This window comes from Astyanax mexicanus, chromosome 24 (genome assembly GCF_023375975.1).
Source record: "Astyanax mexicanus isolate ESR-SI-001 chromosome 24, AstMex3_surface, whole genome shotgun sequence".
In the NCBI taxonomy this organism is placed as follows: Eukaryota; Metazoa; Chordata; class Actinopteri; order Characiformes; family Acestrorhamphidae; genus Astyanax; species Astyanax mexicanus.
The window spans coordinates 22,841,590-22,985,768 of record NC_064431.1 but is presented as its reverse complement, the minus strand read 5'-3'; the positions used below and the strand labels follow the sequence as shown (position 1 = coordinate 22,985,768).

Genomic DNA, 144,179 nt, shown 5'->3' with positions numbered 1-144,179 from the left:
AAAAAAAAACACAACCACCCTAAAACATCTCTCTCAACACGAATTAACACCACAACTAAAAGCACATTCATATTAACTAAGTAGAAATAAAAGACACCCAAAGAATCATGGGTATTGATATCATAATTCTGTATGACAACTGCTGCAATATTTAGCAAAAACAATCACTCTCTGCAGCAAAGAAAGGCATAACAGCCTTCAACACTGACATCAGGCACCAGCACCACCGTATTTACTAAGATAAAACATACAAGAGAAGGTAGCCTGGAGGGAATAGATGCTCATGGATGGTGAGTAAAGGTAGGGGTGACACCCAGTATGTAAATAAATGAGTGCAGGAGCCAATAGGAAAGCTGTTTTACTCATTAATGCTGAACTACACAAACATAAAACACATCCTAAGGTTTACCGTATGTTACTGAAATTAATCACTGCAGTCAGAGTAATGCAACTCAATCAATCCACCTTAACTCATACTATGCCCAAAGGTTGAAGTTATACAAATGATCTGAGTGTGTATCTCAAATAATTATTTTTTGAGTTAGTTTGATCTTATCAGGTTAAGTGTTGCCAAATTTCTGTGGTATTTAAGTGACAACAACTTAATTCATTCAAGTAATAGAGCAGTTAGATTTTAGTGTTAACATTTTTTGGAACACAGTTGTAACACAGATTATCATTCTTAAAAGTGTTTGGTAAGTAATCAGCGAAGAAAACGTAGTGATTTCCATTTCACTGAAAAAACTGTTTTTCCCAACAGTTTTACTTTGACTTTAGAATATTCAAAAAGCAATTGCATTTCCAGTACATAGCAACAACTTTAGTTACTGCACATAATCCAATGGGAGTCCAGGGCTTTATAAGGCACCATCAACACTATTAAGATAACCCCCTTAAACAACAACCCCCCCAACTAAAAGACCTTTCATAAAAGTCCTAAATAGAAATTAAAGACACTGCATAGCATCATGGGACCTCACCTCTGCCAGTGACATCACTATGTCTATGGTTTTGTTTTGTGGACACCCTTTAAGAAAGCAAAATACAAAATCAGCCTGCAGAGGCTACAATACAAACTATAATTGGTGTTAATTTTTTTTTGGAACACAGTTGTAAGACAGCTTAACACTGGTAAAGGTGTTTGTAAAGTAGTAAGTGAAGAAAGTGTGTGTATATTTTTGCCAGAGTTCTCCCTTTGATTTATGTTTTTTGACACTGGGTTTGTGGGAACATCATCAGGCCAGATTATGTGGTATGGTAGCACCAATACAACTACATAAATGTAATTACTGTATGTGTTTCACACAACTATTGACCAGATTTATTTTTTTGTTCATTAGTAATTTAGTTTTTTTTAAATAAATACATGTATGGTTTTGAGTATGGCTCTTCACATCCAAAATATTCTTAGCCTAGGTGACATTCATATATTATTGGGTAATTTTTCATTGTATGTTTTAAACAAAGGAACAAAAAAAAAAACTGTAATACTTAGCATCATAATAGTTTGCCTCATTTTTGGTCATGTAGTGTAAAATAAATTAATCAGTAGGCCTGTTTAAAAAAATATCAATAGTCCCACTGATGTGAATGATAAATTACTTGGCAGCACTTTTCTGAATTTACTACCAATAGACTGATGGGAAATGTAGTTTAATATGTGTAGTTGTAGTCTTACTGTAGACTGTAGAGTTAAAAGTTCCTCATATCTTAATAACTTTAATCATACTAGGTGAAGCATTGTTACAGTGAAGGTCAGGACTAAGGATATGTGAAATTAGAACACGTTTACCTGGCCCAACCAGTTTATGAGGAGCCCAATGTTCCTCCCATATTAAAAAAAAAAACACTTCTTATGAATAATATACCATTTTTCTTTTGGTAAGTAATGATTTAAATTTTATTTAAATAAAAACGTCCAGTATGTGTTTTGGCTTTAAAACTGACAATTTGTGAATAATAATAGCACATCTATCAGTTGAAAAAAAAGAATGTGTCTAAACCTTGCAGAAAATGCCATATTACAGTTTATTTCATGTTGAAGATTCCGTAAAATATTAAAACACTTCAAATGTAATTTGAACAAGTTTGCCATGACTCTTCCTGTATTCTTCTGTATTTTCTTAGAACTCCTTCCAGTGGGGACGCTGGGCAGAGAGAAATGAAAATGCTGCAAAAGACATGCAGAATTTTAGGCACATGCTGAGGGTAAGATTTATTAAACTGCACAAGCACTGACACTGTTTGTATGCTCTCGACAGCTATTTGTTTACAAAGTGTGTATTTTTGTATGTATCTCATCAACACATCTCATTTCTATATACCAACAAAAATGGATATATTTTCCATTTCAGAAAACGAATGAAAAGGCAATAGTAAATATTCAACAGAGACAAAAAGTGAGTATTCCTTTACTATTCACAAAACTTGTTTCCTTCATTTAAACCCAACAATGAATGTCCTTCTGAATTACTTTTCCTGTTGTGCTTTCAGGATTTACCCAATCTGTGGTTTTACCAGAATAAGAAGCCATCTGAGCCTGATGGTATTATTTATTCTAGATGTGTAATAAACTTCTGTTAGAGGCAATTCTGTTTAAGGGTAAGTTTAATATTTTATATTTTCTGTTTCTTTAGGCATGTTCATTGAGGAATTGCATGATGAATGGTTTGGTGATTACAGAACACTGGAAAATACACAGTCCTACGTTCAGTGTTATAAAATAGTTTGGGCACCCCAGATAATTTTCATTATTTTGCTTTATATATATCAGTAGTTGTTCAGATCAGCAATTGCCGTTAAATATATCATATTGCAGACGAACACAGTGATATTTGAGAAGTGAAATGAAGTTTATATGATTTAAATAAAGTGTGCAATAAGTCAAAATTAGACAGGTGCATAAAATTGGGCCCTCAAAAGAAAAATGACATTAAGATTTAGTAGGTCATCCTTTTGCAGAAATAACAACCTCTATATGGTTCCTATAGCTTCCAGTGAGAGTACTTCTTTACAAAACATCTCTAGTTCAGTCATGTTTGATGGTTTCTGCAGATATTGACTGAAATCCATGTGATCCTCAACTTTCACAAGATTCACAGTACCTGCACTGACCACACAGCCCCACAGCATGGTGGAACCACCACCAAAATTGACTGTGGGTAGCAAGTGTTTGTCTCTGAATGCTGTGCTCTTTTTCCACCATGCATACCGCCCTCCAAATAACTCAATTTTAGTTTCATCAGTCCTCAGCACCTTATTCCGAAATGAAGCTGGATTGTTCAAATGTGCTTTAGTATACCTTTGTGGCGTGTGCTCAGAAAAAGGCTTCTTCTGCATTACTCTCCCATACGGCCTCTCCCTAAACCATGATAGTTCAAGGGTCAATGAGCTTACCAAAGTTTGTTTTCCAAAAATTAGTGCTAAAGCTATACAAATCAATAAAACGACAAATTTGTGCACCTACCTAACTTTGTTTAAAGAATTATTGCACACATTCTGTAAATACTATAAACTTTATTTCACTTTTCAAATATCACTGTTGTCATTAAAAGCATTCATTTGCTTTAATTTATTTTTGTTTGTATATTACTATTACACACATTTTTATTATTAGACTTTTTGAAAATAATATATATACTTGATGACAGAGAATGGTAACAGAATGAATGAGTTGCCAAAATTCATTTCTCAATCCAAGAACCATTGTTTTAACTATTGTTCTGAATCTACAAATGCCTCTATAGGTTGTTTCCTATTCAAGAGAAAGAAATTAACTGGGATTCATATATACTTAAGGAAGAGGAAATCAAGGTGTATATTATAATGTATTAAGTATAATTGTCAGTTGTACTGTTTTTAAAGGGCTTTTATGCTGCACTGTAAAAGCAAATAATAATAAAATAAAAAGTACAAAATAACGACATCCATCCGAGCTACAAAATTACAGATTAGGTGTTTACTTCAACATTTAAAACAAGATTAGTATATTATTTTTGTTTTGTGTAGTTTAAGAATGAAAATGAGAAAGGAGCGTCATGCAAAAGTGTCACACAAAGATGCTCATAATAAGTGGAACGTCTTAGATATGATCATTGTAGGACCAGCGTCAGTAAAGACACAGGGTTTAAATTCTGATATTTGATTGTTTTTGCAGCATTTCCGTGAAGATGTGGAGGTTAAGAAAAGACTGGTGAAGTCTTATAAACTCATGCTGGATTTCTATGGCATTCAACTGCTTGATGAGAAAACAGGCAAAGTATGTTGTATAAAATTAAAGTGGAAAGAGCGATTTGAGAACTTAAACAGGTAAATGTTTTACGCCTTTTTTCTATTAATGTTTAATACAAACTATTGTTTATGTGACATTCTAAAATGTACTGTTTGATGTTGTAGAAACACACACAACAACCTGCGCATCACACACATTCTGAAGAGTCTGGGAATTCTGGGATTTCAGCACTACCAGGCTCCACTGGTCAAGTTCTTCCTCCATCAGACTCTGGTGAAGAAAAGGCTTCCCAGAGTGAAGCAGAGCGCTCTAGACTACTACCTGTTCTCTGTGGTGGATAAAAAAGAGCGGAGGAAACTGATAAAGTATGCTTTCCAGAAATTCCATCCAAGAGAGGATTTTGTGTGGTGTCCGAAGAGGATCCAAAAGAGATTTCTGAAAGAGATCAATCAACAGATAACAGAGGACAACGACTCTGATCTCTCAGAGCCAGAATCTGATGCTGAAGCTGAAGAAAACTTCCCTGAGAACGAAGAGAACGAGGAGGCATCATTTTCTGACAACCAGAAAAATGAGCAGAGGTTGGACAAAGAGCCACCAAATAAAGATGATGATGCTGATTAAACTGTCTGAAATGGAGCATGGCACAGATACACCTCAGGGTGCTAAAAAGTCAGATCCAAAATTAGAATTCTTTTTTTTTGTGACCCAGAACCAAGACATAAAAACACTAAGCTACTAAAAAAGACACAAAAAGAAGATCTAAAAAGGTAATGAGACAGGATAGTATAGTGTTATCAAATGAAGATGATGTGGATAAAGCTGAGGAAATGTCTAGAATTCAGGGGGGCACATATTTCCATATCTGGATGATTAAATGAAAGGTCTGAGTCATGAAGACACAGATAAAGAAAACAGATCAAGCAAATATTGTAGCGTTCGCTGAAACTGAAACTACCAAAAGGTGACACAGAAGAAGGACATTTTCTGGAATATATGTTTGTTGTTTTCAGCAATGTTTAGAACTGAAGCATAAGTAAAATCAAGCGATTATGGGAATGTAAATGTGTACATAATGTGTTATAAAAAATATACAAATGTAATGATCACTTGTTTTATTTCTACAGTCTGTTACTGCCACAACCAGTAGATTATGACATAACCAGAGATACTGACTTAATACTGATTTTGATTTAGGAGCTGCAATCTATTTTTAATGGTTTAATCTCATCCATCCAAGATTTTTCCTAAAATCTCTAATGTATTGAAACAACATTGATTTCAGGCATGTAATTTCTGATTTAATGTTATTAATTATTTTATATGTATTGTTTGTATTAAACTTTACTTACATTAAATATGTACAGTATATGTTGTGTGCATTCTGTTCTTATAAATTGAATTGTGTTCTTCCAGTATAGAAGGGACATATAAATTATACAAAAACTAATACTTTAATATCAGAATTTCAACAATAAAATTTCAAATCATTGTCATCAACCAGATAGCACATAATCTGGTCGAAGAATGTTTTCACAAACCCATTTCAATATTTTTTTTTGTTCATTAGTCATTTTTTTGTACTTGCATTAATTTATTATTAAATAAATACATCTATGGTTTTGAGTATGGCTCCTCATGTCCACAATATTCATTGCCCAGCTGACATTCATATAAATTTATAAGGGATAATTTTTTGTTGTATGTCTTAAACAAGGGAAACTTTTTTTGTTTTGTTTTTTTGTTTAAAACATGAGGTGAAAAATTCTCTCTTAAATATATCAGTTGGGATATACGTATTGTGGAAGTGAAGAGACATACTCAAAACTATGTATTTATTTATTTATTAATAAATCAATGCAAGTAAAAAAAAAAGATAAATAAATAAAATGTAATGGGTTTGTAGAAACATCTTTAGACCAGATTATGTGCTATGGTAACCTCTACAGAAACGTAACCACTGTATGTGTGTCCCTAAATATTAAACAAAACTTTTGACCAGTTTTATTTTTTGTTCATTAGTCTTTTTTTTTTTTACATTTATATATTTCAGGAGGAATTTTAACAGTATATCTTAAACAAAGGAACAGTCCTAAGTGTTAGAGTTAGAGTTACTTTAGGACAGTGGTAAAATAAATAAATAACATTAATAATGAGCATGTTTCCTTTACTGTTAAGTAATAATGGTGTTCTATCCATTAAAAATTATTTTCTTGCTTTAAAATTTCATGATTTTGCTCATGTAGTGTGAAAGAAGTTAATCGTTAGGCCTGTTTAAACAAAAAAAACACGAATGAATGTTTTCAAATAAAATCTGTAACTTGTACATGTTTTATAAAAACACTTTAATACATTGTTTTAGTAGCTGACACACTGAAGTCTATAATATAGTAAACTGGATATTGCCGTGTAGATGTTTTTTTAATTATTCTCCCATGTTGTGAGCAGGCATCTGTTTAAGACCTCCTTAAGATCGTGACACAGCTCAAACCCTGCATTTCTTAAAGTATGTACAAGACCAGCTTTCACTTTCTTTTCGCCAGTATTAAAAACAAATGGGTGTTTCCTACTTGCTAACACTGCTAATGAACCGTGTGGGGTTTGTGGTGCTGCTGGCTGTGGAGAACTTTTTTCAACATGTTCAGGTTTAGACAAATCAGTAATAAATCTTCTGAGGATGGTCTCGGCAAAAAAACGGGGAAAGAGAGGGGTGACTTTGACACAGATTATGATTCTACATGGGAGGACGATAATGACAATACAGAAAGTGAAGAGGTAAGATTATGAATTTTTATATTTATATCATATAATTTTTCCTCTTTTAAACGTAAGTAAATCCTTCATGATCACTTTAAAACAGCGTACTTTCCCTTTTCATGATCTGACAAAATCGAAACTATATAACCTTGTTCTCAGTCTAAAACGAAACTGTTGTGTGTCTCGTTTAATTCGCAAGATCTGTATTAAAAACGCGCGATTTTAGCAAGAAACTGAAAATATACACAACATAGTAGGAATACACTGACCCGTGGAACAGACTATATAAGGCTTTTTTACTTTTTTGTAAAATATTCTTGAAAACTTTCTGACCTTTATCCGGACTGCGTGTAGCCAGAGGCCTGACGGGAAATGTAGTTCAGTATGTAAGATATTTGTAGGCTAACTCTTTAGAGAAGCTGTTGCACGTGAAAGATACATGTTCCTCAGATCTATAGACTGTAATCAGTGTGGGTGAGTATTATTATATTTAAGAGCAGGTCAGGACTTGGTTTAGTCCGGATTAGAAAAGGTTAGTCTGATCCAACCGGTTTATGAGGAGCCCAGTCGACCTCTGTTCCTCCCATTATACCAGACATGACTCCGCCCTCTAGAGGCGAAATATTAATCCTAATAATAAAAAGTTTCAAAATGTTCATAAAGAATTAATCAATAATCAGTAATTAGTAATAAACTAATAGGCCAAAATACAAAGGACCAGTTACTGAAATGGCATACAAGCTAATAAAAAAACTTTTCCACAGTTAAAGAAAATGGCAATAACACATGCAAAAATAATAATAAAAAAAGAGAGAATAAGGGTGCTTAAGTAAAAAAAAACACATTTAAGTTTGAACACACCTCCTCTTATTACTTTAGGTCAGGGGATTGCGAAGGCCAAACTTCAGTTTCTGAATCAGTTTATCTAATTTTGCTATTAATAGGTATATATATATGAGTAAAATGAGTATTGTTGTTTCATTCTATACACTATGATTATATTCCAGAGGTTTTCAGTTTAGTAAAATCAGAAAAAAGGCTATACTGCAAATATATATATATATTTTTTTAGGATGTCAATGAGAAAGAAAATACTGAAAAGAATCAGGGGGTAAGTATTAAACTACTCTTCTTCCATTTGAGAGCCTCTTGAATTAAATAAGTAATATTATAAAATTACTTATAAAATTAAATAAGTAATATTATTAAGTAAGAACATATTTAGAATATATACCCAGGAGAGTCCTGGAACTTTTTTATCTGAATATCGTAGCTACTGATACTCTAACTCTCATAATTTCAAAACAATTATAGTTTTGTATATTTTCAAAACAAATAATTATTTATAAGACGTTTTTATGAGTATTTACCAAAATTGGCCCGTTTTATCAGACTCCACCTTATGTATTTTTCCAATATGTTGCATTCAGCAAACAAATATAACCGATATAAATCGATATTACAGTTTAATGTTGAAGATTTCTAAAAAAAAAAGTAATTTGAACAAGTTGTCCATATGTTTGCTCTGACTCTCTGTGGTATATTCATGTATGCTGTATTTTCTCAGAACTTCTTCCAGTGGGGACACTGGGCAGAGAGAAATGAATATGCTGCAAAAGACATGCAGAATTTTAGGCACATGCTGAGGGTAAGATTAACTTCAAAAGCTGAGACTGATTGTATGTTTTCGTCAGCTGTTCGTTTACAAAGTGTGTATTGTTGTATGCAACACCTCTTATTTCTATACACCAACAAAAATGGGTATGTTTTCCATTTCAGAAAACGAATGAAAAGGCAATAGTAAATATTCAACAGAGACAAAAAGTGAGTATTCCTTTACTCTTCAGAAAACTTGTTTCCTTCATTTGAACCCAACAATGAATGTCCTTCTGAATTACTTTTCCTGTTGTGCTTTCAGGATTTACCCAATCTGTGGTTTTACCAGAATAAGAAGCCGTCTGGATCTGACGGTATTATTTTTTTTTGGATGTGTAATTAAACTTTTGTTAGAGGCAATTCTGTTTAAGGGTTAGTTTAATAATTTAGATTTTCTGTTTCCTAAGGGGTGTTCATTAAGGAATTTCATGATGACTGGTTTGGTGATTACAAAAGACTGGAACGTACACACTCCTACATTCAGTGGTAAGACTCCATCACATAATGGCAGCCAGGCAATATATATTATACAGAAAAGCATGTTGAAACTTCTATAGTTTTCTATTTGTAAAAAGAACAGAAATTTATTTTTGGAAAGCATAAAAAAAGCATCCATTTGCATATACATTGCATATACATTTACTTGACGACAGAGGATGGTAACAGAATTATTAAATAGCCATTATGTGCAAAACTAAATTCATTTCTCAATCCAAGAACTATTGTTTTAACTATTGTTCTGAATCTACAAATGCCTCTATAGGTTGTTTCCTATTCAAGAGAAAGGAATGAACTGGGATTCATATATACTTCAGGAAGAGGAAATCAAGGTGTGTATTATAATGTATTACATGTAATTGTAGATTGTACTGTTTTAAAAGGGCTTTATGCTGCACTGTAAAAAAAGTTAAATGATACTATTTATGTGATAATAACGATATTCATCAGAGCTACAAAATTGAAAGATTAAGCATTCACTTCAACATTTAAGTCTTAAAAAAAATGAGTGCAATATTTTTTTGTTTTGTGTAGTTTAAGAATTAACATGGGAAAGGAGCATCATGCAAGTGTATGTGTTTATTGTGGATTATTTCAGTGGGCGAGTAGTTAGATAGAACAAGAGCAGAATCTACATAGATGCTCATTTTAAGTGGGAAATGTTAGGGGACAGTAAAGACACAGGGTTTAAATTCTGATATTTGATTGTTTTTGCAGCATTTCCGTGAAGATGTGGAGGTTAAGAAAAGACTGGTGAAGTCTTATAAGCTCATGCTGGATTTCTATGGCATTCAACTGCTTGATGAGAAAACAGGCAAAGTATGTCGTATAAAATTAAAGTGGAAAGAGCGATTTGAGAACTTAAACAGGTAAATGCTTTACGCCTTTTTTCTATTAATGTTTAATACAAACTATTGTTTATGTGACATTCTAAAATGTACTGTTTGATGTTGTAGAAACACACACAACAACCTGCGCATCACACACATTCTGAAGAGTCTGGGAATTCTGGGATTTCAGCACTACCAGGCTCCACTGGTCAAGTTCTTCCTCCATCAGACTCTGGTGAAGAAAAGGCTTCCCAGAGTGAAGCAGAGCGCTCTAGACTACTTCCTGTTCTCTGTGGTGGATAAAAAAGAGCGGAGGAAACTGATAAAGTATGCTTACCAGAAATTCCAGCCAAGAGAGGATTTTGTGTGGTGTCCAAAGAGGATCCAAAGGAGATTTCTGAAAGAGATCAATCAACAGATAACAGAGGACGATAACGACTCTGATCTCTCAGAGCCAGAATCTGATGCTGAAGCTGAAGAAAACTTCCCTGAGAACGAAGACAATGAGGAGGCATCATTTTCTGACAACCAGAAAAATGAGCAGAGGTTGGACAAAGAGCCACCAAATAAAGATGATGATGCTGATTAAACTGTCTGAAATGGAGCATGGCACAGATACACCTCAGGGTGCTAAAAAGTCAGGTCCAAAATTATTATTATTATTATTATTTTTTTGTGACCCAGAACCAAGACATAAAAACACTAAGCTACTAAAAAAGACACAAAAAGAAGATCTAAAGAGGTAATGAGACAGGATAGTATAGTGTTATCAAATGAATATGATGTGGATAAAGCTGAGGAAATGTCTAGAATTCAGGGGGGCACATATTTCCATATCTGGATGATTAAATGAAAGGTCTGAGTCATGAAGACACAGATAAAGAAAACAGATAAAGCAAATATTGTTGCGTTCGCTGAAACTGAAACTACCAAAAGGTGACACAGAAGAAGGACATTTTCTGGAATATATGTTTGTTGTTTTCAGCAATGTTTAGAACTGAAGCATAAGTAAAATCAAGCGATTATGGGAATGTAAATGTGTACATAATGTGTTATAAAAAATATACAAATGTAATGATCACTTGTTTTATTTCTACAGTCTGTTACTGCCACAACCAGTAGATTATGACATAACCAGAGATACTGACTTAATACTGATTTTGATTTAGGAGCTGCAATCTATTTTTAATGGTTTAATCTCATCCATCCAAGATTTTTCCTAAAATCTCTAATGTATTGAAACAACATTGATTTCAGGCATGTAATTTCTGATTTAATGTTATTAATTATTTTATATGTATTGTTTGTATTAAACTTTACTTACATTAAATATGTACAGTATATGTTGTGTGCATTCTGTTCTTATAAATTGAATTGTCTTCTTCCAGTATAGAAGGGACATATAAATTATACAAAAACTAATACTTTAATATCAGAATTTCAACAATAACATTTCAAATCATTGTCATCAACCAGATAGCACATAATCTGGTCGAAGAATGTTTTCACAAACCCATTACATTTTTTTTTTTGTTCATTAGTCATTTTTTTGTACTTGCATTAATTTATTATTAAATAAATACATCTATGGTTTTGAGTATGGCTCCTCATGTCCACAATATTCATTGCCCAGCTGACATTCATATAAATTTATAAGGGATAATTTTTTGTTGTATGTCTTAAACAAGGGAAACTTTTTTTTGTTTTGTTTTTTTGTTTAAAACATGAGGTGAAAAATCCTCTCTTAAATATATCAGTTGGGATATAAGTATTGTGGAAGTGAAGAGACATACTCAAAACTATGTATTTATTTATTTATTAATAAATCAATGCAAGTAAAAAAAAAAGAAAAATAAATAAAATGTAATGGGTTTGTAGAAACATCTTTAGACCAGATTATGTGCTATGGTAACCTCTACAGAAACGTAACCACTGTATGTGTGTCCCTAAATATTAAACAAAACTTTTGACCAGTTTTATTTTTTGTTCGTTAGTCTTTTTTTTACATTTATATATTTCAGGAGGAATTTTAACAGTATATCTTAAACAAAGGAACAGTCCTAAGTGTTAGAGTTAGAGTTACTTTAGGACAGTGGTAAAATAAATAAATAAATAAATAACATTAATAATGAGCATGTTTCCTTTACTGTTAAGTAATAATGGTGTTCTATCCATTAAAAATTATTTTCTTGCATTAAAATTTCATGATTTTGCTCATGTAGTGTGAAAGAATTTAATCATTAGGCCTGTTTAAACAAAAAAAACACGAATGAATGTTTTCAAATAAAATGTGTAACTTGTACATGTTTTATAAAAACACTTTAATACATTGTTTTAGTAGCTGACACACTGAAGTCTATAATATAGTAAACTGGATATTGCCGTGTAGATGTTTTTTTAATTATTCTCCCATGTTGTGAGCAGGCATCTGTTTAAGACCTCCTTAAGATCGTGACACAGCTCAAACCCTGCATTTCTTAAAGTATGTACAAGACCAGCTTTCACTTTCTTTTCGCCAGTATTAAAAACAAATGGGTGTTTCCTACTTGCTAACACTGCTAATGAACCGTGTGGGGTTGTGGTGCTGCTGGCTGTGGAGAACTTTTTTCAACATGTTCAGGTTTAGACAAATCAGTAATAAATCTTCTGAGGATGGTCTCGGCAAAAAAACGGGGAAAGAGAGGGGTGACTTTGACACAGATTATGATTCTACATGGGAGGACGATAATGACAATACAGAAAGTGAAGAGGTAAGATTATGAATTTTTATATTTATATCATATCATTTTTCCTCTTTTAAACGTAAGTAAATCCTTCATGATCACTTTAAAACAGCGTACTTTCCCTTTTCATGATCTGACAAAATCGAAACTATATAACCTTGTTCTCAGTCTAAAACGAAACTGTTGTGTGTCTCGTTTAATTCGCAAGATCTGTATTAAAAACGCATGATTTTAGCAAGAAACTGAAAATATACACAACATAGTAGGAATACACTGACCCGTGGAACAGACTATATAAGGCTTTTTTACTTTTTTGTAAAATATTCTTGAAAACTTTCTGACCTTTATCCGGACTGCGTGTAGCCAGAGGCCTGATGGGAAATGTAGTTCAGTATGTAAGATATTTGTAGGCTAACTCCGCAGATCTTTAGAGAAGCTGTTGCACGTGAAAGATACATGTTCCTCAGATCTATAGACTGTAATCAGTGTGGGTGAGTATTATTATATTTTTAGAGCAGGTTAGTCTGATCCAACCGGTTTATGACCAGTCGCCCTCTGTTCCTCCCATTATACCAGAAATGACTCCGCCCTCTAAAGGCGAAATATTAATCCTAATAATAAAAAGTTTCAAAATGTTCATAAAGAATTAATCAATAATTAGTAATAAACTAATAGGCCAAAATACAAAGGACCAGTTACTGAAATGGCATATAAGCTAATAAAAAAACTTTCCCATAGTTAAAGAAAATGGCCATAACACATGCAAAAATAATAGTAATAAAAAAGAGAGAGAATAAGGATGCTTAAGTAAAAAAAATCTAATTTAAGTTTGAACACACCTCCTCTTATTACTTTATTACTCTTATTACTTTAGGTCAGGGGATTGCGAAGGCCAAACCTCAGTTTCTGAATCAGTTTCTCTAATTTTGCTATTTATAGGTATATATATATATATGAGTAAAATGAGCATTGTTGTTTTATTCTATAAACTACCGACAACATTTCTCCCAAATTCCAAATAAAAATATGTCATTTAGGACATTTATTTGCAGAAAATGCCTGAAATAACAAAAGACTAAATGCAGAGCTTTCAGACCTCAAATAATACAAAGAAAACTAGTTTATATTCATTCAATTTTTTTAATTTTTGGTGGAATAACCCTGGTTTTTAATTACAGTTTTCATGCATCTTGACATGTTCTTCTCCAGCAGTCTTACATACTGCTTTTGTATAACTTTATGCCACTCCTGGTGCAAAAAGCAGTTCAGCTTGGTTTGATGGCTTGTGATCATCCATCGTCCTCTTGATTATATTCCAGAGGTGTTCAGTTTAGTAAAATCAGAAAACCTGAAATCTGAAAAAAGTATATAAGGCTATACTGCAAATATATATATATATATATATATATATATATATATATATATTTTTTTTAGGATGTCAATGAGAATGAAAATACTGAAAAGAATCAGGAGGTAAGTATTAAACTACTCTTCTTCCATTTGAGAGCCACTTGAATTAAATAAGTAATTACATAAAATAAACAATGAAAAATAGTGTTTTGGATTATACACAATAATTGCACATACATTACTCAATATTCTACCAGATTAAAACATGGAACATATATAGAATATATACCCAGAAGAGTCCTGGCACTTTTTATATGAATATCGTAGCTACTGATACTCTAACTCTCATAATTCCAAAACAATTATAGTTTTGTATATTTTCAAAACAAATAATTATTTATAAGACTTTATAGTTTTTATGAGTATTTACCAAAATTGGCCCGTTTTATCAGACTCCACCTTATGTATTTTTCCAATATGTTGCATTCAGCAAACAAACATAACCTACAAATCTAAACCATGCAGAAAATCCATATTACAGTTTATTTAATGTTGAAGATTTCTAAAAAAAAAAAAAAAAAAAAAGTAATTTGAACAAGTTGTCCATATGTTTGCTCTGACTCTCTGTGGTATATTCATGTATGCTGTATTTTCTCAGAACTTCTTCCAGTGGGGAAGCTGGGCAGAGAGAAATGAATATGCTGCAAAAGACATGCAGAATTTTAGGCACATGCTGAGGGTAAGATTAACTTCAAAAGCTGAGACTGATTGTATGTTCTTGTCAGCTGTTCGTTTACAAAGTGTGTATTGTTGTATGCAACACCTCTTATTTCTATACACCATCAAAAATGGGTATGTTTTCCATTTTAGAAAACTAATGAAAAGGAAATAGTAAATATTCAACAGAGACAAAAAGTGAGTATTCCTTTACTCTTCACAAAACTTGTTTCCTTCATTTGAACCCAACAATGAATGTCCTTCTGAATTACTTTTCCTGTTGTGCTTTCAGGATTTACCCAATCTGTGGTTTTACCAGAATAAGAAGCCGTCTGGATCTGACGGTATTATTTTTTTTTTGGATGTGTAATTAAACTTTTGTTAGAGGCAATTCTGTTTAAGGGTTAGTTTAATAATTTAGATTTTCTGTTTCCTAAGGGGTGTTCATTGAGGAATTTCATGATGACTGGTTTGGTGATTACAAAAGACTGGAACGTACACACTCCTACATTCAGTGGTAAGACTCCATCACATAATGGCAGCCAGGCAATATATATTATACAGAAAAGCATGTTGAAACTTCTATAGTTTCTATTTGTAAAAAGAACAGAAATTTATTTTTGGAAAGCATAAAAAAAGCATCCATTTGCATATACATTGCATATACATTTACTTGACGACAGAGGATGGTAACAGAATTATTAAATAGCCATTATGTGCAAAACTAAATTCATTTCTCAATCCAAGAACTATTGTTTTAACTATTGTTCTGAATCTACAAATGCCTCTATAGGTTGTTTCCTATTCAAGAGAAAGGAATGAACTGGGATTCATATATACTTCAGGAAGAGGAAATCAAGGTGTGTATTATAATGTGTTACATGTAATTTTAGGTTGTACTGTTTTAAAAGGGCTTTTATGCTGCACTGTAAAAAAAAAAGTTAAATGATACTATTTATGTGATAATAACGATATTCATCAGAGCTACAAAGTTGAAAGATTAAGCATTCACTTCAACATTTAAATCTTTAAAAAAATGAGTGCAATATTTTTGTTTTGTGTAGTTTAAGAATTAACATGGGAAAGGAGCATCATGCAAGTGTATGTGTTTTTTGTGGATTATTTCAGTGGGCGAGTAGTTAGATAGAACATGACAAGAGTCTACATTTAGATTCTCATTTTAAGTGGGACGTCTTAGATAGGACCAGCATCAGTGAAGACACAGGGTTTAAATTCTGATATTTGATGGTTTTTACAGCTTTTCCGCGAAGATGTGGAGGTGAAGAAAAGACTGGTGAAGTCTTATAAACTCATGCTGGATTTTTATGGGATTAGACTGCTTGATGAGAAAACAGGCAAAGTATGTCGTATAAAACTAAAGTGGAAAGAGCGATTTGACAACTTAAACAGGTAAATGCTTTGGGCCTTTTTTATTAACGTGAAATAATACATTTAAAACCAGCATACTTTTAAATAGCCCAAATAGTCTGCAAAATGACAAAAATACAATTAACATATACTGACATTAACATATACTAAAGTACAAATCAGAAAAATGGAGAGTGCCAATATAAAAAGCAGAGTTTCTTTCATTTCCTTTGACTCTTATTTGATTGCAGACAGTTTTTATTTATTTTTTTCCTGTTAAATTTCTTTTCATTTGTTAAAATACATCCATTCCTGCATTAGAGGCATGCAACACATTACACATTTACCACTTTATAATGTTGCCATTTTTTCGCATAACACTTAAAAAGACCCAAAAGACCCAGAAGATACCGAGTTGGAAAGTGTTTCATGTGATGTTTGGTCCCATTCATCCTGCAAACAAGGCTTCAGATGTGTAACAGTACAGAGTCATCATTAGCACATTTTTTCACGCCAGTCTCTGTTGGGATAATATTAGGACTGCAGGCAGGACAGTCCAGTACCTGTTTTCTTTCCTTCCACAGCCATGCCTTTGTAATGTGTGCAGCATGTTTAGCATTGCCTTGTTAGAAAATGCATGGAGATCACTGGAAAAGGTGTGGTCTTGAAGGCAGCATATGTTGCTTTAGGTTTTTAGTGTTCTTTTGGGCATTAATGCTGTATCAAATAAGTGTACTGACATACCCTCATACAATGACAGACCCTGTTTTTTGCACTTGTTAATGATAACAATCTGGATGGTCATCTTTGGTCCGAAACATAGGGTGCCCATTTTCTTCAAACGTATATGGACTTCTGTTTTATCTGACCACAGTACACACAATACACATATTTCAGATGTCTCAGAGCCAAGACAAGTTGATGCTGCTTTTGAGCATGGTTAACTTAAAGCTTCTGTCATGTACAGTAAAGTTTTATGTGGTATTTATGAATGAAACTCTCTTGTAGAGATTTAAACAGGTCTGTGAAAGTAATCCTTTTGTACATCCATGTGGTTTTATCAGCTGTTGTTGAATGATGGTTGATACAGGGCAGTCTTGGGGGTTGGAGATCATGGGTGTCTAGCTTAGGCTTGAGCCCTTGCCCTTTACACACTGAAATTCCTCCCAAATCTATGAGTGGTTTAATGACATAATTCACTCTAATGGGAGAAATATGCAAAGCCTTTTAAAACTTTCTTTCAGGCACATTGTTTTTAAACATTTTAATACTTTTCTCACACATTTGTTACAAACTGGAGATCCTCTGCCCATCTTTGCTCCTTAAAGACTCAGCCTTTACCAGAATTTAATTGACCCATCCAAGTTCTCCAGATACAACATGGGTGAACTGGCTCTTGGGTTCATTCTGTATGCAATGAAATAAAAGTAAAAGTAAGAAACACTGCAGGTTTTTACATTACAGTTATTGTTTAATTCAAACTATTGTTTGTGTGACATTCTAAAATGTACTGTTTGATGTTGTAGAAACACACACAACAACCTGCGCATCACACGCATTCTGAAATGTCTGGGAATTCTGGGATTTCAGCACTACCAGGCTCCACTGGTCAAGTTCTTCCTCCATCAGACTCTGGTGAAGGAAAGGCTTCCCAGAGTGAAGCAGAGCGCTCTAGACTACTTCCTGTTCTCTGTGGTGGATAAAAAAGAGAGGAGGAAACTGATCAAGTATGCTTTCCAGACATTCCAGACAAGAAAGGATTTTGTGTGGTGTCCAAAGAGGATCCAAAGGAGATTTTTGAAAGAGATCAATCAACAGATAACAGAGGACAACGACTCTGATCTCTCAGAGCCAGAATCTGATGCTGAAGCTGAAGGAAATTTCTCTGAGAATGAAGAGAATGAGGACACATCATTTTCTAACACTGTAGATGCTGTTCAAAGTAATTCAAGTGATGGAGAGGTAGGAGTAGGCAACCTGATTGCCACTGAGGCTGGTTTAAGCAGGAATGCCTTTAGAAATCCAGATACACACCCTCAACAAAACATGAGGAGAATGGAGGACAGTGCTCTAAGCACAAATGTAATGGCATCAACTGAAAATGATACAGCAGGAGCAGGAGCTGTAATGCATAGTGGCACAGAGACAGCTCCTCTGAGTGATAATATGGTGTCTACAGAAGAGCAAGATGGCACAGACACATCTCCTCAGAACGATGATGTGTCGAGCCAGCATTCTGCAGAAGTTTCCAGTAGCACACATACACCAAATCAGAGTGATTCTGCGATGTCAGCATCAAGCTCTGCAGAAGATTCAAATAATATTTCTGAGAACCACGGTGTCCATGAACGCACTCTGAGACCAGACATACCATTAAGGCCAGATAATGAAAATAATACAGATGACCAGGGAAAGGACATAGTACCATTACATTATGGAGCTAGAGCAGAAGCAGTGCCTGTTGTGCCAGATGGCACAGAAACATCTCCTCGGAATGATGATGTGTCGAGCCAGCGTTCTGCAGAAGATTCCAGTGACACGTCTAAGAATCATAAGAGTGATCTTGACGGCACAAATAAAGAAAACAACAGTATAATAGATGAGAATGGAGCTGGTGGTGCTAAAGCAAAAGGTGTGTCTGTATTGCAGGATGGCACAAATTCAACAAATCAGACTGATTCTGGGATGTCAGCAGCAAAGTCTTCAGAAATTTCAAATCAAATGTCAGACGACCACGGTGTCCCTAAACCCACAGCTAAAAATGACACAAAGACAACAAGGGATGACGCTCTCAGACAGGACATAGTACCACCAGAACCAGATAATACAGATGATTTAGAGGGTTCTAAAAATACACAGAGTTCTGAAAAAGAGTCAGTTGCAATGTCTGAGGACCAGAGTGTCCAAAAAAGCACAGCTACCGAACACAAGGGGAGAACAGGGGATGATTCTCAGGAACCGGGCATATCATCAAATGAAAATAATGCAAATAATGCAATGGAATCCTCAGGGGGTGACACAGAGGAAGTTTCTCTTGTGGGTGATATTGAGATGTCTGACAACCAGGAGAGTGACCAGAGACGAGAAAAAGATCCACCAACTAAAGATGATGATGATGAAATGGAAACAGAGGGTAACACAGAAACAGCTCAGAACATACTACCAAATGTAGATGGTGGGGCACATCCTGAAGCAATGCCTGGACTACAGAGTGGCACAGATACAACTCATCTAAGTGATAGTCCTCTGCCAGGACAGAATTCTACAGTAGAGTCAGATGAAATGTCTGACAACCTGGAAAATGACCAGAGATTGGACCAAGATCAAAAAAAAAAAAGATGATGAAGCAGATGCAATGGTGGAATAGTCTGAAACGGAGCATGACACGGATACACCTCAGGATGCTAAAAAGTCAATACTAAATTCAGAATATTTTTTTAATATATAATTTTTTGACATGAAAACACAAAACTACTAAAGAAGAAATAAAAAGAACAGGTACAGATACTCCTGGCAGAAGATTCAGATAGCGAAAACATAAAGAGAGTAGTGTAGGGTTTACTGAAACTGGAACCACCAAAAGGTGACGCAGAAGAAGGAACTGATAAAAAAGGACATTTTCTGGAATATTATTTTGCCGTTCTCAGCAATGTTTAGAACTGAAGCATTTATAAGATGAATCAATTTAATTATGGGAACGGGGATTTCACTGTTATAAGAATAATAGAAATGTAATGATCGCATGTTAGGACGTATATCAATATACAGTATTTGTTTGAAAAGGTATTTCCCTTTGATTTCCTTTTTAAATTTAAAAACATAAAAAATCTCTGTAATCCATTTTTATTTCTGAAGTCTGTGATCTATATATTTCTATAAGTAATATTAAATAGTTAGATGTTAGGAAATTTTATAAATTATGTAATTTGTAGATCATGATCTGACTCACAATTTGACTTTGCATTTAATCTGTGATAATAAATATACATTAACAAAATGTTCTCTGGCTGTTCTAAATGTGTGTTCATATTTTCTGTATTCGAGCCTTCTTTAGAAATTTCTACTTGCAACTTTGGTGCAAATACAACATGACTTCCACTGTTTAATGATAACAGATGACAAATTAATCACACCTTTTCACACTTGAAATGCACCTGCAAACTATATTTTTAGACAAAGAACAAGTAAATACAGAAAGCTTTTTAAATGATGTATTCATTTTTAAATGAATCATGTATTAACAGATTATTAGAATTTTCATGATCACTTGTTAAGAAGTATTGCCACAACCAATAGAGCAACCAAAATCCCACATAACCTGTGGGATTTTTCTATCCCAGATTTTTCCATCTCTAATGTATTAAAACTATTTTTTTCTGACATCAAAATGTATTTATTTGTGCACATAGTTTTTTTTGCTGATTTAACACTGATACAAAAATATATATGTTTTGTTTGTATTAAACTTTAAACAATAAATATGCATATACTGTATGCATTCCATTTATATAACTTGTACTGTAAAAAGGGACATATAAATCATATTATACTACAAAAAAATAATGATAGTAATGTATTATTATTATAGTAGTAGTATATGTGGGGAGCACATTTGCCTAAAAGCATTGAGAGTGTATACCATTCAAAACATTTAATTGAACATTGATTCAATGTCAGAAATTTAAAACTGACCTTTATTTCAAATATAGTGTGTTTAAAGGTTGTTTTACCATCAACAACATCACAATATGTAATATGAACAAATGTTTGTTCAATGTTTTATTGCTATCCAGGATATGTGAAAAAATATATCCTTTCTGGATATAAAACTGTCACTCACATAATGTACATACTTCCTTTGGGTTTGTTTCATAATGATTTTTGTTTGTTTTGTTTGCAGTAATTATAATTTATAAATTGTAAGTATACTAGCTCTCTTAACAGAGGTATACATATAGCTCTACATTACATACTTATACATAGTTTCTGTGGTGTTCATGTTCATTTCAACCAAAACAACTTAAGAGTTGAGAATTAGATTGATATAGGGCTTTTCAGAAACCCAAGAACACTTTAAAATGTCAATAGAAAGGAGGATATAGAATATCCTAATGAATAAATGAATTGCACAGCTAAGACGTGAAGTGAGAGAAAAAGAGGAAAGTGGAAGAGCCATGGAAAGATTGTGTCTAAGAGTTGCCAATTTTATGTGTCACCATAAAATTGGCATCTCTGTGGTGCTGCTCATAAGAGCCGTGGACCTGTTTTTCCTGTAAAGCGGCTTTGTGACAACCTTTGTTGTAAAAAGCGCTATATAAATAAAATTGAATTGAATTGAAGAGTTCCAAAGTTAAGGAGCTGATGAACAAACAGCATTATCTACTACCTACAGGTTTTAATTTAATTTTAGGGGCAGTCAGAGGTCCAGAGGCAGGGGCATAGCAGCAAATTCTGGGCCCTGTACACTCTCTATGTCAGTGGGCCCCTATCCATGCCAGTACACAAGGAACGTGATCAAAAAAAACAAATTCTGGATTTCATGGGCCCCTCTCCCTACTCGGGCCCTGGGTAGTCAGGTCCACTTTTCTCACCACTACCACGCCCATGGTCAGAGGACAGTGAGGCAGAATAAGTTAAATGAGGTATGAAGGGAAAGCCCATAAAGGGGTTTAAAAGTTAGCAATGTACTTAATATGTGAGAATATTTACATGCAGCCAGTGAAGATTCTTGAGGACGGGAAAATGTGGGCGAAGCGTTTGGTGAGAGTAAGGACCCTAGCAGCTGAGTTTTGTATCGACTGAAGGTGACTGAACTGCGTAAACAGAAGACTGGAAATTAAGTTGTTACTGGGACCCACCTTACTCTCATATGGGCCCCATGTAGGCCCTGTGTGCAGTGCAAAACCCAGAAGCTGCCCATGTTTAAAGGAATCCTCTATTGCAGGGGTGTCCAAACTATGGCCGCGGGCCATTTGCGGCCCGTTTCCTTTTTTGGAGCGCCCCACGAGGTATTTTGGAAATAGAATGAAAGTTGGCCCGCTGTTAAGCAGGTTTTTATAATGTGGCATTCAAAGTGTGAACGCTAGGTGTAACGGGGCAAAAGAGTCTAAAAGCGGAGAGAGTGCGCATTTCTAGCACAGAACAACGGGGCAAAGAGTCTAAAAGCGGAGAGGGTGTGCATTTCTAGCACAGAACAACGGGGCAAAGAGTCTAAAAGCGGAGAGGGTGTGCATTTCTAGCACAAAACAACGGGGCAAAGAGTCTAAAAGCGGAGAGGGTGTGCATTTCTAGCACAAAACAACGGGGCAAAGAGTCTAAAAGCGGAGAGAGTGCGCATATCTAGCGCAGAAAAACGGGGCAAAGGAGTCTAAAAATTGCCGTAATTAAAGAGTTTAATATTAAGAGACATCATGAAATTAAACATCAATTTGAAAAATCTTAGTTTACACAACACTGTCAAAGATAAAGATGGTATGTAATGGTGTGTAAATGAAATAATCAGGAAAAAAGTATTATTTAAAGTGGTATATTTCATTATTTGTTTTATTACCGAGTGGGGCCCGTGACTTTAAATATATTTCTCCTTCTGACCCCCAATAAAAAAAGTTTGGACACCCCTGCTCTATGGCGTCAATCGATGTCAGAAGTCGGGGGCGCAAAAACAGCAGGTGAAAAAAAAACGTGTGAGTTTTAACATTTTGCCTGTGTAAATTTCTTTGTCGCAAGCACAACTTTGAAACTCGCAGGCACAAAAAAAGAAAATGTGTGCGTGCAGAACAGAATATCGCTGTCGAGCTTTATTTTTCACCTTTTTTAATACCTGTATGCAGGCAGCAGGGGGCGGTCTGATCCCCGCTCCTCCTCCTCTTTCTCCGCGGTGTGTCTGTGGGTCTGGCTGTAGCTGTGTTTGTCCTCTACCAGCGCTGGGAAAGGCGCTCCTCCATCAGCAGCACGCAAAGAAGAAAATGGAGGACAAGATGTGGCGGTGAGCGCGCTGCTGCAGACACGCCGGATTCACAAGTGAGTGTGCGGCCCTGGAAGCGCAGACGGTCCGCGGCTGGATGCATGCGCTGCAGCGGGTTTAGAACGATGCTTTTAACTGCATTTAACTTAATATTTGATCAGATTCGGGTTCCGCTGAGCTGTTGCTGCACGAGCTCGGGCGGCAGTAATGGCGTCGCGGTCTGAAGCCTCCACTATATAGATTATAACCACTATCATCATCTTTATCTGCGCGGATTACACATATTTACAGCCTGAACGTAGCGAAATCGATGTGGCGGTAGTGTAAAGAATATAATCAGCTAGTAGTTGCTGTTATAGTTTATATGATATGCGCTATAAAATCATGTTTTTGGAGACAAGTTATTAGCTAAGAAAGCTAACTAACTTGGCTAGCACGTTAGCTTAGCTAGGTTGTTGCGTAGAGGTGGGTAAACCAGGTCTAAAAAGGAAAAAAGCCAACCCAGGCTTTGTACCAGTTTCCTGGGCGGTTTTGCTGAGTTTTCCAGGCAGTTGATACAAAACGCTGGGTTGGATTTTTACTTACTGGACCTGGGTTACACACCTCTAAATTACTTGTTGGCTAGCCTCGTGGCTAACATTGGATTTAACGTTGGCTAGCGTTCGCTAATCTAGCCTTCTCACACGGCTGCATTTCGTAATGTCTCTCAGTTTAAATCACAAAAAAAGACTTGTTGCTTTAAACGCTGTAAACGTCATATTTAGCGACATATAGATATGTAACTAACTAATATAGCTACGTATTACTTACTGAACGAATTTGTTTAAATGTAGTTTGTTTAGCACCTTAGCTATTTAGATACCCTGCAAAGCGATTCGTTAGTGTTGTCATGTAACCTAGCTAACATAGCTAGCCAATATTAACGATAGCTAACTAGCTAGGTTAGCTAAAAGTGGGCGTGATGCGCACAGTAATGCCTTACTTTTACCTATTTATTGGCACGTTTAAGGAATTTTGTGCTTTTTTCTGTGTCCTACCCATTAGCATAGATGAGCTAGTTACCCCCTTTACGGGCCTTGTAGTGTAACGTTAGGTGATACAAAACTATTTTACTGCTTTTTCTGCAGTAAAATCGGTTATTCACATTCTGAAAACTTAGAAATCTCACACGGGTTACTTGGAGAAGCTGCCTGTTTATTTTCTACTGCACTTAATAATTTCAGATCAGTAACAGACACCAAACCCACATTATGCAGGTTTGTAAATAAACAAAAACTTGACAAACATAACGAAACGAAAGGTTTGGGGGAAATGAAATGTCTAATTTGTATTCAGGAAAATACACATTTAAAAATAAAGTTTAGGTAAGTGACAATTTTATGTTTGTTATTCATTATATTTGTAAAGTTGCAGATTTAATTTTTAAAAAAATAATACCTATTACAATTCGAATTCCTAGTAACGTGTATTATCGAACATGAAACCTCTATATCTTTAAGATTTAAGGGTGTGTAATATCAGGCAGAAAATTAACAAGCTAACCCATGTCTGGATTGCACCCGGGTATAAGTACCTAGCATTTGCAACACAGGGAGGCTTTGTTTCACACATTGATTTAAAACTTTGCAATGCAGTTTACCCTAATGACTGGGCACATTTTACTTGTTGGTACAATATAGCCTATAACTACCTATATAACTATAACTATAAAACTACCTATTTAGAGCCAGGGGTTTATACATTAGTGATGTAATCTATTTTACCTAAGCAATGTCATGCCTTTCTGTGAACTTTAGAATAAAGATTAACCTTATCATGTGGGTAAATAAGTGCTCAGATTATAGAATTCCACTTTATTTAATCAAATCTAATATTTTTAGGTAATATTTAGGTAACATTTGATTCAATAAAAAATGTATGAAAATTAAATGCAGTTTTAAGAATGTAAATTGCCAGTCTTTTCACGTACATGCAAAAACATTGCATCTCATTTTTAGTGGACTTTCAAGTTTATATAATTTGAATATGGCAGTTGTTGTTTAAATTGTATAAAAATGGGTGTGCAAAAAGCTTGTGCCTTCTGAATATTGATGCCAATTTCAAATTTAAATCGGATAAATTCAGGGAGCAGCTCAATCACGTTTTTTTTTATTATTATGAGCACATGACTAGTTCTTATTTTAAGGTTAAAATTCTGATGCAACCAAAATGACACAACAATTTTTAACAACTGGTATTTTATACATTTGTTCTAAAAAATAAGTTCAGAACTAGCCAGCTAGTCCTATCAACGTGATGCATGTCATTAACGCGTTTGAATTGTTAAACCGATTGAAAAATACATGTAGGAGCAAAAATACACTTTTTAGGCAGCTGGTTTATCTCAAGCACCAACCCAGCAATACTTTAGCTTTAGATACATTCTGTAGTTAAATGAGGGCACATGAATGAATACTAATTCACTTACTGACCTGTAGTAACGCACACAGTAATGTGTGTTCATGAGATACAGTGTTATTGTAGCGCAGAGGGGCTGCGGAGTATTAGCGGGTACGGAAGATGACTTAGCCTAGCCTAGCTTAGCTCGGTTAGCTAACCTAGCCAGCTCGTATTAACGTAGACACGAGCTGTTCTACTACTTTAAACCCTAGCTAAAGCGTGTAAAAGCACATTTCGGAGCGTACATGCCCCTAGCTAAGCTACATTTTAATCTTTAGCTGATATGTAAGGTAGCACGGGACATGGGAATACGGCGCTCCCTCCTGCCTCGTGACTGGGAAAACTGGGAACACGAAGGCGTGAACGTGGCCTGCATTATATTTCCCCATTATTTGGATTTTAAAAAAACGAGTAACTAATACGGGTGTGTTTATATTTGTCAGCTTTAGTTCAGTGTAAACGAACCCTGGTGCGAAACCATTGCTCTGTTAGGAGGGTTCGTTTGAGTAATAACTAACCTAGCAACCTGCTAATGTTACTCACGTGGTTCATGCTGTGTAGGAATGCTATAAACAGAAGGGCCAGGCGGGACAGAGGTACATTACAGATTTATATACAGTATTAAATGTTAGTATTTACAGGATTAATGTTTGTTTTGTGTTTGAATAATCATGCGAAGAATATGTACGTTTTTATATTTAGGCTCCAAACATGTTGGGCCTGTCCTCGAATTAACTGCTTCATTTGCAAATTCACATCATGTATTTTCCTTATTTCTTTACGTAACACTTTGAGTGCTATTGTCCAACAGAATAGATCATGAACAAGTTTATAAACCAATAAAACAATAGCTATTGAGGGAAAAGTAACAGCAAATGTGAACTTATTTAATGTGATTTAGAACACTGTCTATGGATGTTTTTTTAAATTAAATATGAAATATAAAATATTACACATAGGCTTCCAATGCAATGAACATTAAAAACCTATTAAATGGGTAGCTTAACAAAGCTTTACCTGTACACAACAAAGTGCTGTTCAAATGCTGTTATGTTTATGACATTATGTCACACCTTGCCCTACATGAAAAAAGGCAATGTCAGCATAGCTTAAATGATAATTTATTAAGGGATTCCCAGAATATATTTGCATCCATTTGGTCGAAAATGAAGGGGGAAAAAAAGTAGTAAATAGAGCTACACAATTGGGCCTGTCATGATAATTACATTACTGACCTATTGTACAATAAATGGACATGACCTTAGTGGTGTTTGGTAACCGTGATATTGTCTAGCATCTATTTGTATGTATGTTCACATATATAATGTTTTTATAAGAGTATGATTCATTTGTTATGCTATTCTATTATCATTGTCAGTGGCATTTAATGATTTTGAAAGGACAAATATTGTTTATCGTAATAATATCTAGGATAATACATCATCCCTAAAAAAAAGAATTAGAACTGGTCTATGGTAAATATATCTATTTTATCATGATCATTTTCATATTGTACTGACAAGTATCATCAGTAGTTAAAGGCTCGCACTTGATAAGATTGTCAAAAATTAATAGCGAAATCTGCCACTGCTGGTGCATTTTGTCTGCATGTCAACATGTAATAAATACTGTATGTTGTGAGGATTTACAGGTTTCTGTTAGCTTTCTATAAAACACTAAATGAAATGTGTAATCCGTTATCAAGAGTATCTTATGTAATAGATTTCAAATGTTATTGTACAACTGCAGAGGGGTTCTTTATTTTTTCCCTAGTTCTTTGGAGGAATCATGTCATGATTTTAGCTATGAACCAATATTAGGTTTGCTGTGTGAATTTTTTTAATTCTGTAGTTCAAGCCTATGAACATTAGATGCTAGTAGTATGTGACTCCTTTGTATTTCCAGGCCTAGGCTAAATCTGTGTGTGAGTCACTAACTAGACAAATAAAGGTGCACAGGAGGCTATGTTGGGTACAAGTAGTCTCTAGCATAAATTATAACATCATTAAAATAATTTCCTTGCTCTGATTGACGTATTTAATGAGTTACCAGATGACTTAAATCATGGGCACTTCAACATGAAAAGCACTCCAGGACTGGAATTGCCCATCCTTGATTTAGGGATTTAATTGTCATTTGGACCAGGTAACACCAATTGTTACTCTTGCACCTTTCTACAGATCTAACCATTATCTTTCCTCTCACAGAATCTCGTAATGTGAAGTGTATGGATATGGGTCTGCTGTAATCATACACTATTCCTGAAAGACACACAAACAGGTACAGTGCTGCATTTCTCCATTAACTGATGAAATTTTGTAACTTGATCTCATTACGATTGCTCTGAAGGCCTTTATTTATTACACTAGAGTTGAGCAGCAAGGCTTGATTTCATGCACAATTTAACTCTCCAGAGTGTTCAGAGTAGTTAGTTTTTTTAACTGTTAAGTTGTAGTAGAGTCTGTACAACACAAATGCTATAGAAGAGGCGTGGACCTGTTTTTCCTGTAAAGCGGCTTTGTGACAACCTTTGTTGTAAAAAGCGCTATATAAATAAAATTTAATTGAATTATAGAAGCATTGAGTATTTCTCAGTTTTTAGCCGTTTTTTAACCAGTCTGGGATTTCTGCATAGGGGACTGAAGCATACATTGGTTAGTTAGACATGAACAATTGAAAATGTGTGACAAATAGCCTCTCTTCCATTACACCTGTTAAAACTAAGAAGTACATTTCTCAAGAGGTCATAACTCCTGCTCTTATTCATTTGTGACCCAGGCAACAATATTTTTTGTTAAGCTGTCAAAATACTAAGTATTTAAAAAAGCTTATGCCATGCTTAATACTGGTCACTCTGGACAATATAGCACACACATTAACATTTCTGTGATCCTTTGTGACACTCACAATTATTGTGAATTAAAATTAACCTGATTGATTCTTAATTAGATAAGTGGCAGGTTCATATGAATATATGGAGGGGAGGTTAAAATAAAAAAGGCCTTGTGAATAATTTTTTTTCTTTAAATAGGGAAATCTGGACTTTGAGTCCAGTTTCCAGTGCTGATTTTTGTTCTCACAGGAAATTAAGGGAACAGTTAATGTGACTTTTGTATTGCTGTCTAATCACATGATATGCAACAGTAAGTTAAATTTACAATGAGCAATTAATAAAAGGCAAAGAAACATTAATTTGCTGCCTTAGCTGAGGTAGTAAAAAGGTAGAGAGCTCAAATCCACGTTGTATTGTGCTTCTCTCTTAATTGTAGATATTCTGTTTGAAAAGTATTGAGTGTCTCCATCAGCTATGGAGGAGAATGTGGGTCCTGAGCTAGCTCAAGTTCCTGAGCCTGAGGCCAGGCAGGATCCTTTGGATGCCATCTCACAAGGTACCTACAGCTTGGACTGCTGTACTTACTGAGAGCTCTGCTTTGCTGATTCATGGCGTCGGATGGGTTTTTCCTCTTGAGTTCCAAATGGAGCAATTGATTTGGTCATGGAACTTGATTGCTAATATCTGGGAGATTTAATGAATTAGATTTTGCAATGGTGAATTAGTTTCTGCTTTTGCTTGGGAAGGCCGTTTTAAGAAATTTGGCACAATGATGCAAATGAAGACTTTATGCTAAAAACTGATTCACTGAAACTTGATTCTTTTTTTTTTTAACTGGTTTTAATTTCTTCTTCTTGCAGATTCATAAAATTTGGCACAATGATGCAAATGGTTTTACTGGAAATAGTTTTACTGGGTACAATGAAAAAATGATTCAGAGCTTGCATTAGATGTTTTTGGTTTTTGCTTGCTAAATAATTGTTTGCCTCATTTTATTTTGTCTGTTTCAAGTCAATTCAATTATAAATTTGTAATAATTCCAATGAAGAGCCAAATTCAGAATGAACAGTGTTCAATTTAAAGTATTTAACCTGTTGTTTTTCTGATTGCCCGCAGCTCCCACAACTGTTCTTGAGGAGGAAAAAGAAGACAAAGACCAAGGCAATGCTGCTCAAGAAGACAGAGTAGAAGATCCAGAGAAATCTAAGACTTCCGGTGAGTTCAAGAAAACCTGGGGCTTCCGTCGGACAACTATCGCCCAACGAGACATGCCTGGAGAGACGGCAGCAGAGAGCCCTGATGCCAAGGGTGCTCCGGTGCGCCGAAGTGGAAGGCAGGCCAAGCGTACCGACAAGCTAGAGGAGTTCCTGGTAACAGTGAAACGAGGCCGAGGCGGAGGTAGGCGGAGTGCTCCTCTTCTGCTGGAAGGTGGCGATCCCCCCTCCCAGACTCCGACAGATGCAGAGACTGCTTCAGAGGCGAGCTTTGATGGAAATGCAGAGGCTAAAGCAGCAGAGAATAAAGCACCTTCTCCTGCAAAGAAAACTAGGGGACGGAAAAAAGCGGCGGCCAAGGCCAAAACAGTCCAAGCTGGGTCACACAGCGATGATGCCAGCTCTGAAAATGAAGAGGAGGCTGGCGAAGAAATTTCAAAAGTGGTGCACGAAGAAGTTGTGGCAATGGTCAGCACAGAAGAAGAAGGCAAGATGGAGGACTCTGTGAATGAGCTGAAACCAGAGCAGGAGGCTGTGAAGCAAGACAAAGATAATATCGAGAAGGAGAACAAAGACAAGCCTGAGGAGGAAGCGGCTAACAGACGACCGACCAGAAGCCCTGCTAGAGCTGCTGGGAAGGAACTTACTTCTGCTAAGAGAGAGGTGAAGCCTAAAGCAGGTGCAAAGTCCCGCAAAGGACAGGAAGAGGAGGAGGATGATGAAGATGAAGATGACGAGTCTTCTTCAAGCGAGTCTGATAGCGATGGCTATGACCCCAATGCATTGTATTGCATCTGCAGGCAGAAACACAACAAAAGGTAAGTGTGTTGTGGGATGTTTGATATCTTGAAATCAATGCCTAATTTCTTTTTTCTTTTTTTTTCTTTTCCTACATTTGAGGCCACATGCCATTGGAATAGTCTTTGTGATTGAGATTTACTGTAAAAGTCCTGTATTGTTTAAGAGGTTATTTTATTTTTTATTCTTTTTGCTTAAAGGTATTGTGTCTATATTAATTTAACCTTGTTAACACTAACTGCTACAATATATTTGTAGCTGCTCTTAAATTGTTTTAATTTGATTAAATTGTGGGACATGTGCTTAGGTTCATGATTTGCTGTGACCGCTGTGAGGAGTGGTTCCACGGAGATTGCGTGGGTATTACTGAGGCCCGTGGGCGTCTAATGGAGCGTAACGGTGAGGACTACGTCTGTCCCAACTGCACTGGAAAGAAAGTTCAGACCTCTAAGCCTGCTCCATCTACAGCAGCGACTGAAAATGGGAAACGGCTTGTCCCTCCTGTTCGCAAGGCAGAGCCCAGTCCAGCTCCTGTTAGCCAGCCCACAACACCGTCAACTTCAGCTGCTGTCTCTTCTGCTGCTACTATTACACCTTCTACTCCTAGTGCTGCTCCTTCCACAGGCGAGAAACCAGGGGAAGATTTGGGAATTAAGGGGAGGATAGAGAAGGCCACCAACCCAAGCGGCAAAAAGAAAATAAAGATTTTCCAACCGGTAGGTTTTTGTAGGGTATTCATCTCTCTTGATGATGAGTCTTGGCAAAAAAAAACACTAAGTGTTGTAAAACATTTCATGTCTAATGAAAAGCCTTATTCAATTTGGTTTATGTTTTGAATAATGTATAGTAAATGTGTAATTTTTTAAAATCTTGAATTGATATAGTACACCCACAACATTTCAACTTACCTTTAATTACTACTGCATTGGTTCAGTTTGTCTGAAATGCTCTACTGAAATGTTGATCATTTTCTGTCTATGAATCAAATTGTGTAGATCTTAAATGTGTTAAGAGGAGTATTTTAGCAAATAGTAAAAGCAAGTACAAAAGCTTTCAACTTTAATACAGGAAAAAGGTTCTATGAAGAAATAAATTTTTTTTACTATAAAAAGTAAAATCTGGGAAGCAGCGTAAACGTGGGTATAACATTCATCTTCTTTGTCTTTTGTGCATTTTGAAATTGCGTAGTTCATTTGGATCGAAAGAAATCATGGATTTTGACCAACAGAGCATGAACCAATAAATGTGATATGAATTATATAAAATATAACACAATCTAAAATAATTCAACAACAATTTAATGCAAATATGGTTTTAATCTAGACCAATTTAACCTAAACATGGGTTTAATACAAGTTTTAAAGCATTTCTGAAAAGTGGATTCCAGAAGCCGGTCTGGCTTTCTCCTTTCAGCCAAATCACCACTTGAGCTACAGTGTGAGAGAAGACAGTGGAGTCGAACAGCTCTAAACCCTTTTGAAGAAGATTGCAGTCACCTACAAGTTTCCAGCTTCCAGTTATTGTAGACAGAATTTCATGTCTAGAGATTGATTGCGAATACCACCAGCATGAAACCTTTAGTTAAGGAATTAAACCAAAGGCCTGTTCATACCTAGGTAGATTTTTATGAATGAATAAAATGAACATGAAGTTTTGAAAATGAACACCCATAAATTAGCGATGTCTGTGGATCTGAAATAAGTGAAAAAAGGCTGAACAATCACGGTTGCAGATGAACCAAATGAGAACACAAGCTTGTTTGACAGGCATCACGCAGACTATAAAAATGCAGAGGTTAAAGAAAACCAATGGTGGAATAGTCATTATCCATTTAATTGTTACAAACTTCTGAGCATATATTGGTTTTCAGTCCTTTAAGACCACTGTATATCTGCATTTTTCTTTAAAGATTGAAAAGTTTAATTAATTATATTTAATTAGGAAAAGTGCAGCATAATCTGATTAAATTACAGTAGTGGGTTTGGGATTTTACATGTTAAAAGTTTAAGAATCTACATTTTTAGAAGGTCACATATGGTATATTGTGAAAATCTTTATCATAGTTTAATTGTACCAGCTAAATGGATGAGGATTGGTGTTGAGTACCTCAACTAAATTGTTTTTTTTTGTTTTTTTTTATTAGCCTCCTGTTACACATTGCAGAAGGCAAAAACTTCACTGTACTTGTTATAAAGGTTTCAGTGCCGAATAATACAACCTGGTGTAAATAGTATTTATATAATTTAAAATCCGCTCTTAACCTAAATGTCGGTTATAAAATAAAAGCCAAAAACTATTATTTTCTGGTGACCTCATCAGTCACACATGCTATTGCATATTGTCTTGCAAGTTTTCAAGAACCTGAAGATTTGGATTGTGTCTTAACTCAGCCTTGTGAAACATGTTAATAGCATGAATCAGTTTTTAACGGCATATCAGGAGTCTTTCAGTTATATATAATGTTATCAGCATTATTATTTTTTATGTTGTAATACTAGAGTATGATCTTAAAGTTGTAATTGTAGAGCTCAGTAGGTCTTATGAACATGAGTTTTCAGCAGGCAATTGTGTCACCGGAGGAGTCCTCTCTGCCTAAGTGCATCGGCCCTGGCTGCGAGAGGGATGCTCTGCCTGACTCGGTCTACTGTGGGAATGACTGCATCCTCAAGCATGCTGCTGCTGCCATGAAGACCATCACCACGGAAAACAAGGAGCCAAAGCCCAAGGAGAAGACAAAGACCAAAACGCAGAAAAAGACACCAGCTAAATCAACACCCAAGGTATTGGTTGTATAGGAATAGTAACAGTAAATCTCAGTCAATAAAGCTTGATTATATGCAGAAAATGTAATTTAAATGTGTATCATTAAAACATAGATTGCTAAATACTGTAGGATGTAGGATGCAAGTAGTGATTTGCCAGGCTGTTGCTGTCACCTAAAAAAAAAAATTGTTCTGCCAGATGTTAATTTATGTTTTTCAGAATTGTGTAAATGGATAGCTGACTACTAACGGAAGAGATACAGGATCTCTGCTGGATCTTTTTGTTAATTGCATGGTCTAACTAAATTCATTATCATTTGCTTTGGCCAATGCTCTCTCTCTCACTCTCTCTCACTCACTCTCTCACTCACTCAAAGTTTTTCTTTTCTGGATTGATTTTTTTCTTTTAAACATCACCTGTGCATGCAGAGACCTGCAGCTGCTGGGTCTACTTAAATGAGAACTCAGGAGTACATTGGACTTTGGGTGTAGTAAAACATGATTAAAAGTACTTACCTTTGTTGAATTGCACACGTCCACTCTCCTACAGCTTTCTGAGATACAGTAATTTTGTGCTTTTTGCCCAGCACTCTGTACAAAGGCCGTAGCTGGGCATATTTTGCCCTGATAAACTGCTTTTTACACCGTTAACCAGGCTCAAAGTAGCTCCACACCTCTTTTGTAGAATTCGGAGAGCCCTGACATTTAAATCGAGGCATTAATAACTTTAAAAGTACACAAGAAGCTTACTGTTCCAAGTTTAACATGTTTTTTCCCCCCAATTGGTCTGTTTTTCCAGAAGTATCAGAAAATGATATCCTAAACCATTTGATTTGATATTAACCTATGTGTTTGTGTGTGTTTTTATTTTTTCCCCTCAGAAGAATGCGGTCCCAGAGCGGAGGAGTAGCAGAAGGTCCACAGAGTCCTCCAGCAAAGCTGAAGAGGAATCGTCCGAGTCAGAGGCTCGTGAACATGAAGAGGATGAGGATGAAGAAGACAAACTTGCTGAGGAACATCCACCACCTCCAGCCATGTCATCCTGGTCCAGTGACCATAATTACATTGCAGTAACGCCAGAAAAGACTACACCCATATCACCAACTGTGTTAAACAAAGCGTGTATGTATCTCTTTGAAGGTTTTCCACATTTCTATGGTCTCTTTCTGTGTTTTGATGTGTAGAACTGATCAAACAATGAGTATTATGTGATCTGAAACCTTTATAAGGGTATGCTTTGAAACAATTGGTTTCTGTAAGCCAAAAGCGAGTTTGTAATTGGGTGCCCTGTTTGCACATTGCCAATTTACTATAGCAATCTGGCATATAAAGGTGCAAGGTTAAATTTCGGCCTGTACAAGTTTATATAGAGCTGTTTAAAACCTGCGGAGAGGTAAGTAGCAGCGTAATGGTAAGTATTTATGGCTGATGTTGCATACATCTGCTGTTTCATTTAAATAAGACTTTTTAATGCATAATTGAATGAAATTCAAAGCAGATTCACCTTGAGTCATGAGTTTGTTAAATTTCAACCTCAGAAACTAACTTAAATGTTAAATGGGCAGTTTCAGTACCTGACATAAGTGCCTTGCCATGATATGTATATTTTTCACTTTCTGCCTGGGGTCTATAAGTGTGCGTGCTTGTGTGAATTTGAGTGTATGCTGCAATGTCGACATTACCTCCTCCAACATCTGCTCTGATCTGGGAGTAGTATCTTCTTCATAAGAACAAAAGAGCTGACCACTCATCTGAACAGGTAGGTCTCTGTGTCATTTTCCTCCTGCCCACGTTTTTTTTTACTAAGGATAGAGCTGGGATGTATTGGTAATATAATTGCTATTAACACTATGGCTAATGAACATCTTTATATATTTATTCACATTCCTATGACTTGCATGCCCTGCTTTTATGAAATATTCTTTGGAGAACTATGACTTCAAAATAAAGTGATATTACAGAGAATTTTCTGATGCCCCGTGCTTCAATTTTGAGAAGTTTTTTTTGTCGATTGCTCTGGATATCTTGGCCTCTGCCTTCTTTGGCGCATCACCAAAGCTAATTGCAGTTGGGAGTAACATTGGTTTGCTGACCTGAGAAGGGTGAAAATGCAACATCTGGTCCAGAGAAAGAGAAGATCTGATGCTGTTTATGAAGCTTGAAGCTGTGAAGACAGACGACACTTAAAAACCGGAAGATGATGGGTCTGCAAGACGGCATCCAGATGATGGAAGCTGAATCTCCTGCCCTCATTATTACACCACATAGAAGAAAAGCCAAAACACGATTATAAGACATAAATCACTTTTATATATTTACATGTTTCATTAGATTAGATATCATTTTGTTGATTGCTTAATTGTGTATGTCTCATATATGCATTAGAAAATATCCATTTCCATCCATGATTGATGGAAGAGCCAGTGAAACTCAGAGATGCTTACTGACACCAGTACTGATTTACACTGATTTGCTCATTTAGTTATACATTGAAATTTCTGCTCTGCTGTTGTGTTTATTGAGAGAATTTGTTGAGAAATGTGATGTTATAGTCTGAATGTGGATTAAATTCAGGTTTCTGGATTTTAAATGAGTTTCGTTATAAGGACCGTTCAGTTTTGTACTGTTTGGATGAGAAGTTCAGTGTATCTTTTAGTATCTATCTTTAAGCACATTTAAGAATGGCATATTTTGTCTTTTAGTATAAATAATAGTTAACACTTTATAGTATTCATAATGACATGATTATTAGAAATAAAAAAGAATCAAAATATAATGACCAGTCAACATAGTTAAATATATTACATTCCACTGGTCATAGAGGAACCTCAGGGTATTCCACAAAGTGAGATTTGTGAAGTTGACCTGATGATTAAAGTGCAAGTCAAGTCTATCCAATAGGAAATGAGTTGAGTGGCATCCCTCTGGACAATCTTCAACTTCAAGTTAAAGTTATCTGGTTAACTTAACTTATAATTTTTTGAGATATGCTCCTGTTGAGAGGATTTTATTTATAATTAGTGGGATAAGGAATCTACACATGCTTAAGTGTTGTTTTTTATACATTCATGCAATAAGCCACTCATTATGATGTAAGCTGTAGTGGCAAGATTGATTAATTAATTAGTTAATTTAATAGCAGATTTGCTGTGTTTTAGTATAAGCATGATTAAGGAAGGCTGTGTTAGATTCACAATTTAAATGTGAAATGCAGAATTTGTAATACTCTTGTAGCATATTCATGTGGACTAATCTGTATATCCTATGATGGTTTGCTTATTTATATTTTCTCAATATTTTATACAGTGTGTCAGTGTTTTTCTTACTGCAGATGCTATGCTGGAGATTTCAAAGAGTTGAATTTTTGTGGATGAGTAAAACTATATATGGCTGGTCAACAATTCAACCATCAACATACACGATGATTAATAATGAAAGTGGTATGATAAAGTTCTTAGACACAGTTTGATATTTTAGTTAGCATTATTTAGATCTGTCATTGATGTTCATTAAATGGAACATTTTATAATTTTTTCTAGACTTTTGTAGTAACAAAAAAGACATTGGATGTCAACTTTTATTTTCAGTTTTTGTGGCACTTTAATAATTTATCAGAATTATATCAACTTCTGAATTCTGAAATATATTGTGATATTGATATTGTAATCATATTGTCTAGACCCAAAATACATATTCTTTTTTTTATTATTATTCAGCTTGCATGACAGTTTTATATATATATATATATATATATATCCTGATGGTAATTTATGGGGTACAGTGTATCCCATCTTGTATATAACTTCAGCCAGTTATGTGCTATCATAAATCAGCCAATTCTCTTAAATAAAGATTAGACGTTAAACAATCTTTTTTGACTCATTGTTTGCTTTCACACTGCATTTCTCAAATACAAAGACTTTTATTTTATTTTATATTTTTTATATATATTTTGGGGGTGAAATTCATGAAATGTCAATACAGAATCAAGGCAAGGCACAATTTGTTTCATTAAACATTAGTTAACATAAAAATTATAATTGATTGTATTGGCATCAAAGACTTCACAACACATATGTTCCATTCTTGTCTGTCAGGGTATGTTTTTCATATGTTTTTGTATCTTGTTTTTATTATTATTTATTAATAGCTACCCAGAAAGAGAAGGATAAGGAAAAGGAAAAAGAGGAGCAACATGCACCTGAACCCGAGCCAGAAAAAAAGGATCCAGCTCCTGTTGAGAAGAAGCCCCCAGTTACAACACCATCCCCCAAACCAAGCAAGAAATCCCCAGGCTTGAAGTCAGCCAAGTCTGCTCCTCAGGCCGCACCCAAAGGCAACACCTCTGCAAACAGTGCGAAAAAACAGCCACCACCACCAACTCCACCCCAGACCAAAACACCTAAATCCAAGAAACCAGGACCACCACCTCCCCCGATTCCAGTCTTCCCATCTCCTGGTCCACCTGGATCAAGGATCCACGTCACTGGAGCTCTGAGTGTGACCAAGAGCAACTTCACCATCCCCAAAAAGCAGACCCAGGGTGGATCCAAAGAGTCTTCAGGATCTGGATCTTCTACCACATCCAGGGCACCTCCTACATCCCAGCCCGCTGCGTCCCATGCTCAGCCACCTCACTACAAACCTGCCCAACCTGCACCACCTGCGCTGCCTCCGCAGCCACCTCCCAACAACCAGATGAGATCCAACATCCGCCGCTCGCTCACTGACATACTGTACAAAAGGTGAGGTTCTACTGGTTCTAGTTAACACATTGCAGTAGTCAAAAAACAGAATTTCGAATCTATAAATCTTCCAAATGTATGGGCTGTTGCTTTAAGCTAATGATAATGGAACAGGTTACTGCATGGAAATGTTTTGGTTGTATTCATTATTGTTGTCTTTTTTTCTTTTTTTTTTTTTTGTACCTCAGGGTGAGTGACAGTGATGATCTTTCCATGTCCGAGAGTGAGGTGGGCAGGCTGGCGGTCAGCATTGAGAAGGAGATGTTCAACCTCTATATGAACACGGACAGCAAGTACAAGAACAAATACAGATCTCTGATGTTCAACCTAAAAGATCCAAAAAATAAGGTAGGTCAACCACTGTATGATTGCAAGTATTAAAATGCTCTAGTTAAATATCAGGGTAAAAATCTGAGTTAAATTCCAGTATTGTATGCTTTATAATTAGCTTGGGCAGTCAATTGTAAATTAATTAAAACATTTCTTCTTAATCTTGCTAGTCAAGTTTACACTGTGCTGGAAGCATAGCAATGCTACCTCTATCATTAAAATAATTATTCATTAGCTTAAATGCTCAATTATCATAACATATTTTGGGGTTCATATCATTTAGTTGTTATTCAGAGGGAAGTAGAATAATGGTTTTACGTTTTTTTTTTGCATGCCTTTATTTAGATGGCTACATTAAGGCATGTGGATTCAAATTAACTGTAAATTATCTGGTTGATGTCAGTCTTGGCTGATATTATTAGTATCAGACTATCAGGTATTATGTCATCATTTTATTTTTACAATAAATTATCTCTAAGAATTGCTTATTTCTGCCTGTGTGTATTCAATAGGGTCTTTTCTATCGTGTGATTGGTGGAGAGGTCAGTCCATTCCGTCTGGTGAGACTGAGCCCTGAGGAGTTGCTCTCCAGAGAGATTTCTGATTGGAGGAAAGTGGAAACCTCTGAGGTAACACAGCTCTCTTTTTTGGCATTCATTCTTTGACATTTCTCCTGATTGTTATGACAGATTCATCAGAAAAGTATACATTTCTGCATTGCATTAAATGAAAGGTAAACATAGACATATGGATACTTATTTTATTTATTCTGTATTCTCAGGATACTAGTGGAAGATCTCATTCGGGACATCCCAAAGCTGGATCTAGGCATGATGCTGCACCCCCTGATGTGGATATGGAGGAGGCTCCTTCCATGTCTGATGGAGATGTATGTATTGCTGCAACTTCCCAGTCTCCCCGCTTGGCCTCTGGGGCAGTAAGTGGTGGTAGCCTTCTTTCCTTACTTTCCCCAGACTTACCCAGTCATTTTTCCTTCCCATCTTCCACTCCTTTTCCTTTTACTTACTAAAGCAACTTACTTTAGACTTAACCTCTTTTTTGGTTATTGATTTCTTAAATTAAGGAAAGCAAAAGCACCAGTGACATTTGAATGCATGAGTTGACTTCTGGGATCTTTTCTTGGTGATTTCATAGGATCATCAGGACTCAAATCCACCCGCCGCACCGTCTCAGGGATCTAGTTTGGCAGAAAAGAGCAATGTGGTGCCTGACCTCTTGAGCAGTATGTTAAAAGACACCACAGCAGAACACAGAGCTCACCTGTTTGATCTCAACTGTAAGATTTGCACAGGTAGGTACTAAGGGTGTGCCATTATGTTTCATTTGCACTAATATCAATATACTTTTTAAACCAATAATAGACATATTCTGTCCTGAAATCAGTCTATTTTTGTGTACTTCGGACCTTTAGAGTTTTTTTGTAGGGTATTTTAATATTCAGCACTATTTGTGGTAAATTCAGATTTTAGATCCTCTGAAAAAGTGCCATATTTACATTTTAGACCTGCTGTTACTTACCATACATTGTTGTTTGGTAACTTTTTTTTTTTTTTAGGCCAGAAGTCTGCTGATGATGAACCGGCACCTAAAAAGCCCAAAATGTCTATTCCTATTCCTGAAAAGCCTAAAACTGACCCACGACCACCCAAGGTGCCCACAGCACAAGATTCGTCCACTGCCTCCTACGCTGGCATTGAGCCCCCTCTGCCCTTCCAGCAGACTGTTATGGAGGAGCCGAGCAGTGTGATGCCCGTTGTTCAGCCCGCTGTAGCCGCTCCTGCAGTGTCCTCGGTCACGATAACCCGCCGAGACCCCCGTACTGCCAGTCACCGTTCCTCCGCACCTTTGTCTCAGACGAGTCCAGATGTGGCAGTTCCCACTGCTGCACCAATCAGTACTACGACTGTTGTAGTCCCTGTTGTGTCTGCTGAACCTCATGTGGTGGAGATGAAGGGTCCATTGCCCATGCCACCACCAGCTCCCATATCTGTGCCTAAACCCATAATTGCAAAGCCAGTCTCTTCAACAGAATCCCGACACCACAGGGGCAGCACGTCCAGGTGCGTTTTCTTTAAAGTAGATGTCGGTGATCTGAAGCTTGAAGTTTGTCATTTTGTAGTTTTTTTCAAGTTATGTATTAAACTGAAAGTAAAATAAAAGAAATAATCCCTTCCACTTTGTAAAGAAATAAGTGATAATTTTTTGCCGAAACTGAACAAAATGAAGCATTGTGCCAAAGGCCAGGTTTCTGTTCATTTTGCTACTTTACCTCATTTACCTCAGTAGTGCTTTTACAAATTTTAATGTAAGTTACATTTAAAATCCTTTGTTCCTGGCCAAATAATTTCAGTTGCTAAATATTTGGTGCATTGTTTTCATGTAGGAATAACTGCTGAGAAATGTGAAATTCTTCTAGACCTACCATAGTTGTGCATGTTATGATTTTTGTAGTCTCCTTTGTGTTTTCATAATTTTTTTATTGCTTTTCTGGTAAAGATTTGCATATTAGTTAAATCAGTTCCAGGGTTCTTGTTAAATTTTATATCTGTCAATTACTGACAGTTGGAGAATAGACGACAATAGTAATCAATTATTGACAATTGTTTGTTTGCAGCACATCTGAGCCCCCTCCAGAAGGTGAGACGGCTCTGTTTCTCTCAGGACAAGAAATGATGTGGAAAGGATTCATTAACATGCACACTGTTGCCAAGTTTGTTACAAAGGCCTACATGGTGTCTGGGACTTTTGAGCATCTCAAGGAGGTTTGTTCAATGTTATGTTTTATGTGAAAAAAAATACCTCAGTTCAGATATCGGAATAAAGTCGGAATAAAGCAGATTTACGTCTAAAATGTATATATGTAGCGTACTGTAGTAGTACGGCTACTTGTGGTTTATAATGATTTACTTTTTTTTTTTTTTTTTTTTTTTTTCCCTCTTTTACAGGATTTGCCTGATACCATCCACATTGATGGTAGAATATCACCGCACACAGTTTGGGACTATGTAGGCAAACTGAAGACTTCACTCTCAAAAGTATGGCAATTTTCATTAGAAAAACATAAATGAATATATTTGACACATATGTTTGAAAAAGACACAATAATTCAGCTAATATATTTGTCAACTTAAATACACAATTTCTTTTGGCTGTTTGTCTTCTTTCCAGGAGCTGTGTCTTATTCGTTTTCATCCAGCAACCGAGGAGGAAGAAGTGGCATACGTGTCCCTGTTTTCGTATTTCAGCAGCCGCAAGCGTTTCGGCGTGGTGGCTAAAAACAACAAGCGCATCAAAGACCTCTACCTCATCCCTCTGAGCTCAAAGGACCCATTGCCTTCTAAACTTTTACCTTTCGATGGGCCAGGTAAGAATCAGAAAGTTTGGAAATAGTAATATTTGAATAGAATCCCTTACATTGCTCACAGTTAAACTCATTTATTAAGCATCTCTGATCTAAGATCTCCTCTCATCAGCTATCTAATAAAATTCAGTAAACTTTAACTTATCCCGAATCAGCATTCTTAGTCTGAGAACTTTGATTAATATGGACCATTGAGTATTATTATTGTCTGCCATGAACCTCAGGTAAGTATGGGTATGACTATAAAGTTTATAGTTTATTGATCTGATTTGTGTTTGAAATAAGAGTTTGTTCCACAAAATCTGTTCTTTTTTTACAAGTGTTTCGTGTACATGATTGCTGTTGGAATTGTAAATAACCTGATGTAATCTATTTCTAATAAAATGTGCATCCAAAATTGGTAGATATGTCTCAACTTTGTTTTTAGTCTCTTCCTTGTTTTTAAATTTAATCAAGCAGATTTTTCTATCATAACTGTTGTAGTAGCATTTCTACATTACACAATGGAAATTATATATTTTATAAAAAACAAGTAAGCATATAACATTTAACAAAGTTACAATTCAGAGTTGAATAATATATGAGAGGAACAAATGTGATGCCAATCCTAGGGACTCCTGGATATGACTGATGGGATTGTACTAATTATTGAGGGAAGAGCTTTCTGATCTGCCACTGAATCGACAAGAATCGACCTACTATACTATTGAAGAACCTGTTCCTGCTCTGAGGATTGCCTCTTCAAATGTACTGGTTGCTGTACAATAAATGGCTGCTTTTGTCAGATTTTGGTTAAATCACATTCAGTAGTAAATTAGTAATGACAAATTACATTTTATAGCTGAGCCAATTAACCCACCCACTCACAAGGACTTCCCCTATTACTTGCAAAGGTCACAACACTATGAGGGTAAGGACATCCTTTGGAGTTTTTTTTCCATTGCAGCATCGCCACACAGACATCGCACTCTGAAGAAATCGCCGGATCCCCAGCTCTGATACCCCAGGCAACAGGCACCTGTGCCAGCCAGCATCACAATGGGAGATAAAAGAAGAGAAAGGCATCTACCCATCCAGTGAGAGCATGGCCAAATGTGCTCTCTCCGGCTGCTGATGACAAAGCAGCATGATCTGCGTTTTGAGCAAAATGTCTTGGTTACTAGAAAGCCCAGTTATGTGTCTTGTTAAAAAGTTGATGAGAATAACGTTATTTTTCTGCATCACTACTAAGTCATGTCTACAAAATTAAAAGAGATGTATTAATACACAGAAAACAAGTTATTTTTGACTTTGAAAATTTTTACATATAATTGGAACAAACTCTTAATACAAGCAACAAATTGGAAGGGACATATAATGTGTAAAAAAAAAATGTTAACATAGTGGTGAATATAACTAATCAACCTTTTTTAATTTTTTCTTGACAGGTCTGGAGCCCGCTCGTCCCAATCTCCTTCTTGGGCTTTTAATTTGTCAAAAAGACAAAAAACGAACTGGAACTCCCCTAGAAAATGAGGAAAAACGTTCCAAAACACTACGAGACGAAGAGACTGGTCTTCCAAAGCCAATTCCCATTAGCAAACCTGACAAACCTTTGCGAACCAGTTTGGACTCTGTAAGCACAACACCTCCTGGAACTCCACCCCCCCTCAGCAGCTCAGAGTCCTCAGTAGCTCCACTAGCTGCAGCGTCTTCTGTGTTTTCTCTTTTGGCATCTGTCAAGGCACCTGCTGTCTCCACAAATACAGGCAGTAATTCCCCCTCAACTACCGCTGCTTCAGCAGCGCCTGCCCCCAATGCAACCCCACTTCAGACCATCCTAAAGACACTGTTTGGTAAGAAAAAGCAAGATTCCGAAGCTTCCCAGTCACCTTCAGACCAAAGTTTGGCTGATGTTTCGGTGCCATTGTTGGATCCAATTGTCCAGCAGTTTGGAGTTACCAAAGTGAAAAAAGTGGACGAAGAAGAGGATGACAGACCCTATGACCCTGAGGAGGAATATGATCCCAGTGTTGGGTACGATACAGAAAAGCCCAGTGATCCTGTAGTACCTGTGATGATCAAACAGTCAGAAACGGTGACTCCTGCGATGGACGATGTTGCCTACGACCCTGAAGATGACTCCATTTTTGATGACGTCAAAGTTGATCCAAAGTTGAGTTTGAAGAAGCAGGTAGAGGAACAAGAAGAATTGAAGAACCAGCAACAGCAGGAACCTGATGCGTTAGTTTCCCAGCCTACTATATCTCTCCTAGGCAACAGTCAACTGGTTCAACTTGGCAAGAAGGTTGAAGAGTTGGTTTCAAAAACTTCAGCAAATCCAGTGATCAATCAGAGAAGGGATCCAAGGCAGAGCAGGGACCCTAGACAGTCAGCTTCCAGTCGGAGACCAACATCTGATTCAGCAGAAAAGGAAGACTCCTCTGAAATTACTTCAGATATTATTACTACTGGTAGTACTACATTTCCTGCAAATGAAGCTGCTTCTGCTGCTGCTACTACAATAGCAGAAAAATCACCAATTGATATTGCAGCAATCCTAGATACATTGACATCACAGAAACCTAAAGTCATAGATGTTCCCGTACAGCCGTCTTCTGTGGATGTAAAAGAAGAACCCTGTGCAACCACAGAAACACAATCAGAAAATGATAAGCCATTGGATCCAGATACCCAACAAGAGACACCCAAGCAAGAGGAAGAAGAGTCAAAAAGTGAAGAGGTACCTTTTCTTGATACAGACAGCACAGAAATTTCCATTCCACTTTTAGGGGAGAAGATAGACCCTGACTTGGTTGATAGTTTTGTAGATACAGAACCGGAAACTAAACCAAATCCTAAAGAAAAGGAGGGTCCTATTGAATCAGAAGGCAAACGATTTGAAGATATTTGGCCTAATTCTGCCAGCATTCTAAAAGCAGAACCTTTACCTGTTGAGGAGCCTGTTGAATCTACTCCAACTACATATTACAGTATTTCAACAATCAGCACCTCGTTAACCTCTGTTGGAGGATCACAAGACATCACTCAAGTTAGTTCCTCATACATGGATTCACATTTACCCCATGTGCAACACATGACTTCATCAAACTCTCAAAATGAGTACAGAGGCCCTCCAGACATTCCTCCTCCAATGTCTTATCAGCCACCAGTTGGACCTCCACCCATGCTTGGGCCACCGCTAATGACTGTTCCACCACCCATGCATATTCCTCCTCCAATGCAGGGCCCTCTTCCAATGCAGGGCCTTCCTCCAATGCAGGGTCCTCCTCCAATTCAGGGTATTCCTCCAATGCAGATGCCCCCACAACTGCAAGGCCCACCTCCAACTCACAGAGAACCTGAGCTCTCTCAATATCCACCACCTGCCCCATATCCACCTTATCAAAATCAGTGGGGAAACAATGCATCATTTGATGCTTCAAGAGGACCACCCCCACCAATTATTACACCTCGGGGACCTCCTCCACAGATGCCACCAGTGGGTCAGAGAGGACCTCCACCACAAATGTTCAATAGTAATATGCCCCCACAACCTCATGTGGGACCACGGGGCCCACCTCCTGGTCCACCACCCTCTTCTGCAGCACCACCCCCAAGTTTTGATGGACAAAGATTTAATGGTCCTCCACCACCTTTCAACTTTGCAGGACCCAGGGGCCCACCTCCATTTGCAGGTCCCCCTCCTGGCCACTTTGACAACAGAGCACCACCACCATCTCACTTCCCTGGGCCAAGAGGCCCACCTCCACACCACAATATTGTAGAGCATGGACCACCCCCTAACATCCCAAGGGGACCTGGTGATCAGTATGATAATGAGGGTGGAAGTTCCTACAAGCAGGGAATGGAACAGCCCCAAGCCCAAAACACACCACACAGTTACAGAGAGAATCAGGGTCCCACACATGGCCCTGCCTTTAGAGGGCCTCCACCAAACCACTTTGAAGGACGAAGAGGTCCATCTGGAGGGGATTTGGCAGGGCATAGATTCCCCCCTCCAAACCAGTTCCGTGGCTCCCCACCACATAGAGGAGGATCGTTTGATGAACCAAGAGGAGGGTTAACCCAAGAGTTCGAGAGAACCAGAGGTCCTGCACCCCAGCCATTTGGTGGGCCTAGAGGTCCTCCACCAGGACACTACTCTGATAAAGATGCAGGAGGCCAGTCTTCACGCTACCACTTTGAAGAACATGCAAATGACATTAGGCCTGTACGAGGACCTCTGTTACCTACGCCTTCTGAAGGTCCCATCTCAATGCCTCCTCGCTTGGGTGGCCACAGCCCAGAGTCCCACCGTGATGACCACTGGAGAAGACACTCCCCAGAAATGAGGAGGCGCAGTACCTCTACTAGGGACGGTTCTGAACCTCAAGAGAGGTCCAGTAGGTTTGACAGTGGTCCCCGTGACCGAGAGGGCCCATCTAGGCTCTCTGAAGAAAGACACAGAGATTTGTCAGAGGACCGGAGGAGAGACAGAGAGCGGGATGGACCACATGGGGGCAGGCCTTGGGGCTGGAATAGAGACCGTGAATCTGATCGTGGCAGAGAGCGAGAAGGAGACCGTGGCAGGGAGCGAGAACGAGAGCGGGATCGCAGCCGTGACAGGGAACGAGAGAGGGACCGCAGCCGCGACAGGGAACGAGAGAGGGACCGTAGCCGGGACAGAGACAGGGACAAGGATCACGATCGCACCAGGGACAATCAAAGGGAGAAAGAACGCAGTAAGGAAAGAGATCGCAGTAGAGGCAGGGATGCTGATCGACACAGAGAAGGTGATGGAGACAAAAGGAGGGATCGGGACCGCGAACGAGACAGAGACCGTGGCAGGGAGCGAGAATTTGACAGAAAGGATCATGACCGAGACAGGACAAAGGGCAGAGAACGAGACCGTGACAGTAGAGACAGTAGAGATAAAAGACGAGAACGCTCAAGAAGCCGTGAACGAGACCGTGGAAAAGACCGAGACCGACGTGACAGGGACAGAGACCGGGAAAGGGAGAGGGACAACAGAGATAGGAGGGAGAGAAGTAGAAGTAAAGAGAGAAAGGAAGAGCGTAGAGAAAAATCAGAGGCTTCGAAGGACATTGAGAGACCTGCTGATATGGAAAGCGCATCTTAAATTTCTTGTTCTGGTCTCTTTTGTATTCACAACGGTTTTGACAAGTTTTGATACTCGCAGTTTTATTTCCAAAAACTGATTTGCATGGATTGAAAAGTATTCTATATGTGCAGGTTTTTTGTTTTTTTTTGCCCACTTCCCTGCTCTTCCTCCTTTTTTCCCCCCTCCCTTCTCGGTACCCAATCGATCTCTTCACTGCATATTTTATGTTTTTCTTTTATTACATTCAAAAACAGGTCTTGAGACTTTCCGTTAAATATCCTGTTAAAGTGACAGTGCCGTATCATGTTGACACACATGCTCCCTTCCTGTTAAAGTATATTTTAAGAGTACATAAAATAACTTTAATAAACAAAGACATGTAAATATGTATGTGTGTATATACAGGTATGTTTTTAACGTGTTTTTTTTTCTAACTAGAAGATTGAAGCCATATAGCTTTGATTCATGTATAATAAAAAAGAAAAAAAATTCTGAATGTATTTCAACGGTAACACTTGTTTAGCATTGAATCAATAATATACCTGAAGGCTGTAATAAATCAGCTGTCCAATAAGCTTTGTCTGGTTTTCTTTGAAACCTCTAATAAACCCTTCTTTGTATGAGCTCTGCATTTGTTTTGTCATTTGCTTGGAATTTGTTTAAGGAGAAATACGGTGTAAAATTGACTTGTAATAAAACATTATAAAAAGTACCTTTGTAACCCACCTCCGCTCTCCTACTGCTTTCTGTGATCGAGTAAAATTGTGCTTTTTCCCAGCGCTCTGTACAGCGGCTGTATCAGGGCATATTTTGCCCCAATAAATTTCTCGGGGAGGTGTGGAGCTACTTTGAGCCTGGATAGCGGTGTAAAAAGCATTTTATTGGGGCAAAAAATGTCCCAAAACGGCCGTTGGACAGAGTGCTGGGCAGGAAGCTGTAGGAGAGAGGTGGTGGGCTATTTAACTTTTTATCACGTTTTACCAAAACCAAAGTGAATTTTACACCGGGGTTCTCCGTTGATTGGTAACTAATAATGTGACGAGTAAACATGCACACACATTAGCGAAAGAATGGGTCCCTCTCAGGAGCTCAGTGAATTCCAGTGTGGCTATTGTGATAGAAAAGTCTTAAATATTCCACAGTCAACTGTCCGTGATCTTACAAAGTGGAAGTGACTAGGAATGAAAGCAACTGTGTCAATGTGTAATAACATTAAAAAATATAATAAAAGCCCTATTTTTTATTATTGGCAATACTAAAAATTAAAAATTGGTTATATAAAATATAATAAAATATATAGCATAATATATAATAATATATATAATGTACTATTACCAATGAGGTTTTTACCTTTCTCCGTATTGTAATTTTTTTATTTTTTTTATTTCAGCATTTTAAAATAAATAGGCCAATAGAAATCCTCCAAAATTATTTGGAATAAAGCAGAACATAAATATTATTTATGTGCCAAATTATCATGCTGCTGCTGTTAACTGATGATTCTACAATTTCTAACAGCTTGAATAATATCAATATTTTTACAGTAAAACAATAAAACACTCCATAAACTACACAGACAGTAGCAAAACCCCACAGTTTGCTCTATATCTGTAGTGGTGATCTGAGGAGTCGTTTCCAAACACATTTCCCGCCTTTATTTAACTCTGGGCTAGACTGAAACATTCTTGCTTGACTGAAGTTCAAGTTGATAGAAAGAATGATGAAATATTATCTACTGGTTATAAATCCATAAAGTTTCTCTCAGATAAATGATTTCACTGGATTAACTGTCAGTCAGGAGGAAATACACAATACACTTACCGTGTGGTTTTCGCAAATTCGGTGTAAAACGCAGCAAGTTTAGTCCCTCAGTTTCTGAGCTACAATCAAGAAAACGTACAAACACGAAGTCCGCGAGCAGGGTTGCCTGGTTCGCGCTTATTCCGCAAAATTGGTTTAAAATCCAGTCGCCGATGAAAATTCGGGGATGGGGGGCTGCGTTTTTTTTGGACTACAAAAAAACTAAAAGATCACAATGTAACCACAACACACAACAATAAAAAAAAATGTTAAAGAGGACAGAAAAGAGTTCTGGAGGGGCAAGGACAGAAAAAAAAATTGCTAATTATGCTACTATTAAATGTTCTTGATTGGAATATAAAATAACTAATAAAACACAAATGTTAGAATATTATTAATGACTTTAAGGTAAATAGCAGTACTGATTTAAAAAAAATCCAATATAGGCAAAATACTAAGACATACACTCAAAGTTGTTTTGCCGTTTGCTTCGAAGAGCAGGTTTTAGACTGGGCTGGATATATTTTTTTGGACCTGGCAACCCTGTCCGCGAGCTTCTCTCTCGATGTCTCCGTTACTCCTTTTTATTTCTCCACTCTGAAGCTCGCTTTTTCTATCTTTTCTGTTGCTCTCTTTATATTTATCTCGCTATGAATCTCTATCTCGCTCGTATATCTATCTGTGTGTATCTCTCTCTTTATCTCTTTCTGTATCTTTCTCTCTGTATCTCTATCTCTTTTTGTATATCTGTCTCTTTCTGTATCTTTCTCTCCCTATGTATATTTTTCTGTATCTCCATCTTTCTCTCTCCCTATGTATGTTTTTCTGTATCTCTCTTTCTCTCTCCCTCTGTATCTATCTTTCTCTCTCCCTCTGTATCTCTCTTTCTGTATCTCTCTCCCTATGTATATTCTTCTGTATCTCTCTTTATCTCTCACTATGTATCTCTTTCTCCCTATGTATATTTTTCTGTATCTCTGTCTTTTTCCCTCTGTATCTCTCTTTCTTTATCTTTCTCTCTGTATCTCTATCTCTTTTTGTATATCTGCCTCTTTTTGTATCTCTCTCTCTCTCCCTTTGTATCTTTTTCTGTATCTCTCTCTTCTCCCTCTTTATCTCTCTGTATCTCTAGCTCTTTCTGTCTCTCTCTCTCTCTCTCTCTCTCTCTGTATAAAAGAACAATAAAACACTCCATATACGAACACAGACCTGGATACAGTGTTTACTAATCAGCACATACATCTATTCAATAGAAAATGATACCTGAGTGAGTGAAACACTAGAGATAACACACCCGACCTTATTTAAGGCTCTTGTCAATAAATGCAATCAAATCAACACATCCAGCTTTTTAATACCCTTGATTTTAGAAGACATTTACATTTTAGTTGGAATGTGAATACTGCTACAAGGTCTTATGGCTTTAATGTATGTTTGGGTGTCACAACAGGCCTGTGCTTTAAAGAGTTGTATGTGTGAATTGCCTCTGTTTGGTTTGATTGTCTGTCTGATTGGAAACAGTGATTGGTGTCCTCCTGAACTACAAGATACAAACCTTAGGACAGGGAAAACATTAAGACCACCAAATCTTTATTTATATACAATATGTAAACATTTGTTTTTTTTCTTGTGGTATATACAGCGAATCCTCTGGACATGTTTCTCTTTTTTAGCATTATGAATAATGTACGTATTATCAACAGTCAACAGTCAATGTAACATTATAGAGTCCGCTGAAAGGGAGATATTGTCTGTATCTGGTTATTATTCTTCAAAAATCTAAATAAATGGAGTTATATAATAAACAACAGAGCAGTTTTATACAGTGTCTTATATTTGGTTACCAGTTTGATCAGCATGTAGGCCCAGTGGAAACTACTTTCAGAGCTGTTATGGAATGATGAATTAAAAACTACACTCGCAAAAGAAAATGTTAAGTATCACTGTAGTCTCATCAATGATGAACACTATATATTTATAGCTCTGGAAAAAATAAGCGACCACTTAAAAATGATGAGTTTTCTTTTACCAAATTAAAAACCTCTGGAATATAATCAAGAAGAAGATGAATAATGACAAGCCATCAAACCAAACTGAACTTTTGCACCAGGAGTGGCATTAAGTTATCCAAAAGCAGTGTGTAAGACTGGTGGAGGAGAACATGCCAGGGTTATTCGAAATACCAAATATTATGTTCTGAACTTTTAAAACTTTAAGAATATGAACTTGTTTTCTGCATTATTTGAGGTCTGAAAGCTCTGCATCTTTTTTGTTATTTCAGCCATTTTCTCATATGTGTCTAAATGACAATATTTTTATTCGGAATTTGGGAGAAATGTTGTCTGTAGACATAAAACAGCAATGTTCATTTTACTCAAACATATACCTATAAATAGCAAAATCAGTAAAACTAATTCAGAAACTGAAGTGGTCTCTTATTTTTTTTCCCAGAGCTGTATATATATAACTGTGAAAGAAAATCAGAGAAGGACCAGACACTCAAACAGAACAGCACACTGAAAACAACAATGAAGTGAGTGTGGACGAAGGCAGAAACAAAATTACAGTTTAGAATTACAAACATCAATCAGACTGATTTCTAGCGATACAGTAAATTTGTATCATGCTGAACAGATTAAATACAGTTTGATTCAAAACATAAAACAACCCTCCAATATAACATGTCAGAACATTAACCGCTAATCTAAACAGACAGTGGTGAATCCTTTTTCTTTTTCCAAAAAAGCATTTAAAAAAAACAACAAGATTTTAAAATGGTCTTAGTGAACGATGCATAGGCAAAATAAAATATAGTCTTCAGAGGTTCATATTACCAAACAACAAAGAGAAAAAAAACAGAAAGTTAAATTAACATAAATATGTATATAAACCAGCATTTGTCTTTTTAAAATCTATAAACTGTAAAAAATAAAAATGAAACCCCATACTTTAATCCACCCTTATAGAAAGTTTGTTATATTAGGAAAGAATAGAAACTGTGTGTAATGTGGAAATGTAACATAGTAATTTGTAACTGCTGTTTCACCGCAACCCGTTTCACAGTGAAAGATATGTATCGCTTCAGGTCTGTGATACACCATGCAACCATGAATTACAACGGGTGCTAATTATTTGCCACCCAGACCAGTTTCTACATGTCTCACAGCTGATTCTGGATGCTCAGGCCTCCACAAGTTTCTATGAGGCATTGAGTGACATTAAGTGAAATGATTTAGTAAAGCATTTGTTGAGCTATACATGAGGCACATATGAGCATGTGAAATCACCGCCATCTGAAAATCTTACACATTTATTTGATTGAAATGCTTGTATTATTTCCATATGAATAAAATCTGGTCTATATTTGACTGTCATTTACATTCTTTTGGCATTAATGAAGTAATATATTTAAATCATGCAGAAATAATGTGAGAGAGAGCAGGATCCCTCAGAATTCTACCAATGAAGTGTGGAGCTACTTTGAGCTTCTTAATGGTTTAATGGTTTGCATGGACAACACTAGCATTGTAAGCCTGTTGGAAGCTTTGGCTAAAAGCGCTGTATTTCAAAATGTTGTGGGTGAACGGTGGTAGGCTATTAAACAAAAGTTTGTAATCCTTATCCTGTTTTACTATAACCCAAGTCAATTTTACACCGGATTTCTTCTTTAAGAAAACAATGAGCAAGTAATATATATATTCTCTGATATACATTACAAATATACTAGAGATGTACACAAATAAAACATTTGTTTAAGCTTTTACTAATGTTTGTTGCAACCATATTTTAATAATGATGTTTATTGTAATGCAGATATTTTGATATATTTAGAATGTAACAATTTATAAAATGCTAAATATGCTATCTCAAACAAATCCGAATCAAATAAATCAGTTAGAATGAACTTATGGAGTCCTAAAGCACCCAGAATCAGCTTAAACATCTAACTGCAGAGGTCTGATTATCTGGTTGTTTTAATGCTAGGCCTAAAGACGGTTTGTGTGGCACAGTTTGTGTGTATAACTGGCAAGTCTGGAACTTGGGATTGAAACTTTTTACTGATAGATAAAAGTAAAATCAGCCTCCCAAAATTCCAAGCACAATTTGGCAAGACGATAAACACAAAATAAAGGATATTCTGCTGTAGTGAAGGATTCAGCTATGTTTTCTGTACAGGTTTGCAGGTGTAAGTGCTGTATGTAGGCAGAGTTTCTGTGTCTGAGCTACGACAGACTGACAGTGACCATGTCCTTGGGTTTGTCCACGTCGCTGTCCTTTTCTGTGGGAGGAGCTGCTGCCGTCTCTCGCGGAGAGTCCTGACCGTTGTTAGGATGCCCAGAGCCTTTAGGGGTGGCGTCTGTGCTGGAGTCTGTCTCTGGTTCTTGTTGTGACGATGTTGCTGAGGAAGAGAAGGAATTTTAGCATTAGCATATCTGATTTTATCAGATTTTTTGCCTCATTTCATTTAAGGGACTTCTGAGGTGTCAGGAGGATGATGGCTGCATGAACTACTTGCTATCTTACTCAGTAATGGAATTCAAAGAAAGATCACAAACAACAAAAAATCAACTTGCAGGGGGTGCCGAGTGGTCCAGCGGTCTAAAGCGCTGCCACTACGAGCAGGAGGTTGCAGGTTCGAACCCCAGCTCATGCAGCTTTGCCATCAAGCTGCCGGCGTCAGAGGGAGCAAAATTGGCCCTGCTCCCTCTGGGTGGGTAGATGCCGCTCTCTCCCCACACTCACATCACTCCTACGGTGATGTCTGCAGCACAGGGCGTCTGTGAGCTGATGTACCGGAACCGAGTCGCTGCGCTTTCCTCCGAGCGCGCTGGCTGCTCGGCAAAGACTTCACATGTATCGGAGGATGTGAAGTCGGTGGCTGACTTCACATGTATCGGAGGAAGCATGTGTTAGTCTTCGCCCTCCTGGGGCATTACTAGTGATAGGGGGAGTCCTAATGAGTGGGTTGGGTAATTGGCTGTGTAAATTGGGGAGAAAATGGAAAAAAAATAAGAAATTTAAAAATATAATTAAAAAAAAATTTAAAAAATCAACTTGCAGATACAGAGGAAAAGTTAAACATGTCAGAAGCAGATGATAGCGATGCCGAAGGAGTACACATGGAAACTGAGGACACTGTGGCAGTGTCACTGATCCCCAATCATAGAAATTATAAATTAACCTTCAGTTTAAAGGAGAGCTTAGATCAGGCTAAAAAAAATCCAGCCCAGCCCAACCCAGCCCAAACCTGTGCACCTGTGCTCCTGCTGGAGCCCGACCTGCCCCATAAACTGTCATTATGAGCACAAGCCCGGATTAAACCTGACATTTTTTAAGTAGTAGGGCTTTTTAAAAACATTTTTGAGGCTGTTTGAATGAGCCAAATCTGTTCAGAATGATGTTAATTATCATTGCAACACTGAAGAAGCATAGACCTATTATATAAGAAAAATGTTTTTTAAGGAACAGCTACACACAACTGCAAGTCAAATGGACAAGCGGAGGAGCTTACTTTTGCATCCCAGAGCTGTGTGATTATAACATTCAAACTTGTGCAACTTATTTAAAACTGTTTAATTTTTTTTATTTTGCTATATTGTGATGATCACGCTATAGCTTTATATAACATAAAAATAGCATAAAAAAACAGACACCTATGTCTCAGACCATTTTCTTGAGCCTGACCCAGCCTGAGGAAAGTGGTTGGAAACCTTGGCCCGAGAATCTAAGCTCTAAGCTAGTTTACAGTATTTTGGTCATTCCCCATTTTAAGAGATCAGAGCATGGTCCTGTGTTCTGAAATTTTTATAAAACAATTAGCCAAATATATATATATATTTTTTTGAATGGGCTTCACTTTAAGCTGTGATTTCTCCTACCGGACTGTGTGCAGGACTTCATGTGTTCTGGCCAGTGGGCTTGCTGGCAGGGGTAGTCACAGTAGCTTGTGTTCCAGCAGCAGTAGAAAATGGCCTCCTTCTTACAGTTGGCACACCACTGCTTCTTCTTGGTCTCGTCCACGGCCTGCTGCTTCTCCATCTCCATCTGCTTCTTTACCTCCGCAACCAGTCGCTCTCGCTCCTGCTCCAGACTCTGCCTCATCTCTGCCATGGTCAGCTCTGAGTCAAAACACACACCCAAAAAATACTCATGGATCTCACAGTAATTTATTCGAGGGGCACAAAACCCCCTGATTTTTGCTGCACTGGGTGATGTATGGGTTTAGAGGCAGGGTAGGTAGAGAGCTGATTGTCTGAGCTACAGCAGCAGCAGTGTGCTTCTAATTTTTTAGTGTCTCATAAAAAATAACACAAACCTAAATTGTGCTTCATCTCTGATAACTCCTGCTGATGTAGCCACTGCAACTTTTCTATTTCAATCCGTAACCGTCTAATCTGCAAGACAAAAAAAGTACTCAGAGTGAAGAGTTTCATTATCATTTTACACTCTAAATGCTGTATTTTAAAAATACTCACTTCTGCTATTGTATTTCCTGAGGTGCTCTTGGAGAGGTCGTTGTAAATTTCAGTCATTGTCCCTTTGATTGCGTCCATGATCTGTTAAAACATGAAGAAAGAATGAATTGCTCAACCATTGCCAACTAAACTACACATAAATAAGACCAGATGAAAAACAACACTTAAAATCACTCCTTAAAACCTATATACAACCACAAAATGGGAGAAATGGGAGGATGTGTTTAATGTTAATAAAAATACAGTAAAATTAAAAACAGTATGCAATGATTTATAAATCTCATGGACCCATATTTTACTCAACAACAGATACAAGAACAGATATAAAATGTTTGAAAGTGAGCCATTTAAAGTTGATTTAAAAGGACATTTTTTCTGAAATTGTTTTATAATTTTAGATGCATTTTTTTTGCAGATTGGAGAACCTTTGCCTGTCTTTGTTCTCAGAAACTCTGCCCACTCTAAAATGTGCTTTTTATACCCAGTTACTTAGTTGTGAATTGCTTGTATTGCAGCTGTTTTTTATTATTATTTCTTACTTGTCCAGTATCCTGTTGCCCCGTCCTAACTGCTATCAATTTCTAAATAAGTAAATGTTTTTAAAGAATGGTAACTTTCAACATTTTTTTATAGCATCCCAATTGGGGTTGTATATCCAGACAGAGGGGATTAGGGGAGACCCATCTTACTTTGTTGGTGTATTTTGCAATATCAGCAGCCACATCTGCGGAGGTAGTGGGGATCTGTAGATCTCCAGCCGTGGTGGACGTGGATGACGAGGAAGAACTGACGGTGGCACCCGCCATTACGGCTGCAGACACTGGGGCGCTGGTGACCAGGGTGATGGAGGAGGTGGAGGTGCTGTGTGGCGGGTCTTTCTGTTGCACAGCTACAGAAAAAGAAACAGTGCAGTAAATACTCAGGTTTTAACACAATTTTACACTTATTCTAGACATTATTGGTAATTATTAATCCATCACTGTGGAGAGCCTTCTATGACATATTCCCAGTACAAATACTGTATACTGCCTGCATAAATTGGAATGGAATGTCCCATTTATCAGGCACCCACAATCATGCCTCTCTCCAACTCCAACTCCCATAATTCACATTGGCACCTTTCTATAAGATGAGCAAACTGCCCAGTGTTCGATCAGCTTCTTTCACAAGATAACACCTCCAAACTTATACAGATGTGTGTATTCCCAAGTCTGAAAGCATCCCCTCATGATCAATTTACATACTGATACCTCATGAATTTTAGCATGTCAGGACATTATTAAATTAAATTTATGTGTGAAGGGTTTACATTTTCTGTTTTTTTTTTCGTTTATTGTTCACTTTACCTGAATAAAAGTATTTTAAACTAAATCAAACTACTTGCCAATGTTTTTAATTATCATAGTATTGTTTTTTTGTAAAGAATTTCACATCAGACCATTAAACATTTTCGTGTGTTTACACCATCAGGCCTACCTTTCACAGCCTGTCGAGTCTGATATCGTGTGCTCGATGAAGGCTGCTGCGCTGGCGAGGACGATGAGGCCTGCGCTGGCTGCAGCTGGCTGCGCTGTGCCTGCGATAACACCTGCGCCTGCGTGGCCGGCTGCGCCTGGCTCTGCTGCTGCCGCTGCACCTTCTGCATGTGCCACTTTTGAGATGACGTCTGGAACTTTGCAGTGGGGTTCCACACCACGGCCCTCTGCACCACTGGAACGGTCTCCCGGGGCAGCAGGGGGCGCTGTTTTTTGACTGTGCCGGTGGGGGTAGAAGAGGAGGCCGGGGCTGTGGAGGGGGTGGTGTTGAGAGGTGCAGAGGAGGAGAGGGTGGAGGTGTTGCTTGGAACAGCGGGGACAGTCGCTACATTCAGAGGAACGGCCATAGAAGACTGTAAGGGGTCTTTGGGGGCCGTGGTGGAAGAGGGGGCAGCAGCGTTTTGAGACTGGACAAGACTACCTGTAGCCTTACCTATAGGATAAAAAAAGAGAGGGATTATATCAATGTTTAATCAATATTACTGTCAAAGGAATCAACTGAAAGGAATGAAACTGGGTAAGTAGTCATGTCAGACTGTCGTGACGTGACAGTGTAAAATAAATAAAGAATGGCATGTCATCTTCAATGACAAGTCCTAGCTTTGTCTTGGTGGAGACTCAGGAAATCGCTGTTCAAACAAACACATACAGAAGACCTGGTGTCATGTTGTGGGGTCCAATTTGGAACGATGCCAGATCACTTTTAGTCTTAATCACAGGCACTTTGACAAACCAACATTATGTCAATAACCTTCTGCAGCCAGTGGCTCTACATTTTCTAAACACACAGTCCAGTGCGCTGTTCCAACAGGACAATGCTCATCCACATACTGTTATATACAGCTCTGGATAAAAATAAGAGACCACTTAATGATGATTTTTTTCCCTTGATTTTATCAAACTAAAAACCGCTGGAATATAATTAAGAGGAAGCTGGATGATAACAGCCATCAAACCAAGCTCAACTGCTTGAAATGTTGCATCAGAAATGGCATAAAGTTATCCAAAAGCAGTGTGTAAGACTGGTGGAGGAGAACATTCCAAGATGCAGGAAAACTGTGATTAAAAACCAGGGTTATTCCACCAAATATTGATTTCTGCACTCCTTAAACTTTATGAATATGAACTTGTTTTCTTTACATTATTTAAGGTCTGAAAGCTCTGCATATTTTAAGATATTTCAGCCAATTTTCATTGTTTGCAAATAAATGCTCTGAATGACAATATCTTTATTTGGAATTTGGGAGAAATGTTGTCTGTAGTTTATATAATGAAACAACAATGTTCATTTTATATACCTTTAAATAGCAAAATTAGAGAAACTGATTTAGACATTGATGTTGTCTCTCATTTTTTCCCAGAGCTGTAGATATAAATATTATACCATGGCCATCCACAACGCCAGTCTTATACCCAAATGAAAATAGGCAGGATGTTAATAAATGTGTAAGCCACGCTCCACTCGCCTACCACAACATCTGAAGGAACTAAGTAAATATTCAAGCTACACTAAATGGAGCATTGCAGGATTCCATTAGGAACCTCTACAACTCCATTCCAAAACATCTGGCATCTACTATTACACTACTTCTTTTTGTATAGCTCAATTGATGATGCTTAATATCAGTCTCAATTTTATTTTATCATTTATCGTACCTGGCCACCTTTACCTTCCTTCTGAACAGCATTCCAATCCAACAGTTCTTCTGGAGACAACTATTTTTGCAACCATTTCTCCGAAGTGTCATGATAAGAACCGAGGCAGTGACTTACCCTCAGTCTTGGAAGTTGTGGGTTCTTTGAGTGCGGTGACAGCGGCTGAGGCTTTTCTGCCTCGTTTCCTTTCTCTTCCTCCCGGCTCTTCTCCCAGATCGATCACTAGCTCCCTCTCCGAGTCCGAGTCCATGTCCACGTCCACGGACGCAGGATGCCTGGCTTCTTCTGCAAGCTTGGGCTTCTCTTTTGGACTTGCGGAAGCTGGTGCCGTTTTGGGCACTTCTTTTTCCGGTTCAATAACTGGTTTCTCCTTCGCTGGAGAGATGCTAGCTTTTGTTTTCGGCAGAGTCTCACTTTTGGTGGTTGTGATTGGAGTCGCCGAAACTTCTGTGCTGCTGCTGTCCTTGTTTTCATCAGCAGGCGGCGATATTTTGGGCTTCTTTTTCGATGGTTCTTTCTCTGTTTTGTCGTCAGCGCTGGACTCCTGGCTACTTTTTGGTTTCTGTTCATCATCGCTGGCGTATTCGCTGTCGCTGGAGTCAGACTTGTCTGAGTCTTCTGAGTCGCTGTGCTCTACTCCTTTATACACATCTTCAGATATCTCATCGATACCTGTGCCCAGGTGAGAAAATGGAGTGAACAGAAAATTAGATTTGGATCGTTTGATTTTACACTGCAACGACTAAACTGAGGAGATGCTTTTCTAAACTCACCTAGCTGTGCTTTGCAGCTTTCAATGGTTTTGTCGAGGTTGAGCTGGAAGCGGCTTCTGATTTGCCTCTTAGGGGATGTGAGGGAGGCCTGAGGACCCTGCTGCTGCTGCTGTTGCTGCTGTACGGTTTCACTGAGCTCTTTCAGGTCCATCTCAGCCTTGCTACGATCTGAGCAGCAAATGTTACAGACAAAGCGATAAACATAAAAGACTAACATCTGTCAATCAAATAATGCTCTGGACTAATTATGCTCTTAGTAATGAAGCATAGTTGGTGTTTTAGCACAGATTATATCCCCTGATTATAAAGAAAAAATAAAAAAAACTGCACACCCCTTATATCCACATATATAGTATATATACTTTTGGCAGTCCTGTTGGAAAATTAAATCCACATCTACATAAAAGTTGTCAGCAGAGGGAAGCATGAAGTGCTGTAAGATTTTGCAGGAAAACACTGCACTGACTTTGGACTATATAACACAGTGGACCAACACCAGCAGATGACATGACTCTTATTTGGAAATCAAGGGAGCAGAGTCTGGAGGAAGAGTGGAGAGACACACAGTCCAAACTGCTTGAGGTCTAGTGTGAAGTTTCTACAATCAGTGATGGGGTGTAGAGACATGTCATTTGCTGGTGTTGGTCCACTGTGTTTTATCAAGTCCAAAGTCGGGGCAAAGTTTTCCCAGAAAATCTTACAGCACTTCAGCCTTCCCTCTGCTGACAACTTTTATGGAAATGTGGATGTCATTTTCCAACAGGACTTGGCACACTGCCCATACTGCCAAAAGTACCAATTGGTCTTATATAATATTCTAATTTTCTGAGCCACAGATTTTTGGGTTTTATTGGCTGTAAGCCACGATCATCACAATAACAAATAAACACTTAAAATAGATCACTATGTGTGTAATACATCTATATAATGTATGATATTTACATTTTAAACTGAATTACTTAAAGTAACTTTTTCAATTATATTTTCAATATATTTTTTTTTATTCTATTTATTTATATATATACTGGAATATCTGAAATGTTTTGATGACTTAGCTGCTCATATTTAGCAATGTAAAGCAGAACACAAACAGCAGAAATCACTTACCCAGATTAAGGTTTAGGATGCTGCCTGTGGTGGGAGTTTTTTCCTGTTTGATGGGTGTACTGGGTGTTGTAGAGTGAAACGGTTTAGGACTATCCACCGCACTTCCTGCAGGACCCGGTCGAGGAGCAGCAGGGGAGGCTGTGAGTTAAAGGCAAGTGAATTTGTTAAATAAGACCCATAAAACATAAATTGAAATTTAAATGAAAATGTTAACAGGACAAATTCACAACATTAGCTGTACTGTAGTGTTGTGGCAGAACCTGAAATGCACAGTTTATGCTCAAAGGCCTACAAATGTCAATGAGCAGAAGCTGTTCTTGTATGAATTAGTATGTTTTGGTTTTGGATGTAAAATCACTCAGTACTTGACATGTAAACGTAGGTTGTAATTTAGGAATTCTTAGTGAGATTCATGCTTAAGCTTGAATGTTATGCTAATATGTCATATTATGGAAAATTATACATTCGCATCATGCTGCAATTACGTGCTCGTACCCGTGCTTTCGAGAGACTCTTCTCCTCCAGTCTGGTGGGGTAGAGGCACTTTAGCCTGGCTCTTTTCTCCACCTTCCTGCTCACCGTCCGAGCCAGTGTGGGCCGAGGAGTTGGTGCTCATTGGTGAACGAGGTATGTCCGTCATAGAGATGCGTCTACCAGATCCACCCCCACCAATCCCACCTGATATCATGCTCTTGCCCACCAGAATCTTCGGCGACGCTGTCATATCGAAGCTGAACTTGATCTTCTCTTGTTTCTCGGGTTTGACTGAGCCGGCGCCGGGGTTTGCCGGGTCGAGCAGCATTTGGAACTGATTGTCGGGTGTGTAGGGAGTACGGAACGGGGCGTAATTGAAGACGGCAAATTTTTTCCGGATGTTTTCCACGTAGACTTCCATCTCCTGCATGGCACTGTTGAAGATGCTCTTGGTCTTCTTTACAGAGAACGGGATCTCCTTAGACATGAGGTAGCAGTTGTTGATGGGAACCCAGGCTCTGAGAATTGAAATCAGAATAGATCAGAACAGCTAGAGCAGAGAACGGATTTCTTTACATTTCATTTACATTGTTTCTTTGTTAAGGGAATGCTCCGCCCCTCACCTGTCATGTTGTCCAAAGAATCGCGCGTCCACTTGTCCGTCTTTGTCCCTCAAGGCTTTGGCAGGCCAGAATGGAAACCCCTTAAGTTTGGCCCACACCAAGGGATGGGGGTTACTCTATATATAAACAAGAATTGAAATATAGTAACAATTATTTTATTTCACATTTTATTTTTAAAGAAAAAAAAATCCCCTCACATAAAACTACTTAGAACTTTTGGGTGTTGAAATGCACTGAATAATAAGTGCACTGTAATAAATGGGACAAATGTTGTGGCAAAAAATGTGGCAATAATTTTTGTAATCTAATTTTAAGAATATAATAGTATAAACACACACCATCATATACATATAAAACTTGAAAACTTGAAGGGGAGGAGAGGATGGAGAGGAAAGGAAAAGAAAGGAAGAAAAAGGGGAAAGGAAAGAAAAGGAAAGAAAGGGGAAACATTCAATTAATTTATCTTTTCGTCTATTATTACTCTGCTCTTATACTGGATATTGTTACGTTTTATTTCTTTCATTGGATTTGTCCTGTTTCTCTACCTTGCTAATTTATTATTATTTATTTCTTTTTTCTCACTCCCTCAATTAAAAAACAATAAAGAAAAAAACGTATGAACCCAATATTGTAAATCAAATTACATGATAAATAAATATACGCACTATTTTGCTAGTATTTCCCATGCCCTTGACTGAAAGAGAAGGAAAAGAGAAGGGGGCGAACTCAGATGATTGGGCAGGAGTTTGGGGCAGCTTCGCTGGAAAAGTGTGAAGCTGAAGCCCCCCCACACAGAGAGATACGGGAAGAGAAGGGGAGAAAATAAATTAAGGAGGAAGATAGGAAGGAGGTGGGTGCGAGGTTGTTCGACACGCTGGTAGAGAGGAAGTGACGGTTTATAGGTTGGAGAGTGGGAGGAGTAAGGGCGTGGATCACACTTCCAAATTTAAATTATAAAACTCCACATATAGTGGTATACGGTACTGGTCAATTTTTTTAGAACCTCATTTTTCCCATTTCTTTTTGACACTTTTTAGGTCCAGTCAATAATTTGAAATGGTAGAAAATCCAGTGTACAGTAACCATTTCTACTAAACTGCCAGGACCTTAAAGGAAAACAAATGAACTAAAAACCTAAAAAAAATCATATATTGTTTAAAAAATGAGGGTGTGATTTTTAGCAAACAGTTCATTGGTTAACAGCTTATAGCTGGTAAATAGCATGGAAAATAATCTGAGCTTTGAATGGAAATGGAGTTTGTCTGTAGTAAAGCAGTGCTGGAACAGATCATGTTACTGCCTTTTCTACTGCAGCATTTTCAAACTTATACACAGCACATTCATATTTTTACATAGCACACTTATCTGTAACTATTAAAAGTATAAGTCTTTTCTTTGGAGAAATTACAGATGTGCACTATGTCCTACACCTTCAAAAGACTCTTGGAAACTGGAGAAAACTAGTACAGGAAGAGATCTGGCTGACCCACATGGCGACAGTACATTTAGCTTAGCATTGGACTAAGTCTCAGTTTCAGCAGTGAAGAGAAGGAGAGAGGTCTGACAGATGAAGTTCAGTAATAAAGTAATTGGTAAAGTAATAGTAAGGAGTTTGTCTGGGCCATACAGCACTGCTACTGGACAACTAAAAATTACGTTGTTCTAAAACTATATATACGGTGCGTGTGCTTTTATTAATACTTACACATGGTTCACAAAACCAGTTGTCCCTCTTCTGGCACGCTGAAAGATAGCACTCTGGACAGACCTCAATTTCATTCATCTGAAGAACAGATGCTGTCTGAAATAACTGGCACCAAACTCTGCATTTTTATTTTTAATGTTTGGATTTACACAACAGTTCTGAAAATCTGTTTTACTCACTTCGTGTTCACAGATTTTTACAATAACTTTCGCTGTTGCTGTGAGTTTATGATTTCCTGAAAGAAAAAAAATGAGACACAAAATTCAGACACATTGTCTAAACAAACAATAAGAACAAAAGAACAGCATAATCGTGAGGGTGTTGTGTCCAACCTCCATTATAAATAATGCAGTTGTGTAAAATCCACTTCACATCAGCCAAGAAAGCTTCAGTAGAGCCGTACATTTTCTTTTTGATATTCTACACAGGAGTGAAAAAACATTACCAATACTGACAAAACGGAAACTACTGGGAAATTAGTTTTTGAAAGCTGTTCTGTTACCTTTTCTAATGTACAGAGATCCATGGGGTGAAATATATACTCTGCGTAATCTGGATGCTGTTCAAGACACACTGGCTTCTGAAATGGTTCTGTCTGGAGAGAGAAAGTAAAGAACATGCAGCGTCTTTTATAAAGAATAAAAAAAGGCCTGTCTATACTTTTGTACTGCAAGCCAACAGAATAAAATGGCTGTCAACCAGATCTCAACAAGTGTTAGTGACTTTTATTTTTTAATTTTAAAACAGTCTATTGTTAGTGACTTTTATTTTTTAATTTTAAAACAGTCTATTTAGTCAATGTGTTCCACATACTCCATTTATGTGATGAACAGCTGCTCAGTCTTTAGGTTTTCACTACAGCTCTGCATCCAGATTAAGGGAATTCTTACTGTAAAACAGCCCTTACTGTGTAACAGCAGCAGTAAAACTGTATTCCACAATGTTTCGAATAAACTTCAGCAATTAATCCGCAGTTCTTGTAAATCCTTTTTTTAGAATCATCAGCATCAGCCGATGTCTACACATTTGATATTTTTATTATATGCTGGAAAAGGACCAAGCAACACTAGTCCGCTACTACAATTCACCGAAACTGCAGAAATTAACTGATTTAAGCAATTGTTTATATATTTTTTAACAATAGATCTATTGTTTTATTTTAATTGTTAATTGAAAAGAAGATAGTTTAAAGCTGTGACAAGTCTATGTAATGGCAAGTTAACTAAATAAATGTGAAACCAAAAGATGAAACATTTTATTATACTGTTTGCATACAGCTGGTTGAAAGCTAAAATGCAATCTATCTAAATGTTATATTTGTTTGTAAAGTCAGACAGGGGTAACTAGTCTCTCTGTAAGTAAAAATAAATATGTATATCGGCACCGGCATGTGTAATATCGAATATCGGCATCAGCCCAGAATTCCAACTATCGGTGGTCAATTTCAATCAGTTTATTTACAATTAAATAATACATTAACTTATTCCTATAGCAGAAGGAATAAACCTTCTCAAGATGTAAGATTTAAGATTTTATTCCAAACCATTTTGAAGCTTTTCTATTGACCCATTCATCATACAATAAAACAATGTAAAGAAAAATTAATTATATATTTATTATATTAAAAAAAGTTTTAAAATTTGGCAAAAATGGAGATGCAAGTTTTTGACCTTGCCTTAGAGACAAGAATATGAGCCTTCCTGATGCAGGAATGTGTTGGTAAAACAAGGTCAAACCAGTTACATTTTTCTTTTTTCCTTTTGGACGACTGCCACTGCTCAGAGTACAGATCCCACTTTCACAGCAGACCACTATCACTCACATCCCACCAAACCTGTAGGCCTATAGGTGTACTATAATAACATACTAACTCCACACACTAACTCCCACACATATCCCACAGCAAACACGCTTAAACAGAGGAGGATATAGAGAAGAGAAAGGCTGCAGTACACAGTGAGGAGGGCTTCTCTCAGGAGGCGTTTTTTACCCAATTATAAGCTTCTCTCTGAGAGCTGGCAGGATGGGAGGACAGAGAGGAAGTGCTTGGCTGATCCTGAAAGAAAGCATAAGCGTGGAGGGGCTGTATTTTCACCATCACACGCCCTGACACAACTGACACCACTCTTAGCTGAACTCCTGGTATGCCTCCTCATCCTCATAATGCATAATATGGTGCTCAAAGAGGGATAAAATTCATGCTGAGGCAACAGAAATGATTTCATGCTAAACAGGAGCCATACTAAGTGGGCTGTCCTAAGGAAAGCTCACAGTTGGATTTATCAAAACTGCACAATTCTACTTAAGAATTTGCTTTGAAACAAAAGATTATGCAATAACTGAATAAAACAATGAAAAATATCAGGAATTTAAAGAGTGGAGTGACTGGAGTTAAGTAGGCAAGCAGCAAACATTGTGCAACCATAGAAGTATAAATAAAACTAATAATGTAAACCCAGCGGTGATGTTTTCTCCAAAAAGCAAGACACAAATGCATGTAGGCAGAATGCAGTTATTAAAAAATAGCAAACTGTATGAAACCTGCGTTGAATCGTTATTTATTAGAATTTTCAGTGCATCCCTAGAATTAAGGGATTGCACTAAAGCTCAGATCCAGCACTTACACCAGGCTGCTTCATCTTCTGGAGAGCAAACTTGAGCAGATAAGACAGCTGCTCTAGTGTGAGCATCGTCATCGCCTTGCTTTGAGTCTCGATGCACTCTGCAACAGTTATTTTCTGAAAGGAAGAAAGAACAGAAAGTGATTTATATGTGCACTGTGTTGAGCTAATTGGGAAAGTAGATAAAAATAATAATGCCAAAATAGGTTTAATGATATGTATAATAATATTTCCTGGCTGGGCTTTGCATAAATCCAATTAAACACAAGTTTAGTTAGGGTGGCCGCCTTGACAACAAATGCCTCCTGCCTTGACAAAATACTCTGCAAAGCCAGCCACCGCTTCTTTTCGAGCTGCTGCTGATGCAGCATTTCCGAGTAGCATCACAGCGTGCTTGGAGGAAAGCGCAGCGACTCGGTTCCAATACATCAGCTCACAGATGCCCTGTGCTGCGGACATCACCCTTTGGTGGTCTGGAGAGAGAGCACCATCTACCCACCCGGAGGGAGCAGGGCAAAATTTTGCTACCTCTGAGGGCTGGCAGCTGATGGCAAAGCTGCATGAGCGGGGGTTCGAACCTGCGACCCCCCACTCATAGTGGCAGCGCTTTAGACCGCTGGACCACTTAGCGCCCCGTATATATTGCTATTCATGCTATTCATTCTTGAATCACGTATTGTTCTTAGGCCCCTGTTCACATCAACTGTTTAAAATCACAGAAATATTTAGTTTTTTTTTTTATGCACCATCCCATTTTTTTATGTAGGCACAACGTCTTTTCAATGTATTTTTCAACAAGACAATGCAAAAGCACATGCTGCACACCTTATAAAGGCCTGCAGGAATAGATGTACTGTATACTAACACAGGACATGAACTTGACTAGACAAAACATATCTTGGGTTCATAAAAAAAAGGTAAGAGACCACTTTAAAATGATGAGTTTCCTTGATTTTACCAAATTGTAACCCTCTGGAATATAACCAGGAGGAAGACATCAAACCAAGATGAACTGCTTTTTCACCAGGAGTGGCATAAAGTTATCCAAAAGCAGTGTGTTAGACTGGTGGAGAAGAAGTTGTTTTCTTTGCATTATTTGAGGTCTGAAAGCTCTGTATCTTTTTTAGTATTTCAGCCAATTCTCATTTTCTGCAAACAAATGCTCTAAATGACAATATTTTTATTTATTTTTATTATAAATAGCAAAATCAGAGAATCTGATTCAGAAACTGAAATGGTCTATTAATTTTTACCAGAATTTCTTATACAGCTTTTGCTACAGCTACAAAAATAACAATACATTCTGTTATTGTGGGCTGAAGCGCAGCTACTTTTTGTGCATTACTGGTGGTGTTAGAGTGAGCCAGTACCTCACATTCAGGGCAGAACCAGTCCCCCTCGGGCTCTGCAGCCAGTTTGAGGCACTTAGCGTGGTAGACACGCGGGCAGAGCTCACAGCAGAGCACCTGGCCCTCGCGATGGCACACCCAGCAGTAGAAGTCATTCCTCCCGTCCTGCGGTACAACATCAACAGGGTCTGTGGTGAGTGCGGGCTGCTTCACATAGTAAAAGGGACCATGTCTTAGTTCGGACTGGAATGCAGGCGAGAAAAACACGAGAGGTGGGGTTTCAAAATACATGTACTGCAGGTAACAACACACACACACACACACAGGTAACACGCATCAATTATGTCATTCAAATATATCAAAGTTAGATAAAACACTACACGGACAAAAGGACGGATGCTTGTTTATTTGTTCCTACTTAAAATATTCAATAATAGTTTCCATAGCTAATTGCTGGTGGTCTTTTTTTTTACTTTGAATTGCCGTTGTGTATGAAAGGTGCTACACAAATAAACCTGCCTTGCTTTCTCTTGCCTAGTAAGAGAACGCTGAAGAGAATCACTGATCTGAAGTATATGGTGACCCTCAAGGCACACTAATAAAGTGCTTCTAAATATGCTCTTGTGTAAGATATTACTCATTTATGAAGCTGAAATACAAGTTATCAACCCTGCTTAAAAAAAAGGCAGAACAATCTGGAATACTGCTGCTAGAAGAATAAACTGCCTATGACACATATTTTGTTGTTTATGAAGTTTCTTACACTTCTAACCATAGCCTTTTAATAGCATATCACCAGATGACCAGATTAAATTATGATGATAATGATAATGACTAATTTCAAACTTAATTCTACAGTGTATTACCACTAAATAATTAATCAGTCACGAACAAAACATTAAAATGTTCGCTTGTTTTGAGACAATACTTGTAGTATTTGCGTCAGTAGATAAACAAGTACCTGATCTTTGCTGCTGTTGACGGCTCCTGGTTTCTTCTTCTTTCTGACAGGGCTTTGTGAAGTTTCTGATGGAGAGTGTCCATTGGAAGAATGAGGTGGGCTGGGTGCTTTGCGCTTATTGGCAGTGCGCTCCACCGATGCCGAATCGGACACTGCAGGACAAAAATACACATCATATAAATATAAAAAAAATCAAACAATATGTCCACTATTAAAACCCTTTAATTTTCCCAAAGATCATAATAGCGCCTTTTAATCTGGTGTGCATTATGTATGAATTTTAACAGTCAGGCTGTAAGAAGCAGTAAAGCCACTCTGCTAAAGGACAGCGTTATGCAGAAGATTCAGTTTATTTCTTCAGCACCGGGGCTGGAAAATTTCCCCCGTTCAGAGGTGAGTATTATCGGCCTGTAGCCTGCTGCTAACCCTGGCTAGCACTGCTGGAGCGGTATTAGCATTAGCCGCTAACTGCGCTAGCTTTTTCGCCATTCAGTGTCAAGTATATCGGACTGTAGCCTGTGTGTTTACCATGTGAAAACAAGCTACGATGGACGAACCACTAGTTAATATCGCCCTGGCTTACCGGAGCACTCAAGGTTTTTCAGTGTAGTGCTTTTGGGCAGCATTAGCAGCTAGTGGTTAGCCGCTAATGCTAATGCTCCAACCTTAGTGCTGGAGAAATTCAGGAATCTAAACTTACTGTAGGTAAACGTAAGCTCTTTACTTACCCAAATAAACAGTTTTCAGGAGAGAAATCTGTGTAAATTAACATCCAGTGCTCGTTTGACATCCAGTACTCGTTTGATAGTCTTTTTTATTAAAGTTTTGTTTACTTAGCTTAGCTTTACTTAACTTAGTTAGCTACCAACCCACCACCACCAAGTGGCGAGACCTGCTGAATAAGAAGTTCCTTATAGCATCTCTTAAAATGCACCTTATGTATGAAAATAAACCAGAAAATAGACATTAATTGATAGTGCACCTTATAAGCGCCTTATAGTGCCAAAAAAACGGTAATTACATATTGTGGTTAAAAATTTCCTGTGTAAAAGTCTTTGTGCTTTGATGGCCTCACCCCCACATTTTTCAAATGTATTAGTTTTCCCTATTTTTATATTATTTCTGTTTGACAAAAATCTTATCTCCATTTTTGCCACTTTCCATTTTATGACATGAATCTGGTCGTTTTTCTTTACACTGTAGACAAATGTCATGATGAATGGAAAGATAAATAAAAAAATAAACTAAAACATTTTACTCTGACTTTCAGAGTTTAGATGCTTTAGTTGTTTCTTCCTTCTCCTGTAAATTGTAATTAGTTTTGGAGATCTGACCCAGCACATGAGGAGTTTATGATTTAGTTAATGAGTTGAATATAGTGTGCTAGGCGTACACCAAAATTGACACAGTGCAGGGTCCTTAAAATCTCAGCATGCAGTTTAGCTGATGCTAGAATAGTGCCAATTAAGTGCCCACTGAGAATCAATGGTGGCATATTTTAAGTACATCAACTACATTTTGTATTTTAATATGCTAAATGTTAAACTACTAAAAACACTGCTTTGAAAAACATTCATTTTATCTGCTCACCTTTGGATCGTGTAGCAATCTCCATCCCTTCACTCACATCTGATTCTGGCTTCACCTCCTCTTCAGCCAAACTGCAAAACATAAGAGAATTAAAGTATTTAAAATAGCCTGTTTGGGGACTTATTAACTTATTAAAAGGTAAGGAATCTGAATTTAATTTAAACACCAAGCTGTCCCAGTCACTCATAGAACAGGATGGCAGATTTTCTACATGATCATACAAAACACTTGAGAGCTTAGTATTCTCCTCTAAATGTGTTGAGGCATCTCATCCCCATGAGGCCAATGCTTCATCCTCATTACTCTCCATATACTGTACATCATTTGCCTTATAAATATCTATCTTTAATTACACAAAGCATTATAGCTAGGACAGTGTACACTCACTGTCATAAGAATGGCTGCAATAATAGCTGCACCCAGAAGGAAGTGCCATGTTACAATGCTATTCGGAAGAAAGATAAAAGTTACAATCATTCAATCATTCAAAGGAACAATCATTCATTAACAATTTTGACTGATATGGGCAACACTTATACACACATGTATTGGAAGTAGTGTGTTATGCATGTGTAATGCACGTGTAATGCATGAAGTTTGAACAGAGTTTTCCAATGGTATCCTGCAATAATCCACCACATGCAGCTTGAAAATTCTCACACAGTTCCTGCAGATTTTGCTGTAAAGCCCAATTTATACTTTTGCGTTGAACCTACGTCGTAGCCTATGCATATCCAGCGAGAGTGCGCTACACAACGGAGCTTTATTTGTACTTCTGTGTGCGCATATCAGCAGCTCTGCGAGGCCTGGCGGACCAATCACAGCTGCAGCTGTCTGCGTTGCAAAACATGTAGATGTAGGTGCGCGTCAAGCTATGAAGTAGGGTACGCAGCGGCGTGTAGACTACGCCATAGGTTTGATGCAGAAGTAGAAATTGGGCTTTACAGTGAAGTGTTGTTAGTGTGTCTAATAGCATCCCACATATTTTAATCAGGGATAGATAATCAATAGGTAGGCAATGGCACAGTATCTGTGTCATCAAGACAAGGTCTTCAGAAAACAGCAGTATGTGGATGAGCATTGTCCTGTTGAAATAGCATACCAGAGTTCGCATTCAGAAAAGATAGGTCCAATGGTTGCAGGACATTGTAAACATAACATTAATAACTGTAAGATTGATTGTTCATCTCCACCAAGACAAATGCGGGCAATCTATACTGATTATGACCCACTGCCATTCTAAGTCACTCACCACCAGTTTCATTTCTGTAGACTGATTCCTTCTGGGTGCAACAACTATTTTTCAGTGCTTCCTGCACATTTTAGTGTTTTTTCTGCATAAAAAGATCCACTTAAACTCAATAATAGTCTGTTAATCAGCTGATTTGTAGGATCAGGTATGTTGAGAGCAAGACAAATGCTAAAATGTATTGATTTAAAAAAGTAGTATTGAGAAATACTGTATAACAATCCAAATACAGAAATTAAGATGTTACCATTAACAAACCAGAGAGCTTCAAAAATATCCTTAACCGACTGTAGAGCTTCCACTGACAAATTCCAATTGACCACTTAAGGAAGTTAAGGGGTACTGGGGGGCGACCAGGGAGACTGGTTGAGCTAAGCTTTGATGCAGCCAAGACGTCTCATTGAATTTGTCGTGTCCGGTTTATTATTTCCACTGCTTTGAGCGTGGAAAAGAGAGAAGTTTCTCAGTGAAAGAGCTCCTTTGACATAAGCTCATGGTCTCCCTCAGTGCCATTGCAGGAGGCTGGCTATTCACTAACAGAGAGGTCTGTAGTCCGTGGGCAAATACTGGCAAAACCAGTCCTAGGGCACACATGGAACAATTAAAGAAAAGTAAATAGTCCACCGCCAGTGAGAAAGCTTGTGTTCCACAACGCTCCATGCGTCACAGGAAGGAATCCAATATAAGAGACAAAAATAAGGTGTAAAAAAATAAAATACAAAAAATCCCAAAGTAAAAAACAAACGTAAATAATTATGTCCATAAGAAAACATCCAAAAATTCAGGATTGCGTTTTTCTTGAGGTCCAAAACCTTGCCAACATCATCAGAAAGAATAAACGGTTAAAATAGTCAATATACAGGACATGCTGCCAGTTGATTTAGCAGCAAATGAATGAAGAATTCCCTCTGAAGACTGAAGCATATATCCAGTGGGTGGGGAGGGTGAAATTGCCTTCAGAATTGCCCCTCCAGAATGCCACCAACACAACAACACACAGCCTAATCACGACGACAGCCAGGAATAAAAAACACAAAGGTGAGGGTATACATCACACAGAATCTAACAATTGAACCTTATTCCATTTCCTTCTGCATCCAAGCCCAAGCTCATCCAAGCTCACTCACGGCCTTGCCCATGATGCCGTCATTAGCCAGTATTTAAATTCCCAGATTTCCTGTCAAGCATCAAGGTCTTCAGTCTTCAGCCATACAATTCCTTCCTTCCCAGCCTGGTAATGGTGATGTAGATGTTGTCCTCGCCTGTGTCACTCTGCAGGCTGAATGGCTCCAAAACGACAGTCGGCCACCCACCACCACTGCTGTACTGTTTTATTTTTTTTCCCTCTCCGTCTTCCTTTTTTTCTCCCTATGCCCTGCTCCCTGCCACATATGCCCACCATTACACACTACTCTCACTGCTCCATCCAGAAAAGCAAGAGCTATTCGCTCTCTTCTGGTTCGCTCAGCCAGGCAATCCTCTAATTTAAACAATAGAGGAATAGAAGGAAAAAAGATTGCCAATGTTTGAACATATACATATATATAAACATATTCACAAGTCATGGTTTGACTATGACGTTGGTGAAGGTCTGAGTTGTCAAATACAAATAAATAATCTGAATCAGAATTTGACTGTAATTAGAGATGCACCAAAAAGACACGTTCTGGCTGAAATTGAAGCCGAAAAATGTAACATTTGGTTGAAGGCTGAATGTAGAATGGACAATATGTATTTCCGCAGATGTTCATTAATTCTGTCATCTTAAATTATAGGCTGCAACATAATATATTGATTCAGCATAGTCATTGCAATGTGAGCATGTGCAATAAGTACAATGCTGAACGTGCAATTTATACATAAATGTACATAAGACAAAAATATTAACAAAAGGTTTATGCACACTGTTTTCAATTGAAATATCGCAATAAATGTCACAGAATAAATATATCATAAGGTAATTTTTCCCAATATTGTGTAGCCTTATCTTGAATGTTTTTAATTTTGCTTTGCAAAAAAAGCCATAATAAAATCACAATGTTTTTTTTATAATTATTTGCTGAACACTTAATATTACTAACATCCCAACTGGTTGTGATTTGATCACGTCACCAAAAACGTCATTGTTCGGTATGTGTTTGGCATAATAAATGAAAGACGTATTCACACGCCGAACACATACAAAACAATAACATTTTTGTTGATGTGACCATATCTCACTTATATATTTGGTGCATCCCTAAATATAATCGTTGTGGATCGTTAAGAAAGTATTCAGATACAGAATGGCTGCCAATCTGCCAATCCTTTGAGGGAGGCCTTGTTGGCATCCAAGGTCTGATTCTTGCTGATTCCTGCTTCCCATTTCTGCACCTTTATGAGAAAAAATGAAAGCACAAACACACACACAAATACAAACACCACAAAAAAGACAACATCTGCTGAGGCTGTGCACTTGCCCGGCATCTTGGCCGGCCTCCTCCTCCTCTACCCTCCTCCATCCTCTTTCACCCTGCATGCATCACCACCTACCTCAGCATCTATCCTCGGCAACAGCCATCCATTTTTTCCCCTTTAACAATATGGATCGATATCACTGAGTGCTGGCACAAAACCTTGCATGCATACATAACGGCACAATGCATATACAATACGATCATATCATATATTCGCTCGTCCTCAAATCAAAGACAGTAAAACACACGCTGACATTGCAGTAAAGTAGTTCAATCTCAAAAACAATCGACACATAATAATAACAGCATACCTTATTTGTCAGTACGTGCACAGTACACAGAATCTTCAGGCCGGGCCCTGGTCTAATTGCTGTTTTTTTCATCTATCATAGCTGTAAGGGATGAGACAAAGATGGGTGCAGAATTTTCCAGAAGGGCCTTGCTCTCCCTGCTGCTCTCAGTGCGATTGTCAATCTTTAACCTCAGCTGTGGGCTGCCGATTGGTTTGAGAGCCACACGGAGGCGCGTGATTGGGCGGAAGATGCTGTGTGGCACACTGGCTCTCCCTGCTCCCCTCTCTCTCAGCTCTGATCCACTGCTGCAATGCAGGGAGGGCTGCTGTACTGCTGCTGCTGCTGCTACTGCTACTGCTGCTACGGCTGCTACTGCCTGCCATCCACCAACAAATAATGGTCCAAAACACTCCAAACCACATGCTACACCTTCTTACAAACCTTCACACCAAGTGTGTGCGTGAGTACGTATGTACACAGGATGTGTACGCTGCACATGTTCAACACAAACATGTATCAGGTTGCCTCCTGTCCCTTTTTTCCCTCCGTGCTCTCTCTCTCTCTCTCTCTCTCTCTCTCTCTCTCTCTCTATGTGTGTGTAATGGTTAAGAGCAATCTCGGGCGTCCATTTTGTAGACGTTGTGAGCTTGCCGTGGCAACTGTGAGAAAGAACACAAGCTTTGCCAGTAAAGCAGCTCGCTGGAATGCAGCAGAGAGGGCCTTAGACACACACACATAATAAAACACACATACATGCATGTTAACACACATACAGAGGGGAAAGGAAATATATATAAACTGATTTACTCTTTAGAAACAAATATGTGTGCTCGATTGCCAATATTTTGAGTACATACATCACCATTCCTACTATTATTTTGTAATCATACCATCATGTGGCCTTTGTTCTACAAAATATGGATAAAACCAATAGACAACAATCAGAACTAGACAAGTGCATTTCTTGAAGAAAACGAAGTATGACTGTGCAGCAGAAAGAGGCATGAGAGAAAAAACACAAATAGAAAAGTACATGTGAAGTGAAGTATACCTGTGAACTATAGCCCTGATGGTGCATTAATTTTGGTGTCTTTCAGGACACAGAAACTCTATGGCTTGGGCGTGTGCAGAAATGAAAGGGATTGAATTACTGGGAAAAGGGATGACCATAAAACGACAAATAGGTGAGTGCGGGTCAAAAGAACCATAAACACGTTCTCAGAGGCCTGCCCTGAGATCGTGTTGAAGAATTTGCGTGTATCGTTCAAGCAGAAGAACAGAACATGGGCGTGAACTTTTGCCCCAATCATTCTGAATGGAAAACAGGGATGTTTTTAGGGATGTTTATAGGAAATTCATGCATAAGCAAAAGTGGTTCTCAAGGTGTTGCTATGGTATACTTGTTGGTAGCTACAGTGCCTATTTATAGTTGATGAGTTGTAGCTTTACAGTAGCTGTTGGTTGCTAAGACATTGATATGTGGTTGATAGGGTGTTACTATATGGTTGTTAATATGGTAATGTGTTGCTAAGCAGTCAGTTCCTAAGGTGCTGCTTGGCTGTTGCTAAGGTGTTATTAGCAGTGTCTCAGGTGGTGCTTTGGTATAGCTGGTGTTGCCATGTGGTGCCTATGCAAAGGGTGATAAGTCAAAACGACAGTGAATTCATTCTCAATGGCCTTGATTAAAAAACACAGCAGTACAAAGACATTCGACAGCAGTCAACACACTCACACTAGTGAAAAAGAAGTCACAAACGAAGTGACAACACAAAAGAACCTCCACTGTAATTCTCCCCACACCCTCAATTTCCTGCCAGAGCCAGGGATCAAATCCTGGATCAGATCCTGGCCCTAAAAATACTATCAGGCCTCTCTCAAACTTCGATTATTCACGTCACCTTGCCATGAGGACCCTAGCCAGTGTTTTACATCAACCTCACAACTTAAGCTTACAAGTCATCTCCTCCTAAGCTACCCTGAGGTAACCCTTCATAATCAGTTTTCATACTGCCATCTCATGACAATGCTTACTACTATTACTTTTTTAAGGGACAGATTAATAATCAACCAAACACAAACAAAAATACCATGCATATATTTCGTAATCATTGCCTGATTAAAATCAACTTGAGCAAAACAACAACATTTTTAATCAGGTAAACAAACACCAATTTTACTCAGGTAGGGTCAGATGATTAGATCAGATTAGAGCGCTTTAATCAATTAAAGCAACTGAGACAAGCACTAGCAATCGAGCTGACTAGAGCTGTGTATTGGCAAGAACCTGGCAATATGATACGCATCACAATACAGGGGTTATGAGTCAATATTTCACAATGTATTGCAATATCTGAAGTAAACTTTAAGGAAAACTGTCATAGAGTGAAAAATAAACCATCACATGCATGAAATATAAGTAGACCAGAAGTGTACATTTTATCTAATCATGACCAGACAGAGTACAACACAGCTATATAGTGCTCTGTGTTTAAATACAGAGCAACAGAATTTAACCACAGTCAGGCACCAATTTGTACATTAGTATACTTCTAATTCGTAGTCAATACTGTGTTTTTATCATCAACTCAGTATTGCAAAACATAATATTGTGATACTTCAGTATCCTTCACTCCTATAATGTTCTAAAAAAAGCGACATTTTGGCCTTAACTAATTTGCAAAAAGGCTTGGTTTATTTCAGGGGGATTCCCTGCTTGCTATGTACATCCACCAAATCTGCTGTCTCTAAATAAATTCTGCTATTATCTAACACTAACATTACAACATTCTGCAATGCTTGCTAGAATGGTACATTACTATAACAGCACAAAGCCTCAGCAGTGACTTTCAATATAGTACTGTATAGTACAGTACATATGTGCTCGTCTTTGTGGCTGCCCTAATTCAGCAACTGCACTCATTTTTGGTGCAGAATGAAAAGAGAAAACAGTGCGTCCTCAATACTTGTGTGTGCACTGTACAGGACGAGGCCGTTGAGCTACACCTCCAAAAAGGGAAGCCGTGTGAAATATCTGAAATGGCTGCCAACTCCTACATGAATCGCTTGTGTTTTGACAAACAAGAAACTAATGCAAAAAACAGGAATGCGCCACAAGCCTTCGAGGACTAAATCAATGCACAGAGGTCGAGAAATCTCTACTGAAAAGCCCAGAACCCTAGGCTGAAACCGAAACCAAGACCTTACAACCAAGCTACAAGAAAACACTTGTGTGCAGAGTACACAGGCCACACATTTCTAGTACATACCAAAGCAAATCATGGTCATGTAGCCCAATCAAGAGTAAAATCAAGAGCAAAAAAAGGCTGTCAACAGTGACTTAGTGCTGGGCGGTACTGTAAAAAGAAACAGATCAAATATTATAATTTTTCTTACATAATAACTGAAAAAAAACAGTTTTATTTTGTTTGTTTTTTTGTTTGTAGATGTGCCAAAGTAATAGCAACATTTAGCACCAATTAGAGCTATTTACTATCAAACTAATGTTTTATTTATATATCTAATACATCTTTATTATACATGATATGTTGATATAAATTGAAATTGTATCAAGAAACAATAAAATCCCTCATATTGTCCACCTTTATCGCACAATAAAACTACAATAGGTAAGGAAAAATAGTGCAAAATAGGAAAATCACAGCCACATAAAATTAACTATGATAGGCCTATCTTGGCATTGAGAAGCCACCTGGAAGGTAATGTAAATATGCCCATCTTTACACAATTATTCCATTTAAAAAAAAAATACATTACATTTAATTGAACCATATTAATTCACATTTATCGCCCAGCACTAAAGTCACCCAAGAACTGCAGAGCTTTTTAAAAAGTTGGAGTTCACAGCCTGTCACAGCCTCGGCTGCTGCTGTTGCCTCTGACCCACAAGGCCTTCTTCCCTTCCATTTTGAGAGGGCTGGCCTGTGACAGGGCCGGCCTGCACCAACATTACAGCTGAGAACAAGCACAGAGGGCCACTTTCGGCATGGCCGTCTGTCCACACTCAGAACTCATGTGATACACACACTGCTCTGAGCCCTGAGCCTGATTCTGGATCAGAGTTCCTGTCAGGATCCAGCTCTGAAGTGTTGGGCCAGGACTGCTTTTCCACCACCCTTGAACCCTAGAACATTATCTCTGTGTTAAAAGACATTAGACAACATTAGCAGGTCTGAGAAAGAGGAAGTGAAACAACAGAAAATCAGGCTTACCTCTGTGGATGCATGGCTAAAAAGACCTGTGTGTGTGTATGTGTGTGTAAAATGTCAGTGCTTATTAAAACATGGAGGACAGCCCTCAGCCCTCTCTCTCTCTACACACAGAGCACAGCCTCGGCACTCCAAGCCAGCCAGCCGAGCAAGTGAGCCGACATGCTGATAAAAGCTGAGCCCTGATTGGTCAGCACTCTCTGGCAGGGTGGAAGGCAGCAGCTGATTGGCCGAAACATTTCCTGACTGAGTGCCTTTTGTTCAGCACAGGCAGGCTGTGTGTAGCTGGGTTAAGGACAGCAGGAGAGGAGAGAAGCTAGGCCTTGACGGAGGAATTCCCATATAAAAAAAAACATTCAAAACAGATACAGAGACAAGACATTATCCCAATGTTTCAACTGAGGAGGAAAACATTATTTTACAGCTTAATTTAAGCTGCATGTTGGACAAAAAGCTAAGCAACACTTCAGTGTTACACTGAACAGGCCTGAAGCCATCAAGCTATAAAAGGGCCATTGTTTTTATGGACCCTCTATTAAGGTAAATAAGCCAGACAAGTAAGAAAAGAAGAAGAAAAGTCAAATACCAAATACATAACAGTGAACTGATGAAGCGCTAGGTCATAGCACATATTTATATTACAATATATGAAATGTACTGTGTTAATAATGGTTTCTGTGTTTAAAGCAGTCTATCTCATATTTGTTTTGCTACATATTGTGAACGTTTAAAGGAATTTTTATGGTATTTTAATATTTTATACTTTACTATTGCACATGTTTAGTACCTTTGTTGTTACATTATTATTATGTTATACAAAATCTTAACTCTTGAAAAGTTAATCTGTAATCTTTGTACTGAATGTTTGAAACTGTTATATTTATACTAAAGAAAATTAAATAAAACCACGCCTCAATCACAAAAATAGCCTGAAATATTGTCAAATATTGTATTTTAGGGCCATATGGCCCATCCCTACAGTGCCCTTCTGTCTATCTTGGTATGTTTTTAATCTCTAAATATTATCTACACTGCTTGAAACAGGAACTGATTGAATGTGCTTCATGTGTTTAAAGGACTGACAACAAGCTCAATATTTCACAGCTCTTAGGTGTGACAGGAAAATTTGTGGTGGCACAAGTGGTAGTTGTTGTGAAAGCCAGATATATACTGACAGGGATAGATAGACTGGCACTGGTCACCTAAATGGTCAACAAATAAATGTATATATTCATTAATCTATCAGCCTGAAAAGGTCTCAAAAGAACAATAATATTGTTTATTTAGATTTGTTCCTAGCCACAAAAACAGAACGGGTTTATCATATTGTAGTCTATTCTCTTTTTTAACCCCATATTTTATTTTATTTGCTTTGTTTTGGCTGGTTTGGTTAAAAAATATTTTTGCCCAATTTCGCCTTCATGTTTGTGTGCATTTTAGCTAGAGAGCAAACAAGACAACTTACCCCAAATTAGTCTTTTAGCTTTTAATTTACTCTTTTACTAAAACCTTACATACATGTTTAATAAATGATTTCATTATTTTGGTTATTTTTTACTACTGTAATTGTTATTATCTAATTTTACTCAGGCTAATTTTGATAAAGCCTCTAGCTAGCTAGAGATAGATTTTCTGCCATTTTCATCTAGTTTTTGTGGTGCTCTTTTTTTCCCTTGCCATTCTATATGAGCAGAGAATTGCAGGTATCTCCTGCTCAAATACTATTAAGTGAATTGAGAAGTAAATCTAACTAGCTAGTTAATTACCTAACATGTTTAACAGACACTATAACCTAATGTTACTCTGACTAATCTGTGACGAAACTTCTAGCTACCAGGGTTACACATCTCTATCACTAACCTGTCAATTACAGCAACACAGTTAATGTTAGCTCATAGACTGTATATAAAGATGGACGCCGTGTCGCCGTTCCCATTCATTCAATGAAAATGAAGCCAAAATCTTCCGCCATTTTGGCGATTCAGAGACCAGAGTCTGCGCAGTAGAGACCAGAGGAGGGAGAAAGGCTGTGGAGAGACCGCCTACTCATTTGAATAACCCCGCCCCCTGAGTGCTTCCTGCGGTCACAGACTGCAGAGCGGAGCGGAGCAGAGCTGACGGTCTGTTATTGGTCCCGCCCATAACCAGCCCTTTTACAATAACCACACCTTTTTTGAATAGAGCCGGATAAAGTTTTAAAAACCGAATTCTGTGGGGATATAACAATTTGACAATATAAGCAGAGGTTACACTAGCTGTTGCATTTAAATAATGGAGGTAGAATTACAGTATATTAGAAAAAACGTGATTGAAAGTTGTCTGTTTTGCCATTGAAACCTATGGGGATGGGTGGAGTTACACAGCTTTCTGCAACCGAACAGCAGGGGGCGCCCGACCTGTGGTGGCTTCACTTTTAAGAGACGATGCTCTGTCCAGCTATATACAGTCTATGTGTTAGCTAATCTAACTTGTTAGTTTTTTTTTGTAGTTATTTTAAAAAAGGCCTAACAAGTCCACAATCAGTCCATATGTACACAATTTAGCTAACAGAGCCATACAGATAAAGAGCTCTTTCATGTAGCCCACCAATATTTAACCTAGCTAAATAACTGTACTGTGTTTCCAAGGTTATTCTTCTTTTGAAGCAGATTTGCTCCCAATTTGGTTTTACTTTAATATGTATAACTATGTAGCTAATCAGTTTAATTTATTTGTCTTGCTACAAGGACCAAGCAATAAATAACACATTTCTACTGTAAACTATTCAACCACAATCTCACCTGCTTAATTGTGTATATTTAGCAAGCTAAGCTAGCTAAACCTGCTAGCTAAACTTACCTGAAATTAGTCTGTCATGAAGCTTTTTATTCAGTCTTGCACTAAAACTAAAAATGTGTAATTAGCGACTGTAGAGGTATTTGGACTATCTAGGTAAGCAAGGACTAGACCATAACTGCCTAACTTATTTAATAAACATTATTATCTAATGTAATTCTGGCTAACCTGTGATAAAACATTTAGCTAGCTAGGTTAGCTAGCTTACTAGTTAGCTAGCAAGATAGTTAGAAGATAGTTACAGCAATTTAGCCAGCTAACCTAGCTAATTCGTTTTTTTTTTTTATTAATTCTGACAGGTATTATAAAGTATATATATATTTTTTTTTACAAGAGAATACACTTTAGTCCACTCTGTTAATGTATATTTGCTTTGTTTAACTTATATTTTAATCAGTTTTAGCTGCTAACATTACCATAAAATTTCTTTCACAGCCTCCTTGGTTTTAAGTGGGAGAGAAAACCCAGTGAAAATGTTAACTTACTTTATTTTCACAAGCCAGACCGCCAGCCTGCCAATGTGAGGTTTTCCTAAATTAACCAAACACTTCTTGGTGCTGTTGCTGGCCATTATTTAGGGATGAAATATTCAGCTACTACAGTGCAACTGCCTCTGAGGGATGTGTGTCTGAGTCGACTCCTGCAGAGTACATAACAGCAGTATAGAGGAACAATACATGGACACATTATTCCTTGTTTTTTCTGAAATTAAGTTTTTTTTTTAAAAGACGTTCTGCTAGAGTTTAGAGCACTGTTGTGAATGATAGCCAGGATGATTAACCCCCCAGCTCAAAATCCAAATTAAAGTATTGGATGGAGCTCCATTATTCCTGAGAATACAGCTCCATTGCTCCACAGCTTAATCCTGAGGTGCTTTATATATTTCTAGCCCACACCTGGCATTAAGCACAGTGGCAGATAGGTTTGTGCTCTGGAGAGTCTTATTCTATTGTCAGTACTTCTCTACATTAGATAGACGAGCTGTATGTGTGTATCTGTTTTAGCAATTGGTGCAACTTAAAATAACTGTATTTATGTATTTAATGTATTGAAGGGATGTCCACATATACAGCTCTGGAAAAAAGAGACCGCTTTAAAACTATGAGTTTTTTTTTTATTTTACCAAATTGAAAACCTATGGAATATACTAAAGAGGAAGATGGCTGATCACAAGCCATCAAACCAAGCTGAATTGCTTAAATATTTGCACCAGGAGTGGCATAAAGTTATCCAAAAGCAGTGTGAAAGAGTGGTGAGCAAATGCCAATTTGCATGAAAAATGTAATTAAAAACCAGGGTTATTCCACCAAATATCGATTTCTTAAATCTTAAAACTTTATGAATATGAACTTTTGTATTTGCATTATTTGAGGTCTGAAAGCTCTGCATTTTTTTGTTATTTCAGCCATTTCTCATTTTCTGCAAATAAATGCTCTAAATGACAATATTTGTATTTGGAGTTTGGGAGAAATGTTGTCCGTAGATTGTAGAATAAATCAACAATATTTAGTTTACTCAAACATATACCTATAAATAGCAAAATCAGAAAAAAATGATTTAGAAACTGAAGTGGTCTCTTCATTTTTTCCAGAGCTGTATATGTGCATATAGCCTTACATCACCAAGCATAATGCTGGACTCTGGAGCAGTGGCAGCTTGTTCCATGAATTGACAATTTACACTTCTCTGTCTGTCTGTCAAATCTGGGTTTGGTGAATGCTAGAATAATGTTACCTGTCTGACTGCATTATGCCAACTGTAAAGTTTGGTAAAGGAAGGATAATGCTTTGAGAGTGTTTTTCAGGGGCTGGTTTAAGCTTAGGAAAAGTTACTGGTAATAAATAATACTGCTTCTGCATACCAAAACATAAAACTGAATGTTTACAATTTTGTGGAAACAATTTTAGGAAGGCCCCATTTATACTGCTTGACTGCCACCTGTGGAGTGTTTCTTGTTTTGTTTTTTTTTTTTTTTTTTTTAATTCTACCATATCAGATCTTCCTTGTTCGATCTTCTGATTTGTAAATTTCACTTGCCTTTATTTATTTCTTAAAGATTTGTTGATACTAGATTTGTTCGTATCAGATCCTTCCTTGATAGCAAAGAACATTGAATATTTTTTTGGTTGAATTACAACTTCAAAGGTTGATTATGGAAAAACATCCTTTATTTAACATTGCAATAGGCATCTGTTAATGTTGAAATTCTGACACTGAATCAACGTTAATCCAAATGTTAAAGTTTGGATGTTTGGGCTGAGCTCTTCTACACTCACATTAATGCTTTTAGACGAAAGCTGCCCCCCACAAATAATAACATTAAGTATTATTATTATTATTTAACTATCCCTTTCTTCAGTACAAGACCACAGTACAGTCTATAAGAACAGCATTTAAATACAATGTATATATTTAATGAAAGTAAAGTTTAATAAAAACCACACATACAAAACTATGACGTTGAATCAACGTAAAATTAATGTACAATAATTTCTGATGTTGTAGATTAACATTGTCTCAATGTAATATATTTGGTAGAAAGCACATCTGCACACCTCAGAGCACTAAACCACAGGTGTGAACTTTGGGGCATTTTTGTGGCTCAGTTTGTGCTTGAGTGACTGCTGATTGTGTGAGACGGTCACTAGAGGGAGCTGTTCAGCTGAGTGGATTCTGCAGCTATTGAGAGCTCTGCTGAGGACAGCTGTCCATGAGAAACCCTGCTGCATTAATAAATCAAAACACACACACACACACACACCAACATAGAGGAGGAGCCCACGCCAGGGAAACATCTTGATTATAGACCAAGCAGTATGGTATGCATAAATACATATGCATATGATCTCAATAATGATTGCAGACCTTAATATTAATATCTTAATATTTATATATTAATATCTTAATATTGTTGATTGTTATTTTTTATTATTTAGCACATCAATTAGCAGATTAATAATTGGGATTAATTGTTGGAAAACAATGTTTGTTTTATGTTTTAAGTTATGTTTTATTTTATTTTTAAATATTGGAATCTACTATTACACTATTATGCTGTCACTATATCAATGGTACAAAATGGGCATAATGTACTAACCAAAAGAATGATTGTGATGGGTCTATGCATATATATATATATATATATATATATATATATATATATATATATATATATATATATATATATATATGACCACACATTTCCAGCTTGATATTCAGTCACTTGGACTTGACTCGTTTTCACGGTAGTCCTTTTTTGCATATTAGGCCTGCTGGAGATGTGATCCTCTCTCGGACTCTGCCAATCACTTAAGCTGGAGAGGAGAGGGGGGGATGGGTGAGGAGAGGGAGAGCAGTGTGATTGGGTGTTTGCAGGTAGACGATCTATAGGCCCAGACGATTAGGGGCTATCTCCTGTCCTTTCAAACTGCTATCTCCTGTCCTTTCAAAGCAGAGACGTGCAGCAGAGTGGGGGTGGGATGGGGGAGCATCTCTCACTCATGGGGGGTTTGCTAGGTTTTTTTTTTACTAGCAAGTGGGGGAGGGGCACAAACAGGTCTATGGGCCTCTGAGGAATGTTATTGAGGCTTTCTCATTCTTTTTCTCTCTCTGTCTTTCTCTCAAACAGTCACACATACACACACACACGCACACACATGCATGCATGAAAACACCCTGATCATAGAGCTGATTTTTTTTTATGAACGTCACAGAAGCACATTCAGACATGTAGAACTGCTGCAGGTCTATCATAGGCTTAAAAGAAATAAATCATGTATCTTTTGAAAGTTTAAAATTCAAGATATTTCTGCTGTAGAATTGCCTACTAACTTTAGAGCACTGTTTGAATTTGAAATGAATCATTTTGGGGGGAAAAAACTGACATCAAGATTTAGATTGAGTTGTTCTGAAATATTTACTGCAACCAGATTTATTGATTTTAGCTAACCTAGAAATCAATGATCCAAGCCATGATATTAATAATGCACTCTGGGCTACAAAGACTGTAGAGTAAAATAAAAATAAATTATAAATAAATAAACTGCTATGCACAGTCTAGGAACAGTAAGTTGTAGCATGATGTGTATGGATGGAAGGTGAACATTGCACATGCACACATTGTGATGACGATGCTAAAGCGATGTATATCATGCAGTCTTAATTTGTATGTCCACATTCTGGTTCAGATGAGATTAGAGGCCTGTGTGTTGCAGTCATGACAGGAAACAGCAAGCAATGAGCTAATTACCCCCTTGCTCTCGCTCAATTCTTTCCCCTCCCCCTCCCTCCCTCAGTCCCTCCCTCCATCCTCTGTCCATGCTCACTCTCCCTCCCTCTCTCTCTCTGTCTGTCTCTCGCCCAGCCTCCCTCTTAGCACTCCTTCATCAGTTGAAATTCAACACTAGTGTGCCTGAGAGTTCACCATGGAGACAAGCCCAGCGCTGAGTCTGGTCTTCTGAGTCTTGACTTCTGAGTCTGGGTTTCTGAGTCTAGACTTTAGACTTTGAGCCTGTTCTTCTGATTCTGAGCTTCTGAGTCTGGACTTTAGAGTCTGTTCTTTTGAGTCTTGGCTTTTGAGTCTGGGCTTCTGAACCTGGTCTTTTGAGTCTAGTCTTCTGAGTCTGGGCTTCTGAGTCTAGTCTTCTGAGTCTTGGCTTCTGAGACTGGGCTTTAGATTTTGAGCCTGTTCTTCCATTCTGGTCTTCTGAGTCCAGTTTTCAGAGTCAGGGCTTCTGAATTGTCTACACCTTCATTCTGCCTTTTATGCCATGCTTAATTGCCTTTAATTATTTGCAACACATTATTGGAGTTAAACTAAATGTACATTTACCAAATGTATTTGTTTTAATGTTGCACAATACTTACAATGTATTTATTATTTATTTAAATTTATATATAACAGTAAGTATTTACTGTCAACCTATGTGCAATATCCATTGTCCCTGTACACCAAAAACATAGTTAGGTAGTAGGGAGCCACATTTGCTAATTATCTTACAGCTCTTATAGGTAACCTCAATATGAGCAATATATATGTGCAAGTTTGTTATTATTATTGCTTTATTAGTGTTATAACATAGTTGAATATGATCTAACATTATTATTGTATTGTCATGTGTATTTACGTTTACAAAATGAATAATTGTATGTGAAAATGTGACCTAAAATAAACTGTGTAGGTTAGTTTATTATTTATTATAATGAGCAAAAATCCAAGAAGTTCGCAGAGCACATTCATACACAGTCACCGTGCCTCAGCTTGGCCTACGTGCTGATTATGTTTACGTGCTAAAAATAACGCGGGGTATATTTATATATTCACACACACACACAGAAATATATTTATATATTCTCTGATTCCGCTGATACAACTTCGCATGCATCTCCTAGCGGCTATCTGTCTGTTTTCATTGCGAAGGGGCTTCGTGAACTTGTAGTTTTTATACCGCTAAATCCTCTGCGCAGGCGGCTCGTCTCTGCCGCGCCCAAAGACTACATTACCCAGCGTGCCCCTCGCGTGCATCGCGGTTGGAGTAGGGCTTGCTCTGCGCTTGGGGAGTGTTTCCCATTTAAACAAACACAGCTAGTGCTGAAGATGGCGGAGCTTTCCGAAGTGGCTTAAAGGAGCTGGCGTGCGGCTGCGGACGCGTTTTCTAGACCGGTAAGTGACCGAGCTGGCCGGCGGGAACCCGCCTGGTTTGTGACGGCGTTGCTGGAGCAGTTTAAACGCCGTGCAGGAGGTTTTGAAGGCGCTTTCTCTTGTTTGAGCTCGACATCTTCAGCTGGCTGCCTGGCTGTGCTCCTCAGTACTCTCAGCTGCCTGTCTGAGCGAGACCGCCGCGGATAGTGAGCAGCGCTGGGTTAGCTAGGAGCTGGAGTGCCAGCCTAGTTACAGACAGAGCTTTGCTGGCGGTCATGATCTGTTGTTGTGGACGCTTTGTGCTTTATCATCACAACAAAGCCCTTTAGCGTGTGCTTGAGTATTTTGAGGTTTTAGCTAGTTTTTAAGCTATTGTTGTCGCGTTAGAAGCTGTAACTATGGAAAGTCGCTAAAACTAGCAAAAACCGGGCACGCAAAGTTCGTTACCGGTAACGTTTCATTAATACAATCATAACTTGACTGGTTTTATGTGTGTTTTCCATGCTAAAACGGCTTTAATCGATAGTAATTCTCTGTCACACATCGCTCAGTATCGCCATAGTTGGCTACATAGGTTAGCTAGCTGTGTCTGTGTATTTATCTCCCTCAGCAAGTTGAGGATTTAAAGGGCAGTCACAGTGTTTTGAAGTTTTGAATGGCGTTTGGCTCTGTTTGGTTAGTTAAGTTGAAACTATATGTTAGTTAAAATGCTACGCTGTTGCTGTAGTTTAATAGTGTATAGTTAATGAAATAAACCTAATCTAACGCACAGTGTGTAAAAAAAATCACTGTTGCTCACAACCCTGCTGCCTTGCTAGGGTTTGCTAACCTAGGTTAGGTCAACAAAGCTAGTTAACTATCCAGCGACATTAAGTTACTTGGCTCCCTTATCGCCATTGTGGAAACAGCTTATGTTTTTGCGTGTGTTTTTATGTTCAAATTTCTCTAATCGATAGTAATTCTCCGTCACACATGAGGATTTAAAGGGCACTCACATGTTTTGAAGTTTTGAATGGCGTTTGGCTCGCTTTGGTTGGTTATAACTAGAGGTGGGCGATATGGCTCTAAAATAATATCGTAACGATACCCTTGGAGACATGAAAAAGCATTTAATCAGTAAAAAATATTCAAGTACTGTTACACACTACTGAAACATGATATACATTTATTTCTATTATTACACACAAAATAATATGGCACATCCCTAACTGATATATAAAAAAAAAATCAAGAATCATCAGATTGTCCATCAGATTGGAGTAAATGATCCAGAATGTCATGATACTATTTATAAACTCCAAATATCTCCAAATATCTCTGTCTCTAGTAGATATTTCATGGTAAATTAGAACATTGTGAATTCCTTTTTTAAAAATAGCAAAAAAGTAGTACCCTCATGTGATAATTAGGGGTGGTGATATTTCAAAGTATAATATCGTTCAAAATATTTAAAAAAAATGTTGGCGATATTATTGTGTACGATACGATATGGTACACCTCTAGTTATGACTTAATCTAAAATCACATAATATTCTGTAATAGTAGCTAATGCGCTGTTATATTTCACCCAAATGGCACGGTCACTCAGTTTTGTATTTTATAGCTCAAGTTTATAGATACAGTGTGTGAAAAACCTGTGTTGCTCACAAGTCAGCTGCCTAATGTGTTAGTTTTAAAGGTTTGGATGGCGTTTGGTTCTCTTTTGTTGGTTAGTTATAGCTATATAACTAGTTAGCTAAACTACTGCAACCAAATAAGTGTTGTCACTGTAGTTTAATAGTTTATAGCTACGTACAACAGCTACAGGGTGTTAAAAATTAGTGTTGCTCACAAACCAACTAATTAACTAGCTAGTTAGCTAACTATCCAGTGGCATTACTAGGTGTCCTGGTCGCCATGCAAAAACTGTTCAGTCAGGCTTTTCCCTGATTGGAGAGAAAGAGAGGTCTACTAAAGTAAATAGCTGGACTTCTTGTGTTTATTGTGTTAGCTAGGAATCTGAAATGAGGCTACAGAGCTCTGCTGGAGTCCCTTTACTCTGTATTTACAGTACATACAGTATACACACACTTGGTGGTTTACTAGCAGCTAGAAGTCTAGAGCCAAGTTAAAGCCACATAGCTAAACACAATCAGCTGCCAGATACAGAGCTCTGTTGGGTTCCCTTTAGTGTGTGTTTACAGAATAAACTAGGGTTGTACATTATGGACCGAATTTGTTTTAAAATATATTTCTTAATTTCAGTAGATACAATATAATTCTAATGTTTACATAAGCTAAACAAACTTTTAAATAATGCATTTGGCAATTAGTTCATATTCATATAATGAACGTTGATCAGTGACAGATTGATGTTGTAATAATGTACTAAAATATTAGAAATCAATATTGGTGGAACAAGCTACCTACTACCATAGCAGGAGCATCCCTCACTACCTTTAAGAAAGTCCTGAAGACAGAGCTCTTCAAAGAGTTCTTACTCTCCTAACAACTCTTTAACAAACTAACGACTTCTAACCTCATTTCCTTCTTCCCCGCCTTTCCTCCTCTATACCATTATTTCCCTTTGGCCACCTTTAGACTCTGTCTAAAAATGTTTTTTTGCTTTGAACTTCTTTTTCCTTTATTGCTAAATGTACATAATTATTTGTAAGTTGCTTTGGATATAAGCATCTGCCAGTATAATGTAAAATAAGCCAGTCTTGATGACTGTTTTGGCTGTGCAGTATATTGTTCCAGAAATGATTGCATTTAACAATATTATTGTATTTCTTAAATCATTTTGTGCCACCGACATAATCATAAAACAGCATAATGTTTTAGAAAATTAATATTTTATATTGACATAAGTTGAAACCCTTTTGTATGACCATGATAATAAATCGAAATATCGGTGGTACATTTTTGTATTATGATATTGATATTGAATGATTGACCAGGCCTGTGTGAAAAAGAGAAATATAATGAAATTTCAGAAACATCTTTAAAAATGAAATCACCATTATTGAAAATAGGGATTGACCTGATGCCTAAATTTGGCCCATATTTTAAATCGATATTGATTATTTATTTATCATATGCTGGAAGAGTACCAAGCAACACTGGTGGCACTACTACAAACCTTTTTTATATAGATGCTTCTTATTTTATTAATTGCATACAGTTGGTTGAAAGCTAAAATGTAAAGCATATAAATGTTATATATGTTTCTGAAGTTATACTGGGGTGTCTAGACTCTCTGTAAGTGTGTTAATGTGTATATGGGCATTTGCAGATATAAACATTATCTGATTTTGGCATCAGCCTAGAATTCCCACATTGGTGCATCACTAATTGAAACATTCTCTATTGTGATATGATGATATTAAATTATTGTCCAGCTCTAGTGTACACTCTTGCTTTAAAGCAGCTAGAAATCTAGATCAGATGCCTTATAAACAGAATCAATTTTTATAACACTACAGTGAATTTAATCAGTTTAAATCTTATAGGGCTGATATAAGTGTAGTGTAGAGGTGTGTTGGCTGGTTTTTTTTTTTTTTTTTTTTGTAGGATGCTTTTTAGAAATCATGTGTGAGACTGTGGCTTTGAGTTCCTCTTGACTGTAGCACCAGCACTGTCAGACATGGTCAGTTCTTAGTTATGTACAATAATTGTGTACATACAGTAAGGGTATAATGCTTGTTTATACACCAGCTATGATGACAAAATCAAATAACAAGATGTCCTAAAGTATTCAGACATCCTTTCTGTTGAACTCAGCCTTTTTAAAGTTTAAACGTAGCATCTGGATACACATAGAAAAGCATTGCTGGCAATAGATTGGGTTGTTATGAAGCAGCAGTACTTGAACCTGAGGTCACCAGGCATAGTGCCAAGTGGTATATGGCCTGTCCACAACACTGGGCTGTGAAACAGTGATTGAGCTACGAATATCTTTGGAATGAGTTGGGGATGTATGAAAGGTTTGGTAGAAGAAGTTTGAGTACTGAAGGGTTCTTCACTTATTTTCCACATTTTTCTAATCTTTTTTTATTGCATGAATTAATTTTTTTATGTTAATAAAAAATGTTTATGTTAATATTTTCTCTCATTCTGCCATGGGATGCGTCTCCGTAATTACTCACCATCAGTACCTAATGCTCCTTTGGATGAATGCAATCTGACATTTGCAGCAATGTTCCAGCATTCAAAGACATTTATTAGAGAATAAACTATGCCTATGTTAGACCATATTTTTTTTTTCATTTCATTTTTGCATTATTTATTTAACCCTTTGTTAATTATCATCGTTATTCCTTTTGAAAAAGAAAAGAAGTTAAAGTAATTTTGATACTGCTTTATTTGTTAGTGACTTTTATTTTGACAGCTCTTTTGTCTGCATGTTTTCCCTGCAACCCTGTGTTGAGAAGGAGGGAATTATCTGAATCAAACCTGAGGGGGACCTCATATATCTTTACACCTGTACTTTGTGCTGTCCACTTATGATTCGATCATCCAGGACACACGTTAATGCCTGGTGTATACGAGCTCTTGGAGACTAAATCTAGGGGCAAAACAACTGAATTGGTACATCAAAACTTAAGGGTGCACTTTTAGAAACAGCAGTTTTATCTAATGGTAAATATTAGAGAGTAAATTAAAAGAACGGTGTTGTATGTCTCCCTCTCGCTCCCTCTCTCTCTTTCTCGGTGTGTGGGAAAAGACCTCCTGAACTCTTCCTCACACTGACCGCAAGCAGAGCCCCTCCTCCCTCCCGCTCTCTCTCCCTTTATCTGCTCTTTTCTCTCCCTTGCTCTCTCACACTCACGGGGGTGTCAGGCTGCATTAACTATGAATCAATCTTGTGTCGGACTCTTTGACTGTAGCTGGGGGTCGTGAGGAGAGGGCAGTCATGGATGCTTTGGCTCGAGGCTGAACAATATATTGTTTGTGAATCATTATATCGCTATTTCAGCTTCTGCAGTGCTGATATGTCCCTTGATCTAATTCACTGAGAAATATATTGTTTTTGTTTTTTGCCAGAACAATTAGGTTTAGAAAATAAAAATAAAGGTTTAGTTCTTTAGCATTCACTTTAAGCATGTGGTTTATTCAGCAAAAATATATTTATGCTGATAAAGACTTCTGTTCCTGCCTTGCTAAGCGTTGACTCTACAAACTCATTATCTATCCCCTAACATTCTGCTGGACACTATGTTCTAAAATCAGTATCACAATTAAACATTTTACCTTGATTACGGTACTAGTACAAGTTGCTTGAGTTGCTTAGTTAGCTCAGTGTTTTGAGTTCTCACCCTTAGGAAGTTTCTTCTTCTCTACACAATCCTGTTGGCTATATGTAGATGCTGATCTTAACTTGCAGTCTGACTGGTCTAGATTTTAAACCTGCTAGATATTTCCAGGCATCTGTGTCTTGCAAGCGATTTTCAGTAGTTCACACCACACAACTGAGGTAGTGCCGAGTGACCGATTTGCTTCTGGGCAGAGGTTTTTGTCTGCCATCCAGTCAGCAACTGTAGAAAAGCATAAGTAAAAAAGACAGAATGATTTATATGGAACGTTTAGCATTTGTGTATCAAGGAAGTTTGAAAGGAGGGCAGATAAACGGCAGGTTTAAATTCATTGTTACATTCTACAAAATGGGCAAGAATAGTAATCCTAGGTGAGCTAACATAGTCTTCGCATTTGTGTGTTTACTGAAACACTTGCTATCTTTCTGAAGATAGTAATGTTAAAATACTGTGTTGCAGTGCGTTTAGCAGTACCTGAAGTTCAGGCTCTGCGTGTGGTGGTCGCATCTGCTATTCCAGTCCCAATTCACCTGCATTTCTTATCGGCTAGTAAAGTACTCTAGTAAATTGGGAATTTGACGCTTTCTGTCTAGCTTGTCTAGTCCCTATATAGAAGTATTGCCAATAGAATAGGCAGGCTAGTGAGGCCAGTTTCTACTTCTGTATCGAACCTACGCCATATCCTACGTGTCTCCGCACACTCTAGCAGCTGTGATTGGTCCGCCGGGCCTTGCGTCCCCGCCCACAGATGCCTGCCATTGCCATTTAAAATGCTGAGTGATGCAGAGCCGATGATAAGAGCACACAGAAATATAAACTCGCTCCACTGTGTAGCGCACTGTGCTGGAACACGTGATAGATACGCGTATGCTATGCGGTTGTCTTGCCCTTTATGTTTATACCAGCACTTTTCGCAATATACGTAGTAATAATAAGTATCTAAATTTGAACATACAATTGAACACACAAACTGTCCCTTACACTGAGTTTAAATGTCTGCATATCTGCACTGTTTTTTTTTTTTTTTTTTTTTTACACTGATTGAGATTTTCTCTTTCATGTGAAGTTGCTGTTTTGTAGATATGTTTTTTATTGGACAGCTATGATATATTTAGAACGTTTGTACTGGCTTTTTTAGTGAGTGTACCTCAAGTATTTGTTGTTCTTTAAAATTGGCCTCCACCTTCAAGAGACCTACATAAGCAGAAGGGGGTTTCCTATAATCATACCAGGAAATGTCGCTTTACTGATCACTGCGTTGGCGTTTAGGACGAGTATTCTGACACGAGTACGAGGCACAATTTCTGCAATTTGTTATGTATTTGTTAGTAGGTTAGGGTCTTCCTTCATGCCTCTTAATGCCTCTTCCTCCCTCGCTCTCTCTCTCTCTCTCTTTTACTCTCTCGGTTACTGAGTTTGTTTCAGTGTGGAAAGGCTGCAGCTGACAGACCTGTTTTTTTGGTGTTTGCGTCAACACAGCTAGAACACGCCCTGCGAAACGTAGCAGACGTGTGTGTTCACCGTTCTGAGCACTACTAAACTCAGAGCTGCTCTCGGCCCTCTGCTGCTCTGTAGAGTGTGCTGATTGCGTCTGTGTGGTGCTTCAGTAGAGTTTGAGTATTGATTGGGTCGTGTTGAGAGCAATAGCAACAACAGAACAGCTCAGAGAGCAGATTAGAAGTATCATCACTTCAGTATGATTGTCCTATCATGCTAACTGTTTTTGTTTGGACGATATGTTGTCCTAGAAATAATTGCAATAAACGATAAAATTGTCATTTTAGGGATACCTAATGCTACTGACAAAATTATAATTTATTAGCCTAATAATGCTGCTGCACCCTTTTAAAGGGCAATGAACTTTTAATTATTAAGGATATTCAGGCATTGGAATTGAAATACATTTTAAATTAAATAAACAATTACATATATTAAATATTTGTTTCCCATTCATGTTAATGGGCTTTTCTTGCTAAAGAAAAAAACACAGTCACAGTGGACAGTAGTGATGCCAGATAATTGATACCATGACTGGGCCTACCTATCACTATAAATATTTTAGTTTGGACTAAAGCTGTAAGAATAATCTTATTTTTATCACATGAATTAACAAAGCTGGAGATGGAGTGAGGTAGAGGTCCACAGTGAATGCACACACCAAGCTACTATTTAGCCTTGGGAAAAAAGAGTTCATCCAAGCAGGGTGTCAAAAACCTTCAAGAAGCTTAAAATAATTTAGGTCTTCTTTTTCCATGTTTTACATCAATAACCAAAGGCATCATCACACATCTACAGCCAACACATAGGCTAATGTTTTTTCCATTTCATGCACCCTGCTTTGGACGAGATATTGTTCCAAAAATAAGTGCAATAAACAGTATTATTGTCATTTTAAGATTATTTTCTGATATAATATGATGGCACCATAATTGCATTTAGTAGGCCTGTCACTATAACTTTTATTTGTGGATTGTGTATAGTCCCAGAAGTAAAGTAATTGCGTTAAACAATAATAATCATTTCAGGACTATTAATGCCATTCATGCATGATGTTTTATTTTGATATGATATGATATGATATTTTAAGTTACCTTTTAACTTTTGTTAATTAAGACTATTTAGAGAGAAAAACAGTAAGTACAGTACAGTAAGTCGATAGTGTAATTATTGTGACAGGCCTTCTGTTTGGCCAACCATCGGGTATGCTTGTGTACGCTTTTCCACCAGTGCAGTTCCAGGGCTTGAATTGGTGGCATTCTTTCAGTATGGAGTCAGAGCTGTGTGTGTGTGTGTGTGTGTGTGTGTGTGTGTGTGTGTGTGTGCGTGCAAAAAGTGTGTGTACAGGAGACAATTGCTTGTGGAGAGGAGGGAAAAATGTTTCAGGCGTATTAGGTACTTTGTGTGTGCGTGTGAGTGTGAGTGAGACACAGAAGTGTAGAAAGTGCAGCCTAGCTGGCTGTGTGTATGTGTGAGGGCTGCTGATATGACGGTCTGCTGAAACAACAGCTTGATTGTTGCCCCAATTGAAACCTGATACCTTGGCCTTGGTGGTGGCTTTTTGCCTGGGGTGAGTTAAAGGTGTCGACGCAGGCCGGCCGCTCGCTGCTCCTGCTCCTAACTGCTGCAGTGCTTCTTTATATGGGCAAACAGTGCTTTATATCCAGCACTGCAAAAGTTTTAAATTCCTAAGCTGTATCTAACTGATCTTATTTTGACAGTTAACATGTTTAACCCAATATAAACAATATATAACATTTAGATAACGTCATACATGGATTAACCTTTTAAGCCTTAGGTTTATTGTTTAGTCATAAGTCATCATACAAAAGAAACTTACAGACATTTCTATTTAACAATTTGATCAATTTACCTTCTTGTTGTGTCCCACAGGATTCTATCTTTAAGACCTGTGAAGTGTGGGATTTAGGCTACATATACATTTACCAGGCTAAAGTGAATCAGATCTGATTTTTTTCATGGATGTGTGAACGTGCCAAACTCTATTTTTCCAGATCAGATCTGAGTTTTTTTCATATGTGCTCCTAAATCGGATACGTATCCGATTCATGGACATGCGACATAAATGTGAACAGTCAAATCGGAATTCATGCATCTTTTTGCTTTTATGCATTCAAAAACAGCAAAAGCAAACCACCTGGTCTTTCTTCACCTCCTCGAGCTCGAGCAAAAGATGCTGCGAATGCATCCATTTCACCTCTGTAAAGAATCAGAATCTTTATTTTCCAAGTACCAAATGTACAAGATTTTTTTTTCTTGGTGCAGGTATCAACATACAAATAGAATAAAATATACAATCTACAAGTCGTCTCTCAAATATGACGTTTTTTTTGTTGTTGTTGGTGAAGAAGGCGACGTTTATACACGTATCAATGTGCGCATGTGGGGTGTTTTAGGGACAGATTTATTCACATTACACGCAGATACAGATCACTTACATTTGTGAATGTGAACCATCAGGATAGCCAAATCTGATATGAGCTAAAAATCGTATTTAATCAACGTGACTTGTAATGTAAACGTAGTCTTAGAGGCCCAACTCTGTATCAGTGTGGCTGTAGGCTTTTATTCTAAACTACTCAACTAGCAGCACACCTGATTTCACTTGTTTAATCAGTGGGTCAGTCTTCAAACAACTGATGCCATGAGCTTCTGCCTGGTATGAATGAAAACCTGCAGCCATACCAGTCCAATGTGGACAGATTTAACAGCCCTGCTCTAATGGGTTAAAGAAACCACTTATTGAATGATGACTAAAACTAAGTAAAATCATAGAAAAAATTGACATACATACTATTACTTAATTATTTTAAAGTATGCTTGTTGTGAAATGTACCGCAGAATTGTGTATGTGTAATGGTGTAATAATCTATCAAATAAAAATACATCTTTATAAAGCCTGCATTATAAATGGTGTAAGAACATGTCTATTAAAGTATCCTAAAATCATATTTTTTAATACTGTATTGATTCTAAGTGCAGATATAAATGCATCTGCTTAAAATCTTGACATGATGATGCAAACCAGATACTAGTCACAGGTGTAAACTCTGCTTTATTTTTAGAAGTGTAGCAATAACTAACTCATAATGATGTGTTTTGTCCTCAGTGTGCCCTCTGACTCCTGACATCTTACCTCTAGCCTCTACAGCTGCAGGTGAGAGAGGGGAAATGTTAATAGTTCTGAATTAAGTCCGAAGAGAGTGATAAATCCAGTCCCTCTGCCTTTCCTGCTTCCATCACTGTACACCTTTAGGCAGTGCCAGCAATGAAATCCAGATGGATTTTGTTCTGGGGTTTTCTGTTTGCCTCTCTAAGGACGTTTTTTTGTTCCTTCCTGTCACTGTCTTGAGAGTGGAGTGTTCCTTGTTCCTCCTGTGTCCTCTTGAACTCACTTTTTACTGTTGCTGTGATGTAATTGGTTAAACTTGAGCTGAAACTAAAATGACCTTTACTTTTATTTCTCAGTGCATTAGCATGGATAACTTGCTAATTTAGGATAGAACAGCAGTAGTATCTACATTACAGCAGTGTGTACACACACAGGCCATTTTCACACGTGTGCTCTGTAGTCTGGTTAAAAAAAAAAAAAAATCAGACTCATCGGTTCGTTTTTACCCTTGGCTCGGTTTGTTTGAGCAGGTGTGACTACAGTAATCACACTCAAATGCAGACCAAAACAAGCGCATCAAGGCTTTTTGATGGTGTTTTTACACCAGGGCTATTTAGTCCGAATGAAATGAAATCTGGTTTGTTTGCACCCTTGGTGTGGTTGCTTTTGCCAGGTGTGAAAACTCTGGTGCAGTCCAAAACAATTGCACCAAGAACCACGAGAGTAATGTGTCTAGGTCCGGTCCCAAACAGACTCCGGATTGGATTATTTGTGATGACAGATTGATTTGACCTCAAGTGTTCCTCATGAATGGCTTTTCAGGTGCAGTTTAACCTGATTTATTATCCAGATAATTACAACAGCTTCTAACAAATGCATTTCTTCTGTTGCTCTATCCTAAATTACATGCTGGTTCAGAACACAGTATCTTCCTGTATTTACTTCTTTACTTTTCTATTTGTGAAACCAAACCAAGGGGGAAAACGCTCGGAGTTAATAAGCTAACTCGGACCAGAGAATCAAACTTTTTTTTTTTGAATTACAGAATATAGAGGGTCTCTTGAAAAGTTAGTTTGTGGTAAAAAAATAATCCAAAGCAGCTATCAGGTATATTCCTACATATTTGAGCTAATTCAGAATCCTTGTTGTATAGGTTATAAGCTCTAAACAAATGCCATATCTGCTAATGCTCCATGTTAAACTGTACTAAAATATGCGCTGGTTCAGATCACAGAACCTTTTTCCTGTATTTACTTTCTTGCTATGTCTCAGACTGGATTGATTGATTTATTGATTTATTAGTTCACTTTTAGTGTTTGACCTAAAATTGTTACTTGGCTATTCATCAGCCTATACATGATTTTAGTTTAGAGCATTGTTTTATTCTTCATCACCAAAATGGAATATAATAGTGGCTTAAATAATAATATATTTGATGCTTAAAGCTTGTTTTTTTTTTTTTTAGTAAAAAAAAATCTGGCAAACATTGGTTGGAAAAGTGAGTCACTCACTGAGGCTCTGCATGGCATCTGTGAGAGTGTGTGCATGTGCATGTGTATGTGTGTACTGAAGTTTACTGCTCCCTTTAGTGTACTGCAGCTCGAATTTAAGAGGAATGTTAAAGTTGCATCCAGCTGTGGTTGCTTGTGTAAAGACATGTTGCCATGACGACACTGCCGTACGCTTGGCTCAAGGTCACGCAGGCTGTGACGATGGTGTGGATGCGCCTGGCGACGTCTGCGCAGATCATGCACTGGAGGAAACGCAGCGTAGCGTAATTAGAGTGCAATAAGAGGCAGCCTCTGCAGTGTGTGTGTGTGTGTGTTCGCGAGTTTGGAGTGTGTGTATGTTTGGTGGGTCTGACTAAGAGGCTCACTGTTCAGCAGCAGTTATTCAGTCTCAAACTGCAAGCTTGTACATGCCTGCTGCAGCCTCTGCAGAGCTCCACTCTCGGGGTAAAACCCTTTAAACTGTGTGTGAAAACCCACCTATTTATTTTCTGGGATTTTTTTATGATGAAAAGTTATTCAAAGCAAAGTTGAATAAAATGTATTTACATCAAAACTGTTTGAGAAAACATTTAGTGAGTATTTTAACTTTACTTAGCGTATTTTTAACACTTTAAGGTGCATTTAAAATCCTTTAATTTTCCTAAAAATTGTCAGAGCGCCTTCCAGAGCTTCATGTGAATAAATTTTACCAGTCAAGTTGTAAGGAACAGTAAAGCCGCTCCACTGAAGTACAGCGTTATACAGGAGCTTCAGGTTAGAGCAGCATTAGCATTAGCTGCTATATGCTAGTTCTTTCGTTGTTCAGAGTGAAGTATATCAGACTGTATTGACTGTAGCCTGCGCGTTTACCGTGTTAAAACAAGCTATTTGGAACGAACTGCTAGCTAATATCTCCCTGGCTTACCGGAGCACTCAGGGTTCCTCAGTGTAGTGGTCAGCATTAGCCAGTAACCGCTAGTGGTTAGCCACTAATGCTAATGCTCTAGCTTTGGTGCTGGAGAAATTGGGCAGTCTAAGCCTACTGTAAATAAACAGATGCACTTTACTCAGGAGAGAAATCTGTGTAGATTAACATCTAGCACTTTAAAGAAAGTCTTTTTTTTTATTACAGTCTTGTTAACTTAGCTTAGATTTATTTAACTTAGTCAGCTACCCCCCACCACCACCCAACGACAAGACCTGCTGAATTAGTTCCTTATAGTGTATCTTAAAATGCGCCTTATAATCCTGTGCGCCTTATGTATGTAAATCGACCAGAAAATAGACATTCATTGAAAGTGTGCCTTATAATTTGGTGCGCATTATAGTGTGAAAAATACGGTAACTTCAGTTCACAGATCATTTTCCATATATGCAAACAAGGAAGTAAACCCCAAAATTTTGGTCTGCTGCTTTGTTTGTATTGTTGACTTTTATTTTGACGCTTATTTTATAGTCTTATAGAAAATCAGAAGCTTTACGTTTATTGGCCGGATTACATCAGTGGGACTGCTCACAGAAACCGTGTTGCACAGTAAACCACAGCATAGCTTAGATTAGAAGAAGAGGGCTAGAATGTAACACAGACTTGAGTGCACCGTAAAAAACAGGTATCCCTTTGCTCTGCTAAATAAATTTTTGAGTCTGGCTCCACCTCTGGTCTCCACTTCACAGACAGGCTGTGGTTGCAAATTTGAATTTGACTTCTATTTCTATAGGAATCACAGTGTCCATGCCTATAAGCAGTCATTAGTTACAACAATAAGACACTGTTATGTTGTTATATCGTAGTTTATTGTAATATGCTCTAAATTTCAGTTGACTTTTTTTTTTTTTTTAAGATTCATTATAAAGTTCAGCTGTAGAAGATTATGGGCATGTGCTAAACCACAAGCACGAGCAGAGATTGAACAAGCAGAGACTGTTTCTACTGTTACTAAGATGCATTTTAATTCTGTTGTTATAAAACTGCCCTAGTGTGTGACGTTAATTATTTTTTTTTCTGTAAATAAATGTACAGCACAGAATGTTCATTGCCTTAATTACTATTATTAAGGATATGTGTATGTGTTGGCAAATGGAATGGAGAAATCTAAGCACTTTCTCGTCCTTTTCTCTCTCTCTCTGTCAGCTGAAGAATGCTCGTAAACCGGGTTCACCTGAATGAGTCCCCAGGAGTGTAGGGTTCTGGCCTGGTTCTGTGTACTGCTGTAAAAAAGGTAGCTGTGCTCGCTGTATGTGTGTGTGTTTGTGTTGCGTTCAGGGCCCCCTTGTATAAAAGGAGAGAAAAGTTTGGAGTATCAGGCTAAACGTTACCAGATGCTTTCTTTGTCTGTCAGTCTGCAAGAGCAAGCAAAAGAGAGAGAGAGAGAGCGAGAATGAGAGAAAAAGAAGCAAAGAAACTGAGCAGGAGCGTCAACTCTTGGTGAACTTTTCAACTACTTAGCAGCCACCTTGTTTTCATTCTGCCAGCCTCCCCACCCCCTTCTTAAAGCTTTGCTCCGCCCCCTCCCCAGCACAATCTCTCCATACAGAGGAACTCCGAATTCCACTCAGCCCAACTGGAAAGTTGTAGAATCCATTTTTGGAAGTGCGGTACTGGAAATGTTTAGAATCTAAGTTTGGAAGTGCACTGCTGGAAGGTTGTCGAATCCACATTTTTCTGAAGTGCAGAGCAGGAAATTCCAGATCTGCTTTCACCAGTGTGATGCTGAAAAGTTCAAGAACCACGCTTTCGGAAGTGTGATTCAGGAAACTGCTTAAAATCCATTTCCATCTAAAAATATGAACCTGGAGTGTCCTTAAATACTCTTTCCAAGTGTGGGGATAGAAGTTTGTTCTAGATATGTGAGACAGGAATGTTTTGAAGTCTGTTTTTGAAAGTCTGGGATTAGCAGTTTGTTTAGAACTATTATGCTGGGACGTACTATAATCCACAATCGGAAATGTAGGGCAGGAAATGTGTTGAATCAATTTCTGAAAGTGTGAGCCTAGAAACTTTCAAAAGAATCTGCTTTTAAAAGTGTGCTGGAGGAATTTGTGGAGTGGAAAAGTTTTGGTTTTAGTTGTAGTCCAGTTTTGGAAGTGTGAGACAGGAAATGTCCAGAATCATGCGTTTGGAATTGTAATGCTGGAAGGTTGTAGAATTATGATTCATCATATTTATTTTTTTAAAGGCTATTTTTTTTAAGTAAACAAATTACCCTGGCCGGTAAAAAAAAAAAAAAAAAAAAAAAAAGTAGGTTTTGCCTTGAATATTATGTCAACACAGTGGGCAAACGTGTACTAGTAGACACTGGCATACAACAATAAAAATTACGAGAACATACCTAGGGAGAGAGATCAAGTCAAAGTGCAGTAGTGAAAGGTTGTAAAATCCACTTTCAGAAGTATACTTCAGAAAAAATGACAATAATTTTTGGCAGAATAATACTGGAACTTGTGTTACTTGTGTTAGAATCTGCATTTGGAAATAAAATGTAAAAGTTTTAGAATGTACTTTTTTGAAGTATCCACATTCAAAAGTATAATGCAGGAAAATATACTTATTTTTAAAACCTTCTTTTGGAATGTAGTGCTAAAAGGTTGTAGAGTCCTCTTTTAAAAGAGCAAGGCTCAAAAATCTAATTCTAGATGAGTATGAAATGTTCTAAAACTCTCTTATCTGAATTCCTGTCGTCAGGATTGTATTAAGGTTTGCTTTCACATGAAGATGGATGTGACTGACTCTTCAGGAAGTTCTTGAAGTACTGGTAGTTTTTCTTCCTTCAAACATAAAAGTATCACTTTATGATTCATACCATATCCCGTCAGCTCTGAAACATCACACACACACAACTTCTAAACCACGTTTCGGTGGGGATTTGTACTAAAAGGGTACCAAAAGCTATTGGAGATTAGACTAAATGAAGAGCAGTTGTCTAGAAACTTCCTTAAATAATTAATTCTGTGTGCAAGGTGCTGTTTTACCGATTGCTTCTCAGGCAGATCTGAACTTAGTAGACCTTTCTTCAAAGACCCACAGAATTCACTAACTGCCAGGCAGCACAAGCTGTCGGTTAGTCTGAAATTTCAGAGGTATAGTCTCTTTGTGTTTGAATTGCCCAATATGGCTGGCATAGTACATCAGTCTAATTAAGTTTGACTGTTTCATTGATTTCTATTGACTGTAATGTGAAAAATGTACCATCTGACAGATTTCTCAAGCTAAGAATAGTCAGTCTACACTTACACATAACACACAACTCATTCCGCCGGCTGGCACCCAGTGCTTTGTGGTAAACTAGATTATTTCCTGGTCTTACGTCTGTCTGCCTGCCTGTCGCCATGGTGTCACTCTTGTTTGTGGCCTGTTGTGAAGGCGAAGAGGGGGGGCCGTACTCTGCGCTCAGCACTGATAATTAAAAGAAAGGTGGTGCGATGATCATCAGTCTCCTCCCTCTGGACATGCAGCAGCCCAACCAGCTTTTTATGGCAAGAAATGAAAAATGGCTGTTCTTGAGCAGTTTTTAATCATTACTTGACCTCGATTTTCAGGCCTTAAAACAACAACACCTAAAGTAGTGTGGTGGAATGGGTCCTATAGGCCTCTTGTTGGCCATAATTGCAAAAAAACAGCCTATTTTTTTCAAAACAAGTCTTGGCCAATCAACCTTTGCTTTATAAATGACATCAGCCAAAGATATGTGTACATTATTAGGAAAAACATCTAAAGGTAGTGTAAAACAAATTCATATCTATAGACTGTTGTATACCTGAGAGTATAAATGGTAGTCATTGGGTCCAAGCACCCTGTGTCATTACGGAGCTAGTGGAAAAAAAAAATCTGCAGTTTTATGGCACAACAAAATCCTGTATGGCTATACATGAAATTTGTCTTTTTATTAGGGTTGTTTTTTCAGATTTCTTCATACTCTTTGTTTATCTCATTGCCCCATTCCACTTTTAAAAAAAGAAAGCTGATCTATATAGGAGCAGAACCAAAGCGGGTACATCTGAATTCCTCCTTGTAAATAAATTATTCTTGGCTTATTTTAGTAATATGTTGATATGTGGCATCAAACATTTATATTTTTTTTAGAACATAGGCTCTCTAAACTTTTAAGCTTTGCCCTCAATTTGACTTAATAAAGTTACTGCTTCATTGCTCCACATGGTGGCAGTAATCAGATGAGTAGGGTAAACCTGCGGTGAATATTATTGGTTGTCAAATATTGTGCAAAACTGGCACTAATAAATACAATTCTTGGGAGTACAATTGCTTATTTATGAGTATTTATCCCCTTCAGTTACAGTAACAAATGCTGTGAAGTATCATATAGGGACTTGTCTTCCAATATATTGCATATTGCAGAATCACAGTATCGTGATATCATTATCATGGTCAATATATTGAGTATATCAATATTTTATTGTGAGTGACCCTGTGATTTCCACCCCTTATCGGTGCATCTACTCAATTATGTTCTCATGACTGAATATAGAATAGAATAGTGGGGTCTCTCAACTCAACTGCAGCAAATGTGGGTCAGCCTACCTAATTAATAACCTTGGTTCCGGAAGAAAAGTTGAATAGCAGGTGTCTACAAATGTTTGGACATAAGGCGAGTAGTACCTAAGATGGCCTTCAGCCACGTTTGATGCATTGATGCCTTCAGGAAGGTCCTCCTCACTCATCATCTCATAGCTCACTCCCTGTTAAGTGGGTGATCCATTTAGCAGCAGGACAAAAGTGATGTCCACAAAAGTGACATCTGACCTTCTGACCCAATACCTGTGCTCCTCTCAGTCCACCTTCAAACCAAACAGTGTTCCGGCTCATTTCGGTGTCCACTTTCTCACTCCGCACCCAATCCGACATAAAATCGGCGGTGTGTGCAGTTCCACTGTCTCCGAAAAGGGTCAGGGGTTATCTTCAGGAGCACAAAATAAATGCAAACAAAAACAGCCACCTTTTAACCCGCCTCATTATCTCACCAGATTGTGCTGATCGTCGACTGTCACTTTGTGGCTTCTGTTGAGTTTAGAAGGCCCGAGTGTACTGCTGGCTCACTTAAAAACTATTGAAAAGAGTAGTGGAGAGGAAGTAAACATTGTAAAGGTGAGTTTTACAATTTGGGCAGTGTTTTATTTAAAAAAAACAATCCAAATTATTATTTTTTTTTTTGCTATTTACTTGTCATGTTATTTGTCTGTTGGTCTGTCCATCTAACCTCTACCCACCCACCTATAATGGCAAGTGTGGAAAAATACTGTGAACCATGGTCTGGACCAAAGGACGAACACTTTCATGGTGTGAATCAGATAATTCGGGTCAAATACTGTGCTCATTAAACTACAGTGTGAAACCACAATTACCAGAATAAATATATACAACAGACACATCAGCCTTGGTTCAGACTCTCAGGTATGATTTCTAAAGTTAAAAATTTCCCTCCTTGTCAGTTGAGTTATTACTTCCATTTTCCTTGTAAGACCTCAGAAAGAACAGCTTAAAAGCTTCTTTCAGAATCATCCACTTGTTAACACATTCAGTATTCACAACACTTTTGCTGAAGTGAACTGAAAGGGTCAGTGACCCCAGAACGAGCAAAAGATTTATTGCTGAGACTTCAGACAGCACTACAACATGTTAGAGGCAGTAGCTGTGGCAAAACAAATATATATTGCAGTATTTCGGCAACCGTGATATAATTTTAAAAACTCTTTCAAAAACTTCAGAATACTTTTTTACATTTTAAATTTTTGTTAATTATTTTTTTTAGGTACAGACCTCTATTGAAAGGTAGTTTTTCTGTGACACTGGATTATGAATCATATCGAATTACCTAAAATGAAGAAATATATTGTGATGTAAATTTTCGCCATATTGTCAAGACCTTAGTGTAAGTTCCTTTTTTTAGAAAACCTTTAACTGCTTTATTATAACCGATAAAACCTCTGTGATAATGTTACCATGCAGAAAGCTTTGTTTTTAAGTGTTTATTCTATATTAAAAATTAAAAGATTTCAGAGCGTAGTGATTACTTATTTAAGTACTTTAATTTAAGTTACTGCAAGTTACTTATCTGAATCATTATTATACATATTTTTAAATTGTTTTAATATGATGTTTTTAATTGAAATGTATTTGCGAGGAAAAGAGTAGTCATTTTATTGACAACCAGCTGTGAAACATATATGTCGTCCATATAGGTGGTGTTCCAAGTTGCACAATATCTGTTGTGTGTGTGTGTACATGAGCACATGTGATCAGCGCAGTATGTTAACCCCTGCTTAACCTCCCATTTGCAGACATCACAGCTGTAGTATAAGAGAATAAGGAATTCCCTGCCGGACTCTCAGCTGCACTTTGTGTAGGTTTAAGCCATCTGACTGCTTCCTCATGGCTCGATTAATTTTCGTCAGGAGCAGAACGCAGGCCTTAAAAGGTTCAGATAACAACCCGTTTAACCCATCCAAAGCATTTTGGACCATATTGGCAGCACAAACTCAATTAGTTGAATTTGTTTTTATCTGCTGTACCGGGGGCCTTTCTGAGGGTTCCCTGGCCGAGGGACTCTCGAGGGTACCTGCCCTTTGCGACCCTTCTGTTCTCTTAGCGTTCATAAGTCATTTAAACACGCTTTTAATAGTGTTAGCCAGCGTTGAGGCAGCGTGGGGACAGTGGGGTGGGGGGGATGGGGCAGGGCTTGAGAACAGAGGGGGTTACGGGCGGAGGTCACCCCCACAGTGTCAGCACGGGGCACTCGGCTCACTCCGCTATGAAAACTATATAATTCGATTTGTGAATAGGGAAAGATAAAGGAGTTAAAAGCGGTCCCGTCTGCAGTGGAGCAGCTGCTGGATGAGTGAGATAAGAAAACAAACCCACTGGGTTCTGTGAAGTTAGTGGGTGAAGAATGTGGAACTGGATAGATTTAGATTTAAATATTAAAAAAATGAATAAATAAATGAAGTGAATATCTTTTAATGTTATTAATTTTACTTCATTTTACTCAAGTTTTTATCACACAGTACCTTATTAAGGTTGTGGCATGTTGGATCATTGACTTCTGGAGAAATCTGGTAAATTTCTGTATTTAAAATAAATATTGCAGATATTTGTGTTAATTCATATGTACTGCAATAAGTGTGGGATTGGGACGTCCCAAACTTTTTTTCTGCCCCTGAACTTAACATAGTGTATTTGTAAAGTGCCACTAATTAATACTAATGTTAAAATCACATTGTTTTGGTAAACATAGTTTAGTTTATATAATGAGACCCATTTCTTACTTTTTTTATACTGTTTTTTTTTTTTTTTGCAGCAGCAGTAAAATCTATGATTATTATGCTGACAGAAATACGTTATTTATGTAATACATATTTTTAGTTATTTATTTAGTGTTTAATCGAATTGCTGTTTTAATGCAGTTCTCAAAATGTGATCATTGTGATCGTGCTGCTTTTGGAAACCTGTAAAGAATTGTGCTACTTTCATGTGGCATTGATTTTTTTTTTTTCTTTTTAAATAAATAAATCCGTTTTGCTATTGGATTCTAACAACTTTTCCTGTGAATTCAGAATTGTTTTGTCTCCCTTGAATTTTTTTTTTTTAAATAAACAGTAACTTAAAGAATGTAAGTCTCAAAATAACCTCAAATTTTGGATTGAGAATTGCTCATATATTATACATTATTTTTTATAATATCGCCCAGACCTACTTTATATTTGACGTTTTTGTAGTCGCTTCATAAATCAGTCATTTAAGGCCGCTGTCAAATAAATCAGCATTTCTGTCATAAAGCAAACACACTCTTTGTCTCTTCAGGACGGAAGAAGGTCTTTAGACGGCAGGTCATGTGGCTTAACCTGCTTTTTGTGGGGAAGACCTCCCTCTTCTGCCTCTTCAGTTGTTTTAAAACAAATGTGACCTTGAGTGAGAGAGAGATAGAAAACGGAGGAGTGGAAGAAAAGGAAGAAGCAGCGGCGGCAGGGTGGGCGATCGGTGGGATATATATAGAGAGAGGGAGAGCACGAGCGAGGGAGCTGCGCCGTCCTGCTGCCAGTTGAATTCTTTTGTGGGGGTCAGGGTTCAGCCGGCGCGCTGCGATTGGCTGAGAAAAGGTGAAATTAAAACCACTGTAAACTTTTGACCCTGCAGGAGGCGCACAGGAACGCCCAGCAGCAGCCAGAGGAGCCGAACCGGCGCGGGCCGAGCCTTCACTACAACACACACACACACACACACGCACACACACGCACACACACACACACACACACACACACACACACACACACAGAGGGGAGGGGTGCAGGGAATGGAATCAGCACAACTGAAATGAATAAGAACTTTTCAGCATTGGAGCAGGAGTGAGAGACTGCGAGACAGACAGCAATAGATCGAGGGACTAGAATTGTTTGTTTGTTTGTTTATTTGTTTGTCTATTTGTTAAAAGCAGTAGTATTCTTGAGTTGGGCGGGCAAAATATTTAAATTAATGTTATCAGTGTCCTGGCAGGACCCTCCCTGCAACATCTAAAATATTTATTAAAAAAAAAAAAAAAGAGTAGTCTGGCAGGTTCCTTAAGTGTTATTTCTCTCTACATTTTGAAAGTATTTAATATATTTACAAAACAAACAAAAATAAAACCTCACAATATAAGTAAATAAAGCATTTTGTATACCTTAAGCTATATAAAATGTACTCTTCCACATGCTCTGTGCAGTAACACATTCTCGCCAGAGAGGTCTCTAAATCCCCATAAATTACACACTATCGCTTTAATGCTTATTTTTCTTTTGTGCGTTTTCTCTTGCGCTTTCTGTGTTTTTTTTTTTACTCTTGTGCTTGCATTCTTTCTCTTACTCATTCTTTGCTTTCTCTTTCTCTGTCTTGCGCTCTCTGTCTCTCTCTATTTTGCTCTCTCGCTTTCCCTCCGTTTCCTGAACGGGTTCAAAAAGCCATGGATGTTTTTTCGAAAGTGAAGCAAGCCTCTTTAAAACAGGCTTTTTTACGAGGAAAATGAGGCCCACCCTCTCTGCCTTTTCCATTTGTGTGTGTGTGTGTGTCTGTGTGTGTGTGTGAGAGAGAGAGAGAGAGAGAGAGAGAGAGAGAGAGCAAGAGCAAGAGAGGTAATGCTATATTAGCTCACTGGGTAAAGCTGAGGCCAGCCTGCAAGCTTGCTCTTTTTTCTGCTACGGTCCCGTCATTTTTTCCCTCTTTTTTACGTTTTTTCTTTTTTTTCTTTTCTTTCTTTCTCTTTATTTTTCAGTCTTCTCTCTTCCCCGTCCCCTCACCCTTTTCTATCCTTTGCTCCTTTCTTTTTCTCCTGTCAGGCTGATGAAAGCCACCTCTGTCATAGATTAATGAAGGAATCTGCATAAAATGGACCCTCACATTCAAATACGCTCGCCTCCCCCTTTCCCTCGCTCTATCCATCCCTCTTAGTCCATCCTTCGCTCATGCAGGGGGTTTTGCTGCTCTCTCTGCAGGTTCTCCTGCAGTCTGCAGTTTTGGCGTGGTTGGAAGCCTCATGAGTAACTGGTTAACGAGATTTGGATGTTCAATTAGATGTTTCAGAAAATATATGTATATAAATAAAACAATCAAAATGACCTTGTTTGTTCCTTACTGTAAATGTATTGTAGTTTATTTACAATGAAGAGTTTGTTCATTGTTTATTAATGAAGATGTGTTTGCTTCTTTAGTGTTTGTGTAAAAATGTAGAGGATAATTTAGCTAACAGGTAACCTATATTTAGCTAATATTTTACCAGTTAGCATCACGCAGGTTGGCTGATGTAGATTGGCTGATACATGGACAGCACAGCGTCTTTAAAAAATTGCCACCATGGTTTTTGCACCTTTGCTGGCCCATTTCAGAATGAAATGTGGCTCTGCTCAATTTCCCATGTTTAAATGACAAAACAGTTATATTTCCCTGTGCTAATACTGACATTTTCATTTCACCCTAGACATCAGTTTATAGAACCTAGTGCTATTAGATATGACCAATAGGATGGGGTAACTCTTTATTAATCTCACAGCTGGGAAATTATATAACAGAGGTTTCAGGAAATATACAAACAATATAGAAAACAACATACTAAAAAAAATTAATCTAGAAAGCTAAGATTGGTTGAAGCATTAGGACCATAAGAATGATGAGAATTACCTCCTTTGCTGGATAAGTCTGTCTGGCAGCTATTTATTTAATCATACTAATCATATTATATCATTTGGTGTTATTTTTCCGTTGGTCGCATGAACTTCTGTATGAAGTTATTTTGCAGTGTTCAGTCATAAAAGTAAAAAGCCCAAATAATACTGAACAGTGTTGTATATTGTAAATAGTAATTTGTAATTGCTTTTTCTTTGAATTGCAGTACAAAATATGTTTAAATACATCTGTTTAATTTATACAATGGTGACAAAAATGGCAAAATTAATAAAAATCTGTAAAAAAAAAGGTTAGTATTCATCTGAATGTTTTTTTTATGCAATTCATCCCTAATATATGTTCTACCTTCTCTCCAAAGGGAGTGAAAACACTTTTATTTTTTGGTAGAAAAGGTGTTAAGACCACAGTCCCACAGTAAAAAAAACACCTTTTCCCTCCATTAGTTTTTTTTTTCCCTTTTTTTTATCATTTTGTTAAAAAATACTGTATATTGTCTCCAGAGGCTTTGCCTGTGAATGACAGTCTGAAGTGTGTGTGTGTGTGTGAGATGTTTGTTGTTCACCAAGTGTGTCTCAGAGCTCACATTTCATGCTGTATTTCAGGCCCTGCCAGAATGTCCCGGTTATTCTGGGCCTCAATGAGCTCCACACCACAGGCGGACACACACAAACACAGACACACACACTCATACAACACACACACACACACACACAGCAGTCTTCTTCTCCCAGTATCTCTCCTAATTTCTCTCTTTCTCCCGCTCTCTTTACTCTCCCCTTGATCATCTTCTCAGTGTAATTTACCCATGATCCCCTGCTTTAAGAGCACTCGTGCCCATGTGGTCAGCATCTGCCGCACATGCACACATTTACTCCATAAATCTGTGATTTACACCAGATGATGCTGTAATGCGACGTGACGGTGTCAGTACGTTTTCACGAACCCTGTAAAAGTGAATTGTAATGGTGCATTTATATCATGTGTTCATATGCAGTAGACATGCCTGCAGTACACACGGGCTTAATGGAGTATGTGCTGGTTGCAAGGGCTTTAGGATATGGAAGAAATTACTGATGAAGAGGATGATGAAGAGGATGATGATGATGATGATGATGATATTGTTTAATGAAGCTTTTAGCATGGGGGTACTTTGTGTTCTTTTGCATATGCAGCATTTTGTACTATCAGTATTTTAACTTGGGGTGCAGCTGATTAAATTGTTTGCAAAAAAAATTGAAGATATTGACACATGATCTTAGTTATAAAGGACTTATAATTTAGATTTTTTTTGTTTCCCAGCCACTAGAACTCTTGAACTAAATCTATTTACTTATTAAAGAAATACATTTGGAAAATGTAAGAAATAAATATCTATCAATAAAAAATATGTATACTATATTATACTAGAGATTTACCAAAAAAAAAAACAATGCAAACAAATTACAACCAGTTAATGTTCAGTGTTCAGTTTAAAAATTGTTATTTGTTGTATATATGTTTTGGTTTAATATTTGAAAAATAAGAAAAAACATTTAGGCTGTCTAATTAATACAACAGTGAAAAAAATAGCATTTTATTAATGATTATTTGGCCTGTGGATGAATGTTAAATTGTACTCCTTTTTAACCAAAAATGTTAATTAATTAATTAATAATATTAATTAATTTAGCTCCTTATAAATGGTATCAACCCTTTTGCAACTTGGTCAACTTTGATTTTGTGAGGCAGTAGTAGATATAAATAAAAAAAAATGTATTGAACTGAATTGTTCATCCCAAATTAAGGCTAATCCTACTCCCTTGTGCACACTGTTACGGTGCTCTGTATGTACATGCAGTAAGACAGGCATGTCAGCTTCAGCATCTTTTCAATAATGCAGCTCCTCCTTTAGCTCGCTATGCTAACTGTGTACGGCCCATTGAAGTTCAGCAGTGATCTGCTGCTTAAAGAGGGTCCCTAAGGCACCGATTTTCTGTGTGTTTGTGTGTGTGCGTGTGTGTTTAAGCACAATGACAGGAAACAGCTCCATTAATAATGCAGGGACAGTGTGTGCCACCAAAACATGATGGAAAATGAAGACATTTCGCTGGTTGCCATTAGTCCGGTGCATGTTATGGTCACTGCTCAGAAACGAAACATGTTTTTACACAAATTTTTTTTGTGTAGTAGTAGTATCGGAACTATTCCTTTAATAAAAAAAGGAAGGGATGAATTAAAGGGGTGTGTCTGTGTGTGTGCATGTAGTGAGTGTGAAGAGGACACAAACAGGATGCCTGCTTTTACTTCATCCTGCTTCCGACGCTGTAGATAAATCACCCATGGAGATAGTTGTGGTGTGTGGAGCTGGTGAGGTTTGTCCTGTACCCAGAGATTGAGGGAGTGGTCTAACTGGAAATGTGTACAAATTATAGGGTGTGCAATTTCACAATTACCTTGGAGAATTAACAAAATAGTAATAATAAACATGCACTAGGCAACTGCAATGGGATTAAACTGGAATTTTAGCAGTTTTTCTGAGCTAGATGTCTCGCTGATAGTTGTAGACAGGTTAAGGGGCATCACATTTGGAATATTTTTTTTTCCGATGGTGTGCGAGTCCTGCCTGTAGGTTATTCCAAACCAAGATTATGAAGCCTAGAATAGCAGGAAAGTAGGTGAGGTAAAATCAGTTTAATTTCCTTTCTGCCATTTGTTCTGCTGCGTGTGTTTGAGTGTACTTCTCCACTGTGTGCGTTGATGTGACTGGTAGCAGCTGAGGCGGAAGCAAGGTTGTGATAAATCTGGCAACCGGCAGGCCTGAGTGTTGCAGTGTGGTGAAGACGTTCCTAAAAAACCCAACATATCGCTGAGTTGTAGGTGTTCCTTGTTTACTTACTCAGGATGACCAATAGTCATGTTATTACAGCAGCAATTTTTAGAGATTCGCTTTTCTATGCCCATGCAATTCTCTCTTCTTTTGCGTTATTTCCACCAATGTCAGTAATAAACAAACCTACTGTGATAATTTAGAAACTACAGTAGTGCATTTTGCAGTTCATAGTATGATGACAATTTAGTTTAAAATCGAAAGAGCAGCTTAAAGCATTTTTCCCCACAACATTAACTTTTGAAGAACATGTTGAAATGCACACTGAAAGACAGAATGAAAGGGGAATGTGTAAGAACGACTTGTCGATAGTGAGAGAAGTGCTCTCTCAGTATTGATTGAAATTGTGATGTACTTACACTGTCCTCTCTTTCTTTTTCCCTTTCTCCCTCTCTCTCTCTTTCTCTCTCTTTACCTCTCTCAGGTGCAGACGTGGCCTTGCTGAACATATAGATGCACTCCTTGACTGGGTTTTCCAGCAGAGCTTCCACAGGGTCACACAAAGGTAAGTAAAAAAAAAAAGGGTGTCTCCCTAAGTAAAGTCTTAATAATATTAAATATACCCATGTAATGATGGTATGTGTAAGTGATTATACTATTATAGTGAAACGATAAGTTCATAGGCGAAAATGTAACCTCATGGATTCCTCTAGTTTGGATAAAAAATGAGCTATGTTTGGGCATGGAGGCATACAGATTCTGTGTGGCATCCTGCATCGCTTTTACCCACAGGTATTGCAGCTGGCCTGTATATCCTGCACACTCGAAGGTTGCCAAAGCTTTGGTCCTAGCTGGTCCCACAAATACTCGATTAGCAATGCACCTATAAGCTGAATGCATACATTATATATTATATATACAGCTTATTTTACCAAATTGAAAACCTCTGGAATATAATCAACAGGAAGATGGATGATCACAAGCCATTAAACCAAGCTGAACTGCTTGACATTTTGCACCAGGAGTGGTATAAAGTTATCCAAAAGCAGTGTGTAAGACTGGTGGAGGAAAAAATGCCAAGATGCATGAAAACTGTAATTAAAAACAAGGGTTATTTCATGCTCTAAATAACAGTATTTTTATTTACATTTTGGAGAAATGTTGACTGTAGTTTATAGAATAAAACAATAATGTTCATTTTACTCAAACATTTACCTATAAATCGCAAAATCAGAGTTCAGAAACTGAAGTCGTTTTTTTTTTTGCTCTCTTTTTTTTTTACAGAGCTGTATATATTTTACTGGCTGCATGCACAACAAACATGACCTAAACCATTTATATTATAATACTGAAATAATATTTAATGTCATTCTTGAAATATACATTTACTTATTGTGTTTTTTCAGTAGATAAAATGGTTAAAATGTTTCTGTCTGCTTATCTGCGTTTCAGAATGTGAAGTGGAGAGGAGTGGATGTCATTATTCTACACTGCTACAGAGGTGAGAATGAAGGAGCTGGAGGAGGGGGGGGAGGAGGAGGAGAGGATGGGTGTGGATAAAGCAGCAAAATGCGAGGCGAAGGGAAAAAGGATAAAAAGACAGAAATTTTATATGCAATGTGTGTCTTTCACTGTTATACATGTCTGGGCAGGCATTGCAGTATGTTGCATAACGTGGCTGCTTCGTCCCGCAGTTCGGCTTAGGAATGATGAGCTCATACAGGAATGCATGGCTCTGTTTGTGTGTAAGAGAAGGGAAGTGTGTGTCTGAGTCTGTGAGGCCAAGGGGAAAGGCGTGTGACCCGATGGCCCGGTCTCAGAGGTTTCCGTTGAACTCTGAGAGGGGTCAGTCAAACAGCAAGACAAGGCTACCAAAACACACATACACACACTTGTTATATACTAGTGCGTATACTTATATATATATATACTTGATTATCATTTAAAAGTTTACTTTATAACAGTAATTCAGTTCAAAATGTGAAACTCGTATATTATATAGATGTATCACACACAGAATTATCTATTTTAAGTGTTTATTTCTTTTATTGTTGATGATTATGGCTTGCATCCAATGAAACCCAAAAATTAATATCTCAGAAATTTACTTAAAAAACTGCTGGAAAATGAAATCTGCATCTCCATAAAAGTTGTCAGTAGAGGGAAGCATGAAGTGCTGTAAGATTTTCTAGGAAAAACACTGCACTGACTTTGGACTTGATAAAACACAGTGGACCAACACCAGCAGATGACATGTCTCTCCAAACCATCACTGATCATCAGTAAATTTTACATTTCATTTGTAAATCAAGGGAGCAGAGTCTGGAGGAAGAGTGGAGAGACACACAGTCCAAGCTGCTTGAGGTCTAGTGTGAAGTTTCCACAGTCAGTGATGGTTTGGAGATCTGTTTTGTGTGTTCATGCCTAGTATGTTAACTTTTTGTAGCAATAGAGTGGTAGGGAGAATGTTAACTTTTTGTAGCAATAGAGTGGTAGGGAGAAGTGTTAAGGGTACATGGATTCCAAACAGAGATTTTTTTAGAAGCACACTCCAAACTAAGGGATTATAGGAAACAACTGGTAATATGGCTAAACTATCAACCATCGGAATCCATAAATGTAGGCTTTTTTCTTGTTACAAATTACAGTAATCACTGCATTATCTAAGTTAAATTTTCAGTTTTACCTTAATTGTTGCAGCAGTAATTATATTCTGGCAGCTGATGCTGCTGCATTAAAGGTGGAATGGAAAAATGTAGCTAGCTAGATAAATTTACCATTCAAACTTTCAAAAGAGTGGTGCAGCAGTGTGACTGACAGCTGAGGCTGCTGTATTTAAGGTGGAATGGACAAATATGCTAGTGAACTGTTAATTCAGCTTCCTATTACAGAGGAATTAGTAGTAATAAATCATTTTTCTATTACATTGACCTTTTGTATCTCTGTTCTAAGTGCAAGGTTGACACTTATATAAAAGAGCTAGTGGTACAAATGAGAAGTAGAAATAGGCTTGATGTTGTTTTGTAGAATGTTTGGTCAAATTTATAATGTTTCCTACTGATCCGGAACTTTCTGCAGTATTTAGCATGATACCATCCCTGGAGTCTGACCAGTGCTGTGTGTAATATATGAGAGACAGGAAGGGGGAAGTGAGATAAAGAGAGAGAAAAAGGTGTGGCAGCAGAATGGTAGTAAACAGCAGAATAGGCTGTGTACAGTATATATAAAATATTTGTGTGCGTGTATATATAAAAAACAAAAGTTGTACCCAGAAGGAAGTATGGGATTGAAGTTTACTTTGGAAGGTAGTTATATCTTACCAGGAACAATAATTGATAGGGCAATATTTGTTGAGCTACACGTACAGTAGCTAATGTACAGAAGTCTAATGCAGGGGTGTCCAAACTTTTTTTTGTTGGGGGCCAAAAGGAGAAATATATTTGAAGTCATGGGCCACAGACTCTGTAATACAACAAATAAAGAAATATACCACTTTAAATAATGCATTTTCCCGATTACTTTCATTTACACCATTTTACTTGACTAACTATCTTTATCTATCTTTAACAGTGTTGTGTAAACTAAGATTTTTCAAATTACGGCAACTTTTAGACTCTTATCTGCGCTACAACTGCGCACTCTCTCCGCTTTTATACTCTTTGGCCCGTTTTTCTATGCTACAACTGCGCACCCTCTCCGCCTTTAGACTCTTTGGCCCGTTTTTGACAAACTTTGAATCTCACATTATAAAAACCTGCTTAACAGCGGACCAACTTTCATTCTATTTCAAAAATACGTAGTTTGGACACCCCTGGTCTAATGCATGTCTAACACAGCGCACCAGATGTGTCCAGCTGGGGGTTGTAGTGGTTCCTAATGGTGTCCTGTTATTATCCATCCCATGCATTTTGATTTTGGACAGAGTTCCTGCAGATTTTGTGGTAAGGGTGGAGTATTGATGGCGCGTTCAAAAGCGCCCTGCACATTTTCGATTGAAGTGATGGGTCATAGCATGGCATCTGTTAGGGGTGGGCAGTATGGCCCTATAATAATATCATGATATTTTATGGTATTTTCACGATAATGAGAATACTCTTGACTGTATTGCAAAACACTGAAGAAAAAAAATAATAAATCAAGAACACACTACTGCAACAAAAAAAAATACATTTTATACAAGAATTATATCAGATTTGTAACAGAAGTCAATGATCCAGAATTTCATTATACTAATTATGCACTCCAAATATCTCCATATATCCAAGATTAAGGTAAAATAAATGATATTGGACAGATAATCTCTAGTAGTCTCTAGTAGATATATAATAGGAAATGAGAACAGTGTGAATTTTTCTTGAAGGTATAATAGGTATAATATAAGGTATAATATAATTCACGATATTTAAAAATGTAGTTGATATTATTACGTATGATACGATATGACACACCACGTCTGTGTCTTCACGTCAAGCTCTTGGAATAGTGCAAAAGAGTGTACATTCATTAAACTTAGTTCCACTTGTTGTAGGACCTTATTGATAAAACACTGAGCTGTCAAAGTTCCTGTGAAGAAGACAATTACAAAGATATTCTGGCAATATCCGAAATTGCACTCTTGACACCATGACACCAGGCGTTCTGTATTTTCTGACGCATGACGACTGCTGATGTTTCATCTTGGTGCTGACCACAGAAAAAAAGAAATAATGGGTTAAGGGGTTCTTTTAATATCTTGGAGGAGGTTGTTGGTTCAGAAAAAATCTACAGCTGAAGAATTTTATTAAGTACGTATTTCTGCCTCTCTTCATGCATTTAATCTTTTTTTTTTTTGTTTTTTGGGCCTATTGAAAATACACACCCACTTTCTGTACTATGGCTCATTGAGGGAGATTATTGACCTGGTCCATACTGCAGAGAAACACACACACACACGCAAACACTGACTAAACGAGGGATGACCCATTTCTCCTGGGTCTCTACTTCACTCCATCATCCTCAGTGTATACTCTTTTTCTCTCTGCCTCTCAGGCCTGGAACATTCCATGCATTCAGCTGAATGTGGAAACACTTAAATATAAGCTCTCAGTCTCTCTCTTTCTTCCTTAGATTTATTTTAGAATGTGAGAAGGCATGTACTACATTCAGTGCTGGTATGAGTACACAGTTCATTCATTAAGCTATTTTCAGCAGGATGTAAGGAGCAAGATGTGTTAAGAAGACTGTCTGCACTGTTTTGTGATTGCGTTTGCGAATGCATTTGTAAAAATCCCATCAAAATTGCAAATCTTATTTGATTTCAGGATTCAGGTTTTCTGTCCAGAATATCAAAAACTGGATACATGATATGCCAAAATTCAGGTTTGTGCTGTCAGTCTGAACATATCTAAAGGAATGTGAGAGTGTAAAAAACCCATAATTTGGTAAAAAAAAAAAAAAAAAAAAAAAAAAAATCTTTACATCAAGTAAACAAACGGGTTTCTTTTTGGTAGCTACCTCATACGTCTCTGACTCTGGTCAAACAGTTATTTTTGGCACCTTTTATTTTTAAGAGTGTACTGCCCAATGAAAATTTTTTTTTTTCAGTGTTTATCTGTTTTTTTTTGTCACATTTTGGATTTTTAGTTTTTCAAATAGAAAAAAAAATGTAATTAAGTAAAAGTATTTTTACGTAAGATTTTCTAATTATGTGTATTTCCGTGCAAATTCCATGTTTATATCTGAATTCTGCTTTTATTTCTGAATTTCGTGATTCCAAATATGTTCTCATCGCTAAAATCATAAGATACTATGAAACAGCCATGTTGTTTAAAAGAGAATTGTTAATATGAAGATTCTTTCATTTCACAAATCTCTTTTGAATTGACCCATTGTAGCACCTATGTTTTTTTATGTATGTGAATATATGAAGGAACTGTATTTGTAATATAGATATGCATAGAACACCTTTAAGTTGGTAGATAGTTTACATAGTTTTTATAGTTAATGGATTTTCAAATATCTTTTAATAATTGTGCCAGGAACATTTCAAATTTAAAGCAGCACTAGGTAGGATTTCCTTGATTTTTGATATTTTTAAAGAAGTAAAATTACAGCTTGAAACTCACTGCAGTGCTGCATTGAGGTGAAATAGGAGGAAAAGCGGTGCTCTCGTGTCTGTGCTGGAGCTCCTCTGAGCTCAAACCAGACTCTGTAAGTTTTCCGAGGCGGCCGCGACCAACTTTCGCGAGAACTGCGACCTGCTTTCTGACCTTTAGTTCTAATGAAACATTTATTACACTCAGCAACTGTAGGGAGAGCCCACGAGCACAAAATCTCAATCCTACTTAGTGGAGCTTTAAGCGAAATGAATAATAATGGCCATATCCAGAAATGTGTATTTAGTTCCTAATGTACATGTTTATATTATCATGTTTAGCTCTTAAGTGCAACTGTCGTATTATATTTGTGTTGTCAGGTGCTGATATGTGTTGAAGATGAGTGGAGTGGGAGAGAACTCTCTGGAGCCGCTGTGCGCCGACCGAAAACGCAAACTCTCCACCTGTGACACGCCTGGACTAGGGTAGGTGTCTTTTTTTTTATTTGTGTGTTTTTATGAATGCGAGAAGCGTGCATCAATGAAGCAAGTCATTAAGACTTCTTGCCTAATGTGCTGTTAGTCATCTGTGTGTAGTTAAAGTCGTCCAGGTCTTCACACCTCTACATCAAACCCCCAGAACTACGAGAACACTGCTCAGATACAGCCTGATCTTGACATTCCTGCTGAAAGAACAGGCTGGCTAGCTCAAGCAGGTCAAACTGGTTTAGGTTGTCTACAACCTGACCAGGCTTAACTGGGAAGACCATGTTTCTTTATGATGTTTGACAGGCCACATCAAGCTGGTCCTCCAGCATCACCAAACTGGTTGGGCCTCATTTCCAAGCTGGTAAATCAGCATTCCCAAGCTTGGACTTGGTGGTTGGTGATTTGGGTCATCCTGATCAACCAGCAAAACCAAGCATGTCTGAATGAATTACACAACATACACTGTAATAATCCAGAGCTTATTGATCAGCTAGCTTACCAGTATAAGATTTTTTTTGTCCAGAATGAGCAGATTTTTAACCAATATGAACAGTTAGAATCAGTATCCTTCAAATTCAGGTTTTCAGCTTAGTAATATATTGAGTAGAGATGTTCTGCTGTTACAGGCATTTTGTATTTTACTTAATATGTGGTCTTTTTGTTTTGGCTTATTGGTGTATGTAAATTATCATTTTATTGACCAGTCCTAAATTGATCATTTTAAAACAGTAATGAAAAAAATACACTGCACATTTTTTTTTTAAAGCTTTGTTTATTGAGTTTTTCAAAGTACTTGGCATTTACAACATGGATATGTTTATAACTTGCACAGTACAAATGCACCACCATACATCAAGAATTAGTGATAAACTAATATTAATAACAATAGGCCAAAGTACAAAGTATTACAAAGGCTCACTGTGCATATTTTTTAAAGAAAATTTTTGTGTTTATGTATGCTTGTCTTTCTCCAGGTGTGATAAGCGGCGGAGAGAACAGGAGTGTAAGTACATCGAGGAACTCGCCGAGCTGATCTCCGCCAACCTCAGCGACATCGACAGCTTCAACGTCAAACCAGACAAATGCGCCATCCTTAAAGAGACAGTGCGCCAGATACGGCAGATCAAAGAGCAGGGTATGATCATGGTCACTGTTACACATCACTGTGTTTGCGTGCATTTCATAATCTGATTACTGCAAAACATCACACTATGTTAGTAATTCAGTCAGTGCTGTGTCATGAAGTTAACATGAGTCAGACAATAATCAGATTTTTGCTTTGAAACCAGCCAATAAACTCTCAGAATCAAGCCCAACATCAAGCTAGACAATGAGGATTATTTAGACTCTTTAGTTTAATGTCTCTACACATACAGCTCTGGAAAAAAATTAGAGACCACTAAAAATTATGAGTTTCTTTAATTTTACTACATTGAAAACCTCTGGAATATAATCAAGAGGAAGATGGATGACCACAGCCATCAAACCAAGCTAAATACTTAAATATTTGCACCATTTGTAGTGGAATAAAGTTATCCAAAAGCAGTGTGTAAGACTGGTGGAGGAGAACATGCCAAGATGCATGAAAACTGTGATTAAAAAAACAAATATTGATTTCTGAACTTGAAAAACTTTATGAATATGAACTTGTTTTCTTTGCATTATTTGAGGTCTGAAAGTTGTGGATCATTTTTGTTATTTCAGCTATTTCTTATTTTCTGCAAATAAATGCTCTAAAAAGACAATATTTTTATTTGGAATTTGGGAGAAATGTTGTCCATAGTTTGTAGAATAAAACAACAATGTTCATTTTACGCAAACATAAACCTATGAATAGAAAAATTATGGAAACTGATTTAGAAATTAAGAAAATTGTTGGCTATTTTTTTAATTTAAGAGCTGTATTTACCAGGTCTGTTTTAATGCATGCACACACTGAGAAATTTTAGAATACTACAGTTAAGAGAATACAAGCACTTAGAACTGTAATTACTGAGCTAAAATCCAGCTCTCTTTATTAGATTTCTTTCTTTGATGGAAGAAATGTAAAAATAGCTTGTTTACTTGATGACTACTATTATAACTGCAGTGATCTGATTATGAACATGTATGTAAGTGCATTTAATGTGTTTCTCTTACTAATAAGGAAAATGTTGAAATTGTGCCCTATGACACCTATTGGTTGTGTGCAGTGCTGCCGCCTGGTGGCAAGATGAATCCCTAACTTGTAATTGACTTTGTGGTACTGGAGTTCTTTTGTACAATCATCTAGTTGTCTCAACATTTTTAAGACAATTTTAACAACTACTGACTACTGCAAATGCCAGTATCCTTCATTAATACAGCACATGGATTGTTTGTTTATAGTAGGTTAATCTGTTTTATCCTTTATTTCTGTGTAAAAACAGTTGGAGAACTGTTTGTTTGATTGATTGGCTGGTTTGTATGTGACTCTTGTGCTTTTGGTCTGTTTTCCAGGAAAAAGCTCATGTGGCGATGATGATGTCCAGAAGGCGGACGTGTCCTCCACAGGTCAGGGGGTCATCGATAAGGATCATCTGGGCCCTCTGCTGTTGCAGGTGAGGTGTTGGGATGATTACAGGTCACCTTTTAAGCATGTATTGTTCTTCTTTACCAGTGATTGAGAGATAAGAGGGCATGAAGGGAATTTTCTGGTGTGTCCCCCGAATAAATGATAAATGTATTTTCCAAATATGAGCCATTTCAATGGCACTAATTTTCCCCCAAGTCATCGAAATCTTTATTTTAAAGTGCTCGTAAGTGTCTGCTGCAAAGGGTAAAGTAGCACAGTGCATTATCTTTTTTGCCTAATGTAAATTTTTAACCAGTTTAAACATAAACTAATCTAAGAATGGGTCCGCACTAGAGGTGTGTGATTATAGTAGCAATATTAAATCACAATATTTTTCACGGTAAACAGTATTTCTTACTATTTGACAAGCAAACAAAATCCATCAGTAGTGGCCTATTCTACGTAACTCATTATTCAAATACTTTCTCATACTAGTTGTTTTGCCCAAATCCAAGGGATTCATGACTACTAAACTATGACTAATTTAATACTTGATTATATTAAAAAAAGATTTACATTCTGCAGCTTATTCAGGTGTACTGATTTACCTCAAATGTTTTCATATTCGATGATTACAAGCAATCAAATTTTTGCACCTGGGCTGGCATAAAGTTATCCAAAAGCAGTGTGTAAGACTGGTGGAGGAGAGCATGCCAAGATGCATGAAACGGTGATTAAAAACCAGGGTAATTCCACCAAATATTGATTTCTAAACTCTTAAATCTTTATGTATATGAACTTGTTTTCTTTACATTATTTGATGTATGAACGCTCTGCATTTTTTTCTGCAAATAAATGCTCTAAATGACAATATTTTTATTTGGAATTTGGGAGAAATGATGTTCATACTTTACAGAATAAAACAACAATGTTCATTTTACTCTAAGATATACCTGTAAGTAGCAAAATCATAGAAACTGATTCAGATAATGAAATGGTCTCTTAATTAAAAAAAAGCTAACCCTGTCTTGTTGAATACACTCGCGCACACATTTTTATTCTTGCTGGTCCAGGGAATCAAACAAGTGAAAGTTGACCAATCCTTATTCTCTTACTTAGAAGACCACGACTGTCCACTCAGATATAAAATCTTATCCCTCAGCATTGTGTTATAATTCTGCAAATGTGTCATTATTAGAAACCTACAGAGCCATGCCAAATACAGAGCACCACCCACGGACATCATGTGTCATCTCAAACTAAACTACACTTCCTTGTTCTGTGCCCTGAAGTCATCCCAAATAGTCAAATAATCTCTCTATCTTTCTCTCCCTCCCTCTCTCTCTTTCCCTGTCTCCAGGCTCTGGACGGGTTCCTGTTTGTGGTAAACCGTGAAGGCAGCATTGTGTTCGTCTCTGATAATGTGACTCAGTATCTGCAGTACAAGCAGGAGGAGCTCATTAACACCAGCATCTACAACATCCTGCACCAGGACGACAGAGAGGAGCTGCAAAAGAACCTGCCCAAAGCAAACGGTGCACATGTTTTCTGTTTACCTTATGATCTGTTATATTTATTAAAATCCACCCGGGCTTTCACCCAAGGCCTCTGCTGTTAACTCTGCTGCAGAACTGTTTATGTATGATGTAGTCTTAATCTTATTACTTATTATGGCTGCAGATTCTATAGTGGCAGTATTAATGTATAAATATTAGGGGTGTAAGAAGGTATCAGTATATTGAAGAAATGCAACATTTTGTTTAGCAGTTATGTATCTGTTCAATTTAAATAGATGTTCTCACAGTATCACAATATTTGCAGTATATTAAATCGGGACTCCTGTATCATGATGCGTACTGTGTCGCCAAATTCTTGCCAAACAGCCCCTAATATATGTGTATGTGTGTATATATGTACAGGACCTAATGGTGTATCATGGGCTGGAGACACCTCTCGTCAGAAGAGCCACACCTTCAATTGCCGCATGCTGGTGAAATTCGGGCATGGAGGCCCGGGCGGAGAGGATGTTGCAGGCAGGCCGCGATACGAAATCATGCAGTGTTTTGCCCTCACACAGCCTAAAGCCATGATGGAGGAGGGGGAAGGTGTGACCCTACACACACACACGCACAACACTCACAAACAACACACCACACAAAATGTCACGGGCCAGGATTTAGTATCCCATGTTCCATGGAGGCTAAAGTATGCTGAACAGAACTGTGGGACATGTGAGTGTGGGACCTCCTGCATAGAAAGTGGATCTCTGTTTTTGGACTGTGGAGGAAACCAGAGTCCCTGGAGGAAACCCATGCAAAAATGGGGTGAACAGGAAATTTCACCCAGAAAGTCACCGTGCCGCCCAATACATTTAGATACTTTTTTTTTTTTTAAGTAGCAAACATAGCTTACAGAGATGTGAAAATGCACACAAACCGCATGTCTAGTTCCTGTGTAAAAGGGGCAAACGTAGTATAAAGACCCAAAGTAGCAGTGCAGCATTGGAATTGTGTTGTCTGGAATGGTAGTGCTCCATCCAGTTTTTTTATTTTTTATTTTAAGGTATGAGGAATAAGGTCTTGACTTAAAAAATCTTGACCTCGCTAATTCTCTTGTCGTTAAATGCAGGCCTGTCTTCCAAAGTTTAATATGAAGCATTTCCTGGCAGTAGAGAGAAAGAAAGGAGAGAAGAAGCATTGAAGTAACTGATGTCCCAGTACTTTTGTCCGTGTAGTGTAACTGCAAACTATTAAACCATTTTTTGTGTAAAATTGCATCATGAATTGGACATATACTGGTAATTTTTTACTTTTCTCAAGAACCAAAAACATTTCTTACAAAGCTCATTTTTGTACCTCAAGCAAGGTAGCTTGTCCCAATCTGCAGATGCCACACATATAATCTGAACAACCTCAGACAGAATTAGCTGGCCTTTGATTCACCCCACAGTTTCCATTTCACTGCTTCTCCGTCTTACTGAAGTGTGTGTGTCTTGTGTGTGTGTTTCAGACCTGCAGTCGTGTATGATCTGTGTGGCGCGGAGAGTGACTGCAGTGGAGCGGACGGAGAGATTTACCACCCGGCATGAGCTCTCAGGTCAGTGTCAGCTGTTCCAGTGCAACCTGTTAACCCAAATAGTACTTTATAAATCTGGTATTAATCACACTGTGACATTTGAAGCATTTTTACTATTTTGTTTTTTTATTGGGTATGGGTTTGTTCGTAAATGGTTGTGCATTTGTTTCATGCAGGCAAGCTGATTGAAATCGAGCAGCAGAGCACGCTACACACCACCATGCGTCCTGGCTGGGAGGATCTAGTGCGCAGGTGTATGCAGATGTTCCTCAACCGCAATGAAGGCCAGCCCTGGTCCTACAAACGTCACTACCAGGAGGGTATGTTGATTGCCTGCTTGTGTTGTAGGGTGGGGTGTTAAATGGGTGGTAGCGAGTGTTGGAAGTGTTGCCATTCGTAATTGAAGAAATGAAAAGCTATGGTATTTAGACTACACTATCACTTTTCACATATTGGACCAAATGGTTACTACAAATGTGGCACCCCATTCTGCACCGTTGTCGATATGTTACTGTTTCTTTTTCTCCTGACTGTGTTGCTAAATTCGGCATTCATTCAGTCTTTGGGCCTCGTCCATTGAAAAAATAGATACCCAACCTCTTCCCACATCATCTACAGGCCTCATCTAATACCACTACCACTACATTAGCTTACCAGCTGCGAGCCTTGTCCCGCATTGCTACCGGCCTCATCTAACACCACTACCACAGTGTTAGCATAGCATTTTCTCCCAAATTTGCAAGATCCCCCTAGGAGTGATGAGGGGAAAGAGCTCCATTTATACCCACTCAGAGAGAGCAAGGCCAATTGTGCTCTCTCAGGGCTCAGGCAGCTGATGGCAAGCTACATGAACAGGATTCGAACTGGCGATCTCCTGATCATAGTGACAGGGCTTTAGACCGATGGACCACACAGGGCCCCATTTTGTTTTTATGTTGATGTGCAAAGCATTGCATTGCAGACAATACTTTTTAAATGCTGAAACAAAGGTGGCCAAAAGAGCTTGTCTGATAAATCACACTGTTCCCAATGAAGTTCACCACAACAGGTTTGGTAAATCATTGCTAACTGTTTTATGGCAAATCAAGCCTAATTCATATCCCTCTTTTATATCCAAGGTTGTCATTGTAACCATTGTCTCAGGTTAGCATTGTTAGCAATACCAGTTGATAATGCATTATGCAGTATTTTACACATCTGAACACTCCTATGTTTTGTTTTGTTTTTCCCTTTAGCTTACCTGCACGGTCGAGCAGAGACTCCATTGTACCATTTCTCTCTGTCTGATGGAACACCAGTAACAGCTCAGACTCGCAGTGAACTCTGCCGGAACCCAAACACCAACGAGCCTCTCAGCTTCCTCTCCACTCACCTCCTGCAGAGGTTTGCACTCTTTACACCTATAATCCCTTCAACAGAACGCTTTTATTTTCGTTATTGTAGACATTAATACTCTTCTGTTCTTGCTTCTTCCTTTTTAAGTATGCTTAAAAGTTGCTCTACTGTAGTATATTTATTTACCTTTTGTAGTAATACCCAATACCAATAGTTCAGTGCTTTTGAATTTCTTATTATTTTATTTGCCTTTCTTTCAGGGAGCAGAACAGCTACAGGCCAAACCAGGCAGGTGTAATGCGAGCCCAGGGGATCGGAGGTGCCAACCATAATTCCCAAATGAACATGGCTCCTGGTGGGCAGATGGGTATGGGGAATGCCAGGGGCTACGGCGGCATGAACGACCCAGGCCATATGGGGCCCAGAGGAGGAGGAGGTCCCATGTACAGCCCTGGCAACAGAATGAATCAGATGAACTCGATGCACCAGGTGAATCAAATGAACCAGATGAACTCTATGAACCAGATGAATCAGATGGGCATGATGAATCAGATGAACGCGATGAATCCTATGAACCAGATGAATTCCATGAACCAGATGAATCAAATGGGCTCTATGAATCAGATGAACTCCATGAATCAGATGAACCATATGAATCAGCATCAGCACCCAGGAATGAATCAGCATCAGCACCCAGGGATGAATCAGCATCAGCACCCACACCAACAGCAGCACTTCCAGCAGAGCGGGGGGTATGGCTTGGGCATGACAAGTCCATCGCATAGCAGCCCGGGTATGAATCCCTCTCAGCAGAGCATCATGGGATCTCCGCGGATACGAGGAAGCCCTAAAATGGGAGCTAGCCCCTTCTCTCCAGGAGGTGTGTGCCCAATTTATGCCTAGATTAACTGTAAAGCTATACATGATCAATATTCATAGCTACATTAGTGTACAAAAGTTTGAAATCAGTGTAGATGACAGCGTAAAATAATTTGAATATGCTAGCTTAGTGAAAATGTAAAGTATTCTGTTAAATCTGTTAAATATGACATTTTTTTATAATTTTATTAGCTGTTTATGTTGTTAGAAAATTTACTTAAAATATATTTTACCAATTATTTGGATTATGTTAACATATATGTATATATTTTTTGCAGGCATGCATTCTCCTATGGGCCCTGTGAGTATGGGTTCCAACAGTGGCGCCTCCGGTCCAGCAGGTAGCAGTACATTCTCAAGCAGCTCCCTGAATGCCCTGCAGGCTATCAGTGAAGGAGTGGGTTCCTCCCTCCAGTCCGCGCTCACCTCCCCGCCTCACAAATCTGACGGTTCTCCCGGCATCAATTCCACACAGTCCAGTCAGTCAAACCATTCGCAAGCGCTAAGTAATAAAGGTGCCGGTGATTGTATAAGCCCCTGCGGTGCTGACCAGCAACAGGCTACTCCATCTGAAACTGGGATAGACAAGCCAGATAGCCAGTCCAGTAAAGATGGTGGGCCTGGGGCTGACAGCACTCTCAGGGGTTCGGACGCGAAAGGCAATAAGAAACTGCTTCAACTGCTGACGTCCCCACCGGAAGAGCTCTCTTTGGGAGCAGGAAACAGCGGACCTGTTCCCGGCCGTGCGTCCACGCCCATGGGTGGCATGGATTCAAAAGAACCTGGGGGCTGCATGACCAGCCCGTCTTCCACAGGAGTGTCCTCGTCCTCTTCGGCTTCGTCACAAGGGCAGCAAGGTTCAGGATGCGTATCGTCTTCGGGCTGCATGGGACATGGGATGGCGTCCCACTCTGTGCAGAAGCACAAGATCCTCCACAAGCTTCTTCAGAACAGTAATACTCCAGACGATGTTGCCCGCATAACGGCCGAGGCCACGGGGAAGGTCGGCCTGGGTTCTGAACACCCGGGCGCAGACGGTTCCGGGCCGGAGGTCAAGCAGGAGCAGCAGAGTCCGAAGAAAACTCATGTCCTGCTTCAGTACCTTCTAAAAAAGGACGATTCCAAGGACTCCTGCATGGCCGAGGGCAAACCCGGATTGGATGAGCTGGAGGGATGTGGGATTGGCACGGGGCCAGGCTCAGGAGTCACAACCTCCAGTGGACAGGAAGCCAAAATTAAGATCGAGCCAGCTGACGAGGTACTTGAAGAAAATTTATGTACAGAGTAAATGCCAGAATCGTATGTGATTTTTAATAAGCATTTGCCAGTTTAAAGTAACACCAAACACTTTCACTGATCCAGCACTATATTTTGTCATCTTTTTAGCTGGAAAGCCTGGAGAGCATTCTAGGAGGTTTAAGGAAACCCGGTCCTGGAATGTTTACTGATACTAGACCTGGAAGTGGGTCAGATGGAGAACACAAGAAAGGGAATGGACCCAACAACACTGGCCATGGTAAGAACAGAAAAACTGGTTCTCATTTGTACATTTGCAGTGTGTGCAGAGAGTAAGCGAATGTAGGATTGATATGGGTTGATTTTAGGTTATGACACAGCTATGATTTACTGTTGGGACATACTAGTTAATCTAAAAAAAAAAAATGAATATCATTGAAAAGTTACTTTATTTCATTAATTCAGTTCAAAATGTAAAACTTGCTCAATCATACAGTGCTGTAAGATTTTCCAGAAAAAAACACTGCATTGACTTTGGACTTGATATAACAGTGGATCAACACCAACAGATGACATGTCTCTCCAAACCATCGTTAAGCGTCAGTAAATTTTGCATTTCATTTGGAAATCAAGGGACCAGAGTCCCTTGGAGGAAGAGTAAAGAGACACACAGTTCAAGCTGCTTGAGGTCTAGTGTGATGTTTCCACAATCAGTGATGGTTTGGAGAGACATGTCATCTGCTGGTGTTGGTCCACTCTGTTACATCAAGTCCAAAGTCAGTGCAGTGTTTTCCTGGAAAATCTTACAGCACTTCATGCTTCACCTCTGCTGACAACTTTTATGAAGATTCAGATTTAATTTTCCAGCAGGATATAGGCATTGTACCATGTTAACATCTGTACTACTTTGTGCTGCACACTTATCAGATCACTCAGCATGGTTGTTAATGCCAGGTGTTAATGAGATCATAGATATGACTGAGTTTCTTTTTGTAAATTGTGCAGATCGAGAAGGTGGAGTGATAGGCCCTGGACCTCGGGTACCTTTTCAGAGAGCAGTGTCTGTGGACAGTAAACCTCTAGGTGCAGCAGGAGTAACAGGCAGGAGGAGTGCCCCTTCTTCCCTCATCAAACAGGAGAGCCTGGACAGCCACATTGGCATGGGTAAGCAGTATCAGGATCTGCTTTACTGTACTGTTATCTTTAAAAACGGGCCAGTTTTTTCACTTTTATTCCTAAAACCAGTAGCAAGGGCTGTTTTTATACTGTAATTTAAACCATTATTATAGGTGCACTATGGCCCAATCCCATTTTTAATTTGTCCCCTACCCCTTCTTGGCTTTTAAGAGTACCAGTTTCCCTTGGAACAGAGTCACTCTTTTAAAGTTTACCTAAGGAAAAATTAAGAATTATTCCAACCATATTCATGTTCTGGTCTTTTCCACAGGAGGTCCCAACAAACAAATGGGCATGAACCAGATGCGACCAATGATGGGCTCTGGTGACTGGAGGATGCAGGGTCCCAGTAACAGCCCTGGTGGCACAAATGGTCACCCAGGAATGGGCTGCCCAGGTGTGGATCCAAACCCCAAGGGTATGATGGGAGGCCCAATGATCAACAGATCCAACAGTGTACCCGCTCCCAGATCCATGCTTCAGCAGCAGCTAATGGACATGGGTATGCTGTATTGCACTTTTATGTCTGTGTGCAAATATGCTGGAATAATATGTTCAGTATGTTGTTTATTTACTGTACAGGGCAAATCATCACTGCCTAAAGAAAAACGTGTATCTTCATTTTTGTCTATTTGTAGTGCACATCGTTTAAACAGAGCATCATGTATTATCATAATGAATGAACCAATATAAATATTTAGATTTTTCTTGGAATAAGATATTTTTTACATGACTTCTAAGCGTTTTATTTTATTTTTTAAGTTTTGTAGGTACATGTTTATCTTTGGTAAGCAACTACATATAATTGTGCATTAGGCTACTGATTATAAAAGTGAGAATATTTGAAGCTTTATTTGTCTTAAAAATGGCATGAATAACAAAGGTCTGTGTTGTGTGCAGAGATATTTTGAGCCAAACTGATCTTGTCTGTTGAATGACTGTATCTCTGCAGGTCCAAATGAAATGGGAATGAATGTGAATGCGTTCAGAGGGCAGCCACATGCTCCCCAGTCTCCTTCGTGGCCCGAATGTGGAATGGGTATTGAGCGAGGTCATGGTGGCAACAGGTAAGAAGAGTTCAATATTAATATATATGTATTTCAGGATAAAATACAGTTTTTAACATTCAGTAGAATAGACAAATCGAATGTAATTTACCAGTCCTCTGTTTTTTTTACTAAAAAATTAAACAAGGCAATTAATTGTATGATACAAATAATGTCATTTAACAAAAGAAATTTACTACAAAACTAAAATGCATGCATATCAACTGCAGACATGAACAGTTACAAAAACAATTCCATTAAAGCCTCAAAGTAAAGAGCTAAACAAATTGAAAATATACAGCTTTATTAAAATCTGAGTGAGATTAAAATGCCAATTACTATTTGTGTTTTGGTTGTACTTAAGCTCAATCCAGATGAGATTAGTTTCTCAAGGGCGCGTCTGTGAAAATATTTCACACTTCTGCTTAGTGAATTCTTGCATCCGGACTGCAATTGAAAAAACATCAGGACCAGTGAGTTTTTTTTGGCTTTCTCGGTCACGTGACCTCGCATTATTTTTTTACGTGATATCAGGTTTTGCACAATGGAGCACAATGGTGTGTTTACTTTGGCCGTGTTTTTCTATGGAGATCCACGTTATTACAGCCCGTGGCAGTGGACAATTAGCTATTTTATTAAACGAGAGGAAAAACAGTAGATAATTCAGTCTGTAATGTTTTCAGAGGACGTCTGAAAAAAAACATTCATGGTCGTTCCGTATGGGAATAAAATCACAGAGGACCCCCATAAAAGAGAAAATTACTCCAAGACCCTCTGAGAAACTAATCCCATCCAGATAGGTTGTTTTTGTGCCTTAAAGAGATGGCTGCATTTACACTGCTATAACGTATGAATCAAATTCGACCACTGCCTTAAGTGTATTGAGTGATTGGATTTAGATATAATCCTGATACAGAAGATGCATAAATTACCAAGTGTATATGTTCTTTTTTGTCTAATTTTTATGTGTGTATATAAGTTAATATTTTATGCAACCGCTTATCATGCACGTTTTTTGTGCACAGCATGCCATTTGGCAACCCACTGGATGATCTACTGGTACCCCCAGCAACCAGTGAGGGGCAGAGTGATGAGCGAGCACTGTTAGATCAACTGGACTCTCTCCTCAACAACACAGATGTGATTGCCCTGGAGGAAATCGACCGGGCACTCGGGATACCGGACCTTGTTAGTCAGGTCAGTGAAGAACATGTATTGCACAGACGTATGTAATATATGTGCTAGATTATTGATTGATTTCCATAGACTAACTTGATCGCGAAAAGTTTCAGATTCTCTTTCCTTAACTGTGTTTAATCTGTTTGCAGGGCCACAGTTCAGACCAGCCTCCGACCCCCACGGACTCCTTCCCTGGCCCTGGCCCTGCCCCTGACTCTGCAATGGGTATGGACCCTAAAGCCATGTACAGCTCAGGTTATCCAGGCCCACCATCCATGGGTGGCATGCAGGGAGGCTATGGGCCTCGACCCAGTCCTGGACCTGGTCCTGGTGGCCCTGGTGCTGGCCCAGGTCCTATGCAGGGCCAGCCTGGGCCTGGTTTTAACCCCATGATGGCACAGATGGGTGGGATGGGAGGCATGCACCCCCGAGCTGCCATGATGCGCCCGAGGATGATGAACGCAACCAAGCCCCTCAGACTGCAGCTTCAGCAGAGATTACAGGGACAACAGGTGAGATTTGGGATCATGCATTGGGGTCTGTTCTAGGAATCCTATGATATTCCATTACATTTTTAAAACGATAAATGCAATAATTTAATGACTATAACTCCAAGTAGGCTTTGATATATTTATATAGAGGATAAATTATGCAAATAGGGTCCCAATAGCTGCTTCTAAGTGGTTATAATTTCAGTGATATTTTAATTGATAATAAATTGAGATGGGTTACAACCTTTCGAAAAAAACTGACACTTCAATTGGTGGCCAAAGTAATTGTGCAGTAAAGAATTTGACTGCCTCTGCCTACTCATTGCTAACTCCTCCCCCTTGAGCTTGCTATGTCCCACTAACATGTATTTTTTAAACATGCTAATAAGGGATGCACTAAATATGATTTAATTAATAAAAAATATTCAAATAAAAATTGCATGTAAATTAGGTGCATTTTTTTTTTCTGTTTTATTAGCAAATAACTAAGTGCAGATTTGAAATATGGTTGTGGGCCAGTAACAAGCCAGAAGAGATGGGGCTCAAGTGAAAATATTGATTTCATACCAAAAAAATGTCATTTTTGATGATGCGAACAGATCACAAGCAGCTGTGATGTTCAATTTTTATGTTCAGGGTTCAATAAATATTTTTAATTTGTAGTATTTGAATAAAAACATGTAGCTGTCATAGTTTAAACAATGGTGATTTGTGCCAATGTGCCAAAATTAATAAAAAATGTTTTCAGTATTCTGCCTTTGGTTTTTGTGGTTTTGGCACCCCTAATTCAAATAAAATACCAATCCATTAGGTATTGAGGGTGGATCTACTCTTTAATAATTTTGCTGTTTTTATGATAACGTTTTAAAAAATGTATATGCTGACCGAACAAGTATTAGTAAATTTTGGAATTGGATGTTTTGTGTTCTGCTGAATTATGTCCTAATCATTTTGATTGGTATCATTTTGCAGTTTATGAACCAAACCAGGCAAGCAATGGCAGTGAAAATGGAGAATGCACCAGGAGCCAACCCCGGAGTGAGGCCTGGCATGCAGCCCGGCATGGCGGGACAGGTACTTCACTTTCCAATGCTTAAATCAATAAAAGCAAGCCCAAGACAAACACTGTGCTTTGGATGTCTGCCTGCTAATGAAGTGGAAAAATCGTTTACATTTACTGCCAGATAATTTTGGTCTGTTCAACCGGAGGGCTGGATTTGTATTCTGTTGTTTTATAGTCATTTTTACATGGTAATGGACTTCAGATTTTATGCCCTGTGCCTGCATTATTGACAGCCTCTCTCTATCACTCTCTCTCTCTCTCTCAGCCTGGGTTTCTGAACGCTCAGATGATGGCTCAGCGGAGTCGAGAGATGATGACTCTGCAGATGAGGAGGCAGAGGATGATGATGATTATGCAGCAGCAGCAACAGCAAGCCGCAGCCGGAGGCTTCAGCCCCCCTCCTAACGTTACCGCCCCCACTGGCATGGATAACCCCATGGGAGGAGCTGCTATGAACCAGCCGGGCCAGCAGCCGTTTAATTATAGTGGAAATTACGGTATGCTCAGTTGTGTTTACAGTGTGGGCTGAGGTTGGATGGTCATTAGACTCTAAACAGCGTCTATTGCTGTTTTTATCTGTGAAATACTCCCTGGTCCACTTTTACAGTTAAGATGTTATTAGTCTGTGATTTTATTTAAACAAAAAAATCCTCATTCCCTAAGAAAACTGCAAACTGAATTACCTGAAAAACGTTTTGGACACACATTCACAGTTTTCCAGGCAGTGGAGTTTTTGAATAATGCTCCTTATCGTGTAAAGTCTTCTCATACATCTATTAATTTTAAACAATTTAAACCAGGCAATGGGAGAGCACTGGGAGATGTCCTAAAAACAAATTGTTCTAGAATTAATATAAATATGACCTAAAACATTGTGGTCCAAAGACGAGGCTGAACAGAAGAACAGGGCGTGTTTAATACTGGTCTCTAATAGCACACTTGTCTCTAATATTAATATACCACTTGAAGTCCTTTTTTGTTTGAGTTTAATTTTAAGGTTTAAAAAAAACAAATTGTTATAATAACACAGTGAAATCTGATTAACTGTGTATCTGCAGGAATGGGCCAACAAGGGGACCCTTCGTTCGTGGGTACTGGCAGCAGCCCTCCTAATATGATGCCTGGCCGCATGGGAGGCCCACAGAATCCCATGATGCAGCAGCACCCTCAGAGCAGCCCCATGTACCAATCAGCAGAGATGAAGGGTTGGGGTCAGGGAGGCATGCCCATGAACAGGTGAGTACCTGAAAGTGCCTGAATGAATATAATAATATACGTGTGTGTGTGTGTGTGTATGTGTGGTACAGTTATATGATTATATGTTGATTAATGTGAATAAAATCTGTTTTCTGCATATTCACATGTACATTTTTTGATTTGTTTATTTTAAGCTCATACCCTCAGCAGCAGTTCCCCCAGCAGGGTGCGCCATCGCAATACGGAGGCATGATGATGAATGGGGCTGTGCAGGGAGGAGTGAATGGGCCTGGACAGATGCCTCCAATGCAAGGGCAAATGGGCATGAACACCATGGGCATGGGTCGCATGCCAGTGGTTCCTGAACAGGTAATGAAGAATGTAGGTTCTCTAAAAAAAATATTTTATTCCAACTTTTCTTCATTACAGTATTTAAGGGGAATATTGCCCAGCACTGTATTTTTGACTGCATTTATGCTTTATTAAAACATACAGACTTTAAGGGTTTGGAGATATTGTGTAAATAATATATAATGACATTTAAAGAGCATTTAACAATACAAGATGGCAAAATGCTCCAGTAGCTGTAATTTTAAAAAGATTACATTAAGATAACAAAATACATTCCTAATGGCGGATTTTAAGACAATTCCCACAAAATGAGATGGCAACATTCACCAAAACTTCTGTTCAAATAGGTAGAACAGAATAGATAGAATAATATAGTATTTTTACTCACTTTAATTGAACAATTTGCTGCAAAGAGGATTAAAGAGGATTAATTACACTCTTTGTACTGATTATCGATGCATCTTGGTGCATCTTTTTCTTATATACCGAATTTCTTTTTCCTTGTTCCAGGACTACTTGGTACTTTTAAAGTAAAGTAACTGTAATGATCCATAATGAATCCTGCTATTTAGTATGCTTTTTGACACTATTTCTATTTACTAAAAAAAAACCTAATGCTTAATCTAGGATTAAAATTGGTAGGTTTTTATTAAAACCAGTTATAAGGAAAGCAGAAACCTATACCAGTGTATGGTACATAGGGAACTGATTTTAATGTTGTGGCTGATCTGTGTTTGATCTGCGTATGAATAGAGTATTATGCTTTTTGTTTATTTCAGGGTAGTTTTGAAGCTTTTTAAAACAGAATATTGTGCTTTGCAGAGTAACTGAGAGCTTTAATGGCAGAACTTGAGTCTTCAGCACAGTGACTTTGTTTTGATTTGTGCTAACATGAACAGCACAAGTGGCCATGACTGCAGTCGTACAGACAAATTTGGAAAAAAAAACATGAGTTATGTGAGAGATCAAGTGATATGCGTACTTCAGAACACAGAATCAAACAAGCATACTAGGAGATCAAAATGTGTACCTGTTATTTAAAATCTATGTTGGCAGGTTTGAATGGATTCAAGTTCCAAAAATCGTCCATGTCAAAAATGAGATGCATCTAAGAATTGAAAATTTGCCTCACCCCTTGTCTGTATGCTTAAAAAAGTACACCACAATAAAACAAAAAAAAACATGAATTTCTCACAGTAGAACTAAAGTCATTTCTGAACACCTTCAACAGTAAAATGCAGCATTATAAGAATGTTTCCTTACAGACGCCATAGTTAATTTTGTGCTCTGTCTTTGTGTTTTTTGCAGAAGTACTTGTAGCAGAGAACAGCCTTATTGAAAAGGTTGAGGAGAACGGAGCCCTGCTCGGGCCGGTCAGTCGGGCAAGTCACAGCCGAGACATCCAGCACTGCTGAGCTGCTTCTGCTTATGGACGAGCGACATTTGGAATGATACAGCTGGGACACAGAGAGAGAGAGAGAGAGAGAGAGAGAGAGACTCTTGACTTTGAAATGGACTTCTTACCAGCTCAGTGTGTGAAATGCTATACGAATGTGTGCGCAAGTGTGTGTGTGGGTTTGGGTGAGTGTGCGTGCAATAGGGCATAAGAGTCATGCCCTCTCTCTCTGTCTGTCTGTCTGTCTGTCTCTCTTTCTCTCTCTCTCTCTCTCTCTCTCTCTCTCTCTCTCTCTCTCTTTCTCTCTCTCTCGCTGTGTGTGTGGCTGTGTGTGTGGCTGTGTGTGTGGCTGTGTGTGTGGCTGTGTGTGTGGCTGTGTGTGTGGCTGTGTGTGTGCGCAGTACTTGACGTAAGCACCAGAGGGCGCTTCTCTCTTGCTGTGGATCTGAGCGGGGTGGGTTATGGTACAGCAGCTGAACGGGTGGGGATGCACTTTATTGCTAATAAGGAAAAGGATGTTTGCAATATTTCTTGCTCGTTCTGGCCTTATCGACTCAAAACTCAATACTTTTAGGAATGACCTTTTAATTTTGTTTTCCTTTACTCTCCCCCCCCCAAAGTGACTCATTTTAGCAGGAGCTTTCAGGACACGCTGACTTTTTCAGTTTTACAATATATGCAGCAGATTCAAGCAATAAACACGCTCACACTACGCCATACGAGCTAAATGGTGTGTCGATCCAAAAAAAAAAAAGAGAGAAAAAAGGTACTGCAGTATTAAATTGGATTTTTTTTTTTTTGAAATATATGTGAATATGAATGGACTTGTACATGCTGTGCGCTCCAGATGTATCACACATGCTCTTATTATATACTGTACAATTTTTTTTTTTTTTTTGCACAGATTATTTTTGGGCCACGTTGGGTCCATCATTCATATTATATATATATATATATATTTTAGGTCAATGTTTGCTTCAGGTTTAATTCTCTTTCTATTTTACAGTCAAAGGGAGAACATTTTTATGAACGCAGTGGTGAAAAATACGGGAAGAAGAAAGACAGACAGACAGACAGACAGACAGACAATATTTTCCTGTCTTTCTATAAGCTTTTCTCTCTAAGCTACCCGTCACTATCGTTAATCGATTAATGAATGCTTTCAGGTAACACCTCTCGAGTGCATTTTATTGCTGGGTTTTCGTAAAAATCTACCTTTTTAAGGAACGTGCACAATCCAAAGATAGGCCTGTGGCAGCGTTTTGCTGGGCTATTGACTTTTTAACTGTAGTTTGTTGTGCAAACATACATACTGTCATATATATATATATATCAACTTTAATATGACTTTGTATTAGACCATTAGGAATAAGGGTGCTTAATAAAGGGTGCCAAAATCATTTTTGGCTATCTAAAGACATTTTTTGAAAATTCAGGTGCAGAAAAGAAAAGTCCAGCCCAGGAATTTGATCAAGTTGTTAGAAATCCATAAAGTAAGGTAGAAAATCAGCTCAGACAATTCTTGGATCAGATTTTTCAGATCTGTACCTGAATTTTTCAAAAGTGGTTCTTTTGTGGTATCACACAATGAACCCTTTGTAGTACCTTTATTTTTAATAGTGTACATGCTGTACACAAAACCAAGGCCAGTTCATGCAACAGTGTTTGTGCTTCTTTTCTTTTTTTTTCGGGAGACTTACGTTGATTTTTTGGTAATTTTTTTAGGGTGGTTTTTTTTGTGTTTTTTCTTTTGAGAAATAACAATCAGATGAGCTGCCGCAGTCGTTTTTTCTTTTTCCGTACCATTCTTAATCTCATCGGATCAGGAGGGGACAAGTCATGTGTTGTTTATTTTTGATAGCCTAGATCACGTTGGATCATGATGAAATCTATTTAGAGACGAGAAATCCAGAAACGGTTGTTCTGTATTGTTATGAGTCACGGGGGCGGGGTCTGATTAACTTATGTAGAGGAGGGCGCAAATAAACTGACGTTTTACAGGCTGTAAATTACAGTACATTTTATTCTTTTCCTCGATGTTGATATTGTTGTAAATAAAATTTATATTTAAACATGAGCCTGTCTGCTGTGTCTGTGGTGTTGATCAGTGACCTGCCTATCGAGAAACTGCTAAAAGGACTTTCTGGTTACATGAGGAAAAGCTTCTGGTGGTGATGTCCACTGTGTGTCTGAATGTTTGATGAACACTCCTGAGCAGGAGCGAGCACACAGAGCTTGTCTAGTACCAGTAGAGTAGAATAGGATTTCAGCTCTTGCTTATGAATATTCATACATGCAAACATATCTTCTCTGGCTAACAGCACTGCGACACAAGCGAGACGGACACCAGTTATAAACATTTAAAATAAAGACTTTACTTTACAACATTGATCTAGTCTTAAATTCTCTGTAAAATGCGAAATCCACTGGAGATCCTATGTAAACCTATAGTTACACACAGAGGTGGGTAGTCCAGGTCCAGAAAGTACAATTCCACCCCAGGGTTTTGTTGGCTGAGCTGCAGCAGAGCCGGAACAAAACCCTCGCGTGAAATTTTACTTTTAACTAGTGTAAACCGAACTGTTCTAAACATATACCTACCTATCTGAGTCTCACCATCTTCGCTGGTGGTGTTCCATAGACATAAACTCTCTTGTTCTTCAGCTCTGAATTACTGGGTAAAGCATAGAACACTGATGTGTTATTTGCGCGAATATAATTCACGGGTTGACGTAGACACTGCTTTTTCTGATCAACTCATTTTTGTGAATATTTTTTTTTACTTGCTACCGCAGACAATGGAGGTTAAGGGACAGAGTGGATTTTAGCAGAAGAACACCTTTAAGCTGGTGGATCAGCTTTTTTTCTTGACTTGGGTCTAATTTTGTCTGAGTTTGATGTTTTAGCTGATCTACAAACTAGCAAGACCAAAACCTGACGCAACATACGCTATCAGGAGCTGGTTAACAAGCCACTATAGGTTGTTTTCATTTGGGAGACCAGCTTTTCAACCATATTGCCCATCATAGACCAAATTAGACTATACAATCAGCAAAAAGTATGAAAATTAAAACTATATAGACCTGTACAATAAATACATTGTTGGCTACTTTCATACATTTCCAAATGTACTAATAAATACATATTACAGCCCATTTTGTATAAGACTAGAAGTTAAAGTTTTTTATCCTCTGTATATCACTATTCATAAATTCGGGGCTCTGTGCTGCATTTGGTTTGAAGCTCAAAATCCTCACTAACCAATATACAGTATGTTCATTAGTGATCGATTATGAAATGCATTTTCGTGTTGTTCTCAGAGTGACCACACGGCGGCGCCAAAAGCTTGTATTTTTAACTGTACGCTGCTGTTTATGTAGTGCAGCTCCTCACTGCAAGATTCAATAAAATAATAATTAGGATATTTCTTTTTTACTTAATTAAAAAGAATGCATTGTGGCTTCTGTGAGGAAAACACGACATTGTTTTCCTTTATTTATTTTCTTTATTATAGCTTTTCTTTCTTACTTTAGAAAAAGAATCGTATATCACTATATGTATATTAGTTTTGCTGTATGTATATAATAAGATTAATGCTGATTGCGACAAACTGATTATTTATTATTATTGTTGTTATTCTTTTTGTTATTTAGTCTACGCAATGCATGTTTATTATATAGAGCAGTGTTTCTCAACCAGGGTGCCGTCTGGCTTCATCGGGGGTGCCGTCAAAATATTGCGCCTCACGTGCATATTTCCTTTCCAGAGTCAGCTCGTGTCGGGGTGTGTCCCAATTCACAGGCAGCATACTCTGAAGGATGCGACCCACAGAGGCGGTGTATTACTGCGCAGCTGTGACGCAATCTGTCTTCGAATACAGCCTCTGAAGGATGCAGCCCCTAAATTGGGACACACTGTAAAGTTTTTGTCCCCCCACGCGATGCACGCTCTATTTTATTTCATATTCCGCCAGCAACACCCCTCGTTCTCACCTGAAGTACTGCGCCAGCACCCCCCCCCAACCCCCCACCCCCCCGTCCGTAAACTGGGGTGCCTTGACATCTCGCATATATTTAACGGGTGCCGTGATAGAAAAAAGGTTGAGAAACGCTGATATAGAGTATATAGTTGATCTCAAATATATTTTTGTTTTCGTGTGTTTCTCAAATATCCACACGGGGGCGCCAAAAGCTTGCGTTTTACTGTGTAATGCAGTTTATAATAACTAGAAAATAATAAATATTAAGCCAGAAAAGAAGGCACAGTGGCCTCTGTGAAAACATGGAAGCGTTGTCCTTTATGTACTGGAGCATAGTATAATATGACCATTTAAATCTGAATTAGTTAGACTAAAATTCCTGAAATATAATGTTACATTTCACATGTGTATTAACGAAAAACACATTTTGGCCATTTTCATAAACGCTTAATGTATTTCTAAATGCATATCACACGTGTTTATTTTCTGTTTTTCTATTGAGAACATTTATGTAAAATAAAATATTTTCGTATGTTCCTCGATTGTCCACACGGGGTCGCCAAAGCTTGTTAGTGCCGCTCAGTACACTCTCTCCCCTCAGTACTACATTATACATATTTTGTGGACAGATCAATACTATGTGCAACATTGTGCTGAAGTGTCATATACATATGCTGTAAACGATGTATATTTAGAGTGAGAATTGTTATTATATAGAGTATATATATATATATATATATATATATATATATATATATATATATATATATATATATATATATATATATCAGACAGACAGACAGACAGACAGACAGACAGACAGACAGAAGCATAAGCATAAGCATAAGCATAAGCATAAGCATAAGCATAAGCATAAGCATAGGCATGTGCTATTGTCCAGTCCGGTGTTTGGCCGTTGACCGCAGTTTTATTACCCTCACAGTGAGCAGGAGCATGTGGACAGTTCTGTTTTGGCTCTGTTTTAATACTTTTTTTTTGTATTTTATTATTATTGTGAAGTGGTCGGAGCTGGTGTGTAAGGAAGGCAGAGAGGCAAAAGGAGCAGTATTAAGGCAGGACTGAGAGGCAGAAGGAACAGGACTGAGAGGCAGGGGTAGCAGAGCTGAGGGAGCCAGAAGGAACAGGACTTAGAGGCAGGGGGAGCAGGACTGAGAGGCAGAAGGAACAGGGCTGAGAGGCAGGAGTAGCAGAGTTGAGAGAGGCAGAAGGAACAGGGCTGAGAAGCAGCAGAGCTGAGAGGCAGAAGGAGCAGTATTAAGGCAGGGCTGAGAGACATGGGTAGAAGGGCTGAGAGGCAGGGGAGCAGGACTGAGACAGGGCTGAGAGGCAGGGGGAGCAGCACTGAGAGGCACTATTGAGAGGCAGAAAGAGCAGGGCTGAGAGGCAGAAGGAGCAGTATTAAGGCAGGGCTGAGACAGGGCTGAGAGGCAGGGGGAGCAGGACTGAGACAGGGCTGAGAGGCAGGGGGAGCAGCACTGAGAGGCACTATTGAGAGGCAGAAAGAGCAGGGCTGAGAGGCAGGGCGACGAGGCAGGAGGAGCCGGGCTGAGAGGCAGGGGGAGCAGGGCTGTGCTCTGGCGCTCCTCCCTGCCCATCTGCGGCCGGGCTGCGGATCAGTGTTTGTTAATGTTTCAGTCAGCTGTGTGCTGAGGAATGTGGAGCGATTTAACCTGAACTTCCCCAGGTGCGCAGCGGCGCCGCTCTGTCTGCGAGAGACTCACCCCCCCTCCTCCTCCTCCTCCGCTCTTCCCCCACACCCTCCTCCTCCCTCCTTCCCTCCTCTCTTCTCCTCTCAGCGCCTTCTCTGTTTATATCCCACCCGTATTCCCCCTCTCTCCCTCTCACTGCTTCTCTGAGATACAGAGAACACAGATTATTATACTGTCGGTGTAAAGAGCACCTTTCAGACTCAGGACTGATTACTAACATTAATACTAATATACTATATATTATATTACTAATACTTATAATAATACTATACCTAAATATATACTATAATATCCTTGTTTAGCCTAAGTCTATCATACATAGAACTAGACTAGACTGACAGCTGCTGTTTCTATTATTACTTCCTTTTACTTCTGTTATTTCCATAATTACATTTACTATCTCTATTAATATACACTACTACTATTTGTATTTATACCGCTGTACATATCGACTTGTTCTTATTCTATTTCTTCTATCACTCCCACTCTTAGATCTACTACTTCCATTATTTTATAGGCCTACTTTTATTTGTATATGGTCTATTTTAACAGCTTATGTAACTTCTAGTTCATGTATATTATTTATACTATTACTTTTACAATTATTATTTTGACCTCATCCTCTGCTAAAAGTAAATTTTCCCTTAAATACTTCCACTACTTCATGTACTACCTCTGGCAATATATAGTATTTACTACTTATATTGTTATATACTTTTACTCTATATCAACTACTCATTTTTTACATCTATTCTAATATTACTTTAACAACTTCCACTACTACATTTACTACATCTACGTCTGTTGCGTCCTCTTCGATATCTACTACTCCTACTGTTACTTCTACTTCTGTTACTTTTACCAATTTACTTACAGCTTTTACTGTTATTTGCTTTATTTCTTTCATATACATAGTCTATTACCTCTATTACTATATATATTTACTACTTCCATCTTCCATTATTGCTCATATTCTACATCTTCTACAAATAATAATATTAATAATACCTTTATTTGGACTATTTTATATTAGACCATTGAAAAGTAGGCCTGCCATAACCAGTACTACTACTGTTTGTTAAGTACTACTACTGTCTTAATTGTACTTTTTAGTTTTCTGTGTAGATTGTTTTAGTTAAAAACTAATGAAAATTGACTAATTTTAGCTGTTTCTAAACAGCACTAAAACATAATAAAAGCAGCAGTAAAAATGATGTTAAAGGCTGGCTGTCTCGTAAAGTTGTCAGGCAATTAGTGTCCACCCTCTGGAGCGGTGCAGTGAGTGCTGTGTGAATACAGGTGGGAATAAAAACTCTTGGCACACAGCAAACACACACACACACACACACACACACACACACACACACACACACACACACACACACACACACACAACTCCACCACATCATGAAGCCCAGCAGCTGCAGAGTGCATCACACCACAGGGAAATAAGGGAGAAAAGAACACACACAGCACCAGGGGGAGAGAATAAATCTCAAGACTCTTGTTTTTCTTTATACTTAGGATGATTTTAACCCTTTTCTGAACAAATGGATGAATATAGATAGATGTCATATGGAAAGGTTTAGGCTAAATCCAGTATGAACAAAAAAGGAGAAATGGGTTTTAGTAAAAATTTGTACCACGGTGATAATTTTTAGTGTAAGATGTTGGAAAGTATTGGTATGTGAATGTAAATACAGTGCATCCGGAAAGTATTCACAGCGCTTCACTTCTCCCACATTTTGTTACGTTACAGCCTTATTCCAAATTGTATTATATTAATCTCTTTCCTCAAAAATCTACAAAAAAATACCCCATTATGACCATGTGAAAAAAGTTTTCTTGAAAGTTCTGAAAATGTATTAAAAATAAAAAACTAAGAAATCACATTTACGTAAGTATTCACAGCCTTCGCCATGAAGCTCAAAATTAAGCTTAGGTGCATCCTGTTTCCACTGATCATCATTGAGATGTTTCTACAGCTTAAATGGAGTCCACCTGTGGTAAATCCAGTTGATTGGACATGATTTGAAAAGGCACACACCTGTCTATATGAGGTCCCACAGTTAACTGCATGTCAGAGCGCAAACACCAAGCATGAAGTCAAAGGAATTGTCTGTAGACCTCCGAGGCCAATACCATCCCTACAGTCAAGCATGGTGGTGGCAGCATCATGCTATGGGGATGTTTTTCAGCAGCGGGAACTGGCAGACTAGTCAGGATAGAGGGAAAGATGAATGCAGCAATGTACAGAGACATCCTGGATGAAAACCTGCTCCAGAGCGCTCTTGACCTCAGACTGGGGCGACGGTTCATTTTATGCGCAGGACAACGATCCGAAGCACACAGTCAAGATCTCAAAGGAGTGGCTTCAGGACCACTCTGTGAATGTCCTGGAGTGGCCCAGCCAGAGCCCAGACTTAAATCCGATTGAACATCTCTGGAGAGATCTGAAAATGGCTGTGCACAGACGTCTCCCATCCAACCTGATGGAGCTTCAGAGGTACTGCAAAGAAGAATGGGCAAAACGGCCTAAAGAGAGGTGTGCCAAGCTTGTGGCATCATATTCAAAAAGACTTGCGCCTGTAGTTGCTGCCAAGGGTGGTTCTACAAAGTATTAAGCAAAGGCTGTGAATACTTATGTAAATATGATTTGTTTTTTTTATTTTAATACATTTTCAAAACTCAAGAAAATCTTTTTCACATGGTCATAATGGGGTATTTTGTGTAGAATTTTGAAGAAAGATTAATTTAATACAATTTGGAATAAGGCTGTAATGTAACAAAAAGTGTAAAAAGTGAAGCGCTGTGAATACTTTAGAGATGCACTGTAAATAAAGCTGTTTCGAATAGTATAACTTAACTTCAGTTATATTTAATATGCACTGTAGGGGTTAACCTTAGAAGTGATGCAGGACACAAGTTTTCCTAGATAATGGACTTATCTATCCAGCTGTTTGTCATTTACACACTTTCAATCAACTTTCACACTTGGCTTTTAAAACTTCTGACAGACAAAAACACAGATGAGTCGTGAGTAAAGTTCAGTATTTTTTGTTTTAATAAAAAACCCACCAAATAAGAACATTGTAAAAAACACAATAAAACATCCCATATCAGGTCATTGTAATATACAATACATTTGTTTTGCTCAGCAATCTGAGAAAATCAAGCTTTATAACAAAATAAAACTTTTCTAAACAGTAAACCATTATAAACCACGAGAGAATTTCTGACCTTTACACAAACAGACAGACAATATCAGTGGGGCAATGCTATGGATTCCACAGCAAACCGCCCACCTAATATAACTAGATGAGGAACTGATTCAGAGTTCAGTTTGGGTTTGGCCACAATGAATCAATGAATGGATCAATGAGTAAATGAATGAAAAATCGATGGAATGAATGTCCTCGCAGAGTGGGTCAACCACAACACATTATAAAAGTCTTCAGTTCAGTGGAAAGTTCACTCCTTTCCACACCAGGAGAAT

The 144,179-nt window shown here is 38.0% G+C and overlaps 6 protein-coding genes across 31 annotated transcripts in view; 4 read left to right on the top strand and 2 right to left on the bottom strand.

Annotated features, from left to right (window-relative positions):
• The first annotated feature begins 2,098 nt into the window (after positions 1 to 2,098).
• LOC111195343 (opioid growth factor receptor-like) lies at positions 2,099 to 20,127 on the top strand. 15 transcript variants are annotated; one of them, XM_049471757.1, is made up of 9 exons: positions 6,765 to 7,006; positions 8,061 to 8,099; positions 14,704 to 14,784; positions 14,916 to 14,960; positions 15,055 to 15,106; positions 15,201 to 15,279; positions 15,556 to 15,622; positions 16,021 to 16,172; positions 17,657 to 20,127. In XM_049471757.1, the coding sequence occupies exons 1-9, from the start codon at positions 6,869 to 6,871 to the stop codon at positions 19,470 to 19,472; spliced, it is 2,469 nt and encodes an 822-aa protein (XP_049327714.1). In that variant the 5' UTR covers positions 6,765 to 6,868; the 3' UTR covers positions 19,473 to 20,127. The 15 variants fall into 15 exon arrangements, with proteins under 15 accessions (XP_049327719.1, XP_049327722.1, XP_049327717.1 ...); XM_049471755.1 differs by lacking the exons at positions 14,704 to 14,784; positions 14,916 to 14,960 and adding exons at positions 8,556 to 8,636; positions 8,768 to 8,812; XM_049471756.1 differs by lacking the exons at positions 14,704 to 14,784; positions 14,916 to 14,960; positions 15,055 to 15,106 and adding exons at positions 8,556 to 8,636; positions 8,768 to 8,812; positions 8,907 to 8,958.
• LOC125780479 (opioid growth factor receptor-like) lies at positions 3,329 to 5,593 on the top strand. The gene is made up of 3 exons (XM_049471768.1): positions 3,329 to 3,813; positions 4,157 to 4,308; positions 4,396 to 5,593. The coding sequence occupies exons 2-3, from the start codon at positions 4,211 to 4,213 to the stop codon at positions 4,853 to 4,855; spliced, it is 558 nt and encodes a 185-aa protein (XP_049327725.1). The 5' UTR covers positions 3,329 to 3,813; positions 4,157 to 4,210; the 3' UTR covers positions 4,856 to 5,593.
• Positions 20,128 to 23,011: 2,884 nt separating the features above from the next.
• Positions 23,012 to 47,324, top strand: dido1 (death inducer-obliterator 1). 5 transcript variants are annotated; one of them, XM_022682765.2, is made up of 17 exons: positions 23,012 to 23,150; positions 27,741 to 27,813; positions 28,803 to 28,922; positions 29,483 to 30,398; positions 30,686 to 31,094; positions 32,937 to 33,158; positions 34,025 to 34,262; positions 37,291 to 37,885; positions 38,074 to 38,233; positions 38,728 to 38,844; positions 38,997 to 39,152; positions 39,371 to 39,527; positions 39,792 to 40,296; positions 40,851 to 40,998; positions 41,182 to 41,271; positions 41,405 to 41,600; positions 43,025 to 47,324. In XM_022682765.2, exons 3-17 carry the CDS (start codon positions 28,841 to 28,843, stop codon positions 46,717 to 46,719), a joined length of 7,686 nt encoding a protein of 2,561 aa, XP_022538486.2. In that variant the 5' UTR covers positions 23,012 to 23,150; positions 27,741 to 27,813; positions 28,803 to 28,840; the 3' UTR covers positions 46,720 to 47,324. The 5 variants fall into 5 exon arrangements, with proteins under 5 accessions (XP_022538486.2, XP_049327703.1, XP_049327704.1 ...); XM_049471746.1 differs by having other exon boundaries at positions 23,013 to 23,150; positions 32,940 to 33,158; positions 34,022 to 34,262; XM_049471747.1 differs by having other exon boundaries at positions 23,013 to 23,150; positions 34,022 to 34,262; positions 38,997 to 39,104.
• A 2,745-nt stretch (positions 47,325 to 50,069) lies between these two features.
• zmynd8 (zinc finger, MYND-type containing 8) lies at positions 50,070 to 81,048 on the bottom strand. 6 transcript variants are annotated; one of them, XM_022682762.2, is made up of 20 exons: positions 80,916 to 81,048; positions 69,372 to 69,442; positions 67,782 to 67,933; positions 66,842 to 67,063; positions 65,475 to 65,588; positions 63,353 to 63,445; positions 63,183 to 63,270; positions 63,030 to 63,085; positions 62,851 to 62,928; positions 61,146 to 61,261; positions 60,544 to 61,040; positions 60,049 to 60,186; positions 58,942 to 59,109; positions 58,286 to 58,840; positions 56,454 to 56,945; positions 55,667 to 55,866; positions 54,978 to 55,058; positions 54,818 to 54,896; positions 54,381 to 54,620; positions 50,070 to 52,900 (listed from the first exon to the last, which is right to left on the bottom strand). In XM_022682762.2, the coding sequence occupies exons 1-20, from the start codon at positions 80,999 to 81,001 to the stop codon at positions 52,725 to 52,727; spliced, it is 3,702 nt and encodes a 1,233-aa protein (XP_022538483.2). In that variant the 5' UTR covers positions 81,002 to 81,048; the 3' UTR covers positions 50,070 to 52,724. The 6 variants fall into 6 exon arrangements, with proteins under 6 accessions (XP_022538483.2, XP_022538484.2, XP_007247755.3 ...); XM_022682763.2 differs by having other exon boundaries at positions 66,842 to 66,985; XM_007247693.4 differs by lacking the exon at positions 80,916 to 81,048 and adding an exon at positions 77,599 to 77,729.
• A 4,936-nt stretch (positions 81,049 to 85,984) lies between these two features.
• Positions 85,985 to 137,051, top strand: ncoa3 (nuclear receptor coactivator 3). Of its 3 annotated transcripts, XM_049471750.1 has the most exons (25): positions 86,003 to 86,092; positions 99,617 to 99,704; positions 111,940 to 112,020; positions 112,908 to 112,956; positions 117,910 to 118,014; positions 118,992 to 119,152; positions 120,496 to 120,596; positions 121,911 to 122,085; positions 122,470 to 122,655; positions 123,560 to 123,646; positions 123,802 to 123,945; positions 124,861 to 125,008; positions 125,221 to 125,840; positions 126,118 to 127,097; positions 127,226 to 127,355; positions 128,081 to 128,239; positions 128,523 to 128,753; positions 129,204 to 129,318; positions 130,323 to 130,494; positions 130,626 to 130,988; positions 131,940 to 132,041; positions 132,296 to 132,527; positions 133,089 to 133,266; positions 133,422 to 133,608; positions 134,887 to 137,051. In XM_049471750.1, exons 5-25 carry the CDS (start codon positions 117,929 to 117,931, stop codon positions 134,896 to 134,898), a joined length of 4,569 nt encoding a protein of 1,522 aa, XP_049327707.1. In that variant the 5' UTR covers positions 86,003 to 86,092; positions 99,617 to 99,704; positions 111,940 to 112,020; positions 112,908 to 112,956; positions 117,910 to 117,928; the 3' UTR covers positions 134,899 to 137,051. The 3 variants fall into 3 exon arrangements, with proteins under 3 accessions (XP_022538482.2, XP_049327706.1, XP_049327707.1); XM_022682761.2 differs by lacking the exon at positions 99,617 to 99,704 and having other exon boundaries at positions 85,985 to 86,092; positions 133,422 to 133,596; XM_049471749.1 differs by lacking the exon at positions 99,617 to 99,704 and having other exon boundaries at positions 85,985 to 86,092.
• A 6,673-nt stretch (positions 137,052 to 143,724) lies between these two features.
• Positions 143,725 to 144,179, bottom strand: part of id1 (inhibitor of DNA binding 1, HLH protein) — a 1,515-nt gene continuing 1,060 nt past the window's right edge. Inside the window, exon 2 of the mRNA XM_007247703.4 lies at positions 143,725 to 144,179. This exon is cut by the window's right edge and continues 222 nt beyond it. The gene's annotated coding sequence lies outside the window, so the exon portion shown is untranslated.

Coding starts and splice junctions, on each gene's coding strand:
- dido1 (XM_022682764.2), top strand. CDS start 28,841: ATGGAGGAGAATGTGGGTCCTGAGCTAGCTCAAGTTCCTGAGCCTGAG. Junction 38,234..38,727: donor TAAAAGATCCAAAAAATAAG/GTAGGTCAACCA, acceptor TGTATTCAATAG/GGTCTTTTCTATCGTGTGAT. Junction 41,601..43,024: donor TTTACCTTTCGATGGGCCAG/GTAAGAATCAGA, acceptor TTTTCTTGACAG/GTCTGGAGCCCGCTCGTCCC.
- zmynd8 (XM_022682762.2), bottom strand. CDS start 81,001: ATGGCCAGCAACAGCACCAAGAAGTGTTTGGTTAATTTAGGAAAACCT. Junction 67,064..67,781: donor TCAACAGCAGCAAAGATCAG/GTACTTGTTTAT, acceptor CCTGCATTCCAG/TCCGAACTAAGACATGGTCC. Junction 54,621..54,817: donor AGAGATGAAGCACAATTTAG/GTTTGTGTTATT, acceptor GTTTTGACTCAG/AGCTGACCATGGCAGAGATG.
- ncoa3 (XM_049471749.1), top strand. CDS start 117,929: ATGAGTGGAGTGGGAGAGAACTCTCTGGAGCCGCTGTGCGCCGACCGA. Junction 118,015..118,991: donor TGTGACACGCCTGGACTAGG/GTAGGTGTCTTT, acceptor GTCTTTCTCCAG/GTGTGATAAGCGGCGGAGAG. Junction 128,240..128,522: donor GGACAGCCACATTGGCATGG/GTAAGCAGTATC, acceptor TCTTTTCCACAG/GAGGTCCCAACAAACAAATG.
- LOC125780479 (XM_049471768.1), top strand. CDS start 4,211: ATGCTGGATTTCTATGGCATTCAACTGCTTGATGAGAAAACAGGCAAA. Junction 4,309..4,395: donor CGATTTGAGAACTTAAACAG/GTAAATGTTTTA, acceptor TTGATGTTGTAG/AAACACACACAACAACCTGC.
- LOC111195343 (XM_049471752.1), top strand. CDS start 12,504: ATGGGTGTTTCCTACTTGCTAACACTGCTAATGAACCGTGTGGGGTTG. Junction 12,723..14,703: donor ACAATACAGAAAGTGAAGAG/GTAAGATTATGA, acceptor GTATTTTCTCAG/AACTTCTTCCAGTGGGGAAG. Junction 15,107..15,200: donor GAAGCCGTCTGGATCTGACG/GTATTATTTTTT, acceptor CTGTTTCCTAAG/GGGTGTTCATTGAGGAATTT.